Source organism: Pelodiscus sinensis, chromosome 20 (assembly GCF_052426305.1).
Source record: "Pelodiscus sinensis isolate ZL-2025 chromosome 20, ASM5242630v1, whole genome shotgun sequence".
Classification (NCBI taxonomy): Eukaryota; Metazoa; Chordata; order Testudines; family Trionychidae; genus Pelodiscus; species Pelodiscus sinensis.
In genome coordinates this window covers 3,212,922-3,350,530 of record NC_143071.1, presented here as the reverse complement: position 1 = coordinate 3,350,530, position 137,609 = coordinate 3,212,922, and the positions used below count along the sequence as shown (strand labels likewise).

The following is a 137,609-nucleotide window of genomic DNA, read 5'->3' as shown; positions in this document are numbered from 1 at the left end:
AGCGCAGGGGTGTGCAGCCCCTCCAGACCAGGCCCTGCTGAACCCGGAACTTGGGCCGTGAGGATCAACTTTCTGGCTCCCGGGCCGGGGGGCGGAGACTGGCAGACACCGTGGGGGTGGGAACGGGGGCTCCTGCGTCTTGCCAGACTCGGGGGGCGGGGGGAAAAATGGCATGACTCTTCTGAGCCACCCCAGGGCTCCGGGCTGGCGTCTAAGGGTGAGTTTGGGACCCACGGCTCCAGGGCAGGGGAAGAGGCAGGACAATTCTTCCATCCCTCTCTTGTCGAGACGGGAATTACCTCCAAAGCCACCGTCCAGTGGCCTGGTAGCTGGTGCCCCCAGGTCAGACGCGTCCGAGGACAGGAGCCGGGCAGCCCTGCCCGGCCAGCGTGGGATGCAGGGAGACCGCTCGCCTGGCACTTTGCTAACGTGTCTGGCGGAGAGGATCAGGGCCGGGGTCTGACCCTAAGGCAAACGTCCCTTTGCGGGGCGGGAGCCGGCCGGGGGTCCTTCCAGGCGGCTTCCCCGGGCCAGTGCCCTACCCCCACCCCGCCTCTCCCCGGCACCAGGGTCTGCGCAGCGCAGTGGGGGGGGGGGGGGAAACGTGGAGACCCAAAGCCCCTGGTCAGGGTGGGGCAATCTGGCGAGTAGACCGGCCACGGCCTTTAAATCCCTGGCCACCCTGCCCAGCGGAGACATGGCCGGGGGGACTCTCGGAGGGGAACTGCCCAAGGGGGGGCAGGGAGCATGACTGGGGCTGCCCCCCCCTGCCTGTCTCAGCCCCCCGCTAATGGCTGCTTCCTCCTTTCAGAGCGAGAGGACTGGCTGGCAGCTGCCCGGCATCTGCGGCGCTGCAACCCGGCAAATGCCAGCGCCCAGCTCCCCGGCGCCCCGCCAACGCCCCGCGCCGGCCCGGCCACGCTCACACCCGGGCAGCGTGGCCGTGGAGGGCAGCGTGCGGCCGGCGCGGGCTTGTCACGGTTCTGGCACGCGATGCTGCAGCAGCGAGGGGGGGGTCAGGGCCAGAATCCCCCCCCGACACTCTCCACCCTGCTCAGCTGCCGTGCAAGGGGGAGCAGGCCCCCGCTGAGCCTGAGCCCCCCCCAGGGAGAGCCACAGCGCGCACAGCTGCCCTCAATATCTCTGCCCCCCACCGCCTCCAGGGGTCACGCCGAGTGTGTGGGGAATCCAGGGGTCCCGCTAGCCCCAGGTCCTGCCACCGGCAGTGGGAACACCCCATCCGGCAGCACGGGGGGGTGGGGGGGGTTGTACGCGCTGTGGTTTGGCTGTGGGGTCGGGGGAGTTTCTTCCTGACCCCGCCCACGGCCCTACGGCTGCAGATGACTCGATGTTATTTGTGTCTTTACAGCTGGGGGGCTCCCGGGGGGGGGCTCTGGCATGCCAGGGGCAGGCGGGTGGGCCCTCGGAAAGGCCACGCCGTGCCCGCCGCCGGCGCCGTGGCCCTGTGGAACGGGCGGGGCCCTGGGCAGTGCTGGTGACCGGCTGAGTGGTTCTCTGTTTTCCAGGGAGGCAGAGGTGCAGTTATGCAACCGAGCCGAACCCTGCCTGGCTGCAGCCGTGGGCTGGGCAGCAAGCCCCCCCCCCCCCCCCGCACCCCTGGGGAGGTGCTGGAGAGCAGAGCTGCCCAGCAGGGCACATGGGCAGCCGGGGGGGGGGGCGCACGCCCAAATCAAAGCTACTCTGGGATGGGGGCAGCAGTCACGGGGCTGCAGAAGGGGCCTTGGGAGAGCGGGGGCAGCGCCCCCTCCCCCAGAGCTGGGGAGAACAGGCTGCGGCAGCTCAGAGTGGGCAGGAGAGTCCCCCCCCCGCCCCAAATCTCTGTCCACCTTCACCCCCAGCCCCCTCAAGCTCCCAGCCCTGCCCGGCTTCCCCATACGCCCGCATCTTTCACCCCTCGCCACGGCCCCAGGCCCCCCAGGCCCTGGCAGAGCGGGGGACGTGACCCCCGCGCCCCGGAGGCTGTGGAGGGCAGAGAGATTAGGGGCAGCCTGTTGCTCTCCCGGTGGGGGGGCAGGGCTGTGCCCCATGGCACTACTAAGAACGCCCTGTCTGTCCCCATCACCAGGCGGGGAAGCGAAAGCCCGGCTGGGTGTGTTTGCAAGGTGGGAGCGGCTCCCAGCCCAGACAGGCCGGGCTCCCAGCCAGCAGCCCAAGATCACCAAATATAGACATGCCACAGGCTCCCTGGTGCCACCTGGGTAGCTCCACCTGCTGCCCACGCCCACGGGGGAGGTTTCGGTGCAGGTGGCACCCCCTGCACGTCACCCTGCCAGCGAGTGACACATTCTGGGGAGAGCCTGGCTGGGCACGGCACAGCAGGGCGAAACGATGCAAGTTCCCTGCTCCCGGGCCCTGGGGGGCCTGCCCCATAGACCCCACCCCAGAGGGGGAATCAGGCCCTGCCCCTCGTACTGTACACTGGGAGTTGGGGCTCTGCCCCTCAGACCCTACATCATGGGAGGCTGGGTGGGCAGGACTCGGCCCTTCCTGCCATGCCCTGGGGGGGGAGGTGGCACAGGGGGCCCAGTTCTCCCCCTCAGACTCCCCATTCCAAATTCAGCCCCAGCAGGTTCCCCCCGGCAGCGAGCCTGCTCTCCCCAGCACGCTGCACCCCATCACGGCCCCCCGGCCCGGTGCCGACCCAGGGCTGCAGCGACCATGCCGGGTGGTGCCCCATGCGGACCGGCTCGGTGGGGGCAGCGCCAGCCTGGCCGCTGCCTGGGACCAAGACGTACGGTGAGGCCTACTGATCCGGAAAGCAGCCCCCCCCCACCCGCCTGAGCCTCCAGGGGCCAGAAAAGGAGGAATACGCAGAACGGGCCCCACGCGGCCAGGCTGCCCCCTCACTACCCTTGTCCGGCTGGGTGTGTTCCCACCTCTACAAAGTCGTTGGCCTAGGGCAAACAGGAACCCACCTCCCTCCCGTCCTTTATCCCTAATGGGGCAGCTGCTGCCGGCTGTGGTGACCCTCCCGCTTGGGCGGGTCTGGGACCCACACGCCTGGGGTACGTACTCGGGCCAATGCCCTAGCCTCTAGGCCAGGGGCTCCCAAAATGGGGTGTGTGAAGAAACTCCAGGGTGTCTGAGGGGACCCAGGCACCTCCCCCCTAAGTTTTGCTGCTATTTTTGTTTTTCGGCCTTGGTAAGTTGGTTTTTTTTCGCTCAATGAGTTTTGCTGCTATTGGGGGGGGGGGGGGGCGTGAGGGTTTCTCAAAAATCAGAAAGGGGGCGTGATGCTGAAAAGTTTGGGAACCACTGCTCTAGGCCAATCAGAACCCACCCCACTGCCCTATGGCCACTTGCTTCATAGCTCCGGCCCGGGAGGGAGAAAGCAAAGCAGCGAGAGAAACCTTTGACCGGTGCTCGGGGGTGCTGTGTCTGATGCCTGGCAGCTGGTGATACCCTGCGGGCGGCAGCCTTGATGCCCGTTTGCCCCCCGAGCGCTCCGGCAGAAGGGAGGGTGCTCCAGGCAGCCATTCGGGGCAGGCTGGCATTGTTCTTCGTATGTGCTGGGGTCTGGTCCCCACTCGGACGGGCAGAAGGCGTGGCGGTCCCCGGGGGGTACTGTGCCTGGTGTATTTCGAGGGGGTCTACAGGCTGATGTGGGTCGGGGGCACGGGTCAGACGGGTTATCTGAGATGAGTGTTCTGCCCCCGCTCTCGTCACCTGGAGCCCAGGGCTGCCCTACCCAGGATCTGAGTCTGATAGGGAGTTACTCATCCGCGCTGACGAGTGGGGATTGGCGGAGCTGGCAATCGGCTTCCTAGTTTGGACAAGAGGAAGAGAAACAAGTTACTGTCCGGGGGAGGAGGCGCGTCACGGGCACCTACAGCAGGGCTGGCTGGTTAGCCACCTCTGGATGGAGCCCGTGGGGATGGGAAGCGCCCAGCAGTTAACCTGTCGGGTGCCAATCTTGCTTGTGTGCCACAGGGATTTGCAGGCCATCCAGACCCTTGTCTGCAGAGCGGGTTTGCCAGGCCATTGCGCCGGGCCGGGAGAACAAAGAACAGCAGGCGTGGCCCCCCCTCCCGCCCTCTCACCCCAAAGGCCTGGCTGGTTTCCATCAGCACCTCTAGAGCACGGCTATAAAAGCCTTTTAGTGCCGAGGGGATGAATAATGGCTGTTTCCTCTGGTGATTAACCCACCCCCCGCCAGGCCAGGGCCGGCAGTGATGGAAGATGACGTGTTTTTCCCAGAGGCGCTGGAGGTGTCCTGGGCTGGAAGGGGAAAGGCAAAGAGGACCGCCAGCCCACCGCCACCTGGCTATTCATCGCTAATATTAGGAACCCCCCCCCCCCATTGTAAAGAACTCGTCCACATAGTAACTTCCAATCCCACCCCACCTACATGCCACATGCCAGGAAATTCTGAGCTCCACCCCCTCTGATTTTTTTTTTTTTTTAGAGATGAGCTGATCCGGTGTCCACTCCTGTGTATTTCATTCCTCCAGCTAATCCAGGGGTGTGTTGCTTCGTTTGTGTACACTGGCCTGCCAGAACCAAGCTCACCTTTCCTGCTTCCAAGGTAATGGCGGAGTTTGTTTATGTAGCACCCACATGTGCTCAGGGCTTTACATGACAAAGCCCTTTCTCCAAAAGGGTGGAGTCTCCCTGACAATGAAGATGGGGCTACAAAGATAGTGGCCTGCTCTCCAGAGGAGCCTTTTCCATCACTCCGAGCAGAGACTACACAACAACCTGAGTTGTATTCTGCACGCTGCGCTGCACACAATCATTGTCACACAACAGCCCTCCAGGCAGGGCCTACTCACGGTTCCAGTGGTAACTAGATGTCAGGGGTCCAGCCCTGTTAACTGGCTTGTTGTGACCTTGGAACAACCACTTCACCGTTCTCTGCCTCCATTTACCCACCTGTAAAATGGGGCTGAAGCTAGCTACTCCCTCAGCTGCTAGGCAGGAGAGTCCAGCAATGAGCCTCATCCAGCCTTTTGTTCCAATCAAGTCCTGCTGTCCATTCATTTGCATCATACAGCCAGATTTCAATCGACAATTAGTGATTATCTCCCCAGCCTGACTGACCTAGATTCCTGGGCAACAAAGATGCAGATCCCAACCTACTGGGCTAACCTCTTCCCACCCATACAGGTATGCTGAGAGTTGACAGACACATCCAAGTCACTTTGTACCCCGGTGTAGAACAGGGATGCTCTTTTCGGGGCCTGCTGTGTCATGCTTCACCCCAGAGATGGCTGCATTTCACTGCTGCTGTTTGCATACTCAGTACAACTGTACCTAGAAAATCACATTTACCCGAAATCCCTGTTCCATGTCCCCTTGTTTTTAATTACATTCACTATTTCCCCCTTTGTCCATATTCATGCAGCTCCCATAATCCCCTAGCTGAGGACCCACTGCACTCTACAAGAGGGCTGGGCACTGAATAAACCTGAGTCACTTGGTGTTTGCTTTTTCTTGCAACTGTGATGCAGGAGGTATTATGTCCCCAGCAATGGCTCCCTGAGGCACCAGAAGAGCCCATGAAAACAACCACAAATGCAAACATTTCTTAGCTTGTTTGGAAACCCCTCTGAAGATGGCAATCGCGATTAAAAACAAATGCAAACCCGGGCAACCCACAGCTAGAGATGCCCGCCCGTCACTGTAAGGTGCCGTTGAAGCCCTAGCAGGAAAGAGGCTGTAAGATTTAAACCATCAAGTTGCAGGCCTTGATTGCAGGGCACTGGTGAGCATGCGGCCCAGGTAGCTCCCCAGGGGCGGCGGGGTGGCGCTGGGCACAAGGTGGCAGAGGCACTGCTAGAGCGAGAAGAGGGATTGGACGATGGGGTTACTGCTGCGGCTCATTAGGATGAAGGTGCGTGGCAGGGTCTGAATGCAACTGGTTAGCAGCTGAGACACAATTACAATACGCTGTGCCTGGGACACGCCATACCATGTCTGGGGGATGCGCTGCCAGTGCCTCTGGGACATGGGGGCACCCCTCCTGGCATGGGGCAGTGATATGTGATATATTTGAGTCAAACACTGCATGACCCAGGGGTGGCAGCAGGGCACAGCACAGGATGCAGGGGTGCCGTTGCGGAGTCTGGGGGTGCAGAGCATGGGTATACCAGGGAATGCAGAGCATGAGGGGGCACAGTGCAGGGCCTGGGGGTGCAGAGCATGAGATCCTGGGTTGCCAGTGGGTGCAGAGCGCAAGGGCTGGAGGTGTCAGGAGGCACAGGGTGTGGGGGCAATATTGGGGCACACAGCGCAGGGGATGTGGGGGGGATACTGGGGGGCACAGTGCAGGGTCCAGAGGGAGGGGGGCTGGTCCAACTGGGGGGGCTCCCGGGGGCTGGCTCAGGGCAGGGCCTGGGGGATATTGGGGGGCTCCCGGGGGCCGGCTCAGGGCAGGCTCGGGGGGATATTGGGGGGCTCCCGGGGGCCGGCTCAGGGCAGGCTCAGGGGGATATTGGGGGGCTCCCAGGGGCCGGCTCGGGGCAGGCTCAGGGGGATATTGGGGGGCTCCCAGGGGCCGGCTCAGGGCAGGCTCAGGGGGATATTGGGGGGCTCCCGGGGGCCGGCTCAGGGCAGGCTCGGGGGGATATTGGGGGGCTCCCGGGGGCCGGCTCAGGGCAGGCTCGGGGGGATATTGGGGGGCTCCCGGGGGCAGGCTCGGGGGGATATTGGGGGCTCCCGGGGGCCGGCTCGGGGCAGGCTCAGGGGGATATTGGGGGGCTCCCGGGGGCCGGCTCAGGGCAGGCTCAGGGGGATATTGGGGGGCTCCCGGGGGCCGGCTCAGGGCAGGCTCAGGGGGATATTGGGGGGCTCCCGGGGGCCGGCTCAGGGCAGGCTCGGGGGATATTGGGGGGCTCCCGGGGGCCGGCTCAGGGCAGGCTCAGGGGGATATTGGGGGGCTCCCGGGGGCAGGCTCGGGGGGCTCCCGGGGGCCGGCTCAGGGCAGGCTCAGGGGGATATTGGGGGGCTCCCGGGGGCAGGCTCGGGGGGCTCCCGGGGGCCGGCTCAGGGCAGGCTCAGGGGGATATTGGGGGGCTCCCGGGGGCAGGCTCGGGGGGCTCCCGGGGGCCGGCTCAGGGCAGGCTCAGGGGGGTATCGGGGGGCTCCCAGGGGCCGGCTCGGGGCAGGCTCGGGGGGATATTGGGGGGCTCCCGGGGGCCGGCTCGGGGGGTATCGGGGGGCTCCCGGGGGCCGGGTCTCCCCGCTCCGGCTACTGGCCCAGGCCGCGCCCCCTTCTCCATGCAGGCTGCGGAGCGCGCTGAGCAAGGGAGGGGCGGGGCCAGGCCATCCAGCCGCCCCACGTGGCCTGGGCCGCGCCAGCCAATGGCCGCGCGTGTTTCGGAAAGATCTCCATATATGGCTATGTTCTCGGCCGGCGAGGCGGGGCCGGCGCCCCCGGGTATAAAAGGGCGGGGCTGCGCGCACCACGGTCTCACTCAGCCGGCGGCAGCGGACCCAGCATCCTCGCGTCCCGCAGCACCGAGCGGAGCCTCCTGCCCACAGGTACTGCCCGGGCCGCGGGGCCTGGCGCCCGCCTGCGCCGCCCCCCTTCGCCAACCGCAGGCCGCGGCGGCGCGCCCCGGGCTCCTTCCCGGCGGGCCGGCTGGGGCGCGCGCCGCCCCCCCCTTTGGGGGTTCGCGGTGGTACCGCCCGGCCGGCCGTTTGAATGGCGCGAGGCCGTGGCCGTGTGCGGGCTCTGGCCAGGTAGGGGCTGTGATTGGTCCCCCTGGCGGGTGACGTAATAGAGCGGGAGGTTTGTTTGAATGGAGAGGGGTGGGGCTGCTTGTTGCTCTCCGCGGGCAGAGGGGCGGGGCTGTAGGCTAGCCCGTTGCTCCGGCAACAGGCCCCTGGCGCAGCGGGCGGGCGGGGGGAGAGGACCTGGCTGCGCCTCGCGCCCTGCCCGGGGCTGTAGGCGGCTGAGCGCGTGCTGCGGGCTGGGGGCAGGGCTGCACTCGCTGCCATGGGGGGTGGCGCCTTTGCAAGCTGGGCGGGGCAGGCACGTCTGGCTCCAGCTGCTGGGATCCTGCAGGGCCAGGCCTGGGTGCAGTTAGTGACCCCCTGCAGGTGGGCCCCCCCCCGCCTTGGTTTGCACCTGCAGGTGGGCCCCCCCCCCCCCCCGGCCTTGGCTTGCAGCACAGACCAAGCTCTCCTGGCTGAGCCTGTGCTGGACCCGCCCTTGACCAAGGTCTCTCCCCTCTGCAGCAAGATCTCCACCATGGAAGAAGAAATTGCAGCGCTCGTCATCGACAATGGCTCTGGCATGTGCAAAGCTGGCTTTGCAGGAGATGATGCCCCTCGAGCCGTGTTCCCCTCCATTGTTGGGCGCCCGAGACACCAGGTGAGCAGCCAGCCGTACCGGTGAAGTGAGAGTGGCCAGGTGTAATATTGCTGGGGGTTATGAAAAGGGGCCTTGACACTTACGGCCTGCCTTGTTTTTAAAGGGTGTCATGGTTGGCATGGGGCAGAAGGACAGCTATGTGGGCGATGAGGCCCAGAGCAAGAGAGGTATCCTGACTCTCAAGTACCCCATCGAGCACGGCATTGTCACCAACTGGGATGACATGGAGAAAATCTGGCATCACACTTTCTACAATGAGCTTCGTGTAGCACCTGAAGAACACCCTGTTCTGCTGACAGAAGCTCCCCTGAATCCCAAGGCCAACAGAGAGAAGATGACACAGGTACACTTGCTGCAGTAGTCTGTGATCTGCCTTCCTCCCTGTTTCACAAACCATCTCTTTCGTTATGGATCTCTTTTAAAACTCAAGTGTTCTTTCAATATTTTCAGGGCTCTGTACACCTCCTGGCATTTCCTTCCTGAAGTCTCAGGTTTCTTTTTTTGTTTTCTTTCTGCCTGCGTTCTTTGCTTTTCCTTTCCCAGCACATCAGTTTTTGCATGCAAGCATGTTTTCAAAGATTGGCTTGAGGCGGGGTTTTCGTACTACCTGTAGTAAAACAGAACTCTTTCTTTCCAGATCATGTTCGAAACCTTCAACACCCCAGCCATGTATGTTGCTATCCAGGCAGTGTTGTCCCTGTACGCCTCTGGTCGTACCACTGGTATTGTTATGGACTCTGGTGATGGTGTTACCCATACTGTGCCCATCTACGAGGGGTATGCTTTACCCCATGCCATCCTGCGTCTGGACTTGGCTGGCCGAGACCTGACAGACTACCTCATGAAGATCCTGACAGAAAGAGGCTACAGCTTCACCACCACAGCTGAAAGGGAAATTGTGCGTGACATCAAGGAAAAGCTGTGCTACGTTGCCCTGGATTTTGAACAGGAGATGGCTACTGCTGCTTCATCATCCTCCCTGGAGAAAAGCTATGAGTTGCCTGATGGTCAGGTGATCACCATTGGCAATGAGAGGTTCAGGTGTCCAGAGGCCCTCTTCCAGCCATCCTTCCTGGGTAAGTATCTACCAAACCGTCCTCTGTGCTGGAACACAACAAGCCATGAGAATCGCTGGACTGCCAAGTGCTAGCTTTGCAGTGCTGACTGCAATCGAAAGCTGGTTAGGGAGGGGTTGGGTAACTGAAGTCTGATCACTTCTGTCTCTTAGGTATGGAATCCTGTGGCATTCATGAAACCACTTTCAACTCCATCATGAAGTGTGATGTAGATATTCGAAAGGACCTGTATGCCAACACAGTATTGTCTGGGGGAACCACAATGTACCCTGGGATTGCTGACAGAATGCAAAAGGAAATCACAGCTCTGGCACCCAGTACGATGAAAATTAAGGTAAATGGCTCTCCTCTTTCCAAAGAGCTACTGAGTCATAGGAGGAGGCTGCCTTTCCAGATATTCTTGACCACTGACTAACTGCTTCTCTTGTCTTTCTAGATTATTGCTCCACCTGAGCGTAAATACTCCGTTTGGATTGGTGGCTCCATCTTGGCGTCTCTCTCTACCTTCCAGCAGATGTGGATCAGCAAGCAGGAATACGATGAGTCTGGCCCATCCATCGTCCACCGTAAATGCTTCTAAATGGACTTTTCACTAGTATACATTTGCCTGGGCAAATTTATACACTTCATGCTAGCCTCATAAAACTGGAATAAGCCTTTTTCAAAAACTTGCCCTTGGGAAAGTCTGTAAGACAAATGTCAGTGACTCGAAGTTGCTGATTTGACCCTGTATTCAAGTTAACTGTTCCCCTGGTACATTTCAGCACCTACCCTGTATGTATCTGACCAAACCTTGGTACAGGTGGCATCACTCATGTGGCATAAATGCTAGGGTTAGCTTGTATTGGTAGAAGAATGTTCAAGTATCTCACTATGGGCTAGTGACTCCTGGTAATTCTAGGGTTTGAGCCTAGATTTGTACAGGGTATTTGTCAGACTTCCAATACAAAGTGCTGAATATTCCAGATTTTGGTGTAGAGGCTGGTAAAGTTCATCAAAGAACTTATTTCTGTTGCTGCCGTTGTAGCAAGGCTGGAAAACATGACATCCAAGCCTTACGGGCCAGGTTTCATTTTATTATCCCAGCAAACATCCTTGGGGGCTAAAGTTACTCAACTTTTGAGTTGCTAAAACTGCATTTACACCTGTAAATTTTACACATCAAGTTTAATTTATGTAAGATTTTTGTATGTTGCCTTAATGTTCTCACATGACAGTAGAAAACCAAAACTTGTAAGTCATCCTGAAGTTGAGAAATTGTAATGCCCAACAACACATCAATGTGTAAGGAAAATAAAGCGCTGCAGTAAAACTCCATGGGTGTCCTCTTCTGAATAAGAACCTTGGCTTTTCAGGTATTGGACTAGATTTAATAGTATCTGACCTTGCACATAGTGATGTTCTAAGTTCCTTGACAGATCTCAGAGCTGAGGCAAACTGGTTTCCTTGCGTTAGCTCTTACAGCCAGGTATGCTGGGGTCTCAGACTGGTACATCTCCACTTCTTCTTACACACATTCTCCCTCCCCAGATCTTCTCATCTTAGTTATAACTGGGTCTAGTAAAGACTTCAAGCTTGTTAAGGTGTGCAATCCCAGTTACATTATTTACATAGCTGGGGTTGCATATCTTAAGCTAACCTGGGTCTAGTAACAGACCCAGCCTCAATTCTAGTCTCTTCCCTGGCCTGTAGTGCAAGCAGGCTTTCATCAAACAGATGCTGCTACAGCAAACCTGTAGTTGCTTTAGTGCAAAAGCTTGCTGCCTGTCTACACTGCCCATGAGTTTGTGTGCAAGAACACTGACTTTCTAATGTAAGAAATCTGTTTCTTGTGCAGAGCTATGATGCTCCCACTCAAGAATAAAGCCCTCTTGCGCAAGAGGCCAGTGTAGGCAGGCAACATGCACAAATACTTAACGCAAAAACTCGTGTTAAAGTATTTAAGCAGAATCTTGCCAATGTAGCTGCCCTGTTTAAGTAAATGGCACTAACTACCTTGTCAGGCTGATCAGGCCCTACATTTTGGTTTTAAAAAGTCCAGCCAGGCTGCTGCTTTGCATAAGAAACAAAGCACCCTCTACAGGCCCCCAAGACACTTCTGAAAGTCTTGTGTGTAAAATCCTGGCTTTGATTCCCAAGTCTGGAGCTTCTTTAGGCTCACTCATTTCCCTCTTCACGCTGGGGGAGAGCCAAGAGATTCTTTTCTCCCTTCCTGCTCAGCCCTCGTGTTAGGAAAGGCACTGATTTGTTTTCTACCATTATTAGTTGGGGATCCTGCTATGAAACAGGCATTGGAGCTGTTGGCTTAAGCCTGCTGCCAAGCCAACTCCCTAGCAGGGTGGAGTCAGTTTTGTGTGCAACTGACACAAGCATGTATCAAAACTAACTGGAGCAGCAGTCAGAGCGTTCACCTGTCTTAAGTTTCTCTGTTCAATAGTATGAATACATGTATTTCCCTACCTGGGAATTTCTGAATATCCTGTAATTGCATCTATAATAGGCCTTGACCCATGCCTTGCTCTTCTGGCTGGTGTTCAGGTGGGAGCCTGCCAAAAATAATTTTTTTTTTTTAGTTGTATGGGGCTAAAACTTCAATTGTTCTTTGGCAGGGTGGTGGGAAGTTGAATGCAAAGAATTTTTGCCTAGCATAAATAAGGACGAGCATTTGGGAGGAAGCTTTCATCCAATAGGGTTTGAAATACACCAGTCACTCTTAGAGTTTAGCATTAATGAGCTTCCTGTTGGCAGGCAGTGCCTTGCTGTAAAAGATGAGTTTGAGCAGTAGGCAGAGGTAGGGAACTGGATGGTGTCCATAACAGCATTCTACAGGGAGCTGTGAATTTCAATGTGCTGTACAAACAGCAGCTCATACAAAATCCCTGCATGCTAAGTATTTTCATATTAAACAGGGGCGAAGAAGAGATGCTAATTAATTGAAATACCGAAGGTCGTGCAGTGAGTCAGTGGCAGAGCTGCAATTAGGCTCTTGCATTTGCTTCTCTAATTACTGCTGAACACTGTTCCAAGCCGTGTGGTTATGTGTTAAACAGAGTGCTGCTGCTGTGTTAAAGTGCCATGGCAACTGGTCTTAACAGTCCAACAGAACTTCCCTCATCACATGCAAGCTGCTGTGGCAAATAAATCAGGCTTGCAGTTGGGTTTTGTGTGAGCAAAATCACATGCTGAGAAAAGTAGAAGTCAGCAAGGTGGCTTGGCCCAGAGCCACAGAGGTAGTTAAGCGCCTACTTTGCACTGTGAGTCTACCATTGTCACCCACTGCTAGCCAAAACCTGGGTGCTCTGTGGGAGGTTCCTGAGGGACTCTTAATTTCCTTGGATTTTTTATTCTTCCTTTCCAAGACCTGCCTTAGGCCTTTTCTACATTTGCCTTTCCCACCATGACAGAAATTCCTTCTTGGCCTTAGCAGTAGAGGCTAGTAGGAAGGGCTAGTGCTTTGTCACCCCAAGTGTAACAATGTGCCCCAAAGTTCAGGAGAGCTCAGCCATCAGTTCCCCTGCATGCTTCCCCTCTTCATGGATGCAAGTTCTGTGCTAACCTGCAAAGGGAAAACCCAGGTTGGGGGCATGGGCTAAGGATAGCCAGCTACAAATACCAATCTTAACGGATCTGACTTGGAGGCCTTTTGGCCAGTGGTTTGTCTCGGACACTGGCTGGCACCAGGTGCTTACCCTCCGGTTCTTCCTGACTCTCACTAGCTAGAGATCAGCTGGGCCCTGAAGAATGAAGATTTATATCCCAGGCAGAACTTTCTGGCCAGATCTACACTTCAAAAAAGTTACATCACTCGGGCGTGAAAAATGTGCACTCCAGTTAAACCAACCTAATCCCTGGTGTAGCCAGAACTAGGTCGCCGGAAGAATTCTGTTAGCCGTTTTCACTGGAACAACAGCATGGATTTTTCACTGTGGGGGTGGATTTGAAAAACACCAGGTGGCAATTTTTGCCAAGCTGTTCGGTGCCATAATACACTCATAACCTGTCTCTAGTTGGCTTTTTGCTGTGTGATTTGCAACGGAGCTGGAAGGGAGGAGTCAAGGTGTTTTGTTCATCCATAAATACTCTTCAAAATGAACCAGAGGGATGGGTAACGCCTTACCAGAGAGGAAGGAAGGCTGCATTTAGATTCTATGGGGCAGGAAGATTTCCTCTGCCATGGAAAAACAATTCAGTCTTCAGAGATGCCGTTTGGGATGCCTTACAGATGTCAAGTTAAATAAGCGGAATCTGTCTGTTGGAGAAATTTTAGTTGGCAGCTGCCTGCGTCTCTGTATCCACAAAGGCCTTAGCTCTAAATCCCCTTTCAAGTGTTCGCATATTACAGGATATGATGTAGTGTTCTTAACCTCCTAGGTAGAATGTTTGCACATTAATCACGCCAGGAAAAAAACGAGAACGAAAGAAAGTCTGCAGGGAATGCGCAGTGAGAGCGGAAGGATGTGGCTGCTTAGTCAGAGCAGCCGGGACTCCATCCCAGAGCCGTGAGCTCCTCCCGCGCCCCCGTCTTAGAGAGCTGCAGGCGTTCCGGCCACGGGCGGCTTCCTCGTGTCGCTGGCCGCACCCTGGCGGTCAGATCACAGGTGCGCTCGCTGGACACGTGGCAATGCCACGGGGGTGAGGCACACAGGGCCTCTCAAGGCACCTTTTGTTAGCCTGGGGAGGGGACTGAGTTGGGTGGGATGCGGGAGAGAGGACCCGGGGGGGGGGGGGGATGCAGTTACGGGGGGAGTGGAGGGATGGGCACAATCCTGTGGATCAGGGTTGAGGGCAAGTGGTTCCAGCTCCATCCTGCAGAGAACAGGGGCCATCCATGTGATGCACCATGCCAGCGTATGCACATGTAGACACACACAACCCATTTGACTGCTTCAGAAAGCCAGAGGCATGAAATCACCGCTGGGGGCAAGGGGAAGGGGGACGGGGCGTGGTGAGGAAGGGTGCCAATTCTGATGGAATAAAACCTGGACCCAACACCTTTGTCCCTGCCTTGGGTCCCCAGAGCCAGCACTGCTGAGTGCTGCCTCGGGCCACAGCGGAGCCAGGGAATGAAGACCTGCCACTCTCGCTGCCGTCACAGAGCCACCGACGCCAGCCGGCAGGAACTGGGTGTCTCCCCTGGCCACCGTCCCCCGTGCGCCTGGAGCCCTGGGGTGGGTCGCTAGCTGCACGGCTCACGTGCTTAGCCTGCTGCATGCACCCTGCGTTCCCAGGCCTCAGCCCTGCAGGAACCCGGCCGCTGGAGCCAGACGGTGCTTTCGGCCAGCGCTGCAGCAACCAAGCCAGGCTCCGTGTTATCGAATGCCGGGGCAGCCCTGCGAGTAGACGCCAGGTGCACTAGTAGCATCAGCCCATCCGGGCGGAACAGGAGGTCCCCTCAGCACAACGTCTGACCCACACGTCTCTGGGATCGGATCATTTCCCGCTCGGTTCCCGGGGGGCTGTTGGTCACAGGGAGCCAGCAGCTGCTGGGTCCCATCTGGGCCATTGTCCGTCTGGCGGGCCAGCCGATTTCTCTGCTCAGAGCAGCGTTGGGGGCGGGGCTGCCAGCGTACAGCTCAGCAGTTCCAGCGCTGCCCTTGCCCGGATGAGCTGAGCGCTCGGGGCAGGAAGAATTCCCGACACCAGACTCCCGTTCCAGGCGCGCTGCCTGGTTGGTTCTTTATCTGTATCAAAGCAGGGCTGAGGGTCCCCTGAGGGTCCCCAGCTATGGCCCAGGGCGCCTGGCCTGTCCAAACAGCACAAAGACAGTCCCTGCCGCCAGGGACACAATCCCAGGTATAAGGCAAGTGACCCCAGCTGGGGTTGTGTGTTTTTTCCACAAAAGAAGGTGAATTTTCCTGCTCTTTGCCCCCAGAGCGCCGCCAGCCACTTGTATTTCTACGGGAGTAAACTCTTGCGCCCTGTCGGTCCCGGATCCAACCATCTGTCTGTCTGTCCCATTCCAGCCCCGTCTGCCTGTCTCTGGCTGATGTGTCTAGCCGTAATTCCACAGCCGTGCATCAGTTTTCCCCAGGCGGGTGTCACCGCAGTGGCTGGGTTTGCTTGTGTACATTTCCTTGGTGGCTGGGCCAATAAAAGCTATTACCTTCCCCCCGCCCCGGGGCCAATGGGCCAGCAAACAGCTTGTTGGGTTTGTGCGTTCGACTCCCTGCATGGTTGGCAAGCAAGTCCGAGCCGACGGGCCAGAGACAGGTGCGCAGGCAGCATTTCCTGCCAGAGAGGGCCGGCCGGGGAGTGTCTTGATCACCAGTCCCCTTCCCATGCCACTAGCAATGTGAACCCAACGCTAAGGGAGCAGCTTCCGCCCGAAATCCACTCCGGGCCATCCCCAGGGTGCGCACTAGAGGGCGGTGCTGGACCGCTTCAGCCGGCTTGGCGCTCTGGGTGCCAGGCGGGCCACCGATCCTTGGGTTACAGGCAGTGCAGCGGCGAGGGGGGGGGAACAGACACGTGCCTGGGGTCCCAGTGTCCCCCCGCCAGGAGGCCTCCCCAGGTCTGCCTACTTCAGTGTCTTTGGGGGCCGGTCCTTATTGTCACCATAGCGCCTGCGGGCCCAGCGTGCCGGGCGCTGCACAGAGTGGGAGCCGGCCCCTGGCCGACCCAGCTCGCTGCCAGCTGCTCTGCTGATGCAGTTGGCAAAGGCAGCAGCTTCCTCCCTGCTGAGCAGAGCGGAGCCTGGTGCCCGGCAGGGGCTGGCGCTGGCCCAAGCGGAACGGCCCCCTCTCTCCTGGCCTTGATTGACGCCCTGGCTGGCAGCCTCAGCGGGGGGCGGGGGGCTGGTCCCTCCCAGGGCAGGCTAGGGTGGGGGCAGGCAGGTCTTGACTGTAGCTGAGCAGGGAAAAGCAGCATGTCCAGCTCCTAGCATGGGGCTGGCATTAACCATTGGGCACCACAGCCTGCTGTGGATTAGATCAGTCTCCTGAGGAGCAGGGGAGGGGTCACAGCTGGCTAGGCCCAAAGGGCCAGCAGGTTTGGGTGCCCAGGCTGTAAGCTGGTTTTCACCCACCCTTGTTCTCCCTTCTTGGCCATGAGCCCGGCTGCTTTGCCCCCTGTGCAGGGTCTGGCCGCTCAGACATCGTATCTGGTGCCCCAGGCCATGATTGGGGATCTCAGCAAGGAGGTTCGGGAAGTGAGTGAGCAGGCCACGGTCCCCGCTATTCTTAGGACGTTGTGTCCTGCAGCCTCTTCATCCCGCCCCGACACCGCTCCCTTGGGCTCTCCTGCGCCCACCAAAAAAAACCAAACCCAACCTCCATGAATGGCCTTGCAAAACATTGTATTTATATTTGGGTCCCAGTGTGCTTCCTTTTGGTTCCAGGGCCTCCCGGTCGCACCCTAAGTCATGATTTTCAGCACGCCCCCCCCCCCAGCTCGTCCCGGCTGGCGCTGTGGACAGATGCCCCCCTTTCTGTGATGCCCTCTGCTGGCAGCACCCCGTGTGTGCGCTGGGCTGGTGGCAGGGGGCATTACCATGTCATGACACATAAGTGAATGGGTCACCCAGAAAAGGGTATCCTTGGGGCAGTACAAGGCAGGGACGGGGGTGAGCTTGGGGAGCAGTGCAGGGAGGGGGTAAGCTGGCTCTGCCAAGCCCCCTCGTCCCGCCCTGCACGCTGTGCCTCACGCCCGGCTGGCTGGGCAGTAGCCATCCCCCGCAGCCTTTGCTTGTCTCTCAATTGGCATTCGTCATGGCTTCGCTGGAGCCAAGTTGGCTGCGTTTGATTGTTCACTTGTTAACTTGCTTAGTCGGGGACTTTTTATACTGTGGTGTTGGAAGGAATTCCCGGCCTGCCTCCCTGTGCCACGCGGGGGGGGAGGGGGGCGAGAGGGGGTCCCCGTGGCTGCAGAGTGATGGGTGGCGGCTTAACTCTTTGATGGCCTGCAGCCAAACCCAGGGGCTAGTGCTGCAGCAAATCGGCGCACCAAGGCCTGTTCCCTGTTCGGAGACCCTGGGGGCTCCAGGATTCTCAGACGCTCCACACCCAGCTGCCCCTGCCATTGGCAAAGGCCTGCTGGGGTGCCATCTAGCGGCAGAACGTGGGGTGGACACGTGGCTCAGCCTGGGGGTGCAGGAGAGATGCTGTGGTGTGTGGACAAAGGGCCTCGCAGGCTTACGGGCCACGAGGCTGGGCTAGTGCCACGTTGGCTCAGGGTACCGGCTGGGGGGGGCCTCAGGGCAGGCTGGCTGTGCTCTGGCAGAACCGTCAGGACCCCAGGCCTGGGTGGTCACGGGCGTGCCACCGCCCCACTGTGCACCCAGTGCAGGGCTCCCTGCCGGCCAGAGGTGACATGCGCCATGGGCCGGGCGTGGGGCTGCCCCAGAGCGCTGGGGTCACCCTACGGGGGCGTTTCCGGGCTCTGTGTTGTGCCCTGGCAGGGAGGAGGTGAGGGGCATTCCTGGGGCCCTGCCAGGGACTCCCCATTGCACCCCACCCTGTGCACCCCGGAGTTGCTTGCAGCTCAGGCATCCCTGCCCTAGGGTGCGGGGGGGAGCGGGGGGGGCTGGCAGGTCCCCTGTTCCCAGCCTGTGGCTGCTGGTGCCACCTGCCCTGCAGCGCCCCCTGGAGGAGAGGAGCGGCCTCCACCTGGCCCTGCCTGCGGGGAGGGAAGGGTTAAGATCCCCGGCGTGGCGAGAACAAAAGGGAGCCCCGCTGGCCAATGGGCGCGCAGAGCTGCATTTTGACACCCTCTGGTTGGCTGCGGCAGCGCCAATGGCAGGCGGGCGCTGGCCGTCCGTCCTGTCCCACGTGGGGGAAGGATCCGCCAGGCAGGTCTCCATTGGCTGGCTGGGGGCCCGTCCATCGCTCAGCCCTGCGCGCGTCACCTCGCGTCAATGAGCCGGGGGGGGGAGTCCCGGGAGGGGGCGGAGCCCGAGGCTGCGGTGACGGGCGATGCAGGGGCGGGAGCCGGCGGTCCCCGGCTGGGATCAGCCGCTCTAACTGGGCGGGAGCGGGATCCCCCTCCCCCCCCCCCCCACACACAGGTGGGGAAACTGAGGCAGGCAAGGGCCGCGATTTGCCCCAGGGCAGGGAGCTGCTGCCCCGCCCAATGGCCCTGTGCTGCGGGTTCATCTCGTTAGCGAGTCCCGGCTCCCCCCGCCTGGCAGGTGCACCCGGCTCAGCGCCTCCCCCAGGGAGCAATACCTGCAGCCCCCCGGACACGTGCCCCCTCGTGCATGTGACTGGCCTTGGGGCTGTATGGGGCAGGGGGCTGCAGCCTGCTTCGTGGGGCTGTGGGCATACGCCAGGCCTGAGCCGGGCTCGCTTGGGTGTGCAGCCTCTGCCTTGGCACCTGCTCCCCGCTGCCCGGGAAGCCTTTAGCATCTTCCCCCCGGCCTCCTCTGCCAAGCCCTTTGCTGCGTCACGTCCCTGAGACAGCCCCGGCCTGGTCTTCAAGCTGTACCCCCACTCTGACCCACTGGGCACCGCCCCAGCTCTCAGCCCAGGGTGCCCCTGCCCGGGAAGCCTTTAGCATCTTCCCCCCCGGCCTCCTCTGCCAAGCCCTTTGCTGCGCCACGTCCCTGAGACAGCCCCGGCCTGGTCTTCAAGCTGTACCCCCACTCTGACCCACTGGGCACCGCCCCAGCTCTCAGCCCAGGGTGTCCCTGCCCGGGAAGCCTTTAGCATCTTCCCCCCGGCCTCCTCTGCCAAGCCCTTTGCTGCGTCACGTCCCTGAGACAGCCCCGGCCTGGTCTTCAAGCTGTACCCCCACTCTGACCCACTGGGCACCGCCCCAGCTCTCAGGCCAGGGTGCCCCTGCCTGGGAAGCAGCTGTGGGGTAGCCTGCTGATCAGGGACCCTGAGCCGGGGAGCATGGGGGAGGGAATCTGTGGGCCAGGGCATCCCTGGCTTCCTGAGTCAAGATCGCCCCTCTGAGGCCTGGCCAGCGCTTGGTTTGAGTGGAGACCAAAGTCTCTCTGGGGCTGTTGGATCTAAAATCCCCCCCCTCCCCCCCCCCCGTCGTTTCTTGCTGGCTTCACTTTTGAGCCACTAAGCGAAACCAGCCTGAGCCCTGCCAAGCAGCTGGCAGCCCCCAGCCCCACCCCCTGCTCAGGGTGGGGGCTTTGGAGGGGTCATTTCCGGTTCCTGCTGGCCCCTGACCCAGCTTCTCAGATAGATCAGCCCCCCCCCTCCTCCAAGGCAGCTTCTCCCCAGGACCCAGAGACATTCGACCCCTCCCCTTTGGCCCAGGCGCTGCGCTCGCTGGCTTTGCACTTGGGGCTTTGTGGCAGGGTCCCCTGGGCAGTTGGCTCGGGTGGTCACAGGGCGCTGCTACCCCAGCTGCCCAGACACAGGCGGCTCCCTTACCCTGAGCTGGCGGCATGGGGCCTGCTCCCAGGTGCACAGGAAACCGGCATCCAGCCAAAAGCGCCTGCAGGGCTCCCGTCTGAGCTGGCAACCGGGGGCCCCACCTCGCCCTGGGAGCCTGGGGCTACTGGCACGAACTGCTGAGCTCGGCTGGGGTGTTACCCCTTCCCTGGACCGGGCACCCCAATGTGTTCCAAACAGGGCTATGGAGCGCTGCGGTGGCAGCTGTCCCCAGGCAGAAGGCGCGATCGGCGCCCCCGCCTGCACAGCTGTCAATGGCCATGACGTCATCATCGGGCACCCCGGGCCGGCGGCACCCCTAGGCGACCGCCTAGTCTGCCTAGGCTCACGGGCTGCCCCTGGCTGTCACTTCCCACGAAGGCCTGGGGACGGGGCGATGGGAGCAGCTCAGCCGGACATGGGCTGGCCCTGGGGCGGCTCGTGCCCGGTGCGGGCCTGCTGGCCGGAGGCTGCCCATGAGCACTTGGGAGCGTCTGGGAAAGCCTGGCCTGCAGTAGCTCCCTCCTCATTCACCCGGCTCCGCTCACCTGTGACCAGCCAAAGTGCCCGTTGACTGGCTGGGCTGGGCGGGCACCTGGCTGAGCTCAGAATTTCTGGCCATCAGCCAAGATGCCTTTTGGGGGGAAGGTCTAGCCCCCCCCCAGCCTTGGCATCTTTGCATCCCCCCTTGCTGTGGCTGTGGGGGCTGGGGGAGGAGGGGGCTGCCTGCTGGTGTCTGGCCTGGCCCCCGGTTCGGAGGTGAGGCAGGCGCTGGGCAGCTGAATAATTAACACGCCCGCGTGCCCAGTTGGTTTGTGGTATTAAAAACGAATTGCGATCAGCCCCGCTTGTCATCTCTACCGGCGCCAACGTCACGTCTATTGATCCGTCACCCGGGGCCACCATTTATCTTGCTGCGGCGGTTCCCATAAAGCCTCGTTTGTCTTGGGCACAGACCGGGTGCTTCCTTTTTAACCCTGCGCAGCCTGGGTACTGGGCACCCTCCCCCGCCCTGCCTGTGGGGGGAGCCTTTCCTAGGGGATGCAGTGGAGGTGGGAGGGGCAGGAAGGCTGGGGGGGGGGCACCTGGCCATGGCCTTGGTGGCTGGGATGGGGGTCAGCAGGGCTGCAGCGCCCACGGGCGGGGATGGGGGGGGCATTGCGTGCAGCTCAGTGACGTGGTCCCTGGAGCGTGTTGACTGCTGAACCGGCTCCTGGCTAGTGAGAGTCAGTAGCCAGCCAGTCTTGCAGGGTGCTGCCTGGGGGGGGGGGGCGGGGGGGGCATGATGGACCCTTGTTCGTATGATGAGGCAGCTCACCCTGCCCCATTGTAAAAGAACCCAACTCTCTGCTCTCCCTAGCTCCTACCCCCAGCCCTGAGGGGGCAGAACCAGACCTGTGGCTGGGGCAGGCTGGCTGGGGGTCTGCCCCCCCCCCTCAGATCTGTTGTGCTGGGGGGGGGCAGATGTGGGGCACTGCTGGAACTTGGCATCCAGCCCCTCCATCCTCCCGAGCCAGCAACCTCTCCACCTCCCCTCCCACGAGTGGCGTGGGCCTGGCCATGGGCTGACCCTGACTTCACACTGCTGGAGAAGGGGGTTGGGGCTGCATCAGGCCAGCCAGGTTCTGACCATCTCAGGTCAACGGGGAAACTGAGGCACTGAGCCACCACCTTCCCCAAGGGACTTGTCTGCAGCTGCGAGGGGGTGTCAACATGGAGACGGGGCCCTGGGACCGCTGTAGCTGTTCTGTTCATTCCGCCCCTCCCATGGGACAGCTGCCTCGTCACCCCCTCCCAGGCCAGGGCATTCCCAATGCTCCCCCGTACACAGCCCCCCCCATCCTCCCCTCCTCACACCCCTGCCCCCAGCCCCCCCAACACACTCCCACCCCCCAGAGTGTGGCCCGGCGGCCCCCATGGGGGGGGAAGCCCTGCCCTGCGAGGGATCGGACACCGGCAACGTTTCATATATTTATTCGTAAGCCAAGTTATCGATAGAAAAGATCCATACTAAAAGGCCTTTACATCGTCTGCTGTTCAGAAAACCGTTGTGTTTCCCCTTTTTTTGTGGTCGTTTTTAGTGTTTACATTGAAAAAAAACCTCCCAACCCCTCAGCGCGCACGGCCCTTTACACACGTACAGCGTAGCGCGGCCACGGGGAGGGGGGCCAGCCGCTGGGGGGACCGGGGGCGGTCTCGTGCTCTCCTCAGGAATCTGGGTTCCCCTGGGACCGCCAGGGAGAGCGGAGGATCCTGTCTCTGCTCTCTGAGGCTTGACACGTTCGGTCCTTTTCCTCCGGGGGGGGGGGGCGGACAGGCCAGCGCCTCCTGCCCCAGTGAGGGGCCTCTGACCCAAGGGGGCAGCAACCACAGACCGCAAAGTATTGCACGGGGGTGGGGCCGGGGGGGCACCTCAGAATACGTCAGCCCCTGTTGGGTCCCTGAGGCGACCGCCAGGCCCTGGGGCAATTTGGGGGCTCGGGGACAGCTGGTTCTTGGTGTGGTTGGGGGAGGGGGTGCCTGCGCAGTGGGGCTGTTCCCCTGAGCCACCACGGGCCACCCGCAGCCCAGCTGCCAGAGCAGGCGCCGGCCAGCACAGGGGCCTTCTCCGGGCATCCCTGTGGCTCCCAGCATGGCCCTGTGGGGGGACCCAGCGGGGGGGAGGGGGAGAGGTGCTTTGGTTTGTCTGCAAGAAGCCACCCACTTGCCCAGGCGACAGGATCCGAGCAGGGCACAAGACCCCACTCCTGGCTGGCTCAGCCCCACCCGTCCTGGGCACCTCCCTGGAATGCCCCAATCCCCTTGCCCGGGCAGCCCAGCAGGGGTCTGCCGAGCCCCCCTTGCCGGAGCTGCAGGCCGAGGGCACCCGGAAAGAGACATCCCAGCCCCTGCCCAGGGCATGGGGGCAGCCCTGACCCATGGGCAGTGCTGGGTCCGGCCAGGCCCCTGCACCCTTTCCTGCTGGGCGAGTTTGGTTTAATGGATTACGAGGATTCAGTAAAGAGGTTTGGGGCCGCCTGGACACAGCAGGGGAGCGGCTGCGGTGCTGTTGGGTTTTGCCTTGTCGGGCCCGCGCCCCCCCATCTGAACGCCTCCGTGCCCCCCCTGGAGCCCCACCCTTGTCCTTTAACCGGGGCGCTGGCGCGGCTGGGAGACGCCCGGCCCGGCCTCCTGCTTGTGCGCGGGGTGGGTGCATGCGGAGCAGCAGGTCTGTGCGTGTGGCGGCTGCATGCGTGGGCCCGCCTGGCGGCTGCGTGGGCCCGGCGGGCGCGTCTGGCTCCCGAGGGAAGCAGGCTGTGACGGTGGGATTTCGCCGAGCGTGGCTTGGCCTTGCTGCCCTAGAATAATATATATACTCTGTGTTCCCCGCCACAGGGCTCGTGGCCCTCGACAGCACGCCGGGGTCGCCAGCATCCGAATCCGAATAATATTACTACACCGAAGGCCCGAGGGAGCGCACCCTGGGCGGGGGCTATATTACAGTCTGGCCAGGCCGGCACCACCCTGTCGCGGGCTGAGCACGCCCAGGCCCTCCCTATGTACAGAAATCCCCGGCTGTCCTTGTCGGGCTGAGGGCAAACAGTGCATTGCAACCCCTGTGGTCCGTCGGGTTCTCCGCTTTCCATAAAACTTCCCAGAAGAAATACAATATTTACACGAGAAATAAATAGAATAATACACCTGATTTCTGCTTTACCTGCTGGCAAACAGTCCGAGGTACTAGGGACAGTATGGCTTGAATTCAAATCGCTCCGCGCCTGCCAACGGGAAGGGGAGCTGCGTGCAGGGCTCCAGCGAGCCAGGCTGGCTCTACCCCGTGGCCGGGATCCGGGCCGCTGCTCCGCGGAAGCTGCCGCTGGGGGGTTTGCATAATTACCGGGCCCGGCTCCAACCAGCGGAGGTGACGCCTCCCGCGGCTAGCCCACCCAGAGAGGGGAGGCCAAAGGCCCCAGCGTGCCCGGTTCCCAGCGCCTTCCCTGCGGTGCCGGTGGGTGGCCGGTGGTGGGTGGTTCCGCCCCCGGCGGGGTCAGCACAGGATGGGGACGCCGTCGGCAGTCACCAGCCGGCCCGTGGTGGGGTCGTAGGTCCCTGCTAGGTAATAGAGGTCCTGCCGGTCCTGGTACTTCTTGCTCCGGGTCAGCTGCTCGTAGTGCTCACGCCCCACCACCTGGCACTTGTGAGAGATGGTCTGCACGTCGTTCTCGTCCTCGTGGCACGACTGGTACAGCGCGTTCTGCGGGCAGAGGCCGGGCCCCGGCGCGTCAGCTCTGGCCGTGCTGCCCCAGCCCCTGCAGGCGTGGGGCCAGCCTGCTCTCAACGCAGCCTGCGGGTGCTCCCGCGAGGCTCGGGGAAGGGGCCCTCCGGCAACCCGTCTGGCCGCCCGGCGACTGCGTCTCGTGCCCCCTGCCCATCCTGCGCCCGTCGGCTCAGCACGTCCCATGCCTGGCCGCCCAGCAACTGTCTTCTGTTCCCTGCCCCAGCTCCAAGCCTGGCTGCCCAGCGCCCCCACACCCAGGCTCCAGGCCCGGCCCCCCCACACCCAGGCTCCAGGCCCCGCCCCCCCCATGCCCAGGCTCCGGGCCCGGCATCCCCATGCCCAGTACCCCCACGCCAAGGCTCTGGGCTCGGCCCCCCCCCCCCCCACACCCAGGCTCCAGGCCCCGCCCCCCCCATGCCCAGGCTCCGGGCCCGGCATCCCCATGCCCAGTACCCCCACGCCCAGGCTCCAGGCCCGGCCCCCCCCCCCCATGCCCAGGCTCCAGGCCTGGCATCCCCATGCCCAGGCTCCAGGCCCGGCATCCCCATGCCCAGTACCCCCACGCCCAGGCTCCAGGCCCGGCCCCCCCCATGCCCAGGCTCCAGGCCTGGCATCCCCATGCCCAGTACTCCCACGCCCAGGCTCCGGGCTCGGCCCCCCCCCACGCCCAGACTCCGGGCCTGGCCCCCCCACGCCCAGACTCCGGGCCTGGCCCCTCACCTTGCCGTCGCTCTGCCGCTTGCCCAGCTTGGTCTCCTCGGGGTGGTAGAACCACTTCACCTTCACCACCATGTTGCTCCCCCACGACTCCCACATGCTCTCGATGCGGCCGATGTAGGGCAGGTGGGGCCGGCCGGCTGAGAGGAAGACGGCGCAGTCGCCAATGCGCAGCGTCTCCTTGCCCCGCACGATGGCCTTGTAGAACAGCTTGCGGGCCTTGCCTTTCATGCCCCGTCTCTGCGAGGGGCAGACGCAGTCAGGGCCCAGCCCCCGGCCCCATGCTGGCCTCCCCGGCACGGGCAGGAGGCGCTAACAGCAGCCCGGCCGGCCTGGCAGGATTGGGGGGGGCTGTAGAGAGCCGGCTGCTCCAGGCCCCCTGCAGCCAGTCCATCGTGGGGGTGCCAGCCTGTTCCAGCAGCTCCCTGATCCAACACAGCCCTGTTCAGGGCGTGCCCGGCCCCTTGCCCAATGGCCCCCACTGGCACCGCTCTAGCAAGAAAGGGACGAGTCCACCAGCCCTACCCCGAGGCTCCTCTGGGGGCGGGGCCAGAAGACCCAGGGGCGGGGCCAGATGTACATGAGAGTGGGGCCAGATTACCCAGAGGTGTGGCGTACCTGGGGGTGGGGCCAAATGTACCCGGGGGTGTGGCTAGATATTTCCAGGGTGAAAGAGGCCAGATGTACTTGGGGAGAAGGTCAGAGACACTTGGGGGTGTGTCCAGATGTAGCTGGTGGCGGGCCCACACGTTCCCAGAGGCGGGGCCAGACGTACTTGGGGGCGGGGCCAGACGTACTTGGGGGTGGAGCTAGAGGTAGGCAGGGTTGGGACCACACATTCCCAAAGGCGGGGACAGACGTACTTGGGGGCGGGGCCAGACGTACTTGGGGGCGGGGCTAGAAGTACAGGGGCAGCGCTGGACACACCCAGAGTGGACAGGGCCAGATGCACTTGCGGGGGAAGACACCCGGGGGCGGGGCCTCCCGTACCCGGGGGCGGGGCCAGACCTACCTGGGTGGGGTTCCCCGACCACTTCCAGAGCTGCCGCGCTGGCAGGAAAGCGGAGATCTTTGGCCGATTTTCCACCGACGGCAGCCGCTGCCTCCGGGAGAACTCTTTGGCTTTGGAGAAGCTCAGGGCCTCCTTGCGCTTGAGCTTGGCCTTGGCGCTGGCGGCGGCGGCCTTGGCGAGGAAGCAGCGCTGGGAGGCGCTGCTCTTGGTGCGCAGGGCCTGGGACTGCGCCAGCAGGGTGGGCACGGGGTGGGTGAGGCAGGTCTGCAGCAGCAGGGCCGAGGCCTCCTCGTCGGAGCTGTAGGAGGAGTCCTCGTTGTCGGAGGAGCAGAGGCTGGAGGTGGAGCCGGAGCCGGAGGAGGAGGAGGTGGAGGAGCCGGAGGAGGAGGAGGAGACCGTGAGGCGCGTCAGGAAGCGCGAGGGCACGCTGGCGCCCAGCCCGCCGGCCTCCTCGTCCTCGTCGGAGTAGGAGCTGGGGCAGTCGCTGTCGCAGTTCAGGGCGTAGTCGGCCTGGCCCCCGTACTTGCGCAGAGCCAGCCCCATGGGCAGCTGGTGCAGGGGGGCCCGCCCCTTCCTGTCCTTGCCCACCAGAGCTGGGTGGGCGTAGCTGTGAGGGGGGAGAGGCCGCTCCAGCTTGGGCCCGAAGCCCTTCTCGCCCATCAGCAGGGCCTTGCAGTTCTTGTTCTTGGGGGAGGTCACGCCCTCGTGGTCCAGCTTGACCAGGTACTCGCTGCCCGGCTTCCTCCTGCCCCCCTTGCCGCCCTCCGCCTCCAGCCGCTCCGCCTTCTTGGCCCGCAGGAGCTTCTGGGCGCCGGGCAGCCCCAGGCCGGCGCCGGCGCCGAAGGAGGCGTAGGAGCTGGCGATCCGGCTGAAGGAGTCGGAGCCGAAGCCGTTGCCGAAGACGGGGGCGGCCACGCTGTGCACGGGGAAGAGGGCCTCCTTGGCCCGCGCTTTCTTGCTGCTGCCGTTGAGCGGGAAGAAGTTCTGCAGCACGGCTGGGTTCTTGCTGGCCGCCTTCCGCTTGGTCTGGGCCACCGCCGACCAGCTGAGCAGGGGGCTGCCCCGCCGGCCCAGGAAGTGATCGGCCGGCGGCAGTGCCTTGGCAGCCAGGCCCAGGGCGTCGGCTTTACCTGCTGGGGAGCGAAACAGCCGGGTCAGGGCAGGGGCCGAAGGCGCTGGCTGGAGAGAGGCCTGACGCCGGGGGGGGGGGGTGCGGCGCCCACGGTGCAGCTCTGCCAGCCCCGCCCTGGGATCCACCCTCCTGGCTCTGGCGGGGCCCCTCTCCCGACCTGCAGCTCCCTGCCGGGCCAGTCCCCTGCCAGGTGGACTTTTCCCTCCGGTGCTAGGGCCCCCTGGCCTGCGAATTCCCAGCCCTCGGCTCCGCCTACCGGCTTTCTCTTTGCTAGCGGCCTTCTTGCTGGTGCTCTTGGCCGGCTCGGGGCCGTCACGCCCGTCCGTGCACAGGCTGGGGGCCGCCTCGCTGGGAGGGGGGGCCTCGCTGGAGGACCGCTTTGTCCGACGGCAGGTGCTGGAGACCAGCAGGGCCGGGGAGGGCTCCGTGCCTGTAACCACAGCCAGCGTCAGGGCCGGGGAGACCTGCGCCTGCCGCCAACAGGCAGCGTCCTGGCCCAGCCCCCGGCCGTGCGCGGTGAGTGCAGACCCCGCCCTCTCCCCCGGGCCCTGCTGGGCGGCTCACACTGGATCTGGTAGTCCGGGGGCAGCAGGCGGATGTTGGACACCGAGATGTGGCCCGTGTCCCCGTCATCGAACTCCACCACCACCGAGTCCAGGTCTTCCTCCTCCTCGTCGCTGGAGGGACCTGGGGGGACCTGCTGTCAGGGTGTGTGGGGGGGGGAGCCCCAGCGCCACCTCCTCCCCCCCTGAGCAGGGCCCCGGAGCGGCCGTGAACTGCGCCAGCATCCTGGCCCGACCCCCCCAAACGTCCCCTCCCCCCGGCGCATGCACCCGCATCCCGGCCCGACCCCCCCAAACGTCCCCTCCCCCCGGCGCATGAACCCGCATCCCGGCCCGACCCCCCCAAACGTCCCCTCCCCCCGGCGCATGCACCCGCATCCCGGCCCGACCCCCCCAAACGTCCCCTCCCCCCGGCGCATGCACCCGCATCCCGGCCCGACCCCCCCAAACGTCCCCTCCCCCCGGCGCATGCACCCGCATCCCGGCCCGACCCCCCCAAACGTCCCCTCCCCCCGGCGCATGAACCCGCATCCCGGCCTGACCCCCCCAAACGTCCCCTCCCCCCGGCGCATGAACCCGCATCCCGGCCTGACCCCCCCAAACGTCCCCTCCCCCCGGCGCATGAACCCGCATCCTGGCCTGACCCCCCCAAACGTCCCCTTCTCCCCGGCGCATGAACCCGCATCCCGGCCTGACCCCCCCAAACGTCCCCTCCCCCCGGCGCATGAACCCGCATCCCGGCCCGACCCCCCCAAACGTCCCCTCCCCCCGGCGCATGAACCCACATCCCGGCCCGACCCCCCCAAACGTCCCCTCCCCCCGGCGCATGCACCCGCATCCCGGCCTGACCCCCCCAAACGTCCCCTCCCCCCGGCGCATGCACCCGCATCCTGGCCCGACCCCCCCAAACGTCCCCTCCCCCCGCGCATGAACCCGCATCCCGGCCCGACCTTCCCAAACGTCCTCTCCCCCCGGCGCATGCACCCGCATCCTGGCCCGACCCCCCCAAACGTCCCCTCCCCCCTGCGCATGCACCCGCATCCCGGCCTGACCCCCCCAAACGTCCCCTCCCCCCGGCGCATGAACCCGCATCCCGGCCCGACCCCCCCAAACGTCCTCTCCCCCCGGCGCATGCACCCGCATCCCGGCCCGACCCCCCCAAACGTCCCCTCCCCCCGGCGCATGCACCCTCATCCCGGCCCGACCCCCCCAAACGTCCCCTCCCCCCTGCGCATGCACCCGCATCCCGGCCCGACCCCCCCAAACATCCTCTCCCCCCGGCGCATGCACCCGCATCCTGGCCTGACCCCCCCAAACGTCCCCTCCCCCCGGCGCATGAACCCGCATCCCGGCCCGACCCCCCCAAACGTCCCCTCCCCCCGGCGCATGAACCCGCATCCCGGCCCGACCCCCCCAAACGTCCCCTCCCCCCGGCGCATGAACCCGCATCCCGGCCCGACCCCCCCAAACGTCCCTCCCCCCGGCGCATGCACCCGCATCCCGGCCCGACCCCCCCAAACGTCCCCTCCCCCCGGCGCATGCACCCGCATCCCGGCCCGACCCCCCCAAACGTCCCCTCCCCCCGGCGCATGCACCCGCATCCCGGCCCGACCCCCCCAAACGTCCCCTCCCCCCGGCGCATGAACCCGCATCCCGGCCTGACCCCCCCAAACGTCCCCTCCCCCCGGCGCATGAACCCGCATCCCGGCCTGACCCCCCCAAACGTCCCCTCCCCCCGGCGCATGAACCCGCATCCTGGCCTGACCCCCCCAAACGTCCCCTTCTCCCCGGCGCATGAACCCGCATCCCGGCCTGACCCCCCCAAACGTCCCCTCCCCCCGGCGCATGAACCCGCATCCCGGCCCAACCCCCCCAAACGTCCCCTCCCCCCGGCGCATGATCCCACATCCCGGCCCGACCCCCCCAAACGTCCCCTCCCCCCGGCGCATGCACCCGCATCCCGGCCTGACCCCCCCAAACGTCCCCTCCCCCCGGCGCATGCACCCGCATCCTGGCCCGACCCCCCCAAACGTCCCCTCCCCCCTGCGCATGAACCCGCATCCCGGCCCGACCTTCCCAAACGTCCTCTCCCCCCGGCGCATGCACCCGCATCCTGGCCCGACCCCCCCAAACGTCCCCTCCCCCCTGCGCATGAACCCGCATCCCGGCCCGACCTTCCCAAACGTCCTCTCCCCCCGGCGCATGCACCCTCATCCCGGCCCGACCCCCCCAAACGTCCCCTCCCCCCTGCGCATGCACCCGCATCCCGGCCTGACCCCCCCAAACGTCCCCTCCCCCCGGCGCATGAACCCGCATCCCGGCCCGACCCCCCCAAACGTCCTCTCCCCCCGGCGCATGCACCCGCATCCCGGCCCGACCCCCCCAAACGTCCCCTCCCCCCGGCGCATGCACCCTCATCCCGGCCCGACCCCCCCAAACGTCCCCTCCCCCCTGCGCATGCACCCGCATCCCGGCCCGACCCCCCCAAACATCCTCTCCCCCCGGCGCATGCACCCGCATCCTGGCCTGACCCCCCCAAACGTCCCCTCCCCCCGGCGCATGAACCCGCATCCCGGCCCGACCCCCCCAAACGTCCCCTCCCCCCGGCGCATGAACCCGCATCCCGGCCCGACCCCCCCAAACGTCCCCTCCCCCCGGCGCATGAACCCGCATCCCGGCCCGACCCCCCCAAACGTCCTCTCCCCCCGGCGCATGCACCCGCATCCCGGCCCGACCCCCCCAAACGTCCCCTCCCCCCGGCGCATGCACCCGCATCCCGGCCCGACCCCCCCAAACGTCCCCTCCCCCCGGCGCATGCACCCGCATCCCGGCCCGACCCCCCCAAACGTCCCCTCCCCCCGGCGCATGAACCCGCATCCCGGCCTGACCCCCCCAAACGTCCCCTCCCCCCGGCGCATGAACCCGCATCCCGGCCTGACCCCCCCAAACGTCCCCTCCCCCCGGCGCATGAACCCGCATCCTGGCCTGACCCCCCCAAACGTCCCCTTCTCCCCGGCGCATGAACCCGCATCCCGGCCTGACCCCCCCAAACGTCCCCTCCCCCCGGCGCATGAACCCGCATCCCGGCCCAACCCCCCCAAACGTCCCCTCCCCCCGGCGCATGAACCCACATCCCGGCCCGACCCCCCCAAACGTCCCCTCCCCCCGGCGCATGCACCCGCATCCCGGCCTGACCCCCCCAAACGTCCCCTCCCCCCGGCGCATGCACCCGCATCCTGGCCCGACCCCCCCAAACGTCCCCTCCCCCCTGCGCATGAACCCGCATCCCGGCCCGACCTTCCCAAACGTCCTCTCCCCCCGGCGCATGCACCCGCATCCTGGCCCGACCCCCCCAAACGTCCCCTCCCCCCTGCGCATGAACCCGCATCCCGGCCCGACCTTCCCAAACGTCCTCTCCCCCCGGCGCATGCACCCTCATCCCGGCCCGACCCCCCCAAACGTCCCCTCCCCCCTGCGCATGCACCCGCATCCCGGCCTGACCCCCCCAAACGTCCCCTCCCCCCGGCGCATGAACCCGCATCCCGGCCCGACCCCCCCAAACGTCCTCTCCCCCCGGCGCATGCACCCGCATCCCGGCCCGACCCCCCCAAACGTCCCCTCCCCCCGGCGCATGCACCCTCATCCCGGCCCGACCCCCCCAAACGTCCCCTCCCCCCTGCGCATGCACCCGCATCCCGGCCCGACCCCCCCAAACATCCTCTCCCCCCGGCGCATGCACCCGCATCCTGGCCTGACCCCCCCAAACGTCCCCTCCCCCCGGCGCATGAACCCGCATCCCGGCCCGACCCCCCCAAACGTCCTCTCCCCCCGGCGCATGCACCCGCATCCCGGCCCGACCCCCCCAAACGTCCTCTCCCCCCGGCGCATGCACCCGCATCCTGGCCTGACCCCCCCAAACGTCCCCTCCCCCCGGCGCATGAACCCGCATCCCGGCCCGACCCCCCCAAACGTCCCCTCCCCCCGGCGCATGAACCCGCATCCCGGCCCGACCCCCCCAAACGTCCCCTCCCCCCGGCGCATGAACCCGCATCCCGGCCCGACCCCCCCAAACGTCCTCTCCCCCCGGCGCATGCACCCGCATCCCGGCCTGACCCCCCCAAACGTCCTCTCCCCCCGGCGCATGCACCCGCATCCTGGCCTGACCCCCCCAAACGTCCCCTCCCCCCGGCGCATGAACCCGCATCCCGGCCCGACCCCCCCAAACGTCCTCTCCCCCCGGCGCATGCACCCGCATCCTGGCCTGACCCCCCCAAACGTCCCCTCCCCCCGGCGCATGAACCCGCATCCCGGCCCGACCCCCCCAAACGTCCTCTCCCCCCGGCGCATGCACCCGCATCCTGGCCTGACCCCCCCAAACGTCCCCTCCCCCCGGCGCATGCACCCGCATCCTGGCCTGAACCCCCCAAACATCCCCTCCCCCCGGCGCATGCACCCTCATCCCGGCCCGACCCCCCAAACGTCCCTTCCCCCAGGGCATGCACCACATCCCACCTGCCCCGCCCCACGGCCCCAATCGCCCAAGCGTCCCCTCCTCCAGCGCATGCACCCGCATCCCGGCCTGCACCCTCTCAGCCCAGGCCCTGCGACTCCCACCCTGCACGACGTTCCCTGGGTAGAGGCAGCGGGACTTCTGGCTCCAGTACGCGCAGACCCTGGCGCCCGGCGGGAGGTGGTGGCTGGTCTGGGGTCTGACGTCCAGCACCTGGAAGGAGACAGGAGCACGTGTCAGCGGGGATCGCCGCAGGGCCGGCCCACGGGGCAGGAAAAGGAGCGCCTGTCCCCCCCTGGCAGGGGCTCTGCTGGGTGAGTCCGGCTGTACTCCAGCCCCACGCCCCCGGGCACCCCCAGTGGCACAGATGTGTTCCCCTTCTGCCTGGGGCCCCGCGCTGCCGTCCTGGCCCGGCTCCCATCCCTGCGCTGGCCCCGGCACGCCGGGCGTGCTTGCCCGTGTTTGCCTTGGCCGGGCGCTCGCCAGCCCTCCCTTCCTGCCCGCGCTTTGAAGGCTGCCCTGCCCGCCCTGCCCAGCTGGCTGGGACCTTCCGATTGTCTGAGGCAGGGTGTTCCCCTCCCCAGGGCGCGGGGCCAAGCTGGCTGTTTACCCACGGTGAGCAGCGCACTTACAGCTTCCTGCAGGAGCTGCTCCAGCGAGTAGATCCGCTGCCGGTTTCCTCTCTCCCCCTCGATCACCACGCTGTAGCTGCGCAGGGGACAAAGGGGTCAGGCCAGTGCCCCTGGGCTTCCGGAGTGCGCCCCGCCGGGGAGGGGGGGGGATGTCCGGCCCCGCGGGCCCCGGAGCCCAGAGTGCGGCTCTGCTGGCGGGATTCGGCTGCAGGGACGGCCGGGGAGCCCAAGAGAGGGGGGCAGGGCCAAGGGCGGGGGGTGGGCTCCCTTTGCAGCCCAGGAGCTACGCCAAAGAGCGATCGCGCCCTTGGACTCTGCAGGGGAGAAGAGCCAACGGGGCCCCGAGAAGGCAGCCCCTCCTGGCCGCTGGCAGGGGCAGTCTGTCCGTCTGCTCCTCCTGGGCCCCCCGGCCCCTTCCCTGCATGGCCCTTACATGTCCGGAGGCTGCAGGGTCTTGACGCTGCCGGCGTAGAGCAAGCTGTCCTCCTTGGGGATGAGCACGCGCAGGCCGTCCCGCAGGTCCTCCTTGTGGATGGTGCAGACGTGCGCTGGGGGAGAACACAGGGTGTGAGCCGCTGCCCCAGGGTCGCTCACACGCCGCGTGGCCCCTCCCGTGACTTAGGGGGGTGGAGCGCACTCGCTGGCTGCTGGGGGCTGGGCACGGGAAGCCGGCTCTGGTCAGCGGGCGCCGAAACGGGACGCGCTATGCCTCCCCCCCCGGGACCCTGTCCCACCCTGCTCCAAGGATCCCAGAGACGAGAGTGGATTGAGCCCCACAGCCCTGCTCTTAACCATGGGGAAACTGAGGCACGGCGTGGGGAAGCCACACAAAGCCAGGCAAGGACCCAGGAGTCCGGACGTGGGGGCCTTGGCCCCGACTCCTCTGCCCTGAGCCCTCCGAGCGGTGTGTCTTCATCCCATGCCCCAGGCAATGCCATCCCCCCCCCCCACTGGGGGCCTGGCAGCCTGAGCTCACCGTGGGCTGTGCCCTGCCCTGCCCCCCGCCGTGGGCTCGCCTCCTCCTCCGAGAAGCTGCTGTTGTCGTCAAACTCAAAGTCGTCCTCCACGGCGAAGCTCTCGAGCAGCTTGCTGACCGCCCGCCCCTTGCACTGCGGGGACAGGGGCCGGGGCCGTGAGCAGCCAGGCCTGCGCAGTGCAGGGCCGCCAGGGAGCCGCTCGGCCCAGGCCCCAGCCAAGTCGCCTGGGGGCTCGGCCAGGCCCTGAACCCGGGTCGCACCTGACAGCACCAGCGGGGAGGTGGCAGAGGTGGGGGAGGGGTTGCTGCGGCGGGGGCTGGGCTGGCAGAGGTGGGGGAGGGGTTGCCGTGGCGGGGGCTGGGCTGGCAGAGGTGGGGGAGGGGTTGCTGCGGCAGGGCTGGGCTGGCAGAGGTGGGGGAGGGGTTGCCGTGGCAGGGGCTGGGCTGGCAGAGGTGGGGGAGGGGTTGCTGCGGCGGGGCTGGGCTGGCAGAGGTGGGGGAGGGGTTGCCGTGGTGGGGGCTGGCAGAGGTGGAGGAGGGGTTGCCGTGGCAGGGGCTGGGCTGGCAGAGGTGGGGGAGGGGTTGCCGCGGCGGGGGCTGGGCTGGCAGAGATGGGGGAGGGGTTGCCGCGGCGGGGGCTGGGCTGGCAGAGGTGGGGGAGGGGTTGCCGTGGCGGGGGCTGGGCTGGCAGAGGTGGGGGAGGGGTTGCCGCGGCGGGGGCTGGGCTGGCAGAGGTGGGGGAGGGGTTGCCGCAGCGGGGGCTGGGCTGGCAGAGGTGGGGGAGGGGTTGCCGCGGCGGGGGCTGGGCTGGCAGAGGTGGGGGAGGGGTTGCCGTGGCGGGGGCTGGGCTGGCAGAGGTGGGGGAGGGGTTGCCGCGGCGGGGGCTGGGCTGGCAGAGGTGGGGGAGGGGTTGCTGGGGCGGGGGCAGGGCTGCCTGACTCATTTACCTGTTTGGTGGCCACCTTGCTCTTCACCTTGGCCAGCTTCTTGCCTTTGCTGAGGATGCTTTTGGCGTTCCTGGGCGAGAGGGCCAGGGCCAGCGCCCCGTTCTTCCGCTGCCAGGCAGGAGGCAGAGTTTACTGCCCAGCTGGCTCCTGCCCGCGCCTGGCCCGCACACCCTGGGGCTACAGCCCAGAGACCCCCAACCACCGCCACAGGCCCCTGCCCTGCACCGTGCAACGCCCCCCAACCCTGCTCACTCCCCCGCAGGAGCCCCTCACCCCTCCCAACTGCAGAGACCCCGCCCCCCGCACTCACCCCCAGGAGGCCCCCCCCAGCACTGACCCACAGGCGGCCCCGCCCCCAGCACTCGCCCGTAGAAGGCCCTGCCCCCCAGCACTCACTCGTAGAAGGCCCCGCCCCCAGCACTCGCCCATAGAAGGCCCCGCCCCCCAGCACTCACTCGTAGAAGGCCCTGCCCCCAGCACTCGCCCATAGAAGGCCCCGCCCCCCAGCACTCACTCGTAGAAGGCCCCGCCCCCAGCACTCGCCCATAGAAGGCCCCGCCCCCCAGCACTCACTCGTAGAAGGCCCCGCCCCCCGGCACTCGCCCATAGAAGGCCCCGCCCCTAGCACTCACTCGTAGAAGGCCCCGCCCCCAGCACTCGCCCATAGAAGGCCCCGCCCCCCGGCACTCGCCCATAGAAGGCCCCGCCCCCAGCACTCGCCCATAGAAGGCCCCGCCCCCCGGCACTCGCCCATAGAAGACCCCGCCCCCCGGCACTCGCCCATAGAAGGCCCCGCCCCCAGCACTCGCCCATAGAAGGCCCCGCCCCCGGCACTCGCCCATAGAAGGCCCCGCCCCCAGCACTCGCCCATAGAAGGCCCCGCCCCCCGGCACTCGCCCATAGAAGGCCCCGCCCCCCGGCACTCGCCCATAGAAGGCCCCGCCCCCAGCACTCGCCCATAGAAGGCCCCGCCCCCCGGCACTCGCCCATAGAAGGCCCCGCCCCCCGGCACTCGCCCATAGAAGACCCCGCCCCCCAGCACTCGCCCATAGAAGACCCCGCCCCCCAGCACTCACCCGCAGAGCCGACTGCAGGACCTTGCTCTTGCGGGTGGCTTTCTTCAGACGCTCGCTGGAAATCTTCGCCCCGTCCTCCCTGGGTGCAAACTGCCTGGCGGTGCCGGGGAAGGGGCTGTCGCCAGGGGCCAGGCTGCCCGCGCTGGACTGCACCAGCTGCCGCAGGCTCTCCTTGGGCTTCCCCTTTAGCTTCTTCTTGGCGGCCCCCTCGCAGGCCCCCGTCTTCCTCCTGGCGGGCACCTTCTCCAGCTTCCCCGGGCCCGGCTCCACGTCGGGCTTGCCCGGGCGCCGTCTGATCTTGACTTCGCCCTCTGGGCTGGAGATTCGACAAGGCCCTGCAGGGCGAGAGGGGAGGGACGGGCGGCTTAGGCCAGGGGTCCCGGCGACTGCCAGCCTGTGCCCGCCCTGCCCCCCGAGCATGCCACGGAGCACAGGCCCAGCGCCGGCTCGCGGGCCAGCATCCTTGGGCACCCGCAAGGGACGCGGGGACTCCTGGACAGGTGTCCCCAGCCTGATGTGGCCCCCTCCACTAGGCGGTGACCCTGCTCCTGGCGCCCGGGGCGCTGCCCTGCTCTGACCCCCGTGTCCATGGGGGCAGCTGCCGAGCACAGCCCCTGCCTTCGCTGCGTATCTGCAGTGGTGTCCGCACGAGCCAAAGGCAGCTCCGCCTTCACGGGTCTGCGCCCGCGGCCCCCTGCGCCTGGCACCTGCCGACCCCCGGTACCCGCGGCCTGCCTTTCCCGTTACCTAGCAACCCCTGCCTTTCCTTTTTCTTCTTCGCCTTCTGATTGGCCTCCATCTTCACCACCGAGGACGGGGAGGGCCCGACCACGGCGGGGGGCGCCGAGGGGGGCAGGGTCTCGTCAGGCGACAGGGCGGCGCTGTCCTCACTCTCGGAGTCTGCGTCTGCAGGGGGAGAGAGGGGCAGGAGGGATTGCAGGGGTGGGCACTGAGCAAGGGGCCTGTCTCTACCCAGCCCCCCTCTCCGCTGTGCCCAGGCTGCCCTGCCTGGCCCTGGAAGCCTGGGTACATCCTGAGGGCAGGACATGGGGAGAGGCCTGGGGCCCAGGGAGCTCCAGCCACAGCATCCATGGGGCCTGCGGCAATCTCCTCTACTGCCCCAGGCACGGGTCCCACAGCAACCCCCCGCTGCAGGCCCTGCCCCGGCTTCGCCCTCTTGTCTGAAGCCCCTCCCCTGAGCGTGAGCTGGGGGATTACCGGGGGGCCTGGCATGGGGCGGCTCCCCTCTGGTACTCACCGCGGCGGTGGGAGTCGGAGCGACTCGGCAGCCTGGTCCACCCCGCCTCACCGCCCATCCTGCTGTGCTCCGCTTCCCGGCAGCTGTGGGCCGCAAGGCGCCACGGCCCCAGGGCGCTCCGGGTCCCACCGCCGCAGTGAAGCCAAGTGCAACGGGCCAGGAGAGGGCGGGGGAGTGTGTGTGTGTGTGTGTGTGTGCGGGGGGGGGGGACCCCTTCTGCTGCCCCACACCAGGCACCTCGGTAATCTCTGGGCCATGCTAGGCCCTGCCCAAACAACGGGTGAAGCAGCCACCAAAAGGGGGGCCTAGGAAGTCCTATGGAGGGGACAGTTCTGCCTGGGATCCCCTGGAAGGGTCGGGCGCAGGGCTGGGACCCCCCTTCTCTGGGTGGCCCCCCCAGACAGGAGCAGAGCCATGCTGGCCAGGGCGGGGGAGGTTTGCTGCAGCCAGGCACTGCTGGGGCCGGCACAAAGCCTTGGATTTCCTCCTCTTATCTGGCCTTCCCATGTCGCTGCCCCTTCACCCGGGGCCCAGGGAGGGCGCTCCCCAGAGAGGGCACCTCCTTCCCCTTCCCAGCGAGCACTTCCTGCCCCCGCTTCCTCCTGCCTGCATCCTGCCCCTCTCTTTGTTCTGCCGGACCAAAGGGCTCTTGGGCAGAGGAAGCCGAGGCTTTTTCCCACTCTTGTGTCAGGGCCTGGCGGGCCGATAACCCTGCCCGGCAGCGCTGGGTCGCCCCAGGGCCGCAGGAACCCGCCCGGCTTGGCTATTTTTACATTTGTAAAGTCCCACAGAACTTCCTCCGTCCGCCAGGTGGAGGCCTGCCCGCCCCTCCCCTAGCGCTCAGCGCCGTGCGTGCCCCCAGCCCCGGGGAGCTCCCTGCCCAGGGCCGGTGCTAAGCAATTAAAAAGCAAAAAAAAAAAATACCGGACAAAAAAGGTTGGGGAGTAACCAGGGAAACCTGGGGGGAGGGTTCGAGAGGTGGGGCCGAAATGCGGCTCTGGCAGCGGCCCCAGGCGAGCGCCCGGCTCACCCGCCCCTAAGACCGGCTCTGTCCCTGCCCCACACCCGAGAGCCTGCAGGGAGCGCTGTGGAGCGGGAACAACCCGCGGCAGCCGCCCTGTGTCGCTTCCCTCCCCGGGGGCCCGCCCGGAGCAGCGAGGGCCCCTCTGCAGCAGATGAGGGGGCGCAGCCCTAGAGCCATGGCCCGGGCCCTCCCCCACTCCAGTACCTGCGCCGGCTGCCCCCGGGCTGGGCGTGGCTTTGAAGTGAGCCGGGTCCTGCGGCGGGTACTTGGGCGAGGCGGCGGCTTTGGCGCTCTTGGCCCTGGAGAGTTTCTTCTGGATCCGGCTGCCAGGGCTGGGCTCTTTCCTGCGGAAGGGGCTGATGCCCGCCGGGAGCCCTTTGCTCTTCACTTTCTGCTTCAGCTGCGAGACCTTGTGAGCCACCTTGGAGGCCAGTTTGCTCTGGGAGCTGCTCTTCTTGCACCGCACCTTGTCCTGCGCGGGCCGGAGACAGCACAGGCCTCAGCGGCCACCCGCCACTGCCCCCCGCCCGGCAGCCGCGGCTTCTCCTGCCCCGCAGTGCCGGAGGAGCTGGGCTTTCCAGCAGCGCTAGGACCCTGGCCCCAGCACTGCTCCGGAGCCACCTCTCGGGGGACCAGGCATTTGGTTTCCGATCAGGATGCTACAAATCCGGCCAGGGGCGCAGCAGGGCTAAGCCGGGCTCCCTGCCTGCTGCCCACCGGGCTCCCGGAAGCATCGGCTTGTTCCCCCTCCGGCTCCACACGCTGCCCCCACCTCACGCGCCGGCTCTGTAGCGCCCATTGGCTGGGAACGGTGGCCAATGGGAGCTGCGGGTGGCGCCGGCGGACGGGCAGAGCGCAGAGGCCACCTGGCCATGCCTGTGTAGGAGCCGAAGGAGGGACGTACCGCTGCCTCCGGGAGCTGCTCGACGTAAGCACCGCCCGGAGCCGGCATCTGAGTCCCCCCCACCCTCTGAACCCCTCGGCCACACCTCACACCCCCATCCCAACCCCCTGCCCCACCCCAGAGCCTCCTCCCAAACCCACTCCAGAGCCCGCACCCCCAGCCCAGAGCCTGCACCCCAAAACCCCCAGCTCTGGCCCCAGCCCATAGCCCAAACCCCCTGAGCCTGCCCGTGAGTGAGGTGCCAGGCTCTGGGCTGGGCTTTGCCCCCAGATGGGGCTCGGCACCAGTTCATTGCTCTGCTCCCTGAGCTGGCCGGGGGGCCATTCCCAGGGCCGGCGGCCGGCAGCGGGCACTCACCTGGGCGCCCTTCAGGCTGCTGTAGGCTGCCTCGGCCATCCTGCTCCGCTTCTTCTTGGGCTCCCCCTCGCTCCGCAGCTCCGCGCACAGCAGGGACAGGCTGGTCTTCACGGCCCTGGGAGCAGGGACAACGGCCTCAGGGCACCGGGCATGCAGAGCCGCTGGGACGTGGCCTTGTTCCAGACACCCGCCCAACCCAGCCAGGAACCAGCCCTCCTGCCCCGCCCTACCCAGCCAGGAACCTGCCCCCTTTGCCCTGCCAGGAACCTGCCCTCCTGCCCCGCTTCACCGGGCCAGGAACCCGCCCCCTCTGCCCTGCCAGGACCCTGCCCTCCTGCCCCGCCTCTTGCCCCACCCCACTGAGCCAGGAACCCGCCCCCTCTGCCCTGCCAGGAACCTGCCCTCCTGCCCCGCCCCACCGGGCCAGGAACCCGCCCCCTCTGCCCTGCCAGGAACCTGCCCTCCTGCCCCGCCTCTTACCCCACCCTACCCAGCCAGGAACCTGCCCTCCTGCCCCGCCTCTTACCCCATCCTACCCAGCCAGGAACCTGCCCTCCTGCCCCGCCTCCAGCCCCGGCCCGCCAGGCACCCACCGTGCCTCCAGCCCCACCTTGCTGGGAGCCCTGTCCTGCTGGCCCAGGAACGGTAGCCCCCCGCCAGCCCAATATCAGCCCCGCCCCCCAGGACCCTCAGCAAAGCACTGACCCAGGAGCGCCCCCAGCTCCCCACGGCCACTGAGCCCGGAGCCCTGGGCAGCACCTTGAACTACCCCAGCACTAGGCAGCTGAGGGGGGTGGGGGGTTTACATCTCCCCCACTCCAGCCCCTTTGCCCAGAGCCACATTCTAGGGAGCTAGGGCCCAGGGCACGCAGCTAGAGATGGGCCAGGCCTGTGCTGAGCACAGAACCAGAGCGACTCCAAAGTCCCGCCCTGGCCTGCCGGCTGAACAGGGCGCTGGGTTCTTGTCCCACCGAGGTAACAGGCGCCTAGTCCCCGGGTCGCCCCGTGCCTCAGTTTCCCACTGCATCGAATGGGGCCTTTGAAACGGCAACGTGTTACCTTCAGCTGCCCCGGCCCCGCCCGCTTCCTTCCCTGGCAGGTGTATTATCGGGGGGATGGGCTGCATGGGGATCCCCCCGCCACACAATGCAGGCTGCAGCTGGGGCAGGCCGTATCCACCCCCCCTCCCCACCCTGCATCTGCTCCTCCGCGGGGCGCTGGGGAGGGGGCGTCCTCTCCCTGGCACATTCCTGGGCTTCTCGTGCCTCCCTGACACATTCCTCCGAGAGCGGGAGGCGGGGGGGGGGAGGGGGGCGCTTCATGGACAATCACCCCTTTCACCAAACACGAATTGCCGTCCCCAGCTGTCAGGGCGCTTTCTGGGCACGGGGCTGGCAGGGCGCCGGCCGTTCTCACGTGGGGCTGGCCTGGCTCACGGGGGGGGGGAAGGGGAGGACCCCCCCCGACTGAGGGAGCGGCACAGGTGCTGCCCCCCCCCGCCCGGGCTGGGGGCTTTTCTTACTGGCTAATTGCCAGAGTCGTTAGAGTGCGTGAAACCAGGCATGGCCGGGGAGCAGCAGCTGGGCACAAGCTGGGGGGGGGGGGGGGGCGGGAGGCAGTTCACAAACGGAGCCAGTTCCAGGGAGCGGCACGCACAGACCCCCCCGCCCCTCCCCCACCTGTCCCCACTGCGCAATCAGCCTGGGCCCCCACCTTTTGACCTGGTGCCCAGCGTCTGCGGCTCTGCCGGGGGGGGGGGGGGGGGGAAGCCCCGGCTAAGCACAGAGAATTGTTCACAGGGGAGGAACAGGCCTGGGGCCCATGAGCCACCCCGGAAGGGATGGGGCCGTGAGGAGGTTCCCCGGCCCAAGGCCGTGGCTCTGCTCCGGGGAGCGCCGGGCTTTGGGAGGCGTCTGCGCAGCCGGCTCCGGGGGAGCTGGAGGAGGCAGGAATGTCTGTGATAGGACGAGGGCCAAAGGGCCGGAGCCGCAGCTGCTGGAGGAATTCGCGCGCCGGGCTGTGGCCAGGCTCCCAGACGGGGTGCACAGGGAGGGGCAGATTCCCCAGGGCGCCAGGCTGTGCGCAGCGCATGTGCCGGGGCGTGCCAGTGAGAAGACGCACGTGTGCACGGGGTCACGAGCAGCGTGCGAGCCGGTGGGCTGTCGCCACGATGGGCCCAGAGCACATGGGTGTGCAGCCCCCAGAAAGGCTGGGCGTGAGTGTGCAAACTGGGGTGCGTGTGTGTGAGGCTCTGTACAACAGGAGCCAAGTAAAGCGCTGGGTGATGGTGCCTGTGTGTGTGCACTGACGCACACCGTGTCCCTGTGAGGATGAACGTGTGAATGCGCGTGCACGGGAAAGCATGTGCGTGAGCAGGCGTGTGCACGAGTGTGCCTGGGAGAGCGCACGTGCTTGTGCGTGCACACGGGCGGCAGGAACAGGTCTGGGTGCGAGCCCTGCCCGGGGAAACGGCCCGGCCCCACATGGCGGCTGTCTCGGCAACGCCAGGAAAGCAGACAGGCCAGAGACTCAGGCCTTGCGCCAGGGGAGGGATGCGGCCAGATCTGGAGCTGGGAAGGAATTCCAGTCCCCTGGCCTGGGTCCCACCCAGGCGTTTGCTGCCCCCTTCCCCACAGCCCGGGTAGCCCTGGCCCGGTGTCTGGGGCAAGGGTGGGCATGCCCTTTGCCCCAGCCGCTAGAGGAGACAGACCTCGGTGGGGCTGGCAGCCGGGGCGCCATGGGGCACGCTGGCGATGCCCACGGCGCAGCGTGCGGTGTCTGACCAGGACCCTCCTCCCAGCAAGCTAGTCGCGGGCTGGTTTCCCAAGAGCTACTGGAAGCTGCAGAGCTCTGAGGAGGGGCGACCGGGGGGCAGAGGGCGGATTTCTCCTCTTTCCCCTGGACTGGGGGAAAGGCGCAAACCCGGTTGCCCAAATAACCCAGGAGAATTCCCATCAGCCATATGGTCGAGCCATGTTGCAACCCTAAGCCAACACGAACGGCTTTTTTCTGTAACTCTAACCTTCACTCCATTTGCTAATGTTTTGTGACATAAAACCTCGAGATTAATTTTTTTCCTCTGTCTTAATTGAAGGAACCATTTAGTACAGATTTAACTATTATTACCAAATCATCAGGATTGATGCTCTGCGCGCACACACTCCAATCATGTTTGGACTAGCTCGGAGGATTTATGCAAATGGGCCTGCCGGGAGAGGCAATTTGTAGCCGAGAAGGACAATTATACAGGGCCCGGGAGTGCGGGAATGACTGTGCCGGGCGGCTAATGGATAATAATAAAGCGCCAGCAGCAATGAACAGCGCTGCAGCGTGACCAATGACTTTATACAGCGCAGATAAAGAGGCTTTTATGCAACGCTGCCTTCCCCGTCCAAGGGGGGGGCTCCCCGGGACTGTGCCGGCAAGTCGGGTCCGCTGCGCTGGGCGACGGGGCGGGAGGGAGCACAAGGCGCGCAGCGGAAGGGGGGGACCGGCCGTGCCGCCGGCCCCACGGGGAGCCTGATGCGCCCGGCCAATGGCCCGTCATCTGGGGCAGAGGCGCTGCGAGGCAAGGGAGATGCAGGCAGCCAACTGAGGGCACCGGGCCGAGGCCCTGGCACCCCCAGGGCAGTGCCCAGCGCTCGGCTGCTGCCCACCACGGAGCTGGGGGTCTGGCAGCCGGAGCTTCTCAGACCTGGTGCTGAGACAGCCAAGCGGGGGTGTCCCGCCGGGAGTGGGAACGAGCCCCCCCGCTCTCCCAAGCCACCAGGCAATGTACCCAGCACCCCCCTGGCATCAGCGCCTGGGGCTTCCTCAGGCCACGCCACCCCCAGCAGCCGGCGTAGCCCACAACCCCGCAGCCTCACTCACTTGACTTTCCGGCCGTCCGCCCTGCTGAGCGCATTGCTGGGCCGCAGGGCGCCGAGCGTGCTGGAGTGCTTCCGTTTCCTCGGCCGCCCTGGGCCGCGCCGCGCCGGGCTCCGCGAGCTCTCGTCGTGCCTGCGGGCAGCAGCCAAAACCACAGTGAGGCCAGGAGGCCCCCGCTCTGGAACTCGCCCCCCCCCCCCCGCAGTCTGCACCGGGCTCAGCCTGGGCTCGAGTGTCCAACGCAGGCTGAGAACGGCTGCAAACTCGTCACACCGGTGACCTCACTGCCCCACTGCTATTCCGGGTTCTGCCTAGGGAGGGTGCTCCGACACCTCCTGGGACACAGCAGAGGCCTCGGGGGACCCCTCTTCTCTCCTCCCCGATACCCCATCCCTCCCCGCTCCCTGCAGCTGCTGCGGGAGGCGCCGGGCTCCGAGGCGGGTGTCGGGGGCACGTACTCGTGGTCGTGCCGGCGCTGCAGTTTCACCAGCTCTCGTTGCTTCTCCTTGTAGCGACGCTGCAGCTCCGCCAGCCGCACCCTCATCTCCACCTCCTGCGTGTCCAGCTGCTCGATGGCGGCCTTCAGGGGGCAGACCTGGGGGCAGGCCCGGCGTCAGCAGGGGAAGGAGAGCCAAGGGCCTGCCCGCCCAGCTCCCTTCGCTGGCACCGCCAGCCTGGCACCTCTCCTGTGCCTGAACCGGCCCGTGGAGCCCCGCGGAGCTTCGGGCGACTGGGGAGAGGAGCCCAGGCATGTGCCCCTTTCAGCTGGGACGGTCCCCCTCCGCCAGAGGCAACGGAGCACCCATCTGCTGGGGATGGGCCACCCCACCCAGCCACCAGGTCCCCTGGCTCCGGTTCCTAACAGGGCACGGCACCTGGGCCCCGCAGGGAACTGCCTGGCGGGGAGCCTGGAGTCCCCACGTGCCAGAGAATGCGCCTAGCTCTGGGGGGTGGTAGGAGCCAGGCAGGGCCCTGGGCAACCAACAGACTAAGCGTGGGAGGGGGCCAAGGGCCCCAGAGGCCAAAGTGGGGCTGGGGGGCGAGCACGGGGCTCCCAGGAGCAGAGACAGGCGGGGGGCCGGGGCTGGCACTCACGGGTTTGCTTTTGGGGGTCCAGGTGTATTTCCGCCGCAGGCCCCGTGTGCGGGGGGGCAGGGGGGCTGCCAGGGGGCTGAGGCAGGGCGGGCTGAGCTCCTCGCCGGCCGCCTCCACCAGGGCTGCGATGGTCGCCAGGCTCCGGAGGTTGACAGCCACCAAGTCTTCATCCTCCCCTGCCGGGAGCAGACAGGTCAGGGGAGGGGGAGCTGCCCCGGCCCCACAGCGGGGACCATCCCGCGCCCCCAGCCTCACAGGCCCCCTGGGCTCATCAGCTAACGACCCCCACGAGCCACCCCCGCCCAGTGCCTGCTGGCGCGCCCTGAGCCCGGGACCAGAACCTCTGCCATCGCCATCGGCTGCCACAGCTCCTGGCTCCCCGCCCGTGCACGCGGCGCTGGGAGGGTCTGCAAGCCCCAGCGATCCAGCCGCAGGGAAATCCACGGGGATGCCAAGTACCTTGGCCAGAGGGTCCTGGCAGCTGCTGGGAAGGGGCGGGGGGGGGGGGTTTGTTCCAGGCCAAAGGGCATGGGCTGGCAGGCAGGAAGGAGGGGCAGGGTCCCATGGGTGCAGATGGGGCGGAGGGGGGCAGAATCCCACAGGTGCGGCTGGGTGGGGCAGGGTCCTGGGAGTGCGGCTGGGTGCAGAGGGGGCAGAATCCTGCAGGTGCAAGCCTGGTGCCACCCCTGCCCCGCCCCCACCGGGCGATGCCGCCCTGCCCTGCCCCCACCGGGCGATGCCACCCTGCCCCGCCCCCACCGGGCGATGCCACCCTGCCCCGCCCTTGCCGGGCGATGCCACCCTGCCCCACCCCCACTGGGCGATGCCGCCCTGCCCCGCCCCCACCGGGCGATGCCGCCCCCCCACCGGGCGATGCCACCCGCCCCGCCCCCGCCGGGCGATGCCACCCTGCCCTGCCCCCACCGGGCGATGCCACCCTGCCCCGCCCCCACCGGGCGATGCCACCCTGCCCTGCCCCCGCCGGGCGATGCCACCCTGCCCTGCCCCCACCGGGCGATGCCACCCGCCCCGCCCCCACCGGGAGATGCCGCCCTGCCCCCACCGGGCGATGCCACCCCTGCCCCGCCCCCACCGGGCAATGCCACCCTGCCCCCACCGGGCGATGCTGCCCCCCCCCCCCACCGGGCGATGCCGCCCCCCCCCCGCCCCCGCCGGGCGATGCCGCCCCCCCCCGCCCTCGCCGGGCGATGCCGCCCCCGCCCCGCCCCCACCAGGCAATGCTGCCCCCCCGCCCTCGCCGGGCAATGCCGCCCCCGCCCCGCCCAGAGCTCCTTACCTTGCGTGGCGGCGTCGCACCTCTGCCGCTGGAGCTCCAGGTCGGCCAGCTCGCTGAGCAGGGCGATGCCGGGGACGCCTGAGCGGCAGGGGCAGGGCGAGGGGGGGCCGGCGGGGGGGGTCCCGCCAGCCGGGCTCAGGGCAGGCAGGTCTCCCAAGTCGATGCCCGCGATGACCAGGGCGTCCAGCCCGCTCAGAGGGGCCCGGAGGAGGCGCAGGGCGTCGCCCTCCTGCTCCTCGCCGCAGGCGGCCTCCCAGCCCGCTGCCTCGCCGGCCTCCTCCCGGCCCGCGCCCCCCAGGGCCTTCGGGGCGGGGCCTGCCGGGGCCCCCAGCTGCTCCTCCAGACCCCCGCTCTCCTCCAGAGCTCCCTGAGCCGAAGCCAAGCCAGGCCCCCCCAGCACTGGGCCGTAGGGGGGCTCTCCCAGCTCCTCTGCGGCTGCCCCAGGCAGCTCCCCGGAGGCCTGCCCCGGGGGGAGGAGGAGGTGGTGGTGGGAGAGATGCTGGCCCAGGGGCTCAGGCGCGACCCCCTGGGCCACCCGCTCCTCCAGCAGGGCCGGGGCGGGGGGGCAGCGCGGCTCCTCGGCGGGGGGGAACGTCCGGGACTGCTCGGGCTCGGCTGCCGGGGCGACGCTTTGCATAGTGTTGGGGTCGGCCGGCTCGGCGGCGTGCACGGCCAGCGGCGAGGCGTAGCCCATGCTGACGGCCGGGAAGCCGTAGCCCAGCGGGAGGTCTGTGGGGCAAGGCGGCACCGTCAGGAGAGGGGCCCGCGCGCCCCCCAGCGCCAGCCCGGGCAGGGGCTCTGACCTCCGCTGCTCGCCTCAGTCGGGGGGCTCCCTCCCTCGAGGCCTAGCCTGGATGTTGTGTCCCCCATTGCCCCGGGGCCCCCCCAGCCAGTCAGAGGGGCCTGGAGAGCCCCAGCCCCGAGGTGCCAGGGCCCACACGGCTGCTTGGTCGGTGCCCCCCCAGTCACACCACAGAGGGTGCAGGGGAAGCTCGATACGCCCCTCAGGCTGCTCCCCACCAGAGCTCCCAGCCCCCCTGCATCCCCCGGCTCGGCTGCCCCCCGGTACTCAGGGAGCCCATGATGGCTGGGGCCAGACCTCCAGCGGGCATCAACTGGCCAAGCTGGGCATTGGCCCCTCTCCCTGGCCTGGCACCGGTCGCCCCATGGGGGGCCGCCCGGGATGGGGAGGCTCTGGCCTTGCTGATGCCCCTCCTCCTGCCCCCTTTGACTGACGTCTCCCCACCCCCACCCCACCAGGGCCACCCTCCTGCCCCCGAGGATCCTGAGCTGCCAGCATCTCCCCGGGCCTTGCCACCGCGGCGCCCAGCTGCTGTCCTGGCCACGCTGGAGCCTCAGAGACCCGGCTCCCCGCCCCACGGCCAGCGCCAGGCCTCAGCCATTCCCACCCCCCCGTCCCGGCACGCTCCCCACCTGGCTCCAGCGACTTGGGGTAGCCCCGGGCAGGCTGCCCCTCCGCCCGCTTGTCTTCCGCTTCGCTGCCCTTGGAGCTGGGCGCCGGGCCGGGGCTGGCAGGCGGGGAGCGCGGGGCCACGGCCGAGCTGGGCGCCGGGCAGGCGGGTAAAGTGCAGGGGGCGGCGGGGTGCGCCGAGGGGCATTTCGAGGGGTGCCGCAGGGCGGGCGAGTGGCAGCAGGGCGAGAGCTTGGCAGGGCAGGGGGCCGGCGAGGAGAGGCCCTTGGTGGGGGGCGTTAAGGCAACTGGTTTGTGGTTCAGCTTGAGGGGCTTCTCGGGGCCCAGCTCCTCCAGCTCAGCAGGCTGCTCCTCCGCCTTCCGCTGTGGGGCATGGACATGGGTCAGCCCCGGACAGCCCAGCCCCACGGCCCAGCCCCACAGACCAGCCCCATGGGTCAGCCCCGGACAGACCAGCCCCACGGCCCAGCCCCGGACAGCCCAGCCCCACGGCCCAGCCCCATGGGTCAGCCCCGGACAGCCCAGCCCCATGGCCCAGCCCCACAGACCAGCCCCACGGGTCAGCCCCGGACAGACCAGCCCCACGGCCCAGCCCCACAGACCCAGCCCCATGGGTCAGCCCCGGACAGACCAGCCCCACGGCCCAGCCCCGGACAGACCAGCCCCACGGCCCAGCCCCATGGGTCAGCCCCGGACAGACCAGCCCCACGGCCCAGCCCCACAGACCCAGCCCCATGGGTCAGCCCCGGACAGACCAGCCCAACGGCCCAGCCCCGGACAGCCCAGCCCCACGAGTCAGCCCCAGACAGACCAGCCCCACAGCCCAGCCCCAGACAGACCAGCCCCATGGGCCAGCCCTGGACAGACCAGCCCCACGGCCCAGCCCCAGACAGGTCACCCCACAGCCCAGCCCCAGACAGACCAGCCCCACGGTCCAGCCCCACAGCCCAGGCCCACAGCCCAGCCCCGGACAGACCAGCCCCACGGTCCAGCCCCACAGCCCAGCCCCGGACAGACCAGCCCCACGGTCCAGCCCCACAGCCCAGGCCCACAGCCCAGCCCCGGACAGACCAGCCCCACGGTCCAGCCCCAGACAGACCAGCCCCACAGCCCAGCCCCAGACAGACCAGCCCCGGACAGACCAGCCCCACGGTCCAGCCCCAGACAGACCAGCCCCACAGCCCAGCCCCAGACAGACCAGCCCCAGACAGACCAGCCCCACGGTCCAGCCCCACAGCCCAGGCCCACAGCCCAGCCCCGGACAGACCAGCCCCACGGTCCAGCCCCACAGCCCAGCCCCGGACAGACCAGCCCCACGGTCCAGCCCCACAGCCCAGCCCCGGACAGACCAGCCCCACAGTCCAGGCCCACAGCCCAGCCCCGGAAAGACCAGCCCCACAGCCCAGGCCCACAGCCCAGGCCCACGGCCCAGCCCTGGAAAGACCAGCCCCACGGTCCAGCCCCACAGCCCAGGCCCACAGCCCAGCCCCGGACAGACCAGCCCCACGGTCCAGCCCCACAGCCCAGCCCCGGAAAGACCAGCCCCACAGCCCAGGCCCACAGCCCAGGCCCACGGCCCAGCCCCGGACAGACCAGCCCCACGGTCCAGCCCCACAGCCCAGGCCCACGGCCCAGCCCCGGACAGACCAGCCCCCCGCCGCCCCCCGCCTGACCTGGATGTGGGATTGCCGCTGCAGCTCCAGCGCCTGGGCGGCCCGCTGCTGCTGCAGGGCGTAGAGCTCCTGCTGCCGGAGGAACTGGGAGCGCGAGTAGACCGGGAGCTGCCCCGCGTGCTGCAGGTGGGAGCCGGGGGCCCGGCCCGGGTACATGGGCGGCCACAGCGAGGCCTGGTCCATCACGTCAGCTGCCGAGAGAGCGGGGGGGTCAGCGCCGCAGCCCCGGCTGGCCGAGCCCCCCCAGCCCGCTGCCCGCTCCGTGGCCTTACCCAGCGCGTGGGGGGCGCCGTGGGCTGCCGGCTCCGTGGGCAGGAGGACCAGCTGGGCGGGGGGGTCCTGGGGCAGGGGGAACACAGACTGCATGGTGCTGGGCATGGAGGCCGGGAAGCCGGGCGGCAGGTTCTGGTGCAAGGCCGGGTGGCTGATGCCTGTGGAGGGAACAGGAGGCTCATGGGAGCAGGTGTCCCCGGGGCTGCACCCCCCCCGGCTCTGCCAGGCGGGCCCAGGGCCCCGGCGCTGGCGTTCCAACCCCCGCGAGTCCCGGCACAGCTGGAGGAGCGCCCCGGGGAGGGGGGGGGGGCTGCCAGCCCCTCCCTTCAGTCACCCCCCGCCCGGAGCGGGAGCAGGGATTTCCCGGGGACCCCCGCCCCACCTCGCACTGACCGTACGAGTGTCCCCCCATCCAGAGGGAGGGGCTGCGGGTGCGGGGCAGCCAGTGCGTGTGGGCCGGGTGCGGGTGGCCGGCAGGGTCCCCTCCCAGCTGGCCGGGCTGCAGAGAGGAGCCGCCTGCGATCATGAGGTGGGAGGTGAGGTCGCCCGGGCAGCTGCTGGACGGGTGGATCCTGGCAAAGTCCACGAGGTCCTTGTTCTCCCTGCAAAGCGGAGGGGAGACGGAGAACAGTGAGAGGCCCCCCGGAGCCACCCCCAGCACCCCCCGCCCTGACCCCCAGCCTGGGCTGCCCAGCTCCGAGATCCCCCCCTTGTCTCCCGCAGCCCCGGCAAGCGCTGCCAGCACGCGGCACCGTGCAGGATCGGGCCCCAGGTCTGCCGAGAAGCTTCGGTGCAGCCTGGCCGCCCTCCGGCACCCGCCCCGGGGACACCCGGAGGCCCCATGGAGGAAGGCTCAGGGCACAGTTGCCCGGGAGGTGGGATCCGGGCAGCCCTGGGGGGGCGCCGCCCAGCCTGGCTGTCGTGGGCCGGGGCCCGCTGGGTTCTTACTGGAGGAGAAGCTCTCGGCCCGCGATGCCCAGCCGCTCCTCGCACAGGCGGCCCCGCTCCTCCTCCGCCTCCAGGTCGATGACGTGCATGGGGCGTGCGGAGCCGGCTGCAGGCCACAAAGCGACACGTGAGGGACACGTGGCAGGGCCTCGGCCCTTCTCCCCCCCGGCTCGGGCTGCTGTGCTCAGGGTGGGAAACCGAGGCGGAGGCTGAGGGGCCCCAGCAAGGCGTGGATGGGGGCTGGAAGTGAGGGGCACTGGCACGGTGGGGCTGGCAGGGGCTGCGGGGCGGGAGCGAGGGGCACCGGCAGGGTGGGGCTCGCAGGGGCTGCGGGGCGGAAGCGAGGGGCACCGGCAGGGTGGGGCCGGCAGGGGCTGCGGGGCGGGAGCGAGGGGCACCGGCAGGGTGGGGCCGGCAGGGGCTGCGGGGCGGCAGCGAGGGGCACCGGCAGGGTGGGGCCGGCAGGGGCTGCGGGGCGGGAGCGAGGGGCACCGGCAGGGTGGGGCCGGCAGGGGCTGCGGGGCGGCAGCGAGGGGCACCGGCAGGGTGGGGCTGGCAGGGGCTGTGGGGCGGCAGCGAGGGGCACCGGCAGGGTGGGGCCGGCAGGGGCTGCGGGGCGGGAGCGAGGGGCACCGGCAGGGTGGGGCCGGCAGGGGCTGCGGGGCGGGAGCGAGGGGCACCGGCAGGGTGGGGCCGGCAGGGGCTGCGGGGCGGGAGCGAGGGGCACCGGCAGGGTGGGGCCGGCAGGGGCTGCGGGGCGGGAGCGAGGGGCACCGGCAGGGTGGGGCTGGCAGGGGCTGCGGGGCGGGAGCGAGGGGCACCGGCAGGGTGGGGCCGGCAGGGGCTGCGGGGCGGGAGCGAGGGGCACCGGCAGGGTGGGGCCGGCAGGGGCTGCGGGGCGGGAGCGAGGGGCACCGGCAGGGTGGGGCTGGCAGGGGCTGCGGGGCGGGAGCGAGGGGCACCGGTAGGGTGGGGCTGGCAGGGGCTGCGGGGCGGGAGCGAGGGGCACCGGCAGGGTGGGGCTGGCAGGGGCTGCGGGGCGGGAGCGAGGGGCACCGGCAGGGTGGGGCCGGCAGGGGCTGCGGGGCGGGAGCGAGGGGCACCGGCAGGGTGGGGCCGGCAGGGGCTGCGGGGCGGGAGCGAGGGGCACCGGCAGGGTGGGGCCGGCAGGGGCTGCGGGGCGGGAGCGAGGGGCACCGGCAGGGTGGGGCCGGCAGGGGCTGCGGGGCGGGAGCGAGGGGCACCGGCAGGGTGGGGCTGGCAGGGGCTGCGGGGCGGGAGCGAGGGGCACCGGCAGGGTGGGGCTGGCAGGGGCTGCGGGGCGGGAGCGAGGGGCACCGGCAGGGTGGGGCCGGCAGGGGCTGCGGGGCGGGAGCGAGGGGCACCGGCAGGGTGGGGCCGGCAGGGGCTGCGGGGCGGGAGCGAGGGGCACCGGCAGGGTGGGGCCGGCAGGGGCTGCGGGGCGGGAGCGAGGGGCACCGGCAGGGTGGGGCTGGCAGGGGCTGCGGGGCGGGAGCGAGGGGCACACGCTGACTGGCAGGGCCGTGGCAGGGGGCTCAGGCTGGGCCGGCGGGGAGAGAAGCAGACGGGGGGGGTCTGATTGGCGGGGCCCAGGGCAGCGCCCGGCCAGCCGGCCCCGTTACCTTTCAGGCCCATGGCCGCCCGACTCTGGCGGCTGGAGTTGGCACCGTAGGACTCCGGCCGGCTCAGCGTGTCCTTCTGCCGCGCCACCGCCACGGCGATGCCCACGGGCGGCTGCCGCACTTCGCCCTCCCCGTGGGCCAGCTCGTGGTCTCGGCTGCGGGCGCAGTCCGGCCGCTCCAGCTCCTGCGGCCCTTTGCCGGCCTGGAACTTCCCGTCGGGCTGGGCGCAGCTGCCCTTGATGGCGCCCAGCCCCCGGCCCACAATGAGTGCTTGGTTGCTGTATTTCAGCAGGTTCTTCATGGCCGACACCTCGTCGGGGGGGCTCTGCATGTCCTGGCCCAGCACCGAGCCCTGAGACATCAGCGCGGCCTGCTGCAAGCTGGTGCTGAAGGGGTCGAGGTAGGCGCCCTTCCGCTCCTCGCCCATGGGCATGGGCCCGCCCTGCCCCTGCACGCCCCACGGGGCCAGGGGGGTGCCGTTGTAGCCCATCGGCTTCCGCTTGGCCTCGGCGCCGCCCCCCCCCAGCTCCAGCTCCGGCGGCACGTGCTGCTGGTGCCGGATCCGCGCCACCTTCTGCCCGCTTGGGCCCTGGCTCTCCTTGGGGCCCTTGTCCATCGTGCAGCAGGACTGGCTGAGTTTGGCGCACAGGGCCTCCTGCCGGCCGGCCCGGGAGCAGTCCTGCGGCGGCGCCATCTCGAAGTAGCTGCCTTTCTCCGGGCCGCCCTTGGGGGGCTGGGGCAGGCTGGGGAAGGGGGCCTCGGGGCCGCTCAGGTACTCCGGGCCTTTCAGCCGGGCGCCGGAGCTTGGCGCCCACTCCAGCCTCCGCTCCGCCTTGCCCTCCGCCTTGAGGGGGTGGTAGGAGTTGCCGTAGGCGCCCGCGTGCTCCAGGCCCATCTCTGGCCTGTCCTTGGCCTCGCCGCCCAGGCCGCAGGCCTCGGCCGCCACCTGGAAGGACCTGCTCTTGTCGGTCAGGTGTCCCACGGACGGCACGAAGGTGGCCCCGCTGAGCTTCAGCTCCCGCCCGGCTTTGTCCTGCAAGGCGCACAGCCCGTCGGGGCTGGAGTGGAGCTGCAGGCAGGGGAAGGTGCCGGCCGAGGTGCTGAGCGAGGGGGCCATGGCGGGCAGGCTGGACGGGACCGTGTAGGAGACCGAGTGGTGCAGCATCTGCCGCCGCTCCAGGCACTCGCTGTAGGGCTGGGCCGGCTCGTGGGGAGCCAGCTCCCGCTCCGACCGGGCCCCCTCCTTGGGGCAGCGGCTCTGGGCGTGGCGGGGCAGGACGCCGCCCGTGCAGCTGGGCAGGACGCCCTTGTGGGCCTCGCCGTTGAGCACTTTGGCGTTCAGCAGGCAGGCGCTGAGGTGCCTGGCCCGGTTCTCGCAGGCGCTGCGCAGGGGGGGCCCCTCCTTGCAGTGCCCCTCGGGCGCCAGGGGCAGCACCAGCTTGTGCCGCTCCTTGGCCTCCTCCTCCGCCTGCCGCTCCTTGGCCTCCCCCTTGGCCGCCTTCTCCTTGGCCAGCAGGTAGCGGTCGTACTCCTTGGGCGGCTTCTGCCCCGAGCCGGCCTCCCGCTCCCGGCTGCAGGACCCGATGGGGTGGCCGGGGGCGGCCCGGGCGATGCTGGGGAAGTTGTGGTTGGCTGACAGCAGGGCGGGCTGGGCCGGCAGGTTCCGCAGGTAGAAGTTATCTGGGGGGAAGGGGGGGAACAGTGAGTGCGGGGCCGTCGGCACCCACGAGCGCCTCCCTCCGCCGCCCGGGACACGGCCCCCGCCTAGGCGGTGCTATGGCCCTCGCCAGCACCCCCCCCCCCGGCCTCCTGCCCCCCCGTCCTCCCCACCCAGAGTTCCCAAACTGCCCCCCCCCCCATCCCCCAGCCCCCCCCCCCGGCCTCCTGCCCCCCCGTCCTCCTCACCCAGAGTTCCCAAACTGCCCCCCCATCCCCGAACCGCCCCCCAGCCGCCCCCCCGGCCTCCTGCCCCCCCGTCCTCCCCACCCAGAGTTCCCAAACTGCCCTCCCCATCCCCAAACCGCCCCCCAGCCGCCCCCCCGGCCTCCTGCCCCCCCGTCCTCCCCACCCAGAGTTCCCAAACTGCCCTCCCCATCCCCGAACCGCCCCCCCAGCTTCCCCTCCCGGCCTCCTGCCCCCCCGTCCTCCCCATCCAGCATTCCCAAACTGCCCTCCCCATCCCCGAACCGCCCCCCCAGCTTCCCCTCCCGGCCTCCTGCCCCCCCGTCCTCCCCATCCAGCATTCCCAAACTGCCCTCCCCATCCCCGAACTACCCCCCCAGCACCCTCTCCCGGCCTCCTGCCCCCAGCCCCCCGAATCCCCCCCACTTCCTGCCAGAAGCTTCCCACCTTTTTCAGTCCAAATGGCCCCAAAGAATCAGCCTCTGGCTCTGGCCCGTAACTGACCCTTGGGGGGGGGTCCCCTCCGGCCGGGAAACAGCCCCTGTGCTGCCGTCACCAGGCCAGCGCGCCAGCAGAACGCTCTCGCCGGGCACAGGCTTGTGCCAAGAGCTGCCTGCCTCTCCCCCGTCCCCTCCGGGGCACCCTGGCAGCCCCTGCCCTGGGGAGCAGGCGCCCGGCCGCTGGGCCGGCCCAGCCCCTCCTGGTACCTGCCTTTCTGGCTTTCGTAGAAGCGGTGCTGGCCGTAGAGGACGTTGCTGTTCCCATGGTGATCCAAATGGCTCATGGGAAGGAAGGTGGAGGCCAGACTCCCCGAGAACCTGGGGTACCCTGGAGCTGGAGAGAGAGAGCGGGGTGAGCCGGGGGCCGCGCTCCCTCCCCTCCCACGCCCCCTGTGCCCGCTCCCCCTGCCACGCTCTGCATGGCTGCGAGGCCGCTGAGGATAGGAGCCCTGCACCCCGGAGAGCCCCCGTGGGCCCAGCAACATGGGGCCGTGATGCTTCCCTGAGCATGTCCCCGGGCCCAGCCCCAGAGGTGCAGGCTGCGCCCCGGGGCCGTGCCCCACTTGGCCCTGCCAGCTCCTTGCAGGTCCCCAGGGAGGCTGGGCTGGCATCCGCCCTGCTTAGTGGAGTTTGCTGGGGCTCCGCCACGAACGGGGCAAACCCGGCAGCTGCCCCTCGTGAACTGGCTGCGTTTACCGGCCCTCCTTTACATCGAGGCGTCTGTAAAACCCACAGGCCCTGCGGGTCCCCCGCTGTGCTGTGCCCTCGCACACTCCCATCCCTGCTCTGCCGCAGCCGCCCCCTGTGCCTCAGTATCCCCAGAGCCCCGCTGCAGCGGGTGGGGGGTGCCCGTGCTGCTGCCACCCAGGCCAGGGCTGCCCCATGCTGTCCCGGGAGGGGGCTGCAGCCTCCAGCACTCAGGGTGCCTGCCAGGGCGTCTGTCCGCAGTGCTGGGTTCTCCCCCAGCTCCCGCCCCCCCCCGCCGTGCTCTGTGCGGACACAGCGAAAGCCAGGACCCAGGAGTCCTGCCAGTCACATGCTACACCTGCAAGGCGCCTGGCCCCCGTCGCCCTCTGCAGGAGGAGGGTGGGAGAGCAGGGGCAGGGCATGTGGGTGCCCCCTCCCCATTGCCTGCCCCCTGGAAGGAGACAGGGAAACCCCAGCGGTCAGGGGCCCTGCTCAGCCAACGCCAATGGGCCCACGACGGGCCCTGGCAGAGGGGTGTCCCAAGGGGGTGCGGGGCCTGGGACAACCCCTCTGCCGCAGGCCCTGCCCCACTCCACCCTTCCCCAAGCTCCGCCCCTTCCTGCTCCTGCTCCGCCCCCTTGCATAAAGGCCCCCTCCCCAGCAATGTGAGCTGGGGGAGTACTGGGGAGGGGGGTAGACACTCCTGCCCCATGCTGGGTCCCCCCCAGGTAATCCCGGGCTGCACTGGGCCCCCCAATGGCCCTATGGATGGGACGGCCCCTCTGGGCAGATGCACCGGCTGTCCGGCCGCAGGGAGGCGCCCAGCTGCAGCAGCCGTGGGCGGGGCCGGGCAGTGTCCTCCCCTCACAAAGTGCCCTCCCCGACTGGCCTTGCCCCCCCTTGCCCCACGGCCCGGCTCTGAACTGGGCCCCAGGCTGGTCCTGGCGCCGCCTCACAGCCGGGAGGGAGCGTGTCTGGAGCCCTGCTAGCAGGAGGCCCGGCAGCCCCCCGTATGTTTGGGGGGCGAGCACATGGCCCCCCGTTTGGCTACGGGACCCGGGGAGACGGCGGAGAGGAGAGCCCCTTTCGGGCAGGAGTGGAGCCAAGGGGGTCAGGGAGGAGGCTCTGGCCACACGGAACAGGGCTCAGGAAACAGGGGCAGTGACGGGGGAGGGGCACTGGGGGGGCCCTTCAGGGGTGCGGGGTCCGAGCTCTGTGCCGCCAAGCCCCAGGCCGAGCCGAGTGGGCCCAAGCGGATGATCCCTGGTTACCCAGAATCCCTTGCCACGAGCAGCAGTGCCTGTCCTGGGACCCACGTGTGCCCGGAGATGCGGGGGGCAGGCCAGGAGATCCAAGCAGCTTCTGACAGCCTGGCCCAGCCTCAACGGCACCGAGGGGTCAGGGGGCCCAGCCCCACTTCCAGGCCTGGCCCAGGCTGGGGGGGCATATACAGCGGGTGTGGGGGTTCCCTGTGGCTTGCGGCTTGGAACTCCCAACCTCTCAGGCACACGCTTCGAAGGCAGGGGCGGCAGGCACCGAGACCCGAGCGCACAGCCCGGCCGGGAGCTCGCCCCGAGCAGGCTCCGGGGAGTCGGGGCGGGGGGAGTGTGGAGTTACTTGCACACGTGTGTGCACACAGTGCGCCTAGCTGCACACGTGTGAGCCTGCCTGCACTCACACCGTGTGTACACACCAGCACACACACACTTGTGCACAGCCCCCCCCAAGCGTGGCTGTGCACATGAGGGACACAGACACGTGTGAGCCCAGCCGTCACCGAGTCTGCGGCAGCTCTGGTGGCTTCCCCCCTCCGTCCCAGCCCCCCAGAGCTGCTGGGAGGTCTGGGGCCGAGCCCAGTGCGTTTGCTGAGCTCCTGGCTGAGCCAGCCGTGTGGCTCTGGGGGTCACAAGCGGCACGAATTGCTGAGGTCTCAGCGGCTGCCTCTCAGGAACAATCATGCTCAGCGCCCAGGCAGCCAGCCAAGGGATCTGAGCCGGACACGGCACTGCCAGGCCTGGCTCAACTCTGGTGCCCAGCAGGCACTGCCCAGAGGAACGCAGCCTGCAGCCCCAACGGGACCCTGCTCTGGATTCAATGTCCCCAACTACGGTGCAGAGCTGCTCTGGGCCCAGGGCCCTCTGCTCAGCAGCCTCCCAGGGCCTGGCTCCCCCTTCAGCCCACCCTCCGACCCTCTTCCAAGCCGGCCAGCCCCTCTTCCCCCAGCTCCCAGGCGTGGGGCACTTCCCCACCCCCCTGGCCAGAGGCTTGGAGCCCCCCGGGAAGCCAGTGCAGCAGAGCACCCCACATGCCTGCAGCCCCTCCGCTTCCCACCCTTCACGCACCCAGGGATGGGGCCTGGTGCTGACCCGGGGATGGGGCTGGGGGCTCGGTGGGGCCCCATCTCTGCCCCCTGGCTGAACTACAGGCTGCACGTTTCCCATTGGCCCCTTCCAGCCTCACTGGCCGCCAGGGCTCGGCCCGGCTGCCCGTCAACAAGGCCTCTCGCGAGCCTGCTCAGGCGGCCGTGTGCTGCCCCCCCCCCCAGCGCTCAGCAAGCCCCGGCCTGCCGGAAGCCAGCTGGCACCCGTTCAAACGAGCAGCCGGGCGCGGTGCCAGGGCGCGGTGCCAATACCACCTCGCTCCGCACTCCTGCAGCCGCATCTCCCTCGCTTCCCGGCGCTGGCCCCGGGATCAGGTGGGGACAACGCAGAGTCAGCCAGCCGGGCCGGAGGGGGAAGGAAAAAGGGCTGCGGGGCACGGGCAGAGCGGGGGGGAGCAGCAGGGGGAGTGGGGTGGAATTGAGGGGCACGGGCAGAGCGGAGGGGGCAGCAGGAGGAGTGGGGTGGAATTGAGGGGCACGAGCAGAGAGGGCGGGCAGGGCTGGGGGTCTGAGGTGGAATCGAGGGCATGGGCAGAGCTGGGGGCAGCGGGGTGGCCCGCTGCCAGTGGGTGACGTGGGGGGCTGCTCTCTTCGGGGGGGCAGGCTAGCGGGGGGATGAGCTGTGCGGTCGGTCCCATGAATTCCGGGGGGTTGCCCAACTCAAAGAGGGCACTGGGGGTGCTGCTCCCCCCCCAGCGAGTGAGCTGGTTCTCTGGGGCTGGGGGGGGCTGGCCATGGGGAGCCCAGGAAGCTGCCTCCCCCCAGCATGAGCCCCATGGTGCAGGGCAGCGGGGCCACGGGGCCGAGCCAGGAGCGCCCCCCGATCTGTGGCAGCGGGATCCCCTCCCCCCGGCCGTTAGTGGCACAGGAAACCGGAGCGTCGCCGGTTTAACCACAGAGGCTCTGTGCTGAGGCGCGGCGATGGGGGGCAGGGAGCGACCCCCTCCCCGCCCCCCAGGTGCGATAGGCCCCGCCCCCACTCTGGGCGCCGGGGGCAGTGAGTCAGGCTGGGGGAGGGGCACAGGCTGGGGTCAGCCCTGCACCCCGGAGGGGCCATTCCCCGCCCGCCACCCCAGGCTCTGCCCCCCGCGGCTTATCGTGGAGATCGGGCCCGTGGCAGGCACCAGCCCCTCGGGGCCCGGCGTCGGTTATGCCGGCTGCTCCCTGCGCCGCTTCCTGGCACCTGCCTTCCCAGCCCGTTCCAGGGCCCGCCCCGACCTGCGACCCGCCCAGCCCCCACACGATGGCCCCACGCGGCACGAGTCTCACCGGCCTCAGCCCAGCCCCGATGGGAGCAGGCGCTGGGGGAGGGGAGCCGGCTGGCCTGGGCTCCTGCCTCCCCCCCTCGCTCTCTGGCACGTTTGGGGTCTGGGCAGGGTGCTGCTCCACGCCCGTCCTGCCAGCCCCCCACCCAGAGGCCCCAGGAGGCAAGCGGGCTGCAGGGAGCCCCCCCGTCCCGTCTCTCAGCACTTGCTCTGCAGGTCACGGCGCACCAGGTGCCAGCGGCACACAGGACCCTGTGCCCGCTGCCAGCGCCTCCCGCGAGCCCGCCGCATGCAGAGCGAGCACCTGAGTAGCCTGAACTCCGCTGGCACCGCCCGCCCTGCCCCGGGGCAGGGACCAGAGCTGGGAACGCCCGGACCACCCCCTGGCCTGTCTCCTAGAGCACAGCTCATACAGCCGCAGGGCGGGGAGGGGGCCGCACAGCCAGCCTGGCAGACGCCAGCCCACAAACATGGGGCACTGCCAGGAGGGTAGATGGCACATCTGGGGACGCACCGCTGGGGGGCAGCCGGCACATCTGGGGACGCACCGCTGGGGGGCAGCCGGCACATCTGGGGACGCACCGCTGGGGGGCAGCCGGCACATCTGGGGACGCACCGCTGGGGGGCAGCCAGCACATCTGGGGACACACCGCTGGGGGCAGCCAGCACATCTGGGGACGCACCACTGGGGGGCAGCCAGCACATCTGGGGACACACCGCTGGGGGGCAGCCGGCACATCTGGGGACACACTGCCAGCGGGGCAGCTGGCACATAGTTTTAAAGATTCCAGGGCCAGGAGGGCTGGCTGCGATCACTCGTCTGCCCTCCTGCAGCGCATGGGCCAGGGCCCCGCCCCACACTAACCCCCGCGCAGAGCTTTTCCCAACCCGCCGGCGATGACGAGTCCCCTGCGCCCCTCGGGGGACGGGTCCGATGGCGAGTTGCTCCCACCGTGAACCATTCACGCCTCAGCCTCCAGCCACGGGCCGTGCGAGACCTTCCTCTGCTGCCCCAAAGCGCCACTGGGCAATATCCCGCCCCACATCGGTCCTTACAGCCGGGGCCATGGCCCCCGGAGCCGTCTCTGCTCTGCTCCCGGCATGTTCTGAGCCCTCGAGCCCCCCGACTCTGCCCTGACCCGCCTCCTATCGATTCATCGACCTTCCCCTTGAGTTGTGGCCTCAGGACTGGACCCAGGAGCCCCGCCGGGTGGCTCCAGAGCCCAGGGCGGGGTGCAAGAACCTCTCGGCTCCTGCTCCAGATCCCCGTGGGCGTCCCAGGGCCCCAGCGGCTCTGCTGGCCACGTTGCACCGGGAGCTCGCGTTCGGCTGATTCCCACCGCCACCCCCAAGCCTTGTCCGGCATCGCTGCTCCGCATGGCTGCCGCCTCTGCTCCCGCCCTGCAGGGTCACGTCTGTCCTTATCGAAACACCTGTTTGCCTGTGCCTCGTTTACCACGCGACACGAGCCGGCTCCGTGCCGGTGGCCTGTTCCCTGCTATTCCCCACCCCCCCAATTTCTGGGTCACCTGCAAACGTCATCTGTGCTGAGCTGCTGTGTTTGCCTGGGTCACTGGTGAAAATGATAAATTGCAAAGGGCCAAGAACCGATCCCGGCGGGACCCACTGGAAAACACCCGCTCTATGGAGAGTCCCTGCTTACACCTACATTTTGAGGTGGGCAAGTTTTTAATCCATTTCAGGTGTGCCAGGGTAGTTTGATCTCATGTTAGTGTTTTAATTGAAATCTTGTATGGCAGCAAGTCAAAACGCTTTGGAGATGTCTGTGTGTGCACATCTTGGGCTATGTGGCCCTGGGACACACCAGGGAAATCGGGGACACGTGGCCCTGGGATGCGCCTGGGACATCTGGGGACACGAGGCCCTGGGACGTACCTTGAACATCTGGGGACACGAGGCCCTGGAATGCGCCTGGGACATCTGGGGACATGAGGCCCTGGGACGTGCCTTGAACATCTGGGGATACGTGGTTCTGGGATGCGCCTGGGACATCTGGGGACACGTGGCCCTGGAATAAGCGTGGGACATCTGGGGACATGTGGCCCTGGGACGTGCCTTGGACATCTGGGGACACGTGGCCCTGGAATAAGCGTGGGACATCTGGGGACATGTGGCCCTGGGATGCGCCTGGGACATCTGGGGACACGTGGCCCTGGAATAAGCGTGGGACATCTGGGGACATGTGGCCCTGGGACGCGCCTTGAACATCTGGGGACACGTGGGCCTCGAATATGCCTGGGCATCTGAGGACACGTGGTCCTGGGATGCGCCTGAGACATCTGGGGACATGAGGCCCTGGGATACACTGGAACATCTGAGGACATGTGGCCCTGGGACGCACCTTGAACATCTGGGGACACGTAGCCCAGGATGCGCTTGGAACATCTGGGGACACGTGGCCCTGGAACGAGTGTGGGACATCTGGGGACACGTGGCCCAGGATGCGCTTGGAACATCTGGGGACACGTGGCCCTGGGACACGCCTGGGACATCTGGGGACACGAGGCCCTGGGACGCGCCTGGGACATCTGGGGACACGAGGCCCTGGGATGCTGTGACATTACTGGATTCTGATATGAACACGCAAAACACTGTTGCAACCACTGTTCTATGTTTGCACCAACTCTTGTGCAAAGTGGGGCAAGTGAGGGGTCTGGAGAAAGCTGGTGAATCACTGGTTCTGTTGACGCTGCTCAGAGGCACGTGAAGTGATGCGTGTTGGCTCTGGGCTCGTATTGCAAACGTTTGTTTCTGGGAGACCACACGGGAGGCTTGGCCAGCCGACCACGAGAGGGCGGACCTGCAGCCCTTCTCTGACAATGCACCTCGAGTGGGGGCTGCGCACATCACAGGAGCTTTGCTGTGAACGCTCGGCCCAGCCGGGGAGCCAGGGCTGCTCCAGCGTCAGGCCTGGGCAGGTGACTTGCTCTTGCGCGTGACAAACTCCACGCGGGGCTGACGGCCACAGGAGAGCAACGGGAGCCCCTCCACGTGGGCAGGGCTATGAAGAGGGCCCTGAGGGCTCCTCCATCTTATTCCAGCCCATCACTCCAGGAGCATCTGTGCTGTGAGCGGGGCCCGGCGGGACGGATGACCCAGCCTAACGGAGGACGTGGCCCAGAGACTTACAGGACAGCCGGTAATCCACCTCTGCTACCAGCCTGCACCAGGAACCTCGCAATTGGGGGGGGCAGTTTGAGTCTTTTAACAATTTCTTTCTTACCATCATTAAATGGCAGATTCTTAAGGCTCGGCCCAGCAGCTCTTCTGGGTCCGATCCGAGGTATCAATTGAACTGGGATTGTGGTTGGCCCTTTGGGACTGGGAGAACCCGTTTGGAGGTGGGGGATGGGTTATAACCTCTCCCCTGTGTGAGGAGGGGCTGGGGGGCACAGGGAACACTGGGGTGTGTGAGGGGAGGTGGGGGATGGGTTATAACCTCTCCCCTGGGTAAGGGGGGGCTGGGGGGCACAGGGAACACTGGGATGTCTGAGGGGAGGTGGGGGATGGGTTATAACCTCTCCCCTGTGTAAGGGGGGGCTGGGGGGGCACAGGGAGCACTGGGGTGTGTGAGGGGAGGTGGGGGATGGGTTATAACCTCTCCCCTGTGAACGGGGGGGCTGGGGGGCACAGGGAGCGCTGGGGTACGTGAGGGGGCTGCTTGTGTGACTCTGCTGGCCAGGGGGGCAGACAGCAGTGCTCGGTGTGGCTGGTTTGTGCCCTACAGAGGAGGCCCTGCAGTCCTGGGCTGTCAGTAGCTCTGTCTTTAAGCAAATCACCCTGATTGGACCCGCTCAGTGCAGCCTGCAGAAACCCCATAATATTACAGATGCTGCTGCCACATCCGGGGACACGTGGCCCTGGGCTGCATCCAGCACCTCTGGGGACATGTAGCCTGGCACGGGCCTGGCACCTCTGGGGAAACGTGGCCTGACACGGGCCTGACACCTCTGGGGAAACGTGGCCCTGGCACGAGCCTGGCACCTCTGGGAACACGTGGCCTGACACCTCTGGGGACACGTGGCCCTGGCACGGACCTGGCACCTCTGGGGACACCTGGCCCTGGCACGGGCCTGGCACCTCTGGGGACACCTGGCCCTGGCACGGGCCTGGCACCTCTGGGAACACATGGCCTGACACGGGCCTGACACCTCTGGGGAAACGTGGCCCTGGCACGGGCCTGGCACCTCTGGGAACATGTGGCCTGACACGGGCCTGGCACCTCTGGGGAAACGTGGCCTGACACAGGCCTGACACCTCTGGGGAAACGTGGCCCTGGCACGGGCCTGGCACCTCTGGGGACACCTGGCCCTGGCACGGGCAGACTGCTCACTACCGTTGGTTCCCTGGCCAAATCCCCGTCATATGCCGGGAAGAGCAATTTGTGGAGGCTGCTCTGCTGCTGCTTGTGTCTCCCCCGCCTGCGCACCGCCGAGCCCTTACCTTCGTGGGAGTGCGAGAACCAGATCTGGGAGGTGCCGGAGTGCGGGCCCCGGTAGGCCGGCTCCGAGGGGGACGAGGTGGGGCCCGTGGGATGCGTGGGGGCGGCCGTGCCCAGGCTGCTGGTGAGGAAGCTGCCCATGAAGGAGGAGGCAGGCGTGTTCCCCATCAATCCGCTCCCTGCTGTGAACACAACACAGGACCATCAGCTCCGCGGGGGCCAGTGCCCCCTGCATGGGCACCCCCGTGCTCTGTCCCCTGCGCACGTGCACCAGGGAATGTGTGCCCGGGCGTGCACACGCCCACCCACACCACCTATTGGGAGGCTGACCCTCGGCTCCCTTGAGTCCGGGGGGGGCGTGGAGGGAAGTTTAACTTCAAGCCGCTGCCCCTTCTGGTTCACACTCTGACCCGGGTGCAGGGCAGGCTGGGAGGCATGTTTGGGCACGTGCACCAGCGCAGGGCCCGGGCTGCCCGTCTGTCGGCGCAGGCCTGCAGGGCACACGTGCGTGTCTGGGCGCGTGCACACAGTTAGGGCCAGGCGGAGGGTCCGAGGAGCCGACTGTCTGCCCGTGGCAGAAGGCACCCCCTGCTCTTTCTGGTCGGGGGGATGGCAGCGTGGTCCCCTCCCCACAGGACCACAGACCCGCACAGCACAGCTGGGACGCCTTCCACATGCTCCGTCCAGCGCAGTCCCCCCTCCCCCGCAGCGGAGGCACCGCACACACGTGTGGCTGTGACGGCGCGTCGGGGTCCCCCTGCCTCCTGCACCCCCGTGGTGGCACGAACAGACTCCCCCAGCCAGTAGAACAGGGGAGTTTATTGCTTCCCCAGGATACAGCACAGCACAGATGGAATCTGGTTCCAGGGCAGGCCTGGGATGCCTCAGCCCCCCTAGAGATGGGGGAGACTGGGCCCCGAAATTCCAGCCCCTTGCTTAGACAGAAACTAAAAACCTCTCTCCCAGCCCTGACCCAGCCAGGTGCGGGTCTCCGCCCTCCTCCCTTTGTCTCCCTCCCTGGGAGGCTGAGGCTGGGTGTCTGGGTTAATCCACATTTGGGAGAGTCAATGAGAATCTCCCATCCCAGCACAGGGGGACCCCGGTCACAGAGCAGACAGCCCCCCCACTGCACCACAGTGGTCCCCAGGGCTACCCACGGAAGCGCTGCGCCCTTTGCTTGGTACAGGCAGGCTGGCTGGTCCCGGGACAGCTGGCGCCAGAGGCAGTGCCCCGAGGGAGCAGCGCAGGAGGCGGAAAGGCTGCGTTGGTGCACACTAGTGAGAGCACGTCAGCTGGGGCACGAGCGTGCATGGGCTGCCGGACAGCACGTGCAGAACGCAGCCCCACCCAGGCCGGTCGGCCCCTCCTGCCTCCAGCTCTGGATTAGGAGCTGGCAGAGCTCCAGGGCACTGCCCCAGCCCGTGGGACCCCACGAGCCGTGGGGGGGGGGGAGGACAGAGGGTGGGGGCAGCGCCCCTCACCACCCAGCCCGCCCCACCCTACAGCAGGCAGATCTCTCCTGCAGCAGACACAGCTTCCCCGCAGGGCGCATGCGCCAGCTGCTCACCCAGACCGGCCACGGGGTCAAGGGGCCGGATCCGGCGGGGAGCGGCGGGGGAGGCGAGGAACGTGGAAGACCGGCCCGTGAGCTCATGCTGGAAACATGGCAGGCGGTAGCCAAGTCCAGTCCCCGCCCCAGCCCACGTGTTTGCGGCCGGGGGCACGGCCGGGGAGGGTCGCTCCCCGATGGGAGGCAGAGCGGGGCCTGGCCGGGCGCCCACGCGGGGAGGAAGTGAGTTTTGCGCTCTAAGCCGGCCCACGCTCTGGAGCTAATCCCCAGGATGCCTCGGGGATGAGTGTCGGGATGTGGTTACACTCGCCCCGGCCTTCCCGCTCGCAGAGCCGGGGCTGGGCACCGCAGAGCGGGTGGGGCCAGGCCGCGCCCAGCAGCTGGGCCGGGGGCGGGCGCCCGGGCTGCTGCTCAGGGCGTGTCTCCGGGGGAGCCGAGCCGCCGGAGGGGCTGGGACGCAGGGGCCTGGCTCCAAGCAGGAGATGGATTTTCCAGGCTGCGGCTCTGAGAACAGGGAGCCTGGGTCCTCCCACGTGCGGTGAGAGGGGATTCCCAGCTGGAGCAGGGGGGCCTGGGAACAAGGGGGGGGCCCAAGCCTCTGGTGCCCACCACGGGGCAGGCGATGGCATCACGGCGAGGCCCACGCTCTCCCCCGACAGCCCCCAGGGCTGCAGGGGTGGGATGGCCGGTCCCAGCTCTCCATCCTCCCAGCTCGGGGCATTTGGGCATCTCTTGGGGCACCCGCAGCCAGGCCCCCACCAGCTACACCAATACCCCCAGTGCTGCCCAGCCCTCCAGCTCCGCTCCCCTCCCTGGTAGCCAGGGGTTCACGCAGGGGCTGGCTGTGCCAGGGAAGGAGTCAGGAGGGTGAGCTGTTCCCCACTTCCCAGTGTTTCAGAATGAAACGTCCCGGCCCATGGTGGAGCCAGACGAGGCCTCCTGCTCCCCTTGGGCTCGGAGACACTGGGGTTCACTGCCCTTCCCCCGACCCAGCCTCGGCCAGGTCGCTGTGGCAGGGGGAGGCCATGGGGCCAGAACGGACCGCGGGGGGGAGGAGATCACGGGAGAGGATGCTCCGCGCCCCTGACATGCAACCCTGGGGCTCTCCCTCACCTTCCCTCTCGCGCCCCCAAGTCCCCCCAGTTCTTGTTCTGCAAACATCTCCCCCTCCCCCTGGCTCGAGACACTGCCCTCTGCTCATGGCCGCACTGGGGCTCACAGGGGGCTCACCAGCCCCCGCCCCCCACTGCCGCGCCCCCCGCATCACTGCGCCCTGGCAAACCGCCCCAACCCACTGCGCTGGCTCCTTGGGGCAGCACCTGGCGCCGTGCGCTCAGACACCGCCCCCAGCGTCTCCGGCTTCCCCTCCTGGGGAGCCTCCGGGGGGGCAGGGCAGTGTGGGGCCGTGCCCCCTGGCACCTGCCCTGGAGGGGGCGTGTCCGGCTGGCTGGCTGCTCTCCCATGAGGGCTGGGCCCATCTACTGGCCTCTGGGTGACTCAGTGATTCCTGGGTTTGGAATCCAGCCCCCAGCGCCTCTCCCACCCCGCCGGCTCGCTCGGGCCCGGTGACGCGCCTGGCTCCTGGCCGGAGCCGCGGATGCATGGAAACACTTTGCCTCGTCGCATCTGATTCACATCAAGCTGGGAGCGCTTGGACACAGGCGGAGCTTGGCAGGGCGTGGGGGGCTCACAGGGGTCCCCCAAGCATGCAGGGGAGGGGCCAGTGGGGATGGGGGGAGGGGAGGAGGTGTGGAGTCCTGGGGGGGGAAGAGAGCGGGTGTGGAGTCCTGGTGGGGGGAAAAAGGGGGTGTGGAGTCCTGCGGGGGGGGGGAAGAGTGGGGGTGTGGAGTCCTGGGGGGGGAAGAGAGGGGGTGTGGAGTCCCAGGGGAAGGGAAGGGGGTGTGGTGACCTGAAGGGAGGGGAGGCATGTTTGGTATCCTGGGCAAGGGGGTGTCCTGGGGGGCGGGGGAGGGGTGTGATGTTCTGCAGGGGAGGAAATGGGGGGTCCCCGGGGAGGGGACAGGGGTGTAGGGGTATGGTGTCCCAGGGGGAGAAAAGGGGAGGGGGGTGTGGTGTCTCGGGGGGAGGAGATGGGGTTTTGGTGTGCTGGCAGGAGCAGAGGGGGTATGGTGTCCCGGGGGGGGGGGAGGGTGTAGTGTCCCAGGGGGGGAGGGAAGAGAGGAGGTATGGGGGGTATGGTGTCCCGGGGGGGAGGGAAGAGAGGAGGTATGGGGGGGGTATGGTGTCCCGGGGGGGAGGGAAGAGAGGGGGTATGGGGGGGTATGGTGTCCCGGGGGGGAGGGAAGAGAGGGGGTATGGGGGGGGGGGGTATGGTGTCCCGGGGGGGAGGGAAGAGAGGGGGTATGGGGGGGTATGGTGTCCCGGGGGGAAGGGAGGGGAGGGGGTGTGGTGTCGCTGGGGAAGAAAGGGGTACAGACCCACCAAGCTCTCACCAAGGCTCGGGGCCAAGCCGCCCCCCCCGGCCCCTGGCCAGGCAGTCTCTGGGCAGCAGCCGCGCCCCTCGGGCTGCCGGGTGAACAGGGGGTTCGCCAGCAGAGCGAGCTGATTGGCTGAGCCCGGGCCGGCGCTGCGGGGTGCGTCAGGGCCGGGGCTGCCACGTGCGCGGCGCAGGAGGGCGAGGGCTCCGGGCCCAGCTAGTTCCGGCAGCGGGGAAGCAGGCGGCGAGGCTGGCTGGCTCGGGGCTCCCTGAGAACAGGGCCCCCCCGGCCGCTCTCACACTCCCCCCCATTTCCGACCATGACTCACAGGCGCTGGCACCGGCTCCGCTCCCCAGGCTCCGGGCCTGGCTGCCGAGCCCCGCGGCCAGGCATGCGCCAGGTTCCCACCCCCCTCCTTTCACACACTCCCAAGCAACCCCCCCTCTCCGGAGCTCTCTGCTCCCGTAGTCCTGCCAAGAGCCGCGGAGACGCACGTTTCCCTCATTCCCAGACCCAGGCCTGCTCTGCAAGCAAACCTACAGCCCCTCGCAGACACCGGGCCCTCGAGAGCCCCACGCCAGCCCCGGCACAGAGGGCCCCTCGCAGACACCGGGCCCTCGAGAGCCCCACGCCGGCCCCGGCACAGAGGGCCCCACGCCAGCCCCGGCACAGAGGGCCCCAAGCCGGCCCCGGGCACAGAGGGCCCCAAGCCGGTCCCGGCACAGAGGGCCCCAAGCCGGTCCCGGCACAGAGGGCCCCAAGCCGGTCCCGGCACAGAGGGCCCCACGCCGGCCCCGGCACAGAGGGCCCCACGCCGGCCCCGGCACAGAGGGCCCCAAGCCGGCCCCGGCACAGAGGGCCCCAAGCCAGCCCCGGCACAGAGGGCCCCACGCCGGCCCCGGGCACAGAGGGCCCCAAGCCGGCCCCGGCACAGAGGGCCCCACGCCGGCCCCGGGCACAGAGGGCCCCAAGCCGGCCCCGGCACAGAGGGCCCCACGCCGGCCCCGGCACAGAGAGCCCCAAGCCGGCCCCGGCACAGAGGGCCCCAAGCCGGCCCCGGCACAGAGGGCCCCAAGCCGGCCCCGGCACAGAGGGCCCCACGCCGGCCCCGGCACAGAGGGCCCCACGCCGGCCCCGGCACAGAGGGCCCCACGCCGGCCCCGGCACAGAGGGCCCCGTGCAGCGAGAGCTCAGGACAGACAGGCAGAGCGTGGGAATGGACGGACCCACATCCACATCCAACCAAGCTCCAAGGCGCAGCAGGAAACAAACATTTCCCCCGTCACTCCTGTTCCCTCGCCCCGGCCCGAGAGCTGTGGTCACACAATCCCCCTGCACCCTCCCGCGCCCAGCGCCCCAGGAGAGGGGGCGGCGCTGGGGGGGAGCCAGGCTGCTCCCACCTCTCTACCCGGGGGGGGATGGTCACAGCCCCCTGCCCCCATACATTGCTGGCTGACGCGTTCCCAGCCCCGCCCCGGATTGCAGCTGGCCGGGGATCCTCCGCAGGACTCCGGGATCCTTAGGGGAAAGCCCCGGCGAGGGTGTGTCCTTCCCACGGCCGGGGCCTGGCTCCAGATCTCCCACCAAGCCTGTGGCTGGTTCTCACTGGCGACTGGAGCCCTGCGCAGCTGCGCTGCCTCCGGGGGCTGCTGCCGGGCAGGGCGCAGCCGGGGGGGGAAGGGGGGAGCAGCTGCAGTTTGGGCCAGGGCAATGGCCGCACCCCCACATGGCTACTGACTGCCCAGGGCTGGCCACTGAGTCCTCCCTCCGCCGCTGGAAGGCGAGCACAGGGCCTGTGCATGGGAACAGCCCGGCTTCCTCCCCAGCTCTCCGCGACCCTCAGCCCCCCGGATCCCAGCCCTGGGCTCCCCACCTCAGCTCTGCCCGTGCCCCCAATCCCGGCCCTCAGCCCCCCGGATCCCAGCCCTGGGCTCCCCACCTCAGCTCTGCCCGTGCCCCCAATCCCGGCCCTCAGCGCCCCGGATCCCAGCCCTGGGCTCCCCACCTCAACTCTGCCCGTGCCCCCAATCCCGGCCCTCAGCCCCCCGGATCCCAGCCCTGGGCTCCCCACCTCAGCTCTGCCTGTGCCCCCAATCCCGGCCCTCAGCCCCCGGGATCCCAGCCCTGGGCTCCCCACCTCAGCTCTGCCCGTGCCCCCAATCCCGGCCCTCAGCCCCCGGGATCCCAGCCCTGGGCTCCTCACCTCAGCTCTGCCCGTGCCCCCAATCCCGGCCCTCAGCGCCCCGGATCCCAGCCCTGGGCTCCCCACCTCAGCTCTGCCCGTGCCCCCAATCCCGGCCCTCAGCGCCCCGGATCCCAGCCCTGGGCTCCCCACCTCAGCTCTGCCCGTGCCCCCAATCCCGGCCCTCAGCCCCCGGGATCCCAGCCCTGGGCTCCTCACCTCAGCTCTGCCCGTGCCCCCAATCCCGGCCCTCAGCGCCCCGGATCCCAGCCCTGGGCTCCCCACCTCAGCTCTGCCCGTGCCCCCAATCCCGGCCCCCAGCCCCCCGGGATCCCAGCCCTGAGCTCCCCACATCAGCTCTGCCCGTGCCCCCAATCCCGGCCCTCAGCCCCCTGGGATCCCAGCCCTGGGCTCCCCACCTCAGCTCTGCCTGTGCCCCCAATCCCGGCCCTCAGCCCCCCGGATCCCAGCCCTGGGCTCCCCACCTCAGCTCTGCCTGTGCCCCCAATCCCGGCCCTCAGCCCCCCGGGATCCCAGCCCTGGGCTCCCCTATGCCCCCACTCTCGACCCACAGCTCCCTGATTCTCTGTAGTAGCCCAATCACCGGGGATTAACTCCAGTTTTCTTAACATGAAAACCCGCCTAGAACAAGTCCCTTTCCCTGGAGAGACGAGGCTGGATTTGAACGGGGGCGCCCGAGGCAGCAGCCCCCAGCGCTGCACGCCCGCTCCCCGGCCACCGGCTCCTGCCCAAAGGCTCCCCTGCTCCCCGCCTGTCGCCACGGGAGGGATTTGAACCCACTCCCTGCCCTGCAGCGGATGGTTCCCCAGAGGCCGGACAGAGCCCAGGGGGCTAAGCAGCACTGGCCACCCCGCCCCGCAGCCGCCTGTCCTGGGCCTGCCTGCTGCGGCGGGCAGGACAGCGATGCCGAGCGCTGGAGCTGCTCCCCTCTCTGCAGCTCCGGGTACCAGAGGAGGGGTCTGAGAGACCCGAGTGAGGGCCACGCGCGCTGCCCACCCTGGGCCCTTCTCCGCACTGGGCCTGTCAGCTGCCCCCTCCCCAGGGCCAGCGTCGCTCGGAGTTTGGCCCACGGGCCCCCAGGCCACGCCGGCGCCCCGCGGCCTCACCCCAGGCAGCGAGGGGTCTGGGTGGGACCGAGACCCTGGCACCCCCCGGTCCCGCAGCTCGCTGCGGCCACCCGAGCCGGCCCACGTGTCCGGACGAGGCGAGCCGTGGCCGGGCCGGTGAGTGGCCAGAGCCTGGCTCCCATGTGCAGATCAGGGCCCTTGGCGGGGGCCTCGTCCGGGAGCAGCTCGGGGCGCACTGGGCTGGCTGGGGGGTTCTGCAGCACCCGCCTGCCCGGCCTGTCCTCCCTGGCACCTGCCTGGCTCACGCCTTACGCCCTGCGGGCTCTGACCCTGGGAGACCTGCCAGGTGCCCTCTCCTCCCCCATCTCTGGCTCCCCCCGGACATGCCCGGCCCCCCGGGGGCAGGAAGGAGGGGCAGGGGCTCGACAGGGCCGGGCGGGCGATGGGTGCAGAGGGGTGAGCGGTTCCCACGTCCGCCCCGGGAACGGTCCTGCCTGCCGCAGCTGGAAGCGCTAACCCTGACCCCCCCAGCGAGCCCCCAGCGAGCCGGCCCACGCGCCCGTGAATGGGACGAGCCGGCCCCGCCCACGGCTCCGCTCCTGGCAGGGAAGGTGCTTGGGAACGGGGCGGCCTGAGAGCCCTGCGGCCCCATGTGCTTCCCATTAACGTGGGATGGGGCCAGCTGGGCGGGGTCTCGCCTCCCACCACTGAGAGCTGCCCAGCGGGGTCCCGAGCCGGGGGGAGTGACAGGCTGCCCCGCCCCCCCCGAGATCCGCAGCCACTCGGCCTCACCCCCAAACTGGCAGAGGCCACCAGCCCAGCTAGGGATGGGAACGTGCCTGCGGGCAGCTGTGGGCCCAAGGCTGCCCCAGCCCCAAAGGGACCCCACATGGGCCTGGGGCCGGCAGGCTGGGCTCCACCAGGGCTGCATGCTAGGGGCAGGGCAGAGCTCCTGGTGTGGGCATGGGGGGTCTTCCCATCCCGGCCAGAGGGGCAGCGAGCGGGTGTCTGTCCCAGGGCTGGCGCGGGCAGGCGCTAGAGACCCTGCTCTCCTGCCCATGGGGGCGCCTGCCTCATGACGGAATTTTTCCTTTTCCCATAAAAAATCCTTTCCTTTTCCCCGGCATGCCTGAGACCCTGCTCCAGGCCGGTGTCTGGGCTGACGGGGGTCCGGTCCCTCCCAGGCCCTGGGTGGAGGCCAGGGTTTCCGGGTGGGGGTAGGGGGCCACAGGCGGCAGGCCCAGGACAGCCTGGGAGCCCCTCAGTCCCCACGCCCCCTGCCAGTGTCTGGGGAGCAGGCATGACGGTGTCCCCCGAAAGGTCCAGCAGGGAGCATCCCCCTCGCTCGCCCCATCCTGCCCAGCGGGCACCGCGCCGCACCAGGGACGCTGAGGGACACGGCGAGGCCTTACAGGAGGCTGCTACCGGGGGCACAGGTGCCCACCCCAACCCCTCGTGGGCCCTAATCAGCCACCCATTGAATGAGGCCGGGCCCCGTAGCAACGCTGGCTTGGTCCTTGGCCCAGGCAGCCTCTCTGCACATGTAGCCAGCGGGCTCCGACCCACGCCCCACTCCTCACGCCAGGCCGGGCTGGGCCCACGTATCCTACGCCCCATCTCAGTCACAGTCTCCACTCCCGGCATTGCCCTTTGCTCGCCGCTTCGGGCCTCTTCCCCAATCCCAGGCTGGGCCGTGGGACGTGTCTGGGCTGGGTGGGGGTGATGTATTGCAGTGCTATCGCCAGACCCCCACCGCGCCCGGCACCGCACAAGGCACAGCCAGCCCCTTCCCCAGTGAGCCAGACAGACAATGGCTGGGAGGGGAAACTGAGGCACGCAGCAAGGGAATGCCTTGCTCATGGTCACCCAGCAGCTCAACGGCAGAGCTGGGAACAGAACCGGGGAGCCCCTCGTCTCTGGCGGCCCCATGCCAGCCCAGGGGACCTATTTTCACCTGCACACACACAGATGCACGCGTGCGTATACATTCTCACACACGCACGTGCATATGCACACACATGTTCTCACACACGTACACCTGTATTCACACACATCTCGCCCGCGCACACGGACGGACGTCAGAACCTGTCGCAGGAAAGAGATGAAACTTGGGGCGCCGGAAAGGGTTAAAACCAAAACCTCCGGAAAGGTGTTTAGCCTCATTCTCCTCCACCCCTGGAATGGGGGGGCCGCGGGAGGGAACTCTGGGGGGACTTGGGGGCTTTTCCCTTTGCAGACCCTCATTCGGTCCCACGGGAAGCGAGTCCAGCAGGTCTGGGGGCTGGGGAGGAACCATCGGTCCACACCGTAAACACGAGCGAACTGCTCGTGGGGCAGCACCAAGGTGAAGGGCTGGGCGTGTGGGGAGCCCCAGGCCGGCATCCCCGAGGGGAGACAGACAGACACGCGGATGGACAGACACGCCAAGGCGAAGGGCTGGGTGTGTGGGGAGCCCCGGGCCGGTATCCCCAAGGGGAGACAGACAGACATGCGGACGGACAGACACGCGGATGGACAGACACACCAAGGCGAAGGGCCGGGCGTGTGGGGAGCCCCAGGCCGGCATCCCCAAGGGGAGACAGACAGACATGCGGACGGACAGACACACCAAGGCGAAGGGCTGGGTGTGTGGGGAGCCCCGGGCCGGTATCCCCAAGGGGAGACAGACAGACATGCGGACGGACAGACACACCAAGGCGAAGGGCCGGGCGTGTGGGGAGCCCCAGGCCGGCATCCCCGAGGGGAGACAGACAGACATGCGGACAGACAGACATGCGGACGGACAGACACACCAAGGCGAAGGGCCGGGCGTGTGGGGAGCCCCAGGCCGGCATCCCTGAGGGGAGACAGACAGACACGCGGACGGACAGACACGCGGACGGACAGACACGCACAAAGTGCTGGGCGGATGGAAAGTTTTGCTCGGCTACTCAGCTGGGCTGGGGCCGTGGGCCAGGGCTCAGCATCTCCTGAAATCCCCTGGCCAGGGAGACCTTGCCCTGGCCACAGACCTCCCGGCCACACGGGAAATGGGGAAGAGGCAACATCTGTTCCCGACGAAGCAGGTTTCTGGCCAGGGGCTGAGACGCCAAGTTCCAGCAGAGGGAGCGGAGTCAAAGCAGCGGAGCCAGGAAGGGGGGGGGGCTGAGCCCAGCTCCGAAATAGCCTCTCGCTGCGGCGCAGCATCCCCTGCCCTCCAAGTAATAACACCGGGCCCCCTTTGCCCCCCAGGCCTCATCTCTGCCCCCTTTGCCCCCCAGGCCGTCTCTGCCCCACATCACCCCCCAGGCCTCATCTCCGCCCCCTTTGCCCCCCAGGCCGTCTCTGCCCCACATCACCCCCCAGGCCTCATCTCCGCCCCCTTTGCCCCCCAGGCCGTCTCTGCCCCACATCACCCCCCAGGCCTCATCTCCGCCCCCTTTGCCCCCCAGGCCCCGGCTCTGCCCCACATCACCCCCCAGGCCTCATCTCCGCCCCCTTGCCCCCCAGGCCCCGGCTCTGCCCCACATCACCCCCCAGGCCTCATCTCCGCCCCCTTTGCCCCCCAGGCCCCGGCTCTGCCCCACATCACCCCCCAGGCCTCATCTCCACCCCCTTGCCTCCCAGGCCCCGGCTCTGCCCCACATCACCCCCCAGGCCTCATCTCCGCCCCCTTTGCCCCCCAGGCCCCGGCTCTGCCCCACATCACCCCCCAGGCCTCATCTCCGCCCCCTTGCCCCCCAGGCCCCGGCTCTGCCCCACATCACCCCCCAGGCCTCATCTCCGCCCCCTTTGCCCCCCAGGCCCCGGCTCTGCCCCACATCACCCCCCAGGCCTCATCTCCGCCCCCTTGCCCCCCAGGCCCCGGCTCTGCCCCACATCACCCCCCAGGCCTCATCTCCGCCCCCTTTGCCCCCCAGGCCCCGGCTCTGCCCCACATCACCCCCCAGGCCTCATCTCCGCCCCCTTGCCCCCCAGGCCCCGGCTCTGCCCCACATCACCCCCCAGGCCTCATCTCCGCCCCCTTTGCCCCCCAGGCCCCGGCTCTGCCCCACATCACCCCCCAGGCCTCATCTCCGCCCCCTTGCCCCCCAGGCCCCGGCTCTGCCCCACATCACCCCCCAGGCCTCATCTCCGCCCCCTTTGTCCCCCAGGCCCCGGCTCTGCCCCACATCACCCCCCAGGCCTCATCTCTGCCCCACATCATCCCCCAGGCCTCATCTCCGCCCCCTTTGCCCCCAGGCCTCATCTCCGCCCCCTTTGCCCCCCAGGCCCCGGCTCTGCCCCACATCACCCCCCAGGCCTCATCTCTGCCCCCTTTGCCCCCCCAGGCCGTCTCTGCCCCACATCACCCCCCAGGCCTCATGCCACTGGCACCATTCCCCTGACCCCCCCCCCATGGGCAGCTCCCACCTCGCTGACAACCCCCTGCACTTCCCCCCCTCCCCGAGAGCAGTGCCGTGGCAGGACCCCGGGAGCAGACACGGGAGGAAGCCAGCGACCCTGGGGAGAGCCGGGTGCAGCGTGGGCAGCCAGGGGAGCTTGGCCCCCTTGCTAAGGGGGCTGCTGAAGGAAGGGTCATGGGAGCAGAGCACAAGTGAAGCCAGCCCCCCAGGCGGAGGACGAGGCGCAGCACCGGGCTCTCCCGGGGTCTGCCCAGTGCCCACCCCCGTGGGGACCCCTCCCCAGCGATCCCGCTGGCACGAGCTGCATTGCACTCCCTTCTCCTCCCGCCATGGGCTGAGGCGGTGGTGCCAGCCGCGAGAAACGCAAGCGTCTGGGCAGCGGTGCCCCCCCCCCCCCCGTGGCGCGTCAGGGTGGCAGAGTCGATTACGGAGCCTGCGTAGCGCAGCCCACGCCACATTCCCGAGACGAGCTGACATCCCTAGCTCCCTGGGACGGGAAAGGGAAACTGAGGCAGGGGGCAGGGAAGGGACTTTCCCAACGGCAGAGCCAGGCTGAGGCCTCAGGAATTCCTGGCTCCTGGTCCCGAGCGCGGGCTGCTGGCCGACGCCTCCCTCACGGGGACCATCTGGCTGGGTCACCAGAAATGCCAGAGCATGACTCAGGCCTCAGCAGAAGCCGGGGAAGCGGCCAGGCCAGGAGTGAGTTACTCACTCGTCTATTTCAGGGTTAGAACATTCTGAGCGGGGCCGGGTCCCCACGGCCGGCAGGGAGCAGCCACCCGGCTGGGGCAGGCGCTGGGAAGGTAACGCCAGCCTGCCCGATGCCAGCCCCTCGCACTCAGATCCCGCCTCAATCCACGCCCCAAATGGCGAACTGCCAAGGGCCCCGATCCTGCCCTTCGGGGCTGTGTGCACCCGCTTCCTGCAGGGATCACCATCTGGCGGGCACACCAGGTGTGAAACCGTCGTGTCTGCGTGCACGCGCGTGGGCACCAACAGGCGGGCCTAACGCTGATGTGCGTGCACATCCACAAACCTACCGGCAGGCCCCCACGCATGTGTGAGAGAACACACGAACACGCAGTGGCCTAACGCCCGCGGGCGTGCGACCGTGCAGTCACCAGTGCTGCCCTCGTGCGAAGGCTGGGGCACATGCACATTTGAGCACGTGCTAAGGTGAGACCAACAGGCCCGTGTGCCTCGGAACACCTGTTGGCACGACACTGACGATGCCGGCACTGCTTCTCCCCAGCGGATCTTTCCTCCTCCGACCTCTTCGCCGGGGGCCCAGGCTCCGGACTCTCCTGCGCCGGGCGTTTCCCTACCCAACCGGCAGGCAGCAGCAGGAGGGAGCGAGCAAGACGCACACGCCGGAGCCAGGAGCCCGAACCACAGGGCGTTATCTGCACCGGGCGAGAGACGCTCCCTGGGCTGGGTCCGCCACGGGCGTTTCACAATCCCTCCCGGCCACACAGATACGTCACAGCCCAGACCTGCGGCACGCCAGGTTCCCCTCCTACCATGGAAGATTGCGCCCCCCAAAGCAGGCGTGTCTTCACCCCCCCAAGCCACTCACCCCTGTGCTGTGCCCCACCCCCCTCCATCCTGCCCTGCACCGTGGGGACAGCCAGCAAGAGCCTGGGGACAGGGTAGCCGGGCCATGCACAGCTGGGACCTCAGAGCGCTGGCAGCCGCCGGCATCCCCCCTCCACCTCAACCCAGTGTCCCAATCCTCCCCCCCCCCGGCCCAGCCATGCGTCCCACTCTGCCCCCCAGCCCCGGGTCAGCTCTAGCGCCCCCAGCAGGCCCGGGGTGAGGCAGGCTGAGTAACCCGCTCCGGAAGGATGGGGAGGGAACGCTGGGCAATGCACCAGGGCAGGCCGCTGGCCAGGGTCTTTCCTGGTTCTTCCCAGATTGTCTCAGCTCCCTGCGGCGGGAGCAGGGCCGGCGCCAGCTCCGAGCGGCAGCGCGGACCAGCCGGGCGGCGGAGGAAGCTCTGGGCTGGGCGGGAGGAGGCCGGGCTACGGCAGCAGCTCCCAGGAACTCCTGTGCGCCCCGTGCCCAGAGCCCCGGCCAGCGGCAGGCAGCTGGCGCCCTGCAGCCATGCCAGATCTGCCATGCTGTCTGCTCGGGCGCCTTCGTCCGCCCGGCTGCACCCAGCTCTAGGGCCAGCTTGCGGGGGCAGGGACTGACTTGCTCGGGGTCGGTCCGGCACCACTGTGTGCCAGGGCCCCCTGCTAAGGCAGATGCTAGACTGGGTGGCCGGGAGGTGGGGAAGGGGGCAAAGAAAGGACCCTGCGCAGACCCTGCTGGCGCTTGGCAGCTCTCCCCACGCTCGCCACCCTCGGGAGCCGGTGTGGAGCAGCGACTCCGGCTCTTTGCACCATCCCCTGCTCCCCCCCACGCCCCCGGCTTTCCCTCGGCACACCCAGCCGGCTGGGGCGGAGGGCGCCAGACCAAAAGGAGAGGCACGGAATCTCCCGGGTCGGCCCGATTTCTGCCGGTGAGAGAGACGAGCTGGAAACCGTCTTTGCCCCCCCAACAGCAGTGGGTCCAACCAAAGCTATGACCCCTCCCCTCACCCCGTCTCTCTCCTCAGCTGGCTGCCCCCAGCGCCGGCGGATCCGTGCACGGGACGGGCCGCACCTCCCCCAGCCCTGGTGTCGGGTCTCCGCAGGCCCGGGCAGCCTTTGCCGTGTCGCCAGCGGCCCCTTCGCAGCTCCCCAGGGCTCGCGCTGCCCGGGGGGGGGCTGGAAATGGTTTTCAGGCTGAAGTTCGGCAGCACCTGGAAGCGCTCGGGGCCTCCGCGCGCCTGGTGCCGAGCCAGGAAGCGAGCTGTCCCCGCGACTTGGGTTTTTAAAGGGGAACTAGGGTCCCTCCCCACACCATGCTGCTGGGCAAGCCAGTGGCTCGTGGGACCGGCCTGCCCTGCCCAGGACAAAGGGCCCCACTTCCCCCCTGCCCAGGTGCAGCGCTGGGACGCAGCCGGGGACGAGAGGAGCGGCCCCCAGGCGTTATTCTGGCAGGAGACTGCAGCTGCGGTGGGGGGGGGGGGGAGTCCCTGTGGCGGCAGCCCCCACACAGCCCTTCGACGGCCCCATGGGTAGCGCACCAGGGGACGTCCACACGGCGCCTCTTTCGAGAGAGGAATGCGCAGGCAGGTGAACGGACTTGCAAACGACGCGCGGATTTGAATTCCCCGCGCTTCATTTGCATAATCGCGTCCGGCCGCTCTTTCGAAATACCCGATTTCGAAAAAAGGAAACGCAGTCCAGACGCGGTTGTTTCGAACGAAAACCCTTCTTTCGAAATCACCCTTGCCCCTCACGTTCTAAGGAGTAGGGGTGATTTCGAAAGACGGGTGTTCGTTCGGGATAACCGCGTCTACACAGCGTTGCTGTTTTCGAAACAGGGTATTTCGGAAGAGCGCCCGGACATGAGTATGCAAATGAAGCGCGGGAAATTCAATCCTGTGCTTCGTTTGCAATCCCGTTCACCTGCATTTGAATTTCTCTGAAAAGAGGAGTGCAGTGTAGACATACCCGCAGGCAGCAGGAGACAGGGAACGGAGGGGGGAGGCTGAACAGGACTTTTCCAATTCTCACTAGTCTCCTGCTATCGCCCGGCGCGACCCTTCCTCTGCCCCGCAGCCGGACACCCATTATTCCTAGGGTGCCAGCCAGAGTCATTGAGGTGCCCCTCTGCCACTGGTCCTGACTTCTCAGCAGGGACACCAGCTAAGGCTCGGGGGGACACCTTTCCTCTTGTCAGCTGCCCGCTTATTCCATCCTTCCACGGCAGGTTATGCAGGTCTAATCTCGGCTGGAACACCGACTCCCTCAGTGGGCCTCAGTGAGTCACTTCCCTGCGCCGTGCCTCAGTTTCCCCACCTTTCAGGGCGAACACAGCTCACTGCCCCACCCAAGCAGCTGGCGCTCCTGGCGTTCCTCTAAAGAGGAGATGCTTCTCGCACGTTGTACAGTGAACGGGAAACATATTGGAGGTTCAATGTGCTGCTAAAATACTACAATCTAGAGCAGTGTTTCTCAACCAGGGGTACTCGAGAGAAGTCTGGGGGGTTATGTCCACACAACTGAAATTTGGAGAAAACGGAATGTTTGTTTTAAGTTTTACAGCGCTTTATTGGTTTTGTACTTTTTACACCCAAAAATTTCATCGCCCGCCCGGCTAGGGTTACGTTGTTTAAACAACTGTGTTGCAATAGTAGAAAAAAAGTGTGTGTCTGAAAACTGCAGATCCTGGGGATACTTTATATATATATTTAAAGGGGGATACGTATCAGTTTTTAAAAGGGGTACTTTATACAAAAAGGTTGAGAAACACTGTTGTAGAAAGAGATTGTTACCAATAAAACACTGGTAGGTCCCACTGAAATAGGGAAACCAAACAAAGAAAGCACAATTCTCGGCCCCGAGAAAGGCAGAGCCGGGAGGCAGGCATGTCACCCGAGGCACAAGCTGGCGTTCCGTTCCGTTTCATTGGGACCAACCCTCTCCAAGCGTTGGCCCTGAAAACGTGTGAAATTGCTCCGGCTCCCCCAACAATCTGGCTGCTCATTTGCACGCCGTTTAGCAGGTTCCAGAACCCGCACGGAAAGCCGAGGGATGCAAATTAGCACCCGAGTAGCATCGCCGCCCCTACCTCCTGGCTGGTCCTCACCAGTATCAACAGCCTGCCCCCTCCAATCTCATCTTCCCCCATCTTCCTCATCCATCAATTTGTCCCATAAAGCTCCCTGACATGCTGAAATATCGGCTAAACATCCACTCCATCAGTTTATGCAAATAGAATAAATCCATCCCGGCTTCTCTAAATATTGATTATGCTTCTTAATTTATAGCAAAATAATCATGATAATAAAATGAAAAGTTGGGTGCGGTGCTGGGGGGGAGGGAGCTGTTTGTGACCGGAAAATAAATTGCAGCTCACATGGGATGGGGGGTGGGAGGGGCGCGGCAGAGAGAAACTCGCGGACAATGCTGGTTAGCTGCTCCCCGCTATTTTCGCTGGGGCCCCGGTGACCGGGACGACCTGCACTAGCAAACGCCGAGGCCTTGGTCTCGCTGTGAGCTTGGAGAGGGAGCTGCCGGGCAGATCCTAGACCTCGCTGAGCCTCCGGCCTACCACAGAGCAAGTGTAGAGTCAGCATATGTGGGTCCAGCTCCTGGCTCTCAGGCGGTCCCAGCTCTGTGCCTCAGTTTCCCCCCTAAAGAGGTGGCTAATGGTGCCAACTCCCCCCGCCCGGTGAAGTGTGCGAGCGTCACTGCTGAAAGCCCTAGGGACACAGAGCACGGCGGGAAGCAAGAGCGGCGAAAGTTTGTTGGGCTGTTAGGTGCTGCTCCTCAGGGCCCCCCTCCCGGCTCAGCCACAGCCCCGGCTGGCAGAACCTCCAGGCCCCTTCCACACCCGCGAGATTCCCGGGGGCAGCCCTGGGGCTCATTTCCCCGCAGGCACAGCAAGCCACCCCTGCGCGCACCATCCCCACCCGCTGGGAGCCCTCCTCCCCTGCAGCCTCTGGCCTGGCCACAGCTCAGGGGGCATTTAGCACCGCCACTGCTGGGGCTGCGCGGAGCCGGGCACTTGTGCTGCCTCCCGGGGAAAAGGCTGAAGGCAGCGGCTCTTTGCACATGAACCCACCGGGGTGGGGACAAGCTGAGAACACATGCACCGAGCTGGCTCCCCCCGGCCCCGTGGCGCCTTCCACACGAAACATGGAGCGTGGACACCGCCCTGCGTCCCTCCGAGCCTCCCATCCCAGCTCCCGGCAACGCAGCCCTCTCCCCGCTGTGCAGGCTGCCGCGTGGGTGCCCGTCTCTCCCGCTAAGGACTGGACCCATGTTCAGTTCTGCTCCCTCGGCTCCTGGGAGGTTTGTCTGCACGGGACAGGGAGTGCGTGCGAAGGCTAAACCTGGCATCCTGAAAGAAACGGCAGGAACGGAATCACACACAGAGAGGAAGATAAGGCATGCGGCTGGGCACACGCACATGGGAATGCACACGCATGTGCGTGCATATGTGCACGCCCCCACACGTGTGTGTGCACACCTTTTTCTCCCCTCCCTGCTGTTCATGTGTCCATTGCTACGTGAGACACAGGAAAGAGGCTGTTCGTGGCCCCGAGGGTTTATCTCTAGTTGGGCACCTGCCCCTAGGTGTAACCCTTTGCACACTGATGTGAAATGTGATCCAAGGGGGGGGGGAGACTGCTCCCATCCCCTGTCTGCTCTTAGAACCGAACTTTGGGGGGGGGGCTGGCTGTTGGATTTTTTTTAGTAACAATGAAACCAAATGTTGTGTCTCAAGTTCCCCCGCCTGCCCCCCGTTTTCAGCGACTGTCACCCACCCTTTCAGCAGCGCCTGGGCACAGCGCCTAAAACTGAGCCCCACTAGGACGGAAGGGCTGGAGAACTCCGCCCTGCAGGCCGCAAAGGCAAGGAGAACCAACAAGCAGCGTAAATAATCTTTTCAAGTCCTTCTCTTGCAGTTATCTAAAGCCTTATCCCAGACCCAGGCCCGTGACTTTGCTTTGCTTTTCCCTCCGAATAATGAGATTTTTTAACCTGCCGCTGCCCCTTTAACTGTTTGGCAAATAGGAAATAAGCGTAATACAATTTCCTCCGCGTTATAATTTAAGATTAATCCATATTGTTATGGCACTAAATAAATGCAGTAATATTGAAATGCAGCTCAAATTAGCTTGACAGAGTGCCAGGAGCACAATTAAAATGTTATCCAACGGGTAATCACAAGCTAGTTTCCACGTTCTAAGTGCCACTTGCAATCTGTTGCCTTTCGAGGCAGAGAGGGAAAGCCGGAGTGGTTCTGAGCAGCGCCACTTCACGGCCCGTGCTGGAAGAGCCACCGGAGCAAGCACCTCCAGAACGCCCCTGCCACGCTCAGCTCCCGCCCTGGCACGGGTACCGCTCTCGAGAGGCTCCAGCGCCGGTGCTGGGAAGCAACGGAACACATAGATTCTAGCACTGGAAGGGACCTCGCGAGGGCATCGAGTCCTGTCCCCTGGCCTCATGGCAGGATCAAGCCCCATCTAGACCATCCCTGGCAGGTGTCTGTCCAACCTGCTTCGAAATATCCCCAGAGATGGAGATTCCACAACCTCCCTCGGCAACTTATTTCAGCGTTTAACCCCCCGACACGTAAGAAGTTTTTCCTAACGTCCAACCTAAACCTCCCTTGCTGCCGTTTAAGCCCACTGCTTCTTGTCCTGTCCTCAGAGGCCAAGGGGAACAATTTTTCTCCCTCCTCCTTGTTACACTCTTTTAGGTACTTAAAACCCACCATCATGTCCCCTCTCGGTCTTCTCCTTTCCAAACTAAACAAGCCCAGTTCTTTCAGCCTCCCCTCACAGCTCGTGTTTTCTAGACCTTGAATCATTTCTGTTGCTCTTCTCTGGACTCTTTCTTCATATCTTTCCTGAAATGAGGTGCCCAGGCCTGGACACAACCCTCCAACCGAGGCCTAATCGGCGCAGAGCAGAGCGGAAGAATGGCTGCCCGTGTCTTGCTCACAACACGCCTGTGAATGCCTCCCAGAAGCGTGTTGGCTTTTTTTGCAAGTGTCACACTGTTGACTCATGTTAGCTTGTGGTCCACTCTGACCCCTGGATCCCTTTCTGCAGGGCTCCTTCCTAGACAGTCGCTTCCCATTCCGTGTGTGTGAACGGATTGTTCCTGCCTAAGTGGAGCACTTTGCATTAGTCCAAACTGACCTTCAGCCTATTTACCTTGGACCATTTCTCAAGGTATGGAACCCACTGATCACGCCCCCTCCTCTCTCCATGGCCTCAATCTGGCACTTGGCAGACTCCGGTTCAAATCCCTGCTCTGCCAGAGCACCACTGGAAGCTGCATCTTTCTGGGCCGAAGTTCTCTGGCTCCTCGGACGACAGCCCGGCCTGGCTGCAGGGCAAGAGGGGAGGAGGACTCCATCCAGACAGTCTGAGTCTTGTGCATGCGCGGTGGCGGCTCCACGGGGGGCAGGTGCACCCCGGGAGGGGGGAGGGGAACAGCGCTTCCCTGCTTGCAAGGCAGTCAGATGTGCACCGAGCACAGGGTGACGGGGCACCTACTCCCTGCAGGGACAGATGGCACCCCGGCCAGCTGGAATCAGGAGAGCTTGGTGAGCCAGGGCAGTGAAGGACGGCTGGAATGCCTTCTCCACTGGCCCCGTGGCAACTCACGCAAAGTGCTACCTGAATGCGGTCCCGGCCAGCATTCCCCGTAAGTGGAGTGCTTGGGCGGCCACCCAGGAGAGATTCAAGTGCCGCCCAGCTGATTGGCAGAACGCCCACAGCCGGCAGCGTGTTTCTACTGGTGGTGCACATTTGCACATGCCTCGGCGCACAGAACAAAATGCATTCCACACATGAGCGGGAAAAAATGAGAGGGTACATTGGTCCTGGCAGCCAATAAACTCTGGAACTGGAATCTGATCCCAGCCCACTTTGAGCTTCCTGGCCCCAGACGAGGGATGTGAAGATTAGTCAACAAGGATTAGTTATCAGATAGAGGCAGCAAGGGGGGGAGGAGAAGTGGGGTACTTCAGAGCAGCACCACAGCTTGAAGCTGGGGGCCAGACCCTGGGCTCCACACAGCGCTGCCGCTTTGAAACGCCGCATGCAGCTGGGGTGTCCCCCGGCTCCTCGCCGCGTTTCAAAGAGGCAGCACCGCACAGAGCCTGGGATCAGCGGGGGAGTCTCCCCCCCGACCCTGGGGCGGCGCTTTCACCTTGGAAGCGTAACAGCCCCAGGGCACTTCAAAGGCGGAGAGCCCCACAGACTAACAGAGTGAGGGCAGGGCTAGCTCAGTGGTTGGAGCATTGGCCGGCTAAACCCAGTGTTGGGAGCTCAGTCTTTGAGGCCGTTTAGGGTTCTGGGGCAAATCTGCCAGGGATGGTACTCGGGCCTGCTGGAGGGCCGGGGACTGGAGTCGACGACCTCGCAAGGTCCCTTCCGGCTCTAGGAGACAGGTCTAGCTCCATTTATTATTATAGCCAATGCAAAATGCATTGATTAGTCAATTACCCAACACTTAGCATCCTTACCCCGGACAGGCGCCTTCCCTTGCTGCTTTGGCTCCTGCCCCCGCTTCTCCCTCGTGCCACCCTCTGGCATTCTGAGCCGAGCGACTGCTCGGCCACTTTGCCCCGGGGCACGGAAGAGCCAGCACGGAGGGACTGCGAGGGGAGCAATGTCCCCTCTAAGGCGTGCAGGCCAGTCCGTCTCCTTGCCAGAGCCGTGCAATAGCTGCTCCGGAGCGGGGCCACGTGGTGGGTGGCTGCCCCGCCCCTAGCGTCAGCCCCCTCCCATGGCAAAGGGGGCCAGGGCTACTACTGTGGCTGGGGCTGCGTGGCAGGGGGGCCAGGGCTGCGTGGTGCGGGCCCCGGGGCTGCATGGCAGGAGGGGCTGAGACTGCATGGCAGGGGGGGCTGGGGCTGCGTGGCAGGGCTACGTGGCGGGGGCACCAGGGCTGCATGGCAGGGGGGACTGGGGCTGCGTGGCGGGGGGGCCGGGGCTGCGTGGCGGGGGGCTGGGGCTGTGGGTGCGGGCACCAGGGCTGCGTGGCAGGAGGGGCTGAGACTGCATGGCAGGGGGGGCTGGGGCTGCGTGGCAGGGCTACGTGGCGGGGGCACCAGGGCTGCGTGGCAGGGGGGACTGGGGCTGCGTGGCAGGGCTACGTGGCGGGGGCACCAGGGCTGCGTGGCGGGGGCACCGGGGCTGCGTGGCGGGGGCACCGGGGCTGCGTGGCGGGGGGGGGGCCGGGGCTGCGTGGCAGGGGGGCCGGGGCTGCGTGGCAGGGGGGGGGGGCTGGGGCTGCGTGGCGGGGGCACCAGGGCTGCGTGGCGGGGGGGCTGGGGCTGCGTGGCGGGGGCACCAGGGCTGCGTGGCAGGGGGGCCGGGGCTGCGTGGCAGGGCTACGTGGCGGGGGGCTGGGGCTGCGTGGCGGGGGGGCTGGGGCTGCGTGGCAGGGCTACGTGGCGGGGGGCTGGGGCTGCGTGGCGGGGGGGCTGGGGCTGCGTGGCAGGGCTACATGGCGGGGGGGCTGGGGCTGCGTGGCAGGGGGGGCTGGGGCTGCGTGGCAGGGGGGGCCAGGTCTGTGTGGTGGGAAGTGGAGCAAGGCTGCTCCAGTGGCCAGGGCTATGAGGTGGGGGGAACCAGGGCTGCTTCGCCCCTTCCCCAAGCCTGGAGCTGTGTCCAGGGCCACAACGTGGCCTCCTGCCTGCTCCCTGGGCAGGCCGCATGGCAACTGCCCAAAGCTGGAGCTGAGCCGTCATTTAGCTGCTCCGGGGCAGCTCTCTTTTGCCCCTCAGAGCCCCCTCCCGCTCCCCACCCCCAGCACCTCCCTCCCTGCAATGCCTGGGCACTGGCACCTGCTTCCCTCTGCCCCAGGCGGGGACTCGCAGCGTCCTGGGGCAGGACTGCCCTGCACACAGGCTGCCCCTGGAGCAGCGCTCCGAGGGGGGGAGGGGGGGGCGCATCTCCCCTTCTCCCCACGGGGGGTGAGCACTGCCTGGGAGAGTCTCTCGGGGGAGCACCACAGGTGGGTGCCACGGCGGCCCCCCTCCACACAAGCGCCCGTGCCCTCGCTGTTGGCATGCAAGACAGAACTCCCGCCGCTCGAGGATGGAAAATCTTCCAGGGAAGCCCGGGGAGGGAGGGTCACCCCCACCGCCTCTCGCACCCCCAGTGGTGCCGGGAAATGGGTCCACCTCCCGCCTGGCTCCCAGCTCTGAGCGAGGCCACGTGCTGCCATCCCAGGCCGACCCAAAGGGCCTTTGCTGACGAGCTGCTGTCTGCCGGGCTGGGAACCAGCTCCTGGAATTGCTACATTAAATTCTTGGGAAGTGTTTCATATAAATAAAACCACCACAAAGGGCGAGAAGGCAGACCAGCCCCCTTCTCTGGGGCCCAGAGCAAAGCAACAACAAAAAAATTACCAAAACAGACCGTGAGCAATAAAGCAAAATTTATAGGTAGGCCAGCTCTAAGCCATGCTAAGATAAATATTGGTTTTACTCGGTGAATCCCACTTCAGCTTCAAGAGGGGGGTTTCTTCACCCTGCTTGCTATTTGATGACGTAGTCCTGAATTTCTGAGTTTCCCTAGAAATAAATAAAAGAGAGCTGGGTTTTGAGCCGTGCCGTGCCCACGCGCTGGGATGCGGCTAAGGCGGGTTGCTTCCGAACGGGAGCTCCGAGAGCAGTGCGGCTCAGCGGATATGGGGCACGGTCCGTCTGTCCGCCTGAGTGGGCGCGAGAACAGGTGTGTGTAGTGCTTTCTAGCGGTACAGCTCTGCAGAAGCCGCGTTTCCTCACCCTCGCGTTACACGGGGAAATTGATGGCTCTGAGAGGGGATGTGACCATGGTCACGTGGCAGGGCAGTGGCAGAGCCTGAAATAACGCCACGGCGCACCGCCGCTCCCGTTCACTGGGCTGCCTGCTCACCACGGCAGAGTCCTCAGCTCCGTGCAGGAGGGGCGCTGGCCCGGTCCTTGCTCATCGAGCCAACTCCCCGGGGTGTTCCCCTCGCGGCTGCCCCGCAGATTTCTGTCATCCTGCCTCAGCCAGAGAGCTGAGCCCAGACTCAGCCGGGGGGCGGAGGGGCTCACCAGCACGGGCACAGGCTGCACAGCCAGCCTGAGGGCTGCATTTCACCCACCTGCGCGTGGGCAGGAAGGGCCCCGTATCGCTCTGCCCGGAGAAGGGAGTAGGGCGCATTACAACTGCCGAGTTTCTCAGCTGCCTGCGAGAGGGAGGGCTCTGCCCCCTACCCCCACATTCCCAGGCCTGGGGGGGAGGAGGAGGAGGACCTGGTCCCAGGAAAGCCAAAGGCCCAGCAGCCCCCAAGTTGTCGCAGCCCGACAGCAGCTGTGGTCCCACGCGGTCCGGCCCCCCGCGCCAGGCCGAGGCGGGTTCGGGAACCCGAAAGGCGAAGAGCATCGTGAGGGGAGACCAGCCAGGAGCTCAGCTGCATCCTCAAGCCTGGGCCAGGCTGCTCTGGGGTCTCCCCATGGCCGTATGTGGGGCCAGCCCACCCCCCGGCCCTGCCTGAGCGACCAGAAGGGCCTGGGAGGCCTAGAGGCAGGTCAAGCCCCCAGGCAGGGGAGAGTGGGCTGGGAGGGGAGACGTGAGGTTCCCACCCCTGGTTTGATGGGCCGTGCAGGCAAGAATCGGTCTGAGGCCCCGGGGGAGGGGGAGGAGGAGGAAGGGATTCGGGGTCTGCTCCAGTCCCGGCAGAGCCCCACGTCCCGAGCGAGCCGGGCCACGGGCCAGGTGCAGAACCTCTGGGCTCGTCTCTTCTTTGATTTGACAGCGCGGATGACAAAGAAAACGGCCCAACGCTCCCGGGCCTGGAGCGCGGAGGGTTCCCGCACCCCCCGAACGGGGGAGGGGGCGAGGTCTCCCTTCGGAGCCCGTGCGGATCTTCGCGGAGGCACCGAACAGCCCAGCCCTGCCCTGCCCATGGTTTGTTGGAATTCCCCCCACTCGCTGCCACTTCCCATCACCCTCAGCACGTGGCGTCCGGAGCCTGCCTGCCAGGGCGGAGCGCACCTGCGGATTTGCCGCCAGGCTCCCTGTGCGGTTAGCGCTCCGGGTGCAGCCTGGGGACTCGTCGCGGTCGACTCCCACGGCATCCCTATGGGCAGGGATCCCCCAAGGAAAACCCGAGAGGCGCTGGGGGGACAGAGAACCCCACGCCCAGAAACCTGCTCACGCTGGCCTTGCGGCCGGCCGGAGGCCCCCTGCTCGGCGGAGATGGGGGAGATCAGCTCTCGCACACCTGAGCCCCACCATCTCCCCGCAATTCTTCCGTCCTACGCCTCAGCTCCGCTTGGGCAGCTCTGGCCCCCTGCCTGCTAAGGGACCTTGCTCCGGCAGGCAGCTTGGAGCGATTCCCCAGCCAGGGACGGAGCAAACGCCTCCCTCCGTATGTGCTAGGGGGGCGCCGGACCCAGGCTCCCCAACCTGCCTCGCAAGAGCCCTGTTTTCAAAACGCTTTCCAACCTACGGTTTGGAGCGAGGTGTCCAGGATGCTGCGCCCTGGCCCTGCTCACGCTTTCTGCCCGAGCTGTGCACGCCACGGGGCTCTCGAAACAGCCCATCAGCAGTTACAGGAAGTGCATTTAACACGAGTTTCTTGGCTCGGCCCGGCTCCCTCCTCGGTTCCTGCTGCACATGCCCTGCCCCTCGCCTCTCCATGCAGGCAAATGAAGGGGCTATTTGTTCAGCTCTGGAGTCCCTGGGAACAGAGCTCAGCGACGCCCCCGTACGTTTTTCTTCCCCTAATATAAGTTTCCCCCTTCCCTTCAGGACCTCGCTCTCCCTCCTGGCCAGACACACACAGTCACTCACAGGATCTCCCTCTGACATCACCAGCAGCTGGAGAATTTATGTCTCTTTCACCATGATGAATAACAAATTTATACCAAACCAAAAAAAAAAAAAAAATCCCTCCGTACATCAAAGAGATTCACATCCCTGAAGCAGGAATCCAATCCCACACCGGCCCGGCTGCTCTGGCCCCCCGTGTCACGCAGGCGTTTCCACATTTGGGGGCAATCGTGCCAAGATTTATCAGAGACACTTAGCGCCCTCAGGTGAGATCATAAACGGGCCATCCAGCTCCTCCAGTCCCGGCCCCTCCGTCTCTCACACACAAACGCGAGTCTCTGCCCAGATCCAAATAATAACTAATGAACAGATGAAACCACTCAAGTGTAATTCCACAAGATTTTGGTTTCTCAGTATTCTGCTTTTTTTCTCCCTGACACATGTGCCTTTACCTCCCGCCTCCCCTGCTCGGTAATCTTCCGCAGGAGTGTCACTAATAAGGAGTAGACAAGTTAATCTCAAAATCTGTTTTAACTTTGACACCTACTTTTTAAAATGCAACGCGTGTTGCAGGGAGGCTGGGCTGGCGAGCCGCAGTAAAAGACAGGCCATACGGCGGGGAGGAAGAAAGGGCTCCTTTTAGCATGACGGATGGCTGAAAGATGCCTGTAACTCCGGAGACTCAAACTTGCTCAAGCTACGCCCGTAAAAGATGGGAGGTTAGCGGCGTCCGTGGCTCCCGGCCCGAGTGACTGGGGCTGGACATATAACGCCCCCCCATCCGCACACACACGTTCAACCAGTCAGTTTGAGTCTAAAGGTAATTAAAAGCCAGTTGGGAGGTGGTTTGCCTGAAGATACATTCTTCATTCCCACTCCCACTCGGCATTATTTTGGTTGCTTTTCTCATGCGCGGTGGTGGATTTCTGCTGGAGACACACACAGCTGCACATCAGCCTGTGCATGTGTGTGTACCAGGGCTCCTGTATCCCCATTCACCAGTGACGTGGATTCGGCTGCTTTCAAGGCCTTAGGAAACGAGAGAAACAATCGCAAGTCCATTTAAAAATGAAAACCCGGCCCCCCCACCTGCTTCTGAGCCATCCCCGTCTCGGGAATTCAATCCACCAAGACAGATGCCGGGAGAACAAACTGCAGCAGGAGAGGAGGGCAAATCGGGCGCACAGGACTCGCGTCTGATCCACGATGAGGCCTGCGTGAAAACCAAAAATTCCCAGGATCCCAGTGGCACTCCCGGGAGGCCTCCCCGTCCCTTGGCTACTCAGCCAGGCTTGGCCCCAGCAAAACTGCTACCCCGCCTCATGTAAAATCCCTTCCAGGCGGCTGTTTGCAGGGTACGGCATTACTATATATTGCAACAAACCGAGAACTTGGCTACAGTGACACTACATGAGCGAACCTACATAGTAGCCTATAAAAATGTCACAAGGACAAAAATGCAGCTGGGTGTAAAGTATCAAGTTCACTGAACCTCTTTGTCAAAGTTTTCCACTTCTTCTTGCCCGTCTTTCATTCATTTACAGGCATTTCCACCCCGGAGTCTGAGCATGTGCGGTTCAAGGCCAGGGCCAATCTCCACCCGCAGCCAGACCAGAGTGACTCTGGAGTCACCCTGCGCATTTACACCGGAGTAACGTTGACGAGGCCGGTTTGCTGCTCAAAGGCAGGATTCGTTTCTGTCTCTTTCCCGGACCACGAGGGGAGCTGGCAGGCTTTTCATATTGATTCAGCGATAATCTTTCAGTTCCTTCTTAGAATTTTAATTGTGGAACAAAGTGACTTTTATAGAAAATCTGTTCTATATTACAGGGCATGTTCCAGGAGGGATTTTCAGGATCTGAATGGGAGTTATGCCGGAAAATTAAAATATGCCCCTATAGGTTCCAAAGGACAAAATGAATTCTGGTCTGCCTCCTTCTCTCTGCAATTGCACCAGAAATGAGAAACGTCAAACAGCCAAACTCTGACATACCAAGAAGTCACCGGGCACATCCCAGGAGCTGATGCTGCGCCTAGAACAAATTAATAATACAGGTTGGACCTCCCTCATCCGGCACCCTCAGGACCTCCCAAACAAGGGGAGGTCCCTCCCAGTATGGCCGGTGCTGCCCCCGGCTAGGACTCCAGCTGAGCCTCACTACTGCCTGCCTGGCCATAGCTCCCGAGACTAGAGCTCCGTGGCTGCCAGGGTTCTGTGGCTGCCGTGGCTCCTGCCGGGACCCAGACTCCGCGGCTGCTGGTACTCTGTGGCCACTGCTGGCCCCCCCCTCCCCCTCGCTACCACCCAGCAGCAGGGGCCAGAACTCCCTGCGGCGACCCCTCCCCCAACACAAGGCTCCCGGCTCCCCTCCCCCGCTCCCCGACCTCCTTACACCTGGACTCTGTGGTCCAGGAGCATCCGTGGTCCTGCCAAACTGTGGATGTTGCCAGACCGCAGAGTCCCGGTTAAGAGAGGTCCAACCTATACTTTGCCCCTGTTAGTAACTTGCATCAGAGGATCGCACGGCCCTTTGCAGAGCTGGGCAAGCGGCCTCCTTATTGAGCAGACGAAGAAAGGAATCGGAGGCCCAGAGTAAGGCCCAGGCAGCAAGGAAGTGACAGAAGTTGGAAATGGAGCGAGCGCAAGGGGCGCGATTCCCAGACCTCTATGCCAACGCTGGAGACAACTCTCTGACATGCTCATTTGCATGATGTGCGCGCCACCCTCCGCTGCAAAGCGACGGCTGCCGTAACCGCCCGGCTCTGAACGATGGGTTTAACAAAATAAAACCCAAACCTCTTCAGCTTGTACTCGGCACATCCGCCAGGTTACCCACAGCCTTGGAGCCATCTGCAAGGCATTCTGGGACATGTAGTCCCAATGCTTGCAGGGGCAGCGGGGGAGGGAGACATGTTACAGACAGACAACCCTCCGGCCTCATTTCAGGGCCATTTGCGGCCTGGGAGCTGCACTTTGGACAGCCCTGGCAGCGGCAGGCCGTGCCGAAGCAAAGGGAAAGGCCGATGTGGAGGTCAGCACCCCAGTTCTTGCACATCTGGGCAGCTGCAGGGGAGTGAGGCTGGTTTGCACCAGCTGGGGGATCCGGCCCTACGCTGTAATTAAAGCCCCGCTCTCGTCTTTCCACCTTTTCGATTTACTGCAGCCAGCCTCCTATTTGGTTTGGTTATTTATCGCCGAGAGTAATTATTAATCATCACTCGTTAGCGTGCGCCACGTCTCCAAAGCGCTCAGCGCCATGCCAGGGAACGGCAGCGAGGAAAGACTGGAGCTGGGTTAGCAGCCCCAGAAGTAACCGCAGGCTACGCCAAAAGAGCAGCAACGTCGCCTCCTTGCAACCAACGGGGCTGCTCGCCTCAGCCACAACGCGCCCGAGCGGGTGCACCCAGCTTTCCCCGGGTCACATCCGGTGCCTCCATTCTCCTGAATATGTTTCTGTGTGGAAGGCTCTCAGCTGGCAGCAGCTACAGGAGCGAGTCCTACAGCGGGAAGGCGGGGGCGGAGGGGGGGTCTGATTCTGCTCTCAGACATTCCCAATGCCAAGGGACTTGCACAGGCCCTTTTGTGGGTATCAAGCAGAGGAGCGGGGGGTATTCAGAGAAGCTGCGCCTGACCATTATTTATGCTCACCGCCTGCACTAATGACATAGGTAAGTTGACAGCCTACATCCCGTTGGCCGGCTGGAGTGCATCTTGATTGTTCAAACACACTCTTAAAGGTGTCCAATCATTTATCACATGGAAACGACCGTCCACAACGCACCCTCATTTCCTAGCACCACTCCTGGCAAAAAGGCACCGTTTGCCGGGCAAGGCTCCTCGCCCTGCCTGTGCCCAGAACCACGGCATTCCATGATTCGGCCTTCTTTCCTTCTCCGCCGTGTCACAAACTCCAATACAAATCTACTAATCCAGCAGGAAACGATGGACTCCAGAAACTCCACCAATTAAATTTAGACTCATGAAAAGCTCGATGGCTAGTAAATTATAATTTTTATTAGCTTGAACAATGTTCCCGTAAGAGAAAGTGGAGACTCTCCCATGAATGGCTCTTGTATAATTTATTTAACTTTCGGGGCCTTGCCAAAGCCCGGAATATTTTTAGATCTTTCTGTTGTCGGGTTTGGCTTTTTTTTTTTTTTTTTGTAAGTGAGTTTCTGGAGGGGTATTTTTAGACTCACGCATGTTATTTTAACAGACTCCTTTGCATTTGGACTTCCATATGTCACACAGCCTCTCCTACAAGGCTGGGCAGGTTTCTAAGAATGACTGGGAGTCAATTTCTTTCACTACGGATGTGCTATTTGCACCCAGGCGCTGCTGCCTGACGCTAAATTAGCATCACACAGGGTGGATAGTCCTATAGAAAAATTCCACTTCTTATAGGAATAATTAGACATGATGGTGTAGCAATTCCCAGTGGAAAAATGCACATTCCAAAATTGAGCTTTAATTTCCCAGTGTGTGTGTTAACCGCAGCTGCCTTGCATAACAATGTATATCTTACGGTTCTTGTGCAAAAGATCAGCTCTGGCAGTTCCTAGCTGTTATCTGTGCATTGCCTTTGATGTCTCATGCTACTTGTCATTTATAAGTAAAGATGGTTAGAGTCTTTAGAACACATCTTTGAACAGTAACTCTTTTAGCACCTATTTAATGCTGGTAACTGTGTTGCAAAAACACTGGCTGGTGTCATGCAGTTAATGAGATATTTACTAAAATGTATTTTCTTTAAAAAAAAAAAAAGAACACTAAAGGCAGTGGGGGAAAACCCCTTACAGGGTTTGTCTCACCAGGAAATTACTGGATTTAATGATAACTAAATCGATACGAAGATCTATTATTCCTCGCAAGTTTCAGGGCTTGGACGGTGGTGGGGTAAAAGCTGGAAATACTCCACCAGAAATTCTCAGCTTGCGGTCCTTTATGATCCCTGCTAGAGACGGCTGCCATTCCTGATTACTATTAATCTTTATTAATTAGAATGATGATTATATTTGTGTTTCTAGCTGCAGCAGTTCGCAGATTATTTCTTATTGTCATTTTCACTCAAGCCAAAACCTTGAAACATGCAGCTACCTTGGAAGGGTGGCAGGGGAGAAAGCAGCAGTGTTTATATTTGGAGGTTTCCCCAAAAGATAAAAATGTCTCTCTTCCTAAATAAGAGTCTACAGCAGTGTGAAAATTTCAACGGCTTGAGGCAGCAGGACTGCTAAATAATCCTGCTCCCCTCCCCCCGCTCCCCCCAACTTTCACAGCTTTGACTTTGGACCATCTGCATTAGAGACAAAAAAAATCTTACCACGGCACTAAAAATAACGCTACAAAACATTTTAATTGCACCTTTTGTGACAAGGTTACTACAACAGCACTTTACCATAAAATTTCTACAGCAGGATTATAAAACTATCAGCACTCCGTTTTAAGAAAAACAATTTGTGAAACATTAAAAGCTAACTTCAAAATCAAGGTCTTTGCAGCTGACTTAAAAAAAAAAAAAAAAAAAAGTACAGTTAAGAGGGGAGAGAGGGAAGCTTGCCATGGGGAGTGAATTCCACAGCAACGGGAGTGTTATAATAAATGCTCGATCAACTATGTATGCCTTCTGGAATTTTGCCTGACTAGAGGAATGACTGGACATAAAAACAAAACTCATTCTGAGCAGCGCTTTTCTTATTAGAACCAATATCTTCTTCCCCCCTCTCCCTCCTCACTGGAACTGTCTCATTCAGGGGCCTTCCCGGCTGCACATTTCAATTTTTATCCAAATCTCAACCTAAAAATTGAAGGCGTCAAAAACAATTCCGTCAGGGCAGGTTTTGCTTGGTGCCTTTCTTAAGCCATCCCGTTTGTGTATGTTTGGAATGCTGAGCGCCGGGGGTTAAGCGACATTAATAACCTTTTTCAGATTAAAAGAAACTGGCAACGCTCTGTCCAGTCTAGCTGGTCTATTCCTACTCAGTGGCCTCTGGTCCTTGTGAGATTGTTCCCTGTATTATAATTAAATACTCTATGTCGAGACACCATCAATAATTTATTCTACCGGAATCACCAATTTGCTTACCTGCAAATTTTCTCATCTCCCTTGAATTCCCCACTGAGACTTAAATACAACGCGGAGGACTTCAGAAAGAGGGTTTCTCTGAGCGACATGAAACACTATGTGCTTGATCCATGGAAGACTACACGGGGCTTTGGATCAAACCTTCTCTGCAGCAGGATGGGGCCCTGTCTGAACTAGGGGCTTTAACCAAGGAGTACAGAAGAAACAAGATTTAAACACAAATCTGACTATTTGCCCTGTTTGTCCGGCTTTATATTTTAAAATAAACCTTGGCGTCATTTGGGAGCAACTGTTTCTAAAAGGCTGAGCTGCAATGAGCATACTACAATTTTTTAAAAGAGGAAAGGGAAGGGAAGAAACAGTAAGAGGAAATACACATTTCACCAGGGGAAAATTCTGCAAATATATGATGTAATTATTTAAAATATACCACGTTTAAGAATAAGTATGTCTAGATCATTGCGTTTGTTAAGGGCACTTTTTTTCACCTCATCATGCTAAAAGCCCATTAGTAATTATGCAATTTTTGTGTGTCATTTTTTTCATTTTAGGAAATTTACTGTCTTCTTTTGACTGCGCTCCCAGATGACAATTCTCCATTCTAGTCCATCTCATGCAGTCCTTTTTAATCCACGCACTAATTGTAATCCCATTAAAGCAGATATAATTTTATTAGTATTCACAGTTCATCAAGCTAGCAATAATAACTCTTACTGCCGAGTTTCAAAAAAAGGCAAAAAATGTACTCTGATGTTGAAAGCAAACTGTAAACAAACCCAGCTAGCACTGTGCAAGACTAACATTACGTCCATAAATACAGCCCCTCCGTACACACAATGCGCACACAACTTCCCATCAAAAAAGCGCTAGTGGGTTTCAAATCGAGCAGTCTGTGCACTGAAACTTTGGAGCACCAAAATATATTCACTGCTGGATTAATATGGAGGCCGCCCAGGGAAGCGGGTCAGAATTCCACCATTCCCACTTGCAAAAGAGGATTGCAAAAGTAAATAGGGAGGGGAGAGATTTCGAATGCCAATCTTTCATTTGGCACACAGCAGATCAGCCCGGAGGAAACCTATGGAGCCCACAAGACTCCCAAGCAAAGGCAAAAAACACCAGAGCCAGATTTTGAAGCCTCGGTGGCATTTTCCGGTACCCCCGCTGAGCCAGGCCTGAGAATAACACTACAGTCCTAGCGATGGCTCCCTCCTGCGCTGGACACCAGGCCATGAAGATAGGTGTTACCTCCACAGAAATCCTAAACCGTCCATGCATATAATTGATCAGTTGATCGTTTTTATTGTGTTTGGTTTAATACTGCACAAGCAGCGAGTCGGTGCCTGGTAGATTTCCCCTCCCCACCCTCTCTGGCTGCAGGCTGCTCCCAAAGCATTAGCTGATTAAAAGGGCGCTGCGGAGGCTCCTAGCCCCACTGCGTCTCCGGTTTGCTGGCCACGCTGTGCGCCTCGAGCAGGATCCCAAGGGCACTGGTTACAGTGCGGACGGGCACCGCAACCCCCCTGGCATGCTACCAGCAGGATCGCCCAGCCCTGTGCGCCCTACCCCGGGGTCACACGCTGCAGGGAGCAGCCCCCCTAGGGTTCTACAAAAATGTGCAACCCCCCCAGTTTCTCAGAGGCTGTTCAGGCAGCAAAGGGGGAATCGTTCCCCTTCGGCTCTGGGCAGGAATCAGCCCAGCCCAGCCCAGCATAACCCCCCCCCCCCGGGGGCCCGATCCGGCTGCCCACTGACCTGTGTGCGCCGCCATGGAGATGGGCGCGGGGAAGAACTTGCCCGGCTGGAAGCGGCCCGGGTGCTGCACGGGGCTGTGGCCGGACGCGGCGAGGCGGCCGGCGCCGGTGCCGTGACCCACGCTGCCCCGCTCGGCGAGGAGGTGCGGCGGGGGCGCGAACTCGCGGCCGTCCATGCCGGGGCGCACTGCATGCAGCCCGGCGGGCGGCGGCGGCGTCTCAGCGGGGCAGCGCGCCTCCTTCAGGGCTCCGGCGGGCTCGGGTCCTGCGGGGGGGCCCCGCTCCGGCTCCTGGCGGCCCGGTTCATCCTCTGCGGGGGGAGGGAGGAGAGAGAGCGTGAAGCCGGCGGCAGGAATCCGCGCCCGGCGCAGCCCCGAGCCGCTGCGCCCCTGGAGCGTTTTCAAAATGCAGCGCCCGCGCAGGCCCCCCTCCCCGCTCCGAGAGACCAGCCCCCCCCCCCAGCGCCCGGGGCGCCGCCGCTTCCAGCCTGCCAATGGCCCCCGCGAGGGAGAAATCCACCCGCGGGGCTGAAAATCCACCCGCGGGGGCTGCGCGGCCCGGGCTGGCTCCCAGCGCTTCCTCGCCCCCTTTCTCCGGAGCGCCCCCAACTCTGCCTGCAGCCGGGCCCCGCTTTGCCGGGGGGGTCCGTTCTGTGCAGCGGGAGCCGGGCCTGGCTCCCCCCGCGCCCCGATCCGCCACACGCGGGCGGGGAGTTGCACTATTGTCTCGAATGGCTACCCCGAAAAGGCAGCGGCCGCCGCAGCCCCCCACGGGCGAGCGGGAGGACGGGGCCGCATTTCGGGGCAGCCCCGCCAGCAACCTCTCCCCGCGGCCCCCTCGGAAGCAGCCCCCGCCTGCGGCGCGCAAGGCCCGGGCTGTGACTTGGAGCCCAAACAGTTATGTAAGATGCTTCCCGTTTGCACACAAGGCTCCTTGGCTCGGGCCCAGCGCCTGTAACATTAGGCTCGGGTGGGGGGGGGAGGGTCTATGCTTCATAAACGTGCAGAAAAGCAAAGGGCTGGGTAGCGGCTCCGTTCCCCTCGCGCCCGACTCCCGTGGAAATAAACACAAACAAAGCAGCGGCGATTCCTCTCCCCTTCCAGCCCCCCCAGCTCCCAGGCTCATTTTTTACATCTCTCCTCTCCCTTCCCTCGGCAGCGGCTGAACGTTTCGTCTCACCTCCAGCCAAGAGCCCCTACCAGGATCGCTCCCTCGCCTTGCAAGAGGGGGGACGGGCTGGGGTTTTTTTTAACGCTCGGCTCCTACCAACAAAGCAATTAAGATGGTTTTCATTTAGCGAATACCATTTTCAATTGCTAGATTGAATGCTTCCAAGCCCTGCAGTGTCTTATTTGCAGGCTATTTTGTGTTTGATGTAATCTACGACCGAAAACACAATGTATTAAGTGAATACATATTTGCACAGCTGATAATGGATTATAGAGTTAGATATATTTATATATTTAGATGGGGGAGTTTTTTGCATTGTAAATAAATTGGAACCAACACAATGCGTTCTCTGTGGCGTGCAGCTAACTGCAGAGGGGGGTGGGTTTTTTCCTCCCCCCATCGAGATCACCCTCTATCTCTGAGAGCCGAACGATTTGCAAGTACAGGGAATTCTTTGCAAGAGCCGTGCGGAAGGGCGGTTGTTGTTGTTGTTTTGGTTTGTTTCCTTCAGCGGTCAGCAGCCGAAATCACCTAAAAAGCCGCGGAAACGGGTCTGGGTGAGCATCGAGGAAAACACCCCGTGAAAGCGACGCACTAGATATGAAATTCACAGGGGGGGATGCAGGCTGTCAGACAAAAGGCTCCGCCGGCCGCCGCAGCAGCCCGGGGTGACTGGTTTCAGAGCCATGCGGAGGGGGAAGGCGGTTTTGCAGAAAGATTCCCCCTCTCGGATTCATTTCGGATGCAGATGAGGTTTTTTTTTAAATGAATAAAAGGGGAGCGATCGGGCCAGCAGGAAAAGTCCCGGGATCGGGGACAGCAGGGGGAGGGACACCCCCGCCCCGCTCCCGGCTTTGTTTGCACAATGGCAGGATCGGGCCCTGCGTGCAGGCCAGGGTGGAGCAGGAGGGGCAGGGACACCCACATTCCCAGCCGCTGGGTTTCTGCCGGATCCCGCCGGCAGCCCGGGAAATTCCACCCCCTTCCCAACCGGGCCCCAATCTCCAAACCCCCTTCCTCGAATCGCCCCCCAAAATCTCCCCGTCCCTCTGCAGCCATGGCCGCGCCAGCGGCTGCTGGAACAAAGCGAGGAAGGACGCAGGAGCTGGAAGCGGATTGCAAATAAAATCGCGGCCAGGAGGTGGGAACGAATATCCCGCCTAGGTCCGCGCCGGCCCAGGCGAGCTTGCCCGCAGCCCGCTTGAGCTGCGCGCCCGGGATCGGCTCCCGGCCTTCGGCAGTCGGCTCCCGAAGAGCTCTCCGCCGGCAGTCGTGGGGAGCGCTGGCGAGCTACTGGGATCGGCCGCGCGGCAGGCCCAGCGGGCCGGGAATCTGCCCCCCTCCGCCGAGGCTTTTTTTCCTGCTTTCTCTTTGATTTTTGTAAACCCCCTTTTGTACCGAGAGGGGGAAAAAGCCGCCCCAGCTCCTCGGAGAAAAGGCAACTTCCCAGCTGGGCTCACAAAAACCTCCCTGCCCCAGCCGCTCGCGGGTCCAAAGGAAAAATTCAACCAACCAACACACAAGCAAACAGCTTCCCGCTTAGAGGAGACACCCCGGGGAAGAGAGAAGACGCAACAATCGCCCCGGCCACCAAACGCAGATTTGCAACGAGCCGGCCTCCCTGCGACCAACGACAACGAAATGTACCGAGCCCTCCGATTTAAACAAGCCGGATTTTCCAGTATCTCCCAATGAAGCTTCATTTAAAAATCTACAAATTATCATGCAAAGTCCGTGAGACCGTCAAAAATTAACAGCCTCAAGTTGCACCTTCCCACAAACCTAATTTTGTTTTGGGTTGGGTTTTTTCCCCCCCTTTGGATTTTTTTCCCCCAATTCAGATTTCGCCTCTATTCAAATGTAACAAATGCGCTGGGGGAGAAAGAAAGAAAGAAAGAACTCCCCGGCGTTCGCTGCAAAGCTAAACCTCTCCTCCAACCACCTATTATTTATTTTTAAAAACAGAAAGGGTGCAAATTTGCATCCATTGCCTTTTTTAAAGTGCTACAATGGCTCTGTTTGTTTTTCCTTGCAAAGCACCATTCATGGCTGCATTTAAAAAACCTTAGAATTGCATTAGGAAATTTGCAAACAATTGTGTTTTTGTTGGTGCTACCCGGCGCTAGGTACAAATTTCCAGGGGTATAGAGAGTAATTTACTGTAACCATTAAAAAATGCCCTGTAGCATTTCTTTTCAATAGAGGAGCTACGTGTAGCGTATTCCAACATGCCTCTTTTTTTTTTTTTAGTATTATTATTTTCAATTGATATGTGTTATAAACAGTTTCAAGCAAAACACTGCCATTAAAATTTTTACAGATGTAACATCACACAGAACTACAGAATGCTCCCAAAAGAAAAAGAATAGCAACATGGTATTTTCAACCACCAAAAGTTCTCACTATGCAAAAAAAATAAAAAATAAAATTTACAATCCTGAATTTTATTTTAATTCTAAAAAGTAAAGCATTAAAAAAAAGCAAACAAAAATATAATTGCAGTTACTTACTGGAGATATGTTCCTTTCACACAGTGAATGCAATACAATTAAATCAGTAAATGGGACTTTGTATTGTATTCCTATTGGTATTTGCACTGTGCTGACTGTTGCACTGTAAATGCACTGGCTGCTCTTGCAGAAGGGAAAGGACCCTATAGTGGGTTCCTTCCAGCCTCAGCAGCTCCCCAGCCCGCAGCTCAGTCCTGCAAGCAACTCTCCCTGCATACTAATAAGCTCGTGCCACTCACCCAGGGTGAGCACGCTCGCTGATTGGACGCCGGGCCCTCCACGGTAATAAGCTCGTGCCACTCTCCCTACGTAAACAGGCCTTCCAATAGGCTGGCGCGGGGCCAGTGAGCTGCCAATCAGAGAGCAGCAGGGCTACTACTCAGCCCAATGGCGCCTAATTCAAGCTTGCAGCTGCGCAGCTCCTCTTGCGCAGCTCGCGTCCCTGCTTGCTTGGTGAATGGGGATGTACAGCAAAGGCGGCGGCGGGGAGGGAGCTGGGGTGGAGGGAAGGGGGGGGGTTCAGTGAGCTCTGCCAGGGAGCTGCTCCAGCCCACACACACTCCGAGCAGCTGGGCAGGGAGAGTTTTATTTTTTCCTTTGCCTTGCTGACCTGGACAGTGCACGGGGTGTTTGCACCAGACGGTGCCGGAAGCTCCGGTACAAACCACTGCATGGAGCTATTGCGCAGTCTGATGTGTGGGATGGTGGACGGGGCTGGGGACGTGGGCGTTGCACCAAACCGGGCGTCCCTTTTAATCCAGACGTGCTGCAGTCTCCGAATGGGCTGCTTGCGGTGGCTCCTGCCCTGTTTTGAAGGCTTTAAAAGGAGCAAGGGCTCCAGGACTGGGACGTCGAGCTGCGGCCTCTCTCCCCCAGCAACTCGCCTCGTGCCGGATCTCAGAACAGGGCCTTTGCTGCGCTTTTTCTGGCAGGAGACCTTTATTCGCCCCCTAGGCATTTCTCTTTCGGCCGCTTCCCCCCAAGAGGCAGCCAGGAAAATTCAACCCTGCCAGCCCAGTCATGGGCAAGAGGAAGGATTTGCGCTCAGGTCAGCTGGAACCTCCAAAGGTGATCCTTGGGGGGGCCTTTGGATTGTTGCCGCGTGGGCTGCAAAGTGCCCGGGTTCGGTACACGCCGAGCCCGCCCAGTAAAGAACGAACCGGAGCGACGGGTTCTCCCCCTCGGAAGCCAGCTCCTTTCACCGCGCTCTCCGCATGCACACGGCGGTGGCGAGCATGGGGGGGATTTTCCCTGCCCCCGGAGGCGTGGAAAGCACTGCCATTTCTTTAGCTTGGTGACAACAGCCCCCCACCTGTAGCTCCCCTTCTGCACCCCCGCCCTTCCGAAACAGCCGAAGAACTAGCGAGGCAGACACGAAAATGCACATTCCGCCTTTCACCGTTTGGCAACGCAGGGGTTAAACCCAGCGCTTGAAACCTCTCTCTCCCCCCCCCCCAGCCACCCCTCCACGGGATGTCTACGATTGGTTGGCAGCCTGCCATCCCGCTGTCAATCACCCAGTGTAAACAAGGCGCTGATTGGCTGTTCGCCAGTCCGCACTGGGCTGCCTGAAAAAAGCAATTACTGGCCCCGCGGTTTCAAGGCGGCCCGGGGCTGCTTGATGAAAGGAGATAAGATGGGGACGGTTTCCAGGCGGCCCCCAGGCAGACCCCACTGGCCCCGGAGCCAAGAAGAGCAAAGAGGGAGAGGATCAAAGGGACAGAGGCAGGAGCAATGGACTGAGCCGCTATTAGGGGATGCCTAAAACAAGGCAGGTTTGGTGCCCTGGGCACGGGGGCAGCCCCCTCCCCTTGCAGCGGGAGGAGGGGGGGGGGATCAGCCGGTGCATCCGGAAAGTTTGCAGCGCGCAGGGCCGGGCTGGGTAAGGGGAACAGCCGCCACCCCCGGGAAGCGGAGCGCTGGGGAGGGCAGCTCCCCGATGCAAATAGGTAAGAGGGGCGGGGGGCCGGAGGGGACAGGGATGGGGGCGGGAGTGCTGGAGCTATCGATTTCCACAGCAAGCCGGCCTCCCCGCGTGAGAGCGTGGGCAGCTGGCCTTCCACTCTGGGGGTGTAGCTGCGCGGGGGGGGGGCTTTGCAGGCGCCCCCTCTTTCCCATGCGGGTTCCCAGACATTCCAGCCCCATTATCAGTCGCGGGGGGGCTAATGGGCTTCCCTGCAGAAGCGCTGGGTTGGGATGTAAGGAGCCGCAGGCTCCGGGGAAGGGAAGTGGGTGGGGCGGTGTGTCCCGGGGATAAACCGGGCACAACCCAGTCCATGTCCCCGCTAGCGATCGGGGAGAAGCGGGGGTGAGGGGCCGCCGCGATTCCTGAGGGCGATTCAAATTATGTAAAAAATAATAAATCCGAGGCCGTCCTGGACTGAGAACGCGGGAGAAATCCAGGGAGCCCGGGCGAGCGATTCGATTAGCAGGGAGCTATTCATTAAGCGGAGGAGCCAATTGAATTAGGAACGAGCCCGATCGCGCAGCCCCCAGAGGCTGCAAACCCTACAAGCAGGCGCCCCGCCAGGCACTTTCCCGGTGGGCTGCGGGTCCAGGGGCGCACGGCTGGGAAAGGAGAAAGGCCGAGTGGGAGAGGGACAGACCGCGGCGAAGTAACGGCTCCGAACAGCGAACCGGCGAGGCGACTGGGGGGGTCTCCCGCTGGCTCGCTACCCCGGGGCCGCATGTCTGTTCCACTTCCGCGCCCCCAAAACGCGCATTCTCCCCCCTCCCTGCCACTGAATGTGGGCTCCTGCTAGATGTGCGGTCTGCGATGTGCAGCTGCAGAGCCCAGGAACGACCCCCCCTTCTCCCCCGCGGGGGCTGCTTCGTTCCACGTTGTGAAACTTCCTTTAAAAAAAACAAAACAAAAAAGAAGCTCCCGGATCCGAACGCGAGCTCGCCGCAAAACTCCGCGTTTCCTCCCTTCCAGGGCCCAGCCCGCGTTCCCAGCGCCCTGGACTTCACGCTTGTGTGCGCGCCTCGGGCTAGCAGATCCCCGGGTAAATGAGCCCCCGAGCCTGTCACTCCCGGGCAGTGCCGAGCAGTGAGTCAGAAGCAAGTGGCCCGAGAAAAACCCCAAACCCTGCTGAACCCAACACAAACAAGGCGGCGGAACATTATCAAATACACATTCTGGCTGCTGCTGTCGCTTGCACGTCGCAGTGATAAGGGGGGCGCTGCAAACCTCTGGGGGCAGGCGTGGGAGATTGGAAGGTCCAGACCTCAAGGCCTTTTCCTTTCGGGGCTCTTTGTTTTTCGGGAGGGGGCAGGGCTGGGGGGCTTCAGTCCTCCGCGGGGTGCCGCGCAATGAATGCGCCAGGCCCCTGCGATGCAGCCGTTGCCCTGCAGCGGGGACTGGATGGAAGGGTAATTAATGCGGAGTGACTGATTGCTCTTGAAGAAGGCCAGTCCTGCAAAGAGGATTGTCCATGATTACTGGAGCGTCTCTGACACTTCCCTTCTATCTTCCAGCGGAGCGCGCGTTTGGCACCGGCTTAGGCCGCGGGTTGCAAACATCTCCAAGCTCTTCTCCTTGAAAAGGCTGGGGCATTTATTGCACCCCTCCGGGAGGGGGGATTGCTAAAAGGGGGCCCGTTGGGTTGGCTCGGGAGCGCAATGCGAACGCACCGAGGGGCCAGGCAGCTGTGGGTGAAATGGACCAGCAGGACACAGCCGGATCGCCTCTGCGGGGTTTTTTATTCCTGATTCTCCACAGGGCTGGGTTGGGTTTGTTTTAAACGCCGCTGCATTTCTGCCAGTCCCCCTCACACAGGCGCTTGGCTGGAAGAAGAGAATTGGCGAATAGATTTTGCTATCCTGGGTCGAAATTCCTTCCCTGTCGCTGTGACCCCTGGGCGGGCGGGCGGGCGGGCAAACCCGGGGACTGCTGGCAAATCACCCTTAAGATAAGGGAGAGAGGCGGGGGTGGGCGCCCGGGACATGCCAGGGTTAGCCGGGCAGGCCAGGAGTTAAAGCTTCCCCATGGCCGAGTTTGTAAGTGTCCAGACCTCCGAAAGGTTTGGTATCTTGCACTTCCTTTAGACGAGAGCGAGCGCAGATAATGCACCCAGAAATAAATATTTACACTCCCGGGAGAGCAGCCTTGGAGAGCCGCCTCCAGGGTTTTGCAAATGAACCGAGAGGCGCCCCCCGAAGCCCCGCACAATCTTTGCTTGTCGCTGCGCTGGGTCAAAGACCGAAGGGGAAAGCTGCAAAAATCCAGCCCTGTCCACACACACACACACCCCCGCCCAGGGCCTGGAACGGGTCGGGGGAATTGAAAGCGCTGCCTGATCCACCCGGTCCTCGCCTCCCAGCCCTGCCCCGCATCCCTGCTTGGGCTCGGCGGGGGCTTGTCTTTGCACGCACGAAAAAGCCAACCGATTTTGCAGATTGAAAAATCCAACTCGCCCCTTTCCTCGTGCAGCGATTTTCTCCGAAGAGTGTCCGCTCGCTGCTTTGGCGGCGGGGAGCCGGGGGCAACCGAGTATCCCGCACCAGTGAGGGGCTGGCGAGTGGCGTTTTGCCTCCCAAAGCGACTTCCTCTCCTGCCCAAATGCCCCCGCCATCCCTGACAAACCCTCCGCGCGCTGGGGAGCGGGCGAACACGCTGCAATTGCAGATCGCTCCGTCTGGAGAGGGGAAGGGAACGGGCCCGCTACGTTAAATAATATTGTAGATTAACCCAGCGCGCTAAATAATTGCCTAATAGGGCTGCAAGATGCAAATCTCTGCATTTGGGTAATTGCAGGTTGGGCGCCTCTGAGTAATGCAATTGTTTGGGGCCGACTCATTGTTCCAAGTGCCATTAGTCAACGAGCAAATTAGAAACAATTTCTTGACTACAAAAAATGACTCTTCATTCTTCAAACCCAAGCGCTCCGGGCACTGGGGGGGGGGGGGGGGGGACAGCGGCCTTTGCAGGAATCCCTCCCCCGAAAGGCCAAATCCAGCGCTTCGGAAATACCGAAATTGCCCGCCCCTCCCCCTGGACACCCCCCCCCCCACACACACACGCTCCGATCAAAACGCAAATAATCAAATACATCAGCTCCGCCACGACGGCCGCTCTGTTTGCTCGAATCCAGAGATCTCGCAAATGCAGGAGCCGGCTGGCGACTTTTACATTTTTTTTCCAAGGGGGAAGGGGGGGGAGTCAGCACGTGCTGTAACTTGCTGCCAATCTCCCAGCAAATAAGCTCTGTTTTGCATTACTTGCTACAAAAACAGGCTACTGGGGGGGGGGGGAACAAAAGCCAGAGGGAACGAGTCAGGCTTACGGCTGGGGGGGGGGGGTCCCTGCCTTCCACACGTGGAGGGAGTGTGAGCACCGAGCCCCTGCCCCCCCCTTTTCCGGGCATTGCCTTGGCACCCAAGAGTTTTACACCACAGCCGAGAAATCGCAGGGCATTTGCTGGGGCTTCAAACCAAGGCAGGGAAACAGGAGCCAGGTGGAGGCCACAAGGCCAGGTGCCCTCTCCCTGTGGCCAGGTTCTCTGGAGTCTATGAGCACCCACTACCTTAGGGAGGGGGGGAAGTGGATTATCCAGGGGGCTCCTAACTCCCCTGAGCTGTGAGCCCCCCTCCCTGCCCCTAGCCCCTGGGGGAAAGGAGCGCAGGGCCTTCGAGCTGGCACAGGGGATGCCCCAGGCCACAGACAAGCCCCCGCCCAGCAGCCAGGGAACAGCCCTTCCCCCAGAGCAGGGAGGGGCCTTGTGGCCACCTGTCCCGCAGGCCAGTGTCTCTGCCCCTTCTGCCTTGGCCTGCCCCCTTCCCAGTATGGCTCGGGACATCTGCCCAGTGCTGCCTCGGGGCCGGCGGAGAGCAGTGGGTGACATCTACGGGGTAGTCACCCGTCGTTTGGGGGGTGTACCCCCTGCCCTGGCAGCACTGACCACCATGGGCTTGGCAGGGAGAGGACAGCAGGCAGCACAAGTCAGAGTGGGCCTGAGAAGGCCCCTTCCCCTCCCAGACACACCAGTTCGGGCTCCCGATCGGCCATAGGCCTCCAAACGCCCAGGCCCGGCCCCCCTGGCCTCCCCAGAGCTAGCCGCATCTGGCAGGAGCCCGGGCCTCCCTCCTTCTGCAGGCAGGGCCTGCCACATTTGCCAATGGACTAGCCCTACCTCGCTCAAGTCCTGGACACAGCCACGCAGATACTACACAGACAGATACTGCACAGACAGGCAGATACAGTGCACAGACAGGCATCCAGATATCCCACAGACAGGCAGATACACAGCACAGACAGACAGCCATATCCCACGGACAGGCAGATATACTGCAGGGACAGGCAGATACACAGCACAGACAGACAGCCATATCCCATGGACAGGCAGATATACTGCAGGGACAGGCAGATACACAGCACAGACAGACAGCCATATCCCATGGACAGGCAGATATACTGCAGGGACAGGCAGATATACAGCACAGACAGATATACAGCACGGACAGACAGCCATATCCCACAGACAGGCAGATATACTGCATGGACAGGCAGATACACAGCACAGACAGACAGCCATATCCCATGGACAGGCAGATATACTGCAGGGACAGGCAGATATACAGCACAGACAGATATACAGCACAGACAGCCAACCATATCCCACGGACAGGCAGATATACTGCATGGACAGGCAGACAGATATCCCACAGACAGACAGTATACAGCACGGACAGACAGCCATATCCCACGGACAGGCAGATACAGCAGGAACAGACAGATATGGCAGGGACAGACAAAGATAGCCCACAGACAGGCAGATACACTGCCCAGACAGAGAGATATCACAGAGGCAGCCAGATACACTGCACGGACAGCCAGATACAGCTCAGACAGACAGGTGCTGCACAGAGGCCCCCAACACCGCTTTAACTTCCCAAGCACCCTGGCTGCCGCCCTCCCAAGCGCTGTGCGTTGTAGGAAGGGGCTGGAACCCAGCTGAAGGGTCACATTGGCCCAGATGCACCCAGCCTCGCTCACCCAAACAGGATTCCGGCGCGTTCACGCCAGCTCCCTATCCCCACACCCCGACAGACCCAGGCCCGCACAGCCTTACCCAGACAGACCCTGTGCGCCTCATACATGGAGCCCTTGTGTCTCCTCCTCCCGCATGAGACGGAGCCCCGGAACCCGATCAGCTCGGAGCAGAGGTTTGTGGGTCAGGAGCCACTTAGCGAATGGCCCATTACATGCAAAACCCTCCAGAGCAGCCCCCATTCCGTCCGCTTGGGCAGGGTCCCAGTGACATGCCCCACGGAAGCAGGGTTAATAAATGCCCCCCCCCCCAGGAGTTTGGGAATTAAGAGGCAGGAGGGGGGCAGTGAAAGGTGTCAGGAGCCACAAAGCCTGGCTAGGTTCAGTAAGGAGGGATTTTCCAAGGGGGGAGGGGAGACCAGATTTCCGCTGCCCAGGTACAACACTGATCCCACATATGCCTTAGGCCTGTAGGCCTCAGGGGACCTCACGGGGAGCAGCCCCCTCCCCCCATGCTGCACAAACACGGGAACCCACGTGGGGGGGGGGGATTGTGCAAACCTGCTGTGACATGGCAGAGGGCCCGTTTGCATCAACGCACAAGTAAGGCCCAGGCCTGGCACCGGAGGAGCAGGGTTGGCAAAGGCAGCCTAGAGCGATCCTTAGTGTGTCTGTTGGGCCAGCCTGCCTGTGTGTGGCTGCGGCCACGGGGCAAGGAGGCCGGCTCTGGGGGTGGCTGTGGAGAGCCGGGGTGCAGGGCTGGAGTGCTGGGCTCTTCTTCCAGCATCCCAGGAACAGTGGCCTCCTTTGAATGGTGTCCTTGTGTAAAGGCCAGGAGTGTGTGGCACAGTGTGTATGTGTGTGTCCTGTGTGTGTGTATCCCAGCCCTGAGCACAATGTGTGTGTGTGTGTCCTGTGTGTGTGTATCCCAGCCCTGAGCACAGTGTGTATGTGTGTGTGTCCTGTGTGTGTGTATCCCAGCCCTGAGCACAGTGTGTGTGTGTGTGTCCTGTGTGTGTGTATCCCAGCCCTGAGCACTGTGTCCTGTGTGTGTCCATCCCAGCCCTGAGCACAGTGTGTATGTATCCCAGCCCTGAGCACAGTGTGTATGTGTGTGTGTCTGTGTGTCTGTGTGTATCCCAGCCCTGAGCACAGTGTGTGTGTGTGTGTATCCCAGCCCTGAGCACAGTGTGTATCCCAGTTCTGGGCATAGTGAGTGTGTCTCTCTCTGGGCACGGTGTGGGTGTGTGTCCCAGCTCTGGGCACAGTGAATGTGTGTTGTGTGTGTGTGTGTGTGTGTGTGTGTCCAGCTCTGGACATGGTGTGTGTGAAGTGGGTGTGTCCTAAATGAATCCTGGGGGCACGGAGCAAATCCAGTGTTCTCCAAGCCGCTGCAGTTGGGGGCTCACAAGCTTAGGGCCAGATGGGCCAGGAGTTCCCCTAGGAAGCTGCCCCCACCCTGGCTCCACGTGCAGCACAAAGGACTCCCCCCCACCCCCAGGCACTGTGCGTTGTACCAAGGGGCTACAGTGGAGCGGATCCCGCTGCAGTTCGGATCCGCTCTTCCCATTGCAACGAACCGGGGACAAGCCGGGAGGACCGGGGGCTACGCCCGGTTCCATGCAAACCGGCCCCAGGCGGGCGCTGGCGGGGAGGCCTCGGATCTCGCGGCTTTCCATTGAAACGGTTTTGTTTTGGACTTTGAGCGGCGCCCCACGCTGGCGGGCGGGGGAGGCGGAAGCAAAGGGGGGGGCAGCCCGGGAAGCCCCCTCTCGCCTTGCCTGCTCCCTGCGCACCGCAAAGCGCGTGTGTCTGTCACCGCCGCTCGGACTGGCACCGGGCTGCTGAGCGCACCGAGCGCCGCCGCGACCGAATGGAGGCGGCGCAGCCCAGGCGGGCTGCTGGGGCGGCTCGCTCCGCTTTTCCAGTCCACACGAGCCTGGGGCTGCGGCTCCGGCCGCTGCCGCTGCCAGGCCGGTCCCAGGGGAGCCGCGGGAGGGAAGCGGGGAGCTTTGGCTTTGCGCTTTTTTTTTGGCGACACGAGCCCCCGAACACGCTGGGGAAGGGGCGAGGGAAGCACTCCCGCAGCCTCCCCCGGCTCTGGCCTGGGACCGGGGAAGGCCCCAGCCTGCGGGTTCTCCCCCGGGGCTGTGGGGCAGGGCGGGAGGGGCGCTGCAGCGAACCGCGCCGGCTCTGCGCTCCCGTGGGACAAGGCCGGAGCCGGGTCCAGGCGACGCCGCACTGGGGCAGACCCAGAACCGCCCGCCTGCTCCCCCGGCTCGGCTCCCTTGCCCGGCCGGCCGGCCATCTTCCCTGCCCCTTCCGGCTCTGCCCCACAGCCGCCTCCAGCCCCCCGGGGGCCTCCATTTTCGGGCCTTTTCAATCCCCGCGACAGGGGGCTGCGAGCCGGGGGGGTCCCCCACTCGCCTGGGTCTCGCTGGCAGCAGGAGCCCCGCGGCCGGCGGGTTACTCCCGAGGCAACACACGGAGCCGCACGAGCAAAACAAACGTGCGGGCTCGTTTCGGAGGGTTCAGAAACAAACCGCCGAGCCCACGCGAGCCTGGGGGAGGCAGGGCCCGGGGTAGCCGCCCCCGAATTCCCCCGCGCGAAAGGCGAGAGAGGAGAAGAAACAAACGCTGCGAACACAGAGTGGAGCTGAAACGTACCAAGAGCGGCCTGGAGAAACCGGCGCGCGTGTGAATCAGAGAACTCGCGGCCGCTTTCACTACCTCTTTTGTTAACCGAAAAGTCGATCCCTTTAATTAAAAATCGTTACGCAAATCTATTTTTTTTTTACTAGCACAAATATACTTTTTACTCTGAATCTGCAGCCCAACTGTAGGGGCCGATTCCAGCGATCGGAAAAACGGAAACAAAAGATTTGGAGATTTGGGTCAGTTGGTTTTTTTTGTTTTTTTAGGGCGCCCAAGAAAGTACCATGCGGGGGATTCATCTTTGCCGTCTTCCCTTTGAGGCCAGTCGCAGCGGGTTGTGCTTTTATGTTGTTTTAAAAGGGTGGGTCGTTTTATTTATTTGTAATCACGTTTTCCAGTCTGGGGCAGAAAGAAAGCTGGGATTTTTTTCCTTGGGTATAAAGCAGTTACTCGCCCAGCTAACGTTTGGAGCCGTGCAAACAAAGATCGCTACGTTTTTAGATTGTTTCTCAAACGGCAGGTTTTACAGAGCCGGTGTCAGATTTTGTTTGTTTGTATGAAGCCGGGTTTTTGGTGCCTGCTTTCAATTGTCCTTTAGGCTAGCCAACGCACGCCTTACATGCAAGCTTTCGCGCAAACCGGGCCTGACGCCTCGTGTTTTCCTGGTTCGCTGTAAATCCATTTGCAAAGGACACCTGGAGACAAGATACGTTTTGTTCTAGCGATTTGTTTTCGCGCAGTCTTGCTGTTGGGCTTGAAAAGTCCAAGGACGAAAATGATTTAAAAAAAAATCCGAGCCAGGAATTTGGTTTGGGGGGGGGGGGAGGAATCTCCAGTCTCCCTACAACAAAGCGGGTTTTAACCCAGCCCGCACAGTGCGAAGCGAACCCAACTGCCGAGACAAAGGTGAGGCGGGGACCCGTCCGCTGCGGTTTCTTATGAAAGCAGAAGCGATTTATTTTTAAAAAGTTGGAAATGAGAATCACGTGTGGGAGGCCCGGCGTGTCCCGACGCTGTAATATATTATCCCCTGGCTGAATCGGCCCCGCTCTCCCGTGCGCAAAGTTAGTGGGAACACCGCCGCGCTCCCCAGCCAGCGGGCGCCGAGCCGAGAGCAGGGCTGCTCTTCTCCCCATCTCTTTTGTTGTGGGGTTTTTTTGGAGGGGGGGGGGTTGATTCGAATTACTCCTTGAATTGCAACGGTGGGGGGGGGGGGGGAAGTTGGCCAGGGCGAGGGAGCCGGTCTCCCGAGGCTCAGTCGCCACGAATCGCGGAATGAATGAGGGGAAGGGGCAGAAGGAAACCCGGCGAAAGACCTTCCCGAGAAGAATGACAAAAAGGCAACACAAGCCCGATGCACCTACCGCCAGGACGCGGCCTCCCGGGCCGGCGCGGCCGGAGAGCCCCGAATCCGGAGCCGGGCAGAGGCTGGAGCGGGCAGCGAGGGGCCGGCGGCAAACGCCGCGCACGGAGGGTAATTTGGAGACTCTGTTGCTTTAACGAAAGCGGAAACGGCTGCTGGGGAGAGGGGGGGCTGGGGCTGGATCCCGGATTTTTCCACGGCGGAGCTGGGAAGCTGCTTTCTGGGGCCGGCTTATTGGATCTTTTCGCTCCGGTGCCAGGGTCCCCTACGTGCGTGCGCGGATCAGCTGGCCCAGAGCCCCCCCAGAATCCCTCCTGGCTGGGGGCCAAGATGAGCTCTGCCCCTCACCCAGCTGCTTCGCTGGGGACACTGGGGGGGGGGCACGTGTAGAGCCCCCCCCCCCATGCAACGCGGCGCGGGATTTTCTTTCCTTGCCAGCCCCTCCCTCCCTCCCTCCCTCTCGGGCGGCGCGGGGAGCCCGGCTCTGGCGTCCCAGGCGCTGGACTTACCTGACTGGTTTGGGATTTGTCATTGCCCGGCTCCATCTTCCCCCTCCTCCGGGGGCCAGGCGGAGCCGCCCGCTCCTGGGCCCTGCCTGGCTTGCTGCGCGGCCAACTGGAACGCGTCCCTCGCCGCCCTGCCCGTCCGCCTTTGCGCACGCAGAAGGGGAGGCTGCGGCGCGCAGGGCCCGGGGACATGCCCCGCCGCTCGCTCCCTCGCCCTCGGAGCTGAAGGCTCGGGTGGGCTACAGACAAAGTAGCGTCCTTGTTGCAGCTCCTAAGCCGGCGGGGCTGGGGGAGGGAAGGAAATAGCTGCCTCGCCGCGCGCAAAGCGAGAGGAGGAAACGGAGATTTGCGGCTCTGACTTTTGCTCTCACAAAAAGAAGAAGCGAAGGCGGCAGCAGCCCGACCCCTCACCCGGCGCCTGGCTCAGCGCGTCCCCCCCGGCCAGGCGGGAGCTGGCTCCGAACCTGCAGTTCTTTCCCTGCTGTCGGGGGGGGGGGGGGGGGCTGGTTTTTCACCTCCCTGACAGCGATCTCCAGACTGGAGGCTCTGCCGGGCTCGCCTCCTGCCTCAGCCTCCCTCCGGAGCCACTGACCTCCCCGCCCCCAGCCGCGGGGCCGACCCTGAAAGGGTCTCTCCCCCCCCACCCCCACCCCCACGATTCTGGGGAGCCAACTGGCTTTAAAAAGGCGATCTGGCCAGATCTGGCCGTGCTCGGCGCTGCACTTACTTGGAGGCAGGTACAACGCCAGGACCCACCAATGCAGCCTCCATGTAGACACAGCTGGAGCAGGCTCCGGTCACATCTGCACCTGCAGGAAAACCGCCTTAGGTGGCTGGAAGGTATCTACACTAGGGGGCCCTGCAGGGGGCTGCCTCTGTCCCCAAAGGCCTAAGCCCCTGGACACAGGCTCAGGGAGGATCAGTGCCCCATGGCCCTCTGCCAACTGCCCCAGGAGGCCTATTGCAGGCCTTGGGCAAGGCAGGCACCTAGAGGGAGAGGGGCAGCGTCACCCCCTCATTGCGTGGGTGGGCAAGCCAGGTATGGGGAGAGTAAGGGACTTGCCCAATGTACACAGGGAGGCGGTGGCAGGGCAAGAATCCAACCGGGTCCCAGACCGGTGCCTTTGTCACAAGCCCTGCAGCCCCCCCTACTTTGTACAGACACCCACCTTGTGCTGCATTGGACCCCCGCTGTGCAAGGTCAGCAGGGCAAACTTTCCCCCTGTGGTGCCAATGGCAGAGGATCTCCCTGCAAGATGCCTGGGGCAAGTTTTATTCTTGTTTCTCTACCAAGTGCCAGCCCTACCAAGGGTGTGGTCTGACACCCATGGCAGGGCCCCGGCACTCACCTCCAAAAGACCAGACAAGGTCACACGGGGAGCCCACAGAACGGAATCTTCAGATGCCAACCCTGCAAACCAACCCTAGAGAGAGCAGCCCCCCTGTGCCTACATACAGGCCCCTGGCAGTTTAGTCATTATTGATTAATTATCTGGCAGATTAAATATGTTCCCCTTTTGTAGCCTGGCAGGAAAAGCGAGATCTGGCTTCTGAATTCACTTACCCTGCTGAAAACAGGAGGAAGGCGAAGACGCTGACGTGAGACTGGTGTACAAGCAGCTTGAGATAAGAATGTGTCTGGACGCTGAGAGAGCGGCAGTAATCAGTTAGGGTGTAATCTCTTTGGGGCAGAGACCACCCCCTGGGGCTGGCTTGTAAAGCATCCAGAGCCCAGCAGATCTCTAGGAAGAAGCACAAGAAAGCCTTTCTCATTCTCACTTGGTAATCCACAAGTCCCAATGGGTCCACCCAAAATATCCCCTCCAGCTTCTCAGTGAGGATTTCAGAGACCTCTGGCATGACAGTGACAGGCATGGCCAAGTCCTCGGGATGGTCCAAATATCCCCTTCTCATAGCTCCAAGCATTGTACGTGAATTGCTTGCTAGCCCTTCCCCCTTCACCGCAGCAAGGCCTGGCATTGGAGGAGGGCACAACTTCTATTCTAAGGCCGGGAGGATGCAGCCTCGTGGGCTGTTTTATTGCAGGCTTTTTAATTACAGGCGTTTTGCTGGATCATTTGCAAATGTGGTTTCTGCCACATGTTCACCTGTGGAATGAGTTTCTACATTGGATGTTTCATCAGTTTCCCACCACCAGGGTTTGGTCTCATTCCGAGGTGATAGATATTTCCTGTGAGTTTCCTATCTATCTATCTATCTATCTATCTATCTATCTATCTATCTATCTATCTATCTATCTATCTATCTATCTATCTATCTATCTATCTATCTATCTATCTATCAATCACCATACACCCCCTCTATCTATCTATCTATCTATCTATCTATCTATCTATCTATCTATCTATCACCATACACCCCCTCTATCTATCTATCTATCTATCTATCTATCTATCTATCTATCTATCTATCTATCTATCTATCTATCTATCACCATACACCCTATCTATCTATCTATCTATCTATCTATCTATCTATCTATCACCATACACCCCCTCTATCTATCTATCTATCTATCTATCTATCTATCTATCTATCTATCTATCTATCTATCTATCACCATACACCCTATCTATCTATCTATCTATCTATCTATCTATCTATCTATCTATCTATCTATCTATCACCATACACCCCCTCTATCTATCTATCTATCTATCTATCTATCTATCTATCTATCTATCTATCTATCACCATACACCCCCTCTATCTATCTATCTATCTATCTATCTATCTATCTATCTATCTATCTATCTATCTATCTATCACCATACACCCCCTCTATCTATCTATCTATCTATCTATCTATCTATCTATCTATCTATCTATCTATCTATCTATCTATCTATCTATCTATCTATCACCATACACCCTATCTATCTATCTATCTATCTATCTATCTATCTATCACCATACACCCCCTCTATCTATCTATCTATCTATCTATCTATCTATCTATCTATCTATCTATCCCCATACAATCTCTCTCTCTCTCTCTCTTTATCCCCATACATCCCCCCTCTATCTCTCCATCCATCTATCCATCCCCGTACACTATCTATTCCCATACAATCTCTCTCTCTCTATCCCCACACACCTGTCTATCTATCCTCAGTACACACATACACTAGACACACAGGCTACATCTAGACTGGCATGATTTTCCACAAATGCTTTTAACGGAAAAGTTTTCCGTTAAAAGCATTTGAGGAAAAGAGTGTCTAGATTGGCACGGACGCTTTTCCTCAAAAGCACTTTTTGCAGAAAAGCGTCCGTGCCAATCTAGCGCTTTTCCGCAAAAAAGCCCCAATCGCCATTTTCGCGATCGGGGCTTTTTTGCACAAAACAAATCTGGGCTGTCTACACTGGCCCTTTTGCGCAAAAGGACTTTTGCCCGAACGGGAGCAGCATAGTATTTCCACAAGAACATTGACAATCTTGCATGAGATCGTCAGTGCTTTTGCGGAAATTCAAGTGGCCAGTGTAGACAGCTGGCAAGTTTTTCTGCAAAAGCATCTGCTTTTGCAGAAAATCTTGCCAGTCTAGACACAGCCACACTGTATAGGCCAATGCATGTACTACATCCAAGCCACATATATTCTGCCATTTCTCAAATGCAGGGAGGGAGTCACATGGACAAAACATCCCCACATGAGAAGAGGAGGTTGGGTCAAGGACATCAGGGACCTGCTGTAATGTCTACACACAAGAGACAAGGCCTCGGTTGAAAGGCCTCGTTCCCACGCCCTGAGTGAAGAGCAGGGGGTGCTACAAAGGTTTGGGCCTATGGTTCCAGAGGTTCGGGTATGCTGGCACTCATGGGACAAAGCCTTCCTTCCTAGGATGTGTTGTCCACCCACACTTACAAAGGCTGACAAAGATCAGGAGGTGCACATTAGGAGCAATAGAAGGGGCATGTTGTAGTTCTAATCCTGGATATGCAGCTTTCTCAGCTACGGTGATGTCCTGGGATGTACGAGAGACGTGGAGAGGATCACTTCCTCTCTTCCCAGGGAGGTGATATCTCTCCTTAGTAAAGCCCTGCATGGATATGAAATTTGTATCTGCAAAAATGAGCCGTGGATATTTGCACTGAGCTGTGGATGGGGATAGCCACACAATTGCAGGGGTCTAGATACAAAATTTGCATCCGCCTCTGCAAAAATGAGCCATGGATATCTGCATCCATACCCATGGGCTATGTCTAGACTGCAGGCTTCTTTCGAAAGATGCTCTTTCGAAAGCATCTTTCGAAAGAGCATCTTTCGAAAGATCGCGTCTAGACTGCACGCGGATCTTTCGAAAGAAAAATCCGCTTTTTCGAAAGAGAGCACCCAGCGAGTCTGGATGCTCTCTTTCGAAGACGGCCTCTTTACATTGAAGAACGCCTTCCTTCGAAAGAGGAACTTTTGAAGGAAGGCGTTCTTCCTCGTGAAACGAGGTTTACCGACATCGAAAGAAAAGCCGCGTTCTTTCCAAATAATTTCGAAAGAACGCGGCTTGAGTCTGGACGCAGGGGAAGTTTTTTCGGGAAAAGGCTACTTTTCCCGAAAAAACCCCTGAGTCTGGACACGGCCATGGAGGCAGACACGGGGGATATCTGTGGATTTGCAGGGCTCAACTCATTGTGCAGCTCAGAGTTGCAATGGCTGAGTTGTTTGGTTGACTCGTCCCATTGCAAGAGTGTCTCTTTCTCTCTCCCCCACCACTTGTGTACATAAATGTCCGTGGCATCCGTTGCATTCCAGAGGGCAACTCACCCCGGTTGTGAGGAGTGAGTAGATCCGGGAAAGCTGCATGAAACTCCTGAAAGGCAACAGAAACTGCCCTCCCCCCCCCCCGTTACTTTCTTCAGTTCAAACACTGCGTTGGAAAATGAGCCACAGTTCTGTCCTGCCACACTGCATTTAGTTGATGGGTTAGTGGGAGGGGGTGCAGCAGGAAAGCAACACACAGCTGTTGCGTGCGACGTCTGCCCTGACCATCCAGCAGGAGAACTGTCACTTAGCTGCCTGCGTATCAGCAAAACATGCCTGCTGCTGCGCAGACCTACAAAGCCAGGGGAGCCCCCAGAAATGAATGGGAATTTTTCTCTTGACCAACCTTGGCTCAGGCCGCCCCATCTCCTATGTATCCATAAACGTTTCTGGTTGGATGCTTGCTTCCCATGGTTTGTAGCAACTAGCACCCATTCAGGCAGGGTCTTTGGGCTGGGGTGTGGGTACTCTTCTTTGGGGGGGGACCTCAACAGCCCTGCTGCAGTCCTGGGGAAGAAGGAGCCAGCTTCACTCCTGTGAGCCCGTCCCATTGTATCAGATGTGTTAATAATCGGTTTTGCTAATGCACTTGCTACTATGATGCGAAAATCCTTCTGGAAAATGTATTAGAGCAATTATCCTTCTTTCCGCCGCAGCCCGGTGTAGCATTAATATTCTATTTTGATGTGGAAGTCCTATTATGTTAATGACTTTGGTGACAAAAGTCGTTAACATGAGACTTTTTCTATGGTGCAGTATTAGCCGGGGTTGAACATGCACATGCTGCCAAGTAAGTCTAAGGAGATCAAACAGAAACTTGCAATGATTCCGCCCGGTCCCGGAGCATCTTCCGGGTGCGTTCGCGGGAGCTGCTGGCCACTGCCGGGCTCCACAAGGAAGGAGACGCTGTTCCCCAGTGGTCACCAACCAGGGCTACGTCTAGACTGGCATGATTTTCCGGAAATGCTTTTAACGGAAAAGTTTTCCATTAAAAGCATTTGCGGAACAGAGCATCTAGATTGGCCCGGACGCTTTTCTGCAAAAGCACTTTTTGTGGAAAAGCGTCTGTGGCCAATCTAGATGCGCTTTTCCGCAAAAAAGCCCCGATTGCCATTTTCGCGATCGGGGCTTTTTTGCACAAAACAAAGCTCAGCTGTCTACACTGGCCCTTCTGTGCAAAAGGACTTTTGCCCGAATGGGAACAGCATCGTATTTCCGCAAGAAGCACTGACAATCTTACATGAGCTCGTCAGTGCTTTTGCGGAAATTCAAGCGGCCAGTGTAGACAGCTGGCAAGTTTTTCCGCAAAAGCGGCTGATTTTCCAGAAAAACTGGCCAGTCTAGACACAGCCCTGGGGATCGGCTGGTAGATCTTGGAGCCTCTGACAGGGGATCCTGACTGGTTTGGCCAAGAGGCTCTCAAGTGCAGCACTTCAACTGCTCCTCCCTCCATTGCTGTGCAGCTCCTGCCCTCTGCCTTGGAGCTGGCCCCACAGGCGCCTCCTGCTTGCTGTGCAGGGGAGGGAGAAGAGGGGCACTGATGTCAGGCTGCCCCCTCCCACTCTGTATCTTCTCTGCACAGAACAGAGAGGGGGCACAACAGGCTCTGGGATGGAGAGAGTTCATTGGCTGCTTCTGGGAGTGGTGCAGGGCCACGGCAGGGGTGACACTGCTCCACCACCCAGGAGCCACCTGAGATAAGCAGGGCCCAGTTGGAGCCACATCCCAAACCCCTACCCCAGCCATTAACCCCCTCATGCACCCTAAGCCCCTGCCCCAGCCCCTGCATCCAAACACTCCCAGAGCCTGCACCTAGAAGCCCCTCCAGCACCTCAACAGCCTGCCCCAAGCTCAGCTCAGAGCCCCTCTCGCACTCCAAATTGCCTTAAGCCAAGACCAGAGCCTGCACTCCACCCGAAAGTGAGAGAGGACGGAGTGAGCAGGGGGCGGGGCCTCAGGGAAGGAGGCGGGGCCAGGGTATTTGGGTCTGAGGTTGATCTTGTATTTCACTTAAATTCAAAAAGTGATGTCATGCTTACAAGGGCTGGAGCCCCCTGCTTTACACGGTCAATCATATGATGAACTGGAGGCCTTTCTAGCAACAGGCCTAGTGCTTGAGAGCCAAAGCCTGGTACAGGTTGAACCTCTCCAATCCGGCACTCTGAGCTGGCTTGATTTGAGTTCGCCGGATGGCCACTTTTCCTGGGTGTGGCCAAGTTTCCTGCGGTCCCATAAAGTTTTACAGCCACCCGTCCTGGTGCTCAGTGTTCTGATTTACCTCGGCTTGTCCCCTAAATGTCTTCTCGGTGCCCAATCAGCCGTGGAGGTGTTGATCATGCTGCTAGACGATATTGACCTCCCGTCGTCTGACAAATTCTCTGATTCGGTGCCAGGCAGGTCCAGTGTTACCTGTAAGCTGAGCGCTTGGGCGGCCACCCAGGAGAGATTGCAACACTGCCCAGCTGATTAGCAGAGTGCTCACAGTGCAGCCAGGAGCATGTGTGTCTATTGATGGTGCATATCTGCACATAGCTCGGTGCACCTAACAAAATTTATTCTGCACACGACTGGGGGGGGGGGAACCAGAGAGAACATTAGTCAGATCCCAAGGGTGCCAGACTAGAGAGGTTCAACCTGTATTAAAATCTAAAGTAAAGCTGGTTGGTTACTCATTTTAGATCCAAATGTGCCTGTGCTACAGCTGCAGCCGTCTCCCTGGACATGACTGTACTTTACACACGGCAGAAACAGCGGATCAGGGAAACGGGTTACCGCAAACTTTACAGCCATCAAAGCAGTGACGCTGGCATCATTGCTGGCTCTCTCCTCCAGTCCGCTGCCAGGCAATTGTTTTCCCGTGTCCCTTGCATGTGCGCCTCCATCAGACATTCGAAAGGTCAGAGCTGTCCCGAAAGGCCGAGTGCTGCGTTGTGGCATGAGGCTAACCTCCCTGATCCATTCTTCCTGCTCAGGCCCTTTGCATTTCGAATCGGAGCCATGGCCCCTTTGCGAAGGAGCCAAGCAGATATGAAAGCTGGTCAGATAAAGTGCTATCTGCGAACGTCGTCAAGTGAACTGCACCGACTCGGCCCAAAGGACTAAGCGGAAACACACTGAGCTGAAGATGCTTCAGAAGCCAGAACCGCAAATGAGTTCAAGAGACAACTCTGTTTGTTCCTGGGATCAAAGGGGCCTGGTGAGAAGGAAGGCTGGATTGCAGGGTAGGAAAGGGCTGGAATATCCAGTGGCATTTCCCTTTTCCTGAAATGCACATTCTTCCTTTGCTCTTAAAGGATCTAAAATAGCAGAGCTGCTGCTCTGACCAATGTTCCCTCAAATCTTTTCCATGTGCAGAATAATTTTTTGATGTGCACCATGGCATGTGCCAATGTGCACCACCGGTAGAAACACAAAGCTCGTTGGGGGCGCTTTGTTAACCAGCTGGGCAGCATTGGAATCTCTCCTAGGCAGCCGCACAAGTGCTCAGCTTACGGGGACCGCTGGCTCTGACCCTTTGGCACAGACGGCTCTGTCTGTCCCATTTCCAAAGTGCCGCACGCCCCCCGCCTCTCTGCCCTGTTCACACAGCCTCCTGTATAGTGCGATCTGGGCAGAGAGGAGTCGGTTCCCCGTCTCACTGCCTGGTGCAGCTGTTGGGACGTCCTTCTGCTCCAAGGATTTTGGGGACGGCTGGCCAACAGGTGGGCGGGAGGCATGGATGTGTGTCATCGCCAGGCAAAAGAAAGGAAGCACAAAGGCAGTTGTCAAATCCTGTTTGCACACGCGCTGCGCGGCACTCATTTCCGCTGGCTGCCCTTGGCCTAGGCGACCCTGTGCTCTGATGGGAGAAGGAAAACCCAGAGCTGATCCGCAGCCCCAGTCTCTGCAGCCCTCTCGGCTCCAGAGCAGGGCCACGCGGGGAACAAAAGGAAAATAATTAGCGAATGCAAAAGAGACACATCACAACAACACCAGCTGATCTCTGCAATCAACAGCTGGGTCCCCCCACTCCCAGTGATCTGTTCCCTGCCTTCTCTCTGCACCATGGTCTGTTCTCATTTGGTGTATGCCCGGTAAGATCCAGGCTTCCTTCTGGGGCTGAAGGGGGCTGAACGGGCTCCTGGAATCAGCCTCTTCTCTGCAACAGGCGTCTCCACCCTTTTTAGCACAAGATCATGTTTTGAACTGAAGTGCAATCTGGGATCTACCTCAAACCCAAACCCATCTACCTCCGGGATCCCGCCTCTTTCCTGGCCCTGCTCACTCCATCCTCCCTTCCTCCCCCATCCTCACTCACTTTTCTCAGGCTGGGGGCAGAGGGCTGGGCTGCGGGGGAGGGGGATGCGGACCCTGCTCTTGGGTTAAAGGGTTTGGAGTGGGGGAGGGGTTCTGGGCTGAGCCTGGGGCAGGGAGTTGAGGTGCAGGAGGGGTGCAGGTTCTGGGAGGGAGTTGTGTGCAGGGGGACTCCAGGCTAGGGCAGGCGTTTGGGGTGCAGGAGGGGTTCAGGACTGGGGCTGGGGTTTGGAATGTTGGCTCCAGCTGGGCACGTCTTGTCACAGGTGGATTTTGGGTGGTGGTGCAGGGGGCTAAGGCAGGCTCATCCCTACACTGGCCCTGCACCACTCCCAAAAGCAGCCAGCAAACTCTCCATCCCTGCCCCCCTCCCCTCCTGCTGTGTGGAGATAGGGTACAGGATGGAGGGAGGGGCACCCTGACATCAGCACCCCCTCCTCTTCTTCCTGTGCCCTGCACAGCAAGCAAGAGGCTCCTGGGGGTGGGGGCCAGCTCCAAGGCAGAGGGTAGGCGCCGCACGGCAGTGCTGAGAGGAGCAGCTGAAGAGCCGACACTTCACAGCCTCCCGACCAAACCTGCCAGGATCACCTGTCAAAGGTGCCAAAATCTACCAGTAGAATCATAGAACCATAGAGCTGGAAGAGACGGCAGAAGGCATCAAGTCCAGCCCCCTGCTCTAGGCAGGACCAATCCCAGCGAAATCAACCCGGCCAGGGCTTTGTCAAGCCGAGACTTAAACACTTCTAGGGATGGAGACTCCACTACTTCCCTAGGTAACCCATCCCAGTGCTTCCCCACCCTCCTAGGGAAATAGTTTTTCCTAATATCCAACCTAGACCTCTCCCACCGCAACTTGAGCCCATTGCTCCTTGTTCTGCCATCTGTCACTACTGAGAACAGCCTCTCTCCATCCTCTTTGGAACCTCCCTTCAGGAAGTTGAAGGCTGCTATCAAATCCCCCCTCACTCTTCGCTTCTGCAGACTAAACACCCAAATCCCTCAGCCGCCCCTCATAGGTCATATGCTACCTATGCACCTTGTAGCAGTAGATCCCGATCCACTGCTACAAGGTGCTTAAAGTGGAGACTATGGGCCCGATTTGATCTCCTGGGCCCCCACACCGCATCGTTACATGAGTGCAAATCAGTGCACCTGCTTTGCGTGCCATTGCCACAGCCGTGAGCAACGAGAGACGGCGCACGGGTCCTGGACGGGGAGTGTGGCTGAAGCCAGACTTCAGAGGTGCAGCCTGTATTAGAATCTAAAGTAAAGCTGGTTGGTCGTAGCCCTGGGATTGGGGAAACCGCCCAGCCAGATGCCCCAGAGAGCAGCTACTGCAGCGTCCATGCGCCACGACTCTCTCCACCATCCGGGAAGGAAATGGCTTTCAGCAGAGAGATGGGAGGCCGGGCAGAATGAAGCACCAAGTTCCCAAGTCTGAGCGGGGAGCCGAGGCCAGTCAGTGCAAAGAAACGTGTGACTCCTGGCCAGTGGTAGCGTTAAAGCCATGGGAAGGGACGTTCCAGTCCATAGCTTTGTCCTTCATTTTCTAGCAGGAGTTCGGTTCTCTCTGTCTCCTGAAGCCCACTCTGCACCATCCCTGTGGTGGGAGGAGTAACACACCACTCAGCCTCAAGTGAGGATGGGGGAAACTGAGCCCTCAGCCACCTTGGGTGCGTCCCTTCACCGGGATGTGCCTCAGTTTCCCCCCTCCTCTTTGGGATTCAGGTAACATCAGGTGAAGCGAGGCGCTCTGTAGAATGATTTTTTGCTGCTGCAGCGGCTGCTCTTTATTTTGATCTGGGACCCCCGATTAAAGGGTTCTGACTCCCCCAACCGATGTGATTGACAGCATCCTACCCGGCTACGTGATGTGTGGGCAACAGCTCAGACAGGGCATGTCTACAATAGGAAGTTATTTTGAAATGACTCCGTTTGAAATAATAACTCCCGAAATAACCGCCTTGAAATAAGCATTATCCCCCGAGGACAGCAGGAGGAGAGATTTTGAAATAGCGGGCTTGGTCGCGTGGACGTGGTGCTTATTATATTGAAATAAGAGGGGTTATTTCGAAATAAGCAGTGTAGACATGCCCACAAAAAAACGGCAAAACAGGAGCCCGACAAGAGTTAATCTTCCCACCAGCTCATCCTCATGCGTCCTGGACTCGATGACCTCTCGAGGTCCCTTCCAGTCCTAGTATTCTATTGTTGTTCCCCAGCCCCTCCTGCCCGCAACCACCGGCCGAGCCCCGTTGTGCAAGGTGCTGTACAAACACATCGCATCCCGAAGAACTCACGGTCTAAATAACGGCGCGCTGCTCCTCTCGGGCGGCCTCGTTTGGCTCTTGGCTGGGTACAAACCCTTAAGCCGTTGCTTTCCTTCCAGCGACCGTCCCTCTAACTCAGTGGCCTCGTATCTGAATTGACCGAAAAGCATCTGCCATTGGGCCATGTCTGAGCTGTTACTGATGGGCTGCTGTGGAGGCCAATGGGCCTGCATTTGGGGCAGTCTCTTTGAGCGCTGGGGCTGTAGGGGACACCGACCTGACGTAAGTGGACCCAAGAATGGCGATGCCCGCGGAGAAGCGGCCTCTTGCGGGCTTAGCCCAGCGCCGCCTCGCCCGTTTGGCATGGAAGGCCGAGGCAGCTCCGGACCGGGGAGGGACATCAGACGGCCTGCGAGCTCGGAGCCCCCGCGATCAATTCCCTGCATTGTGCTGGGGGGGAAGCCCAGGCTGTCTGGTTTGCTGTCCCCACTTCCTGGCTCTGCAGGGCCTGGGGGGAGAAATCACGAGGCGTATCACGCAGAAGGAAGCCGGCTGCGGGCGCACGGCCCGGTCTGCTCCGCAGCCAGCCAAGGCACCCAGCCGGATCCAGTGCTAGGCAAGGCGAGCCCCTGAGGGTCAGTGGCTGCGGGCAGAGGCAGCAGGAGGAAATGGAGAAACCCCTGCGGGGCTCAGGCCCGCTCCACCCTGCCCGAAACCTTTGGCAGCTTGTCTCAATGGGCCTGGCCGAGAGGGTGCTGCTGCATGTGGGGGTCTCGCAGACGGGGATGCATGCTGTGGAGGAGTCGGCCTCCACAGGGATTCGGGGCCCGTTCCCCCGGGACAGCGAGAAGGAGCATGGAAATCCCAACGTGCAGCCCAGGGGCGGAGCTGCCTGACTTGGGGGGGTGCGCAGTCCGCAACCAGGAGAGGGGGTGGGTCCCTTATTGGTCCACGCAGCCACGGGGCAATTTCTTCCCCTTGCCATAGGGCTTTTCTTCCCCCGGCCACGGGGCAATTTCTTCCCCCGGCCACAGGGCAATTTCTTCCCCTTGCCATAGGGCTTTTCTTCCCCCGGCCACGGGGCAATTTCTTCCCGCAGCCACGGGGCAATTTTCCCATCAAGGTTGATGTCACTTTTGTCCTTGAGTTCAGTGCAAAGTGCTGACTTTGGGATTTGTGGCTGTGTCTCTGGGCTGTGTGTCCTGGCCCTTGGGGCTCCCTCTCCCTCCGGAGCATGTGTTCCCCCTGGCAGGCACTGCACATGCAGGCCGCACGGGCAGCTCCTGTAGAGAAAGACCAGGTGCCATCGGAATGAATGGCAAATGTCGTTGCCTGGGGGGGGCAGGATTCCACCCCACCCTCTGCTCAGGGCATGAGCCTGCAGTCATGAGCCAGGCAGGGTGTAAAATCTTTCCTATCCCCCCTCCTTTTGCCTGCTACAAGTCACCTGGGTCCCACCCTTGGCTCTGTTAAGGCTCCAGGCCCTCGCCCTCCCTGCCAGATGTCTCCCAAACCAGAGGCTGCACTTTGCAGACTGAGCTGGTAGCAGCTTCTGAATTATACCAATTGCTGGGGTATAATTCAGGACCCAGTGGGCAGCTGACCTGCTCCTGGCTGCAGATCTGGAAAAAAAAAAAAAGTCCATGCACTATTCTCTGTCTGATGCCACTTTGATTAGCAAGTTCAGCAATACTGCCAACGCTGCCTTAGCATGTGCGCCAAGACTCATGGACGGGGAGTAATGGAGGCAAAGAAGGCACGGCCTTCCCCAAACTGCCTACACACCCGATGGCCTAAGGCTGGGGAAGGCTAGGGCTGTGGCGTGGCAGCCCAGCTCAGCAGCCCCGCCCCCGGGGGAGGAATAGAGCCACGGCGTGGCAGCCCAGCTCAGTAGCCCCGCCCCCGGGGGAGGGATAGAGCCACGGCGTGGCAGCCCAGCTCAGCAGCCCCGCCCCCGGGGGAGGGATAGAGCCACGGCGTGGCAGCCCAGCTCAGCAGCCCCGCCCCCGGGGGAGGGATAGAGCCACGGCGTGGCAGCCCAGCTCAGCAGCCCCGCCCTCGGGGGAGGGATAGAGCCACGGCGTGGCAGCCCATCTCAGCAGCCCCGCCCCCGGGGGAGGGATAGAGCCACGGCGTGGCAGCCCAGCTGAGCAGCCCCGCCCTCGGGGGAGGAATAGAGCCACGGCGTGGCAGCCTAGCTTCCCCAGCTGCTAGGGAGCGCTGGGGCCGCAGCATGGCTATCCTGGCTCTCCACATGGCCAGGAAGGATCAGGCTGGAAGTGGGTGGGGCTTGGGTCCAGGGGCGGGGCCTTGCCTTCCCAAGCTGAGCTTGCATCCGACGCCCACGCCAAGACTCCTTGACAAATCCCCCAGCAGACTCTCTTGCTCGCACGCACCCCGTTGAAGGCCCCTGGGGACTCACGGCTTGGCTCACTCGGCACCTGCATGTGGTGTTTCAGGAATTCGTGTACTGATTTGATTTCCCCTCTCCCTGCCTGACAGCCCCACACCCACGCCCTGGGGGTGGCCGCGGGAACCATGCTGATGACTTCAGAAGCACGAGCGAGGAAGACCCGTACGCAGTCCTGGTGCACCTTAGAGACTAACACGTTGAGTAGGCCATGTGCTTTCGTGGGTGAAACCCGCATCATCCTGGGAGCCTCTCCCCGCCTCCCGGGGCCGGCCAGCAGGGGGCGCCACATGTCGCCGTTGCCCTGGCTTAGTTCTGTGGCGAGTCTGCAAAATGCCGGTGAATTCCAGGTGCATGAATGTGACGTACTGGGCAAGCTTCCTCCGTGCCTCGCGGGCCTGCTCGTCCTGCAGCCCATGCAGCGGCGCCAGCACCCGCGTGTTTACCTCTGTGCTGGGGGGCCCAGGCCAGAGCAGAGGCCGGCAACATGACGGGAACCAGTCGCGCGTCCTGCGGCACTAATTCCCATGGGCGTGGGAAATTCCAGAAAAGCCCTCCCCACGTGGGCCCGGCCATTATGCAGCAAGGCGGGCAGGGAGCGCTCTTGCTGCGCCACGGGAGCCGACGACACGTTGCCGGGTTCGGATTAGGCACAAGAGAGGCCCTCGCTGAGAGCCGCAAACAGCATCTCGCCGGTTTGCCTGTGTGCTGGGCGGAGCTGTTCCTTAGCCGCCATTCGCCAGGAAACAAGGGGGTCTGGAAAAGTTCTGCTCCCGCGCACAACACCCTGGACGTTGCGTTTTAGACGCACGGGGCCCGATTCCGGCCTCCTCGCCCTGGTAACTTCTCAGGTCAATGACCCCAGTCCCGGAGCAGCCCCTTGGGGGCTTGAGCGGGCCCTGCGTGATGTGTAGGCCTCTATCGGAGGGGAGAAGCGCAAGCCTGTTAGCAGCGGCACGCTGGGGTCTGAGTTCGCATGTGGAACTGCCCACGGCAAGCCGGGTCGTGAGCGTTCAGCCCTCACAGACTTTCCCCAGCGCAGACGATACTAAAACCACTAGCAAGACTGGCCGCGTCATTCCACTGAAACCCACCCAGCCTCCCAGCTGCTCCGGGAAGGGGTCACCTTGGCGAGGCAGGCGCGCCCGCCCAAAACCAGCTTTCGGAACATAAGGTCATTTCATAATTCGGACCGGCCTTTGGGCTTTTCCCCAGTGTGCGCAGACTGTGTGTCCTTTGGCACTGAGCGGGGTGGGGTCTCGGACCCCAGAGCCCTCACTGACCCCACGCAAATCAAGACAGTTCCCTGCGTGATTACGCCACAGCAGAAACATGGCCTCCTCACTTGGACTCTTCCTCCTGCCATATGGGGGGGAGGCACGCTTGCTTCCGGGTGAGGGGCCCCTCGTGCCTTCAGATTGGCCCAGCTGATCAGAGTAGGCTTGGCTTGAATTCTGCCGCACACGGTGTCTGCATTGGCCAGCCACCCCGGGAGGCCACAGGGACCCGACGTGACCTCCGGAGGATGCTACAGCCTTGCGAAAACGGAGCTTCGGGCTGACGACCGAGTGGGGGCCTGGCCCAGGTGCGAGACTCTCCCAGAACAGAGGAAACAGGAGCGTTTCCCAGTCCAATGAGATCTCGCCGTCGGAGGGATTCCTTTTCCCTGGAGCGGAGGCTGCTGCACTTGTTCTGTGCTTTGCTCGCCCTCTGTAGCCTACAGTCCATCATTATGCCGGGGCTGGATGGGCTACATATCACATTTATGCCATAGTCTATACTGACTGCCAGGTAATTGCTCCAGGAGGCCAGCGCTCCAGGACTACAATTTTTTTTTAATTACAGCAAGTAACGGCCGTCGATACAGGCCTGGACAGATCCGTTTTTAATGAGATGCGCCCTCCTGGGGGTTGAGAGGTCACCTCCGTCAGGGCGGCCCTGGGAAGGCGGGGTTCCATTGTGGGACCTGTCAGAGCAGCGTCGGGAGGGCTGCGTTCCCAGCGCTGAGCGGCCGTCCTGCGGGCCGCTCACCGAACCTGCCCCAGGGGCAGGGAGTCTGGCTGCCGGAGGCAGAAACTGCCCTTTGCGGCGCTGACCTTGGCCTCCGTCACGGAGCCTCGTTTGTGTTCTTCGTGGAGCAGAGAGTCCCCGGCCCCGGCGTACGTTCCACCTTCTCGCGGGAGCCGTGTGCAGGCGGCAAACACCGCGAATGTGGCTGCCCGGAGGATGTATCACAGCAGTGGCTTTCAAAGGACTGGGCTCAGAGCTGCAGGGGGATCAGGTGACCGTGGGGTGCTAAGGCAGCCCTGCTTGCCCTGGCTCCACAGACTGTGCTGCGCCCCAGAAGCAGCCGCAGCAGGCCCGGCTCCTAGCTGGGGATGGGAGAAAAAAGCACACAGGTCTCTGGGCACTGCCCCTGCCCTCGCTCCGCACTCCCACTGGCTGGGAACCTGCTGCAGGCTGCTCCTGGGGGAGGCAGGAAGCTGCCTTAGCATCCCCACTGCAGGAGGTAACCCCCTCCGGCTCTAGACCTGCCCCCCGCAAGCCAGAGCCGCCTCCTACGCCCCAAAGCTCCATCCTCAGCCCCACCCCGGAGCCCACGCTCCAGTCACATTCTGTCGGGTGCCAGCATCAGCGATTCTCTTCAACGGGGTCACGAGAAACCAAGTTTGAAACCCGCTGCCATGGAGAGGCCTGAAAAAAGCAGGGCTGGAGCTGACCCCCAGCAGTTCTGCCCAACGTGACGATCCCTTCTGGCCTAGATTCCTTGGCTTCGCTCGGCCGGGCACGGAGCTGCACCGTTCAGCGCTTGCGCTCCTCGATCTCAGCCGAGAGATTCCCGGCCAACCTCTCCGGGCCCCTGGGCCAGCCTCGGGGCCAGTGCGCACCGGGCAGCCTCGGCTCCTCCAGACGTCAGCCTCGCCATCGACAGAGCAGGCGGAGTGATGTGCTAGGCTGGCGCCAGCCTGAGATGAACGGGAGACGGGTGGGCGCCAAACGCCGAACACGGGCCTGATTGCACTCGGGTTTGTCCCGGTGCGACCCTGGAGATGTGTCTGCTGAGACGGTTACCACCCGCTGATGGAAAGGGCTGGAGAGGAAGGACTTTTTAGGGTCATCGTAATTACTACCTGGGATGGAGCGGGGGGCGTGCCAGGCCTGGACCTCTGAGCTGGGACTGCCAAGCCGTGATCTAGCCATAGCCGGACGGTCACCGTAGGCCGGACCCTCCCTTAAATCAAGGGAGCTCCACCCAGTTTAACACTCGCAGGATCGGGGCCTTCGCTCCCAGGCACTGTGAACTGAATTTCCTTCTCTCCCGGCCCCTCTCCTGGACTCACCGCCAGCTGGTATTAGCTCCCCAGAGAGCCCGGGACTGAGAAGCAGGAAGGAATTTGTGTGCGGCTGTTGAACACTCCCATTCCCAGGTGAGTCCTTGTCGTGTGGGGGGGGACCCTGATTCCAGCTGGGCTGGGGGGGGGCAGCAAAGGGCTGTGACGGCCGGGGCAGTCCGGAGTGGAGGGTACAGGGTGATGCAGCCGGGTGTGATGGGGGTGGCAGCTGTGACGCTGCAGCAGTTGGGGGTTCCGGGTGTTTGCGGGGGGAGGGGTTGCCTGGCAGGGGCAGGGGAGGCGGGTTGTGGGGCGGCTGGCTGTTGTCTCGGTCTCTCCCGCGGGATCCCTCGGCAGAGCCGGTGGAAACAAGCGGCTCATTCTTCAGCCGAGCTGTCAGCTTTCCGGGAGATCGATGAAGGTGCTGCCGTACGAGCGGAGTGGAAGGGTCGGCGTGTCGCGCCAGCCGCTGTAAATCTCTGCTCCGCTTGTTCCGGGGCGGCGCGCTGCTCGGGGCGGGAGATCGATGCGGGAATATGGGCTGTCAACAGGCCTTGGGTCTTGCTTCCTGGGCTCCCCCCCCGAAACCTGGCCTTGTCCTGTGCAGCCCTCGGAAACTCCCCAGCCTGCTGCCTGTACCGCAGCTTTCCCCTCCCGCGTCTGCCTGGCTCCTTCAGCCCCATCGCGGCCCACGGGCTGCTGGGGTCTGTAACGAGGCTGCGGATTCCTAGAGGAGGGCCCAAGCCGAAGCTCAGGAGCCTCATCTGAGTTCAGTTAATGCAAACGCTGCATCTCTCCGCCTGCGTCTCCTGCCACCTGCCTCTGCCAGGCAGCCCCCCCACTGCCTCTGCGGCAGGACGGTCGTGTGGCCGCTTCCGGGCAGGGTTGGCAAGATGGAGCAGCTGAGGCTGGAGAGAAGCTCCCTGGATCGGATCCAACTCGGCTGCCAGCGGGGCCCCCTCGGATCCCCCCACCCTGGACTGAAAGGAAGCGGCTGGCGACCTCTCCGTGTCGTGTCATCGGCCAGTCACGCGAGTCACAGCCTCACTTGCGGGGCCCGCGGCGCGCTCCTCAAGGCATCTCTGGGGCCACGGTGGGCAGGGGGTTTGACCCCCATGCAAACAGCTGCCCCCATCCCACCCCCTGGCTCCCTGCTGGCGGATACCCAAGCCGGCACGCTCTGGGAGCTGGACCAGAGGATAGAGGGTCGGAGGGTCCCCCCGGTTCCCGCCCCTCCACCCAGCGAGGTCCCCGTTCTGTGCGCAGGGCTCCGGGACTCATTTTCACCAGCCGCTCGGGGAGGAAGCAGGGAGCGGCAGGGGCTGCAGACATCTTTCCAGGGCCCTGCACCGGCATCTGGAGACCCCCCCGAGCTTAGTCATTCCCCAGAGACCCCCAGGGAGCAGGAGCTCAATGGGCTGCCCTCCAGCCGCATGCGGATGGAATCCCAGCGAACCTGCCCCGGTGATGCTGACAATGGGGCTGGAGCAGGAAGTTGCGATTATAAACGAGGGGCCCTTTCAAGTTCTGACACATCCCTCAGCCGGGCGAGGCTGCGCACACGCCGCAGGGAGAGGCTTTGCTCGCCGAGCCAGGGAATCCCGGCCAAAAGACGGGGCCTGCGGGGAGCCCGTCCATCCAGGCCTGACGGAGGAGCAGGTGTGAAGCTGTTCTTGCGTCCCTCCTTCCCACGCCACCTGAGCAGCCGCCTGAAGCCAGCGGAGGGCAAAGTGGAACACGCTCTCTGCTGCCATCCTGGGGCCCGGCCCGGCCGAGCTGGGAGGGGCTGCGCGGGGCGTACCTCCAGCCCCGGCGGTGACTGACAGATTCAGGAGTCTGGCGGCACAGAGCTGCTCCGCTGCGCTGGGAGCTCCTGGAGCAGGGCGAGGATGCAGCGTTCCCTGAATCTTTTCCATCCGTGTGCAGAATGATTTTTTTTCTGCGCACCAAGGCATGTGCAAACGTGCACCACCCGCACGACCAGCACCCCGCTGGGGGTGCTCTGCTAATCAGCTGGCCAGCATTGGAATCTGCCCCCCACTTAGAGCAGCCCAGCGGGGTTGTGTGCGTTGGCCCACAAGACACTTAGTTTACTATTGCCCGTGCACTGGGCTGCCAGATTCCGCCGGTTTCCACCTGCGCCACTTTCTTCCCACCGGTGTTAGTAACGTGACCCGCACGTAAAGCGACGTCAGGGGCGGGCTGGCTGCACGCAGCGGTGACCGGGAGAGCCGGGCGCTCGCTCTGCAGCCAACCCCAGTGCTGTGTTGGTTCCAGCAGCACCCCCCGCCAGTCTAGCGCCGCCAGCGCCAGCAGCAAAACCGCCCTGGCCCGGGAGGGCGTTGTGGTGAGGACAGTCTAGCGGCCACTGAGATGAACGAGGCTGCTCGCGCGTCCCCCGGGCTTACCGGGAACACTGCTCACAGCTAGTCTAGTCATACGGAGGGAGCCTGCAGCATGAACATCAGAACGGCCACACCGGGGCAGACCGACGGTCCCTCCAGCCCAGCGTCCTGTCTGCCCACAGTGACCAGGTGCCCCAGAGGGAGGGAACCGAACAGGGAACGATCAAGCCATCTCTCTCCTGCCATCCATCTCCACCCTCCGACAAACATGGCAAGACCAACCGCCACAGCGCCTCCTGCTGGTCACTCGGGAATTATCATTCAGCCCTGGAGCGCCCCCTTCCAGCTGGTGTCTCGTCTGCTGTTTCCTTCTATTCTCCAACACCGCGTGCTAAGGCCAGTGCTTGTTTTGTGATGGTGCTGCCCAGGACACAGTACCGGCACCTCCAGACGCAGTATCGGCACCTCCGGTCAGAACTTACCTGGAAAGAACGGAGCCTACGGCACCCCTGTATGCAAATGTCCAACAATCGGCTGACTTAAAGGGGCCATGTCTCTTAAAAGAGCAATGCCTTTTTTTTTTTTTGTTGCTCAACAACTGTTCCCCTGGAGTACTGGCACTTTTTTTTTTTAAACAAAAAAAAGCACTGGCTAAGGCCCACGGCCCCTTCCCAGACTCTGGAGTCCTCCCCAGGGGAACCCCCAACCCTCCAGACCCACCTTGCCTCAGTGACCCCCAGCCAGTTATCTAGCCCACTGGACACCAACCAGTTGATCGGCATCGACTGGTTGATCATGGAGCCTTTGACAGGTGTGTACCCCCAGGGAGGTACGTCAGCGAGGGATGAAGTGATGCACCCCAGGACGTGGAGGCAGCAGGGGCAGGACTCGGGCACTCTGACCCCAGCCCAGCTGTGCATCCCTTCCGGACGGGCTCAGGAAAGAGGCAGACGTGGAACTCCGGGCATTTCCCTGGGCTCTCCCTGCCACCGTTCCACGTGCAGCCGGCCTGGAGGCTGCGGATAGCACCAGAGAGCCCCATGGCCCAAGCTCGCTGCCCCTCCCCTTCCTGCTTTCCCAGACGGCCTCTGGCTCTGGCCAGAAGCCCCATAATGGGAACCGGCGAGAGGGCACCGGGCAGACCTGCCTGCATCTGGGATGCGGATCAGACCTCCAGGCCCTTGATGCTCCAGCTGCTTCCCCCATCCTTCCACCTGGGTCATTCTGCGGCTCCTGTCGCCAGCCCTGCTTACGCTCGGTAGCGTGAACCCGGGGCCTCCCGTGAACTCGGGTGGGGGAAAGCCCGCAGCCTGCGCCGCTGCCCCGGCAGTATCCCGACGGACAGGCGGCGTGGCCCATGCTGCGTGGGACGGTTGATCCTTCCTGGGCTGAGACCCAAACACTCCCGGCAGCCCGGCCTGCTCCGCTGAGAGCCAGCCCTGTGTATAGCAGAAAGCCCTTCAGGCCAGGCGGGGGGCGGGGGGGGGGCTGCAGCAGCCCCCGCACCCCTCGTCCCAGCACCTCTGCTGCACTGAGCAGCCAGAACTTGTCCCCTCCTGCCCTTCCTGCTTCTCACTCGTGCGCGGGCCCCGAGTGATTTTTTCTTTGGCCCCCGACCCAAAAAGGCCCCCCTCCCCCGGTCCAGGGCATTGGGGCTGAATTCAGGGAACCGGTCGAGCTGCAGACCAACCTGGCCAGACCGGGAACCACAGCCCCACCCGTCCTGGGCAGCCCCTTCCTTCCAGGGGCCGCTGGCCGGTGTGACCATGGAGCTGGATGCGCCTCAGTGGCCCTCTGGGTCCCTTCTGGGCTCCCCTCCCGGCGAGGCGACGCGGCCAGGACTGCGTGCAGCGAGCAGCTGGTCCCCCGGGCCTGGCACGGACGCTCTGCCTGGAGGGAGCCCACAGGCTTACGGGGGGACAGGGAGGGACACGGACGGGGCCCACTATAGTATTTCAGCCTCAGCGCAGTGCCCTTTGCCACCTGGCAACACGCGCCCCATAAATTCTGGAAGGCCTGACTGACGGACAGGCAGGGGAGACGGCCCCGATTTCACTGTCTATAAAACTAGAAGGGCGAGGCCAGGGGTGACCCCCTCCCCCCGTGCCGCGGCACAGCGCTCTCCGGGGTGGGCTGCGCACAGGCTCTGTCTGGCTCAGCCCCAGGAGGGCCGGGAGCCGAGCGAGGCGTGGAACAAAGCCTGCCGGGTCAGACAGGGCCTCGGGCCTCGTAAAGGCGAGGGAGCCGCTGACAGCCGTGGGAAGGGGAGATGGAAGGTGGGGCAGCGCTGCAGGAGTGGGACCAGTGAGGAGGCCAAGACGGGCTCCCCACAGTGGGGTGCCCCCCAGGCCGCCCCTGGGCCCGGAGGGAGCGGCTCCCTCACAGAGAAACCGCTGCTCCGCCCGAGCAAAGGAGGCTGGGAGAAGAGCGCCCGCCACCACGCCCGGAGGACCCTGAGCAGCCAGGCCTGGCACGGCGCTCCCAGGGCCCCATCCCAGAGGGCCGGCCGGCAGCTCCGACCGCGGAGCTCTAGCAGGCAGGCCGGAGGCCACACAAGCTCTGCGGCTACCGCAGCAAGAGGAAGGGCTCTTCCGGGGTGTTTCCCGGACCCGGTCGTCTGCCGCCGCAAGAAATCCAGGCTTGTTTCCATCCCAAGGGCTCTGTCTCCTCCCATGGGCCGCCCAGCAACGAGGGCTACTCGCCCGGGCGCAGGAGTCAAAGCTGCCCCGAAGAAGCGAGACTTCCCTGGAGCAGCTGAGATCTGGGAGGGGTTGGGGGGGAGCAGATTTTTTTCCCTCCCCTTCTGTTTGGCGGCTCAAAGCACCCGATTGTTTGCAAGGGCAAGGCGAGAGGGGCCCCAGCTCACGGGGGAGGGGGAAGGAAGGGGACAGGAAACGGGAGGACAAAGAGATGACTGTCGGACAGCTGACTTCATAAGGGAAAACCAGGCTGGATCGCTCCCCTCCCCCCAGCGCATGTTTCTGGCTTATCATTATGATGTGCAGTACAATGGCATGGACAGGCCCCAGCCAAGACCGGGGCCCTGTTGTGCAGGGCGCCCAGCTCCCAGCTGAGGTCATGGCCGCACTGCGCCAGGCGCTGCACAGACCCCCACGCGAGAGAGGGGCCCCATTGGGCCAGGCGCGGCCAACGCAGTGTGAGACCCTCTTCCAGAGAGCTCCCAGCCTGCCAAGAGGAGACAAACACAGGGAGGGCGTGTGACGGACCAGGCCGTGTCCGGGCACAGCTGAGGGCGTCTGCTCAGGGCGAATTGCTCAAATCCGGGGCTCCTTACAGCCCCCGGACTGGTGACCTCTCCAAACAGGCCACAAACCAGTCCCACAGAGCGCTTCAGCCGCCTGCCTGAAGCCTCACGAGCAAAACCCCTCCGACACCCCAGCAATATCCGTGCCCCAGATGGCCCCGGGCCTCATACACAGGTGGGGGGTCCTAGCACCCAATCCCACCTACCCCGAACAAGTTCTGTCCGGTCCCAAGAAACCAGCCACAGATCCCTGGTCAATTTACCCTCTGGACCTTACCCACAAATCACGCAGGGCCAATCCTTTAGCATCTAACAACTAAAGGTTTATTATTACAATAAAGAAAAGCACGAGAGTAAGGTTGTTAAAGGAATAGTACGTTACATGCACCGAATCTCCCAGTTCTCAATGCAGGCTCTAGCAGAGATGTTACAGCTGCTGGCTTAAAAGTCCTTGTTGCACATCCTAGGCTCAGGATGGGTTCACAGGTCTTCCGGGCTCTTCGATCCCTGCAATGCTGCCTCTGGGATGAAGTGCTGAGCTGAGCACAAAATGGAGTCCCCCACATGGCCTCTTTATACCTCCTTCCTGGCCTCTCCTTGGCCGCAGCCGGTCACCTGGCCGTCAGCCTCTCTCTGCTGCAGCTCTTAGGCCTCTGCCCTCATGCTTTAGGTGTGTCCTTGGCCCATCGAGTGCCATTGTCCCACAGGGCCTCACTAATTAGCATGTCCATGCTAGCATTAGCTCTGCCCAATGCTCAACCACATTCAGAGAAATATTCAGTTTCCACACAGATTACAGATTCCTACCTACACACACAGTCATTATACACTCCCATGAACAGCGTACATAGGATTAGCAGACAGTGAGCTTCCATTCAATACCTCACATGGCCCCCTTCTATACCATTCTTGGGGCCAACACCCCCACCTATGGATGCATCAGTGATCTGGCTGCTTCCCTCAAGATCCAGTAACATGACAGGGCGGGACCCCCATTTTACAGAGGGGGACCTAGGCAAGAGAGTCTATACGACTTGCCTGCTGTCAGCACGAGAGCTGGATCCAGAGTGCGGGGTCCTACCCCTGCCTCCTGGCTAGCATGCACCCTGCTTACTCCCCAAGAGATACTGTGCCAGTTAGCTCTTTGTGCACCCATCATGGGCTCCCCGACAAGATGCGGCGTGCCCACCACTCCTGGGCGCTTCCCTGCAGCCTAAGGGACTTCGGCACCTTGCAGAATGGGGTGCTGTCTGCTCTTGTCCAGTCACTAACCTGCCCCTGTCGCCTCCTAGTTCTGGGCCCTGCCGGGTACACGAAGAGGCTGCTCTCCCTGGCAGCCCTCTGCTAGTCTAGAACCTCAGGCAGCAAGCAGGTCTGCCGGACTACTTTCCCCTTTTGCTTGCTGGCGGAAGTACACCGGCCTTTGCAAAGACATTGGTCTTTTGCCTCTACTGAATCCAAGGGCTCCGGTTTTTAAAGTCCCGGCCCACGGCTCTCCAATAACAACCCTTCTGAACCTCCAAATGGACCCCCTGCCAGACATGGAACTCTTGGGGGGGGGGGGTTGGAACTCCCCTCCCTTAACATCCCAGCCAGCAAGACATGGCGCCGGCCTCTTGTTTTCAGCTGCCAATGGAGAGAACCAGGCACTTCCCAGGAGCGCGAGCAGCAGCACCTGCCCGCCCACAGTCCCCCAGCCCGGAAGGCGTTATCCTGGCTGCTACCCCGGCTTGCCAGGCAGCGCAGGGCATGGAATGTGCCCGCATTAAGCGCCATGTCCTGGGGCCAGCTGCTCTCCTGCCGTCCATCAGGGCTGGGGAAGGCGGGATGGGCGAGGAGGCTCTGCTTCTGTGGGGAAATGGCTCCGGTTTGGGAAAACGGCTGGTTTTCCCAGTGATTAACAAGGGTTGGGAACCGGTGGCTGTGGGGCCAGGCTGCCTTTCGTGTGCCACTGACGCCAGCCCCGAGGGAGACGCGATTGGGCAGTGTCTGCGGACAGGCCACGTCCAAATGACCGGGACTTGTCCCCGCAGCTGGACTGGGCCTGTGTCACTGGGCTGCCCTGGAGGGGAACCCCCCGGGAGAGAGGGAAGCTGCTGAAGGAAACCTCGGTCCCAGGAGAGCGAAGGGAACCAGGCCCACGCTGAGGGGAAGGAAGGAGAGTCCTGAAGAGCAACTGGGTGCCTACGGGAGGGAGGCGGAAGCCCACCAGGGACTAACCCTCCCTGCCAGCCACTGAGGTGACAGCCTCAAGATCCAGGCCACATCAAAGCGTGCTATGAGAAGAGATGATCGAGCAACCCTCCGGGGCAGCTTTGCCAAGGGAGGGGCTGGCCCAGCCCAGACAAGGAGAAGCCGTCCCGGCTCCGTGCAACCGGCTGTGAACCCAAGGCTCTGCAATGCGGAACGCAGAACTGCCCAGCTGTCTCCCAAGCAAGCGGCAGGTCCCCATGGACCAGCCCGGTATTCCCAGCAGAGAGCGAAACCAACCCCACCTGCTCTTCGTCCACCCTCCAAAGCCTGTTCGGTCCCTGGCTTTGCTTCTGGCCCCCCCACAACTGGTGCGTGGTGAGAAAGGGGTTACTGCGAGCTGCCCACAGGCCTGGGACCCCGCAGCTGTCTGACCGTGACAGCGCCTCTCCGGTACGGAGCTGGCAACGTAGAGATGGGCGGCTTCTGTCTCCTTCCTGCATCCCAAGAGCAAGAATTCAAGTCGCTGCCCTGGCCAGGTTGGAAAGATGAGCACTGCAGGTTTGCTATTCCCTAGGGCCAGAGGATGGCTCCCGGCTGAGCAGGGACCTGACAGCCACTGCAGCCCATCTTATGGGTGACAGTCCACTTCCGGCTTTCCCTTCCCCCGTCTCCCAGGGACAACGGCCCCAGATAACAATTGAGCAAGGAAAGGGAAAACAAGAGGGGGCCAGAAGTCACCATTTTCCAGCCAGGAATGGCTGGCGGCGCAGGTCTCTGCCTCCTCCCTCCTCTGTGTGCAGGTATCTCTAGCCATCTCCAGATCTGCCTCGGTTTCCGTCTGTCCTTCTGTCAGGAACGAACCGTGCCGGTGTTTCCTCAGGGGACGGGGAGCCGCATGGCTGATGTCTCCTTTCAAGCTGCCGTCAGCTTGCCCAAGGATTTACACTCCTAACGATATGCATTCTTCTGCTCCATAGAAACTCCAGGGCTATGTCTACACTGGCGTGATCTTGCGCCAGAAATATGCAAATGAGGCTAAGTGTGGAATATGGCCGAGCCTCATTTGCATATCTAATGAGCCGCCATCTTTGTGGAAGAGGCTCTTGCGCAAGGAGCGTCTACACTGCCCCTTGTTGCACAAGCAAAACCCTCTTGCGCAATGCTGTTATTCCTGAAAATAATCAGCATAACGGCATTGCGCAAGAGCCTCTTCTGAAAAAATGGCGGCTAATTAGATATGCAAATGAGGCTCGCAGATATTCCCCACTTACCCTCATTTGCGTATTTCTGGCGCAAGATCGCGCCAGTGTAGACATAGCCTAAGAGCGAACCTTCTGACTGAAATACATTTGCTGACTGGGATGACATGAGCCATCAATAGAGGATGCTAGGGACATAGGGCCTTTTCTCCATCCTGTGTGAAGAAATTAACACTGATGTGTTTAAAGCCAGTTATAACCCCGATGTTAACGATGAGGCAGCTCATTTCTCCGTGCTGGAGCCAGACTTAGCGTCACCCTGGCTTCCATTTAACGCCGAGCGCAGGCCCATCAGCGCGCCAGCCTCTCCCATCTTTATTCACCGCCCAGGGGAAACGACCCTCAACGAGATTACGTTTCTGCGTTCAATCGATTGGAACCTTCCTTCCGAGGGATGGCGCCCAGAGCTGCAGGAGGACCCTGCTGCTGCGGTTGGAAGGAGACGAACTATCACAATATCGGTGCTCCCGAGGACAGGCGGCCTCTGAGTCGGTGGGGAAGGGAAACACAGCCCAGGCGCCTGTGAGCGACTACCCGGCTGCGGTAGGGAACGAAGTTGGGAAGGAACCAGATCAGAGGAAGTCTTGGCCGCTTGACACATGCCTCTTACTCCCACCTTCTCGCTGTGATTCTAGCTTTTCTGGTGCCTTCTGGGTCAAGAGGGCAAAGAGCTGGTCAAAGATCCAATGCTGCCTACCCTGCAGTGGTTTATGGCTATTAGCGCTGATGTTTCATTTCCAATGTTCAAGATCAAATCTTGGATGGGGTTTTCGTGTCCCACAGTCTTCAGCAGAAAGCAAAGGGCCTAGAATTGGGTCAGGCGGGAGGAGACATTCTTCCTGTCCCTCTGCCAGTTGGATTCTTTGTAGGGGAG

At 63.4% G+C, this 137,609-nt stretch overlaps 3 protein-coding genes across 9 annotated transcripts in view; 1 reads left to right on the top strand and 2 right to left on the bottom strand.

The window, feature by feature from the left end:
- Positions 1-7,362: 7,362 nt before the first annotated feature.
- On the top strand, positions 7,363-10,729 carry ACTG1 (actin gamma 1). The gene is made up of 6 exons (XM_075904062.2): positions 7,363-7,503; positions 8,203-8,338; positions 8,442-8,681; positions 8,976-9,414; positions 9,567-9,748; positions 9,851-10,729. Exons 2-6 carry the CDS (start codon positions 8,216-8,218, stop codon positions 9,992-9,994), a joined length of 1,128 nt encoding a protein of 375 aa, XP_075760177.1. The 5' UTR covers positions 7,363-7,503; positions 8,203-8,215; the 3' UTR covers positions 9,995-10,729.
- Positions 10,730-21,697: 10,968 nt separating this feature from the next.
- Positions 21,698-111,002, bottom strand: BAHCC1 (BAH domain and coiled-coil containing 1). Of its 7 annotated transcripts, none has more exons than XM_089771862.1 (28): positions 110,594-111,002; positions 95,400-95,708; positions 62,532-62,711; positions 53,947-54,069; positions 51,334-53,013; positions 49,691-49,796; positions 49,136-49,344; positions 48,742-48,900; positions 48,470-48,660; positions 46,799-47,159; positions 45,365-46,093; positions 44,068-44,243; positions 43,431-43,567; positions 42,976-43,104; positions 39,106-39,220; positions 38,049-38,316; positions 36,310-36,468; positions 35,563-35,897; positions 34,487-34,594; positions 33,540-33,672; positions 32,997-33,111; positions 32,564-32,639; positions 32,036-32,144; positions 27,423-27,545; positions 27,115-27,288; positions 25,727-26,859; positions 24,718-24,954; positions 21,698-23,973 (listed from the first exon to the last, which is right to left on the bottom strand). In XM_089771862.1, exons 2-28 carry the CDS (start codon positions 95,572-95,574, stop codon positions 23,767-23,769), a joined length of 7,647 nt encoding a protein of 2,548 aa, XP_089627988.1. In that variant the 5' UTR covers positions 95,575-95,708; positions 110,594-111,002; the 3' UTR covers positions 21,698-23,766. The 7 variants fall into 7 exon arrangements, with proteins under 7 accessions (XP_089627988.1, XP_089627984.1, XP_075760176.2 ...); XM_089771858.1 differs by lacking the exon at positions 110,594-111,002 and adding an exon at positions 110,086-110,215; XM_075904061.2 differs by lacking the exon at positions 110,594-111,002 and adding an exon at positions 110,086-110,215 and having other exon boundaries at positions 25,727-26,856.
- Positions 111,003-130,597: 19,595 nt separating this feature from the next.
- LOC149521937 (uncharacterized) overlaps positions 130,598-137,609 on the bottom strand; it is a 10,113-nt gene continuing 3,101 nt past the window's right edge. The window contains exon 2 of the mRNA XM_089771864.1: positions 130,598-137,609. This exon is cut by the window's right edge and continues 1,131 nt beyond it. Coding sequence (XP_089627990.1) covers positions 131,980-133,098 — 1,119 coding nt within the window. The 5' untranslated portion in view covers positions 133,099-137,609 and the 3' untranslated portion in view covers positions 130,598-131,979.

Excerpts from the sequence above, each read along its gene's own strand:
- ACTG1 (XM_075904062.2), top strand. The coding sequence starts at position 8,216 with ATGGAAGAAGAAATTGCAGCGCTCGTCATCGACAATGGCTCTGGCATG. Across the intron at positions 8,339-8,441 it reads TTGGGCGCCCGAGACACCAG|GGTGTCATGGTTGGCATGGG; the intron begins GTGAGCAGCCAG and ends TTGTTTTTAAAG. Across the intron at positions 9,749-9,850 it reads CCAGTACGATGAAAATTAAG|ATTATTGCTCCACCTGAGCG; the intron begins GTAAATGGCTCT and ends TTGTCTTTCTAG.
- BAHCC1 (XM_089771860.1), bottom strand. The coding sequence starts at position 60,438 with ATGTTCAAGGTGCGTCCCAGGGCCACATGTCCTCAGATGTTCCAGTGT. Across the intron at positions 53,014-53,946 it reads CTTCTACGAAAGCCAGAAAG|ATAACTTCTACCTGCGGAAC; the intron begins GCAGGTACCAGG and ends CCTTCCCCCCAG. Across the intron at positions 33,673-34,486 it reads GCAAGGTGGCCACCAAACAG|TGCAAGGGGCGGGCGGTCAG; the intron begins GTAAATGAGTCA and ends CTGTCCCCGCAG.